This window comes from Scyliorhinus torazame, chromosome 15, assembly GCF_047496885.1.
Source record: "Scyliorhinus torazame isolate Kashiwa2021f chromosome 15, sScyTor2.1, whole genome shotgun sequence".
NCBI classification, from domain to species: Eukaryota; Metazoa; Chordata; class Chondrichthyes; order Carcharhiniformes; family Scyliorhinidae; genus Scyliorhinus; species Scyliorhinus torazame.
Window position 1 is genome coordinate 18,794,925 of NC_092721.1, and position 121,896 is coordinate 18,916,820.

General features: G+C 47.5%; 2 long non-coding RNA genes across 2 annotated transcripts; one reads left to right on the forward strand and one right to left on the reverse strand.

Annotated features, from left to right (window-relative positions):
• Positions 1-28,439: 28,439 nt before the first annotated feature.
• Positions 28,440-86,743, forward strand: LOC140391367 (uncharacterized). Its single transcript, XR_011935011.1, has 3 exons — positions 28,440-28,694; positions 78,322-78,424; positions 86,219-86,743. It is a non-coding gene; the product is annotated as an uncharacterized lncRNA (long non-coding RNA).
• Positions 74,464-113,902, reverse strand: LOC140391366 (uncharacterized). Its single transcript, XR_011935010.1, has 3 exons — positions 113,552-113,902; positions 76,377-76,456; positions 74,464-75,355 (listed from the first exon to the last, which is right to left on the reverse strand). It is a non-coding gene; the product is annotated as an uncharacterized lncRNA (long non-coding RNA).
• Positions 113,903-121,896: the final 7,994 nt, after the last annotated feature.

A 121,896-nucleotide genomic window follows, 5' to 3' on the forward strand; every position in this document is an offset into this window, starting at 1 on the left:
ACAAAAGGAATGTAAATGGGGGTGATTAAGGCTGAGAAGGGAGCTGATAGTGGCACAGAAAGAGATTAGAATGTGTGAATGGCAGAACAAGATTGAGCAGTGTGTTAAAGGGCAGCTCGGTACAGTTGGCCCAAGTAGTGTGAGAGGAGGAGGAGGGGGGACAATGGTGAGGGAAAAACAGATCAGCGGAAGAAATGAAAATAAAAATAAATTGATAGAAGCAAAACGGGGTGAAGGTGGAGAAGAAAGTTCACAATCTAAAGTGTTGAACTCAATGTTAAGTCCGGAAGGCTGTAACGATGAGGGGCTGTTCCTCTATTCTTGATGCGGCGTCACTCAATGAGGCTCTAAGTGGCGGGTGTCAGTCTCAACTTTACTTCCCTAAACCAATCCAAAAATGCCAATCTAATGATTATCCATGTAATACATGACTGATTGTTGGAACTGGAGTCTTCCAGAATGGTTGACATTTTCTCAACTGTCTTTGCAATAAATTCCTTCTGTTTTTTCAGCATGTCTTCAGACCTGTTTGACTTCGTTGATTTTATTTTCTGCTGTCAAAACGTCACTTTTTTTTTATTTCCGAGGACTGTTTATATTACCAGGTGTGCAATTTTGTTGTTGAGCATGTCTATCAATACTCCGTATTATTCCTGTGATGAAGACTTATACTTGGAGCAGACTTTATTTTCTAATGAAACGCTGAAGTGTTTCATTATGTTGTCTCGTTTTTGAGATTTATTCTTCAGGGGCAGAATTATTGAAATGCTCAATTAGAAATGACTGTGGCGATGTTTCAGAAATTTTAGGCTTTTGGGGCTTTCTTTTGAAGCATGTTCCTTGGAGAGTTTGGTAATGTAATTGATAGGAACACCGCATTTATCTCTTGCTCTGGATTCGAATCCGGTTAAAACTAATGGAAGAAATGCCTCTCCTTCCCGCTAGCTGTGAAGGTCCTGCCTGAAGTGAGATTGGGTAGTTCCACCCCGATTTCCAGTTGAGCTGGGCCGCTGGAACTGCACCAAAGTTGTTGCCCGTTAGTGGTATTTTATTAATCTCCATCAGAGGGACCAATAATGTGGCAGGTGTGACCACAGCGATGTCAATCTGAGTTGGCTATCGGGTTGCTATGCATATGCTGGTACTGAGGCTGGTTTGGTAGCCCTAACAAGCTAACTTATGTTTGCTGTGGCTGCGATGATCTGTCAGCTCTTTTGTGAGAAATCTATTTGTTTCTTATGAAGTGTTCTCTAGGACATACCTTGTGTGCAATTTAGTGGCTGGCTGTGCGTTCTGGAGAGTTTCTGTTTCCAAGAAGAATTCTTCAATATCTTCTGGAATGTAATCAAATTAGCATGGAAAGTCTTTTAATATGAATTACAGTCGCAAATAATGAGTTACTGCCTTTTTCAGCTGTCCTGGCTCTTACATACATTCCTCTTTATTTTGCCTTGTGTTACTTTCTGTGGTAAATTTTATTTACTGATTGGATGTTACTAGCCCGTATTATAGTCTTTTGGCTTCAGCTGTAATGCTAGAATCAGAAGGGAACTGTAGCCCCATTATCTATACTTGGCTTGAGAGAGCACTGATTATAAAGGCTATTTGGATGTGCATGTGCAGCATGTGATATATTCTGTCACTCTGCGGATGAGAAGCCAATTCAGAAATAATCCAATGACATTGGAGTATTGTCATTCAGTCTGTATGTGTAGTATAAAGAGTAAGAGAACACTCTTCACAACAACATAATAAATAGAAACAGCAGTAGGCCGTTTGGCCCTTTAATCCTGCTCCTTCATTCAACATGATTTGCATCTCATGAAATTTCAGGCCAGTAAAGTGTAGCCAACTGACAGTCACGGTTCTGAGTCAGAAGGTTGTGTGTTCAAGGCCCACTCCAAAAACATTAACACGCAATCTAAGGTGACCCTTATTGTGCAGTACTGACTGAAAATTTGATCCCAAGCTTGATGGTGAAGTGTGAAACTAGATGCAAATCCTTTTCTCGATGGCTGGTTTATTTGCAGAATGCAGCATTTTAGATATGTCTGCCTCCAATCTAATGATCACCCCATATCCCAGCAATCTCTCTTCATAAGTACTCAAAGCACTTAATTAAACAATGTCCTTCTCCTATGTACCTTAGCAATATAATCGACGCTGAGGGAATGATGCATTGATGTTGATGTGTCTCAGATGAGATGCCATACCACAAACAAGTCTGTCCTCTTGGGTGGATGTTAGATAGAACATCCCATTGTTTTGAAGAACATAGGAACACAGGAATTAGGAGCAGAAGTCGGCCCTTCGAGCCTGTTCTGCCATTCAATCAGATCGTGGCTGATCTCTTCCTGGTCTCAAATCTACCTCCATATTTGTTCCCCATATCCCTTTAACATGTTTTTTTAAAGTCAAAAACATATCTATCTCCTTCTCGAAACCATTTAATGACTCAGATTTCCACTGCACTATGGGGCAGCGAGTTCCACAAATTCACCATCCTCTGCGAGAACCATCCTCATCTCAGTTTGAAGTCTACCGTCTCTCAACCTGTATCTATGACCCCTCGTTCTAGATTTCCCTAAAAGGGGAAACATTCGGTCTATGTTTACTTTCTCAATCCCTTTTAGTATTTTATACACCTCGGTCAGATTCCAGCAACTTCCCCACCACAGAGGTCAAGCTAACCGGTCTATAGTTTCCTACTTTTTGCCTCTCTCCCGTTTTCAATAGGGGCGGCACATTAGCGTGTTTCCAATCCGACGGGACCCTTCCAGAATCCAGGGATTTCTGAAATATCATAACCAATGCATCCACGACTTCCGGTAGAGCTCTGTAGGGGGAAGCCATGCACGGGGCAGCTCCCGCGAATGGACTCAACTTTCAGGGGGTTTCTTTAGTTTGTTTAGTCTGGGGGTGGGGGTTCTTTTTTATTCTTGTGGGGGTTTTTTCAGTATATATTTAAAAAAAAGAAAAAAAGAAAGGACCCACGCAGCGCTCGCCTGAAGGTATGAGCAGGGGGGAAAAAAATGCCGCAAGAGACCGGACCGACGGTGAGCTGAGGCCCGTGGGAGGAAAAATAAAGTGTGCGAGAGGAGCCAGAGCTGGAGACTCAGAAACGGCCGAGGAGAGTCGCGTCCCCGAACAGAGCTAGCGCCTAAGAGCGCAAGCCTGCGAGCCTGCCCGACCAAGCGCCCCCCCCCCCACCCCCCCCCCAACCACCCCACCCCCCGCAGAGCAGAGCGTGGGCGGCTGAAGAGAAGCGGCACCAAAGCGGAGACCGAGCAGGGACCGAGCCAGCAGGAATGAAAGCCGCGACTGACATGAGCGACCGGATCACGACCCTGGAGAAAGAGGTTGCGAGACTGGGCACAACGCAGGGGAGCCTGAAGAGCAGAGTGGACGATCAAGAAAACCCCTCAAGAAGACAAAATGTCAGGATAGTGGGCCTACCAGAGGGGATCGAAGGTAGAAACTCCACGGCTTACGTGGCTGAGATGCTGGACAACTTAGTGGTAAGGAACCCACCAGAACTGGACAGAGAACACTGGTCACTGCGCCCGAAGCCCAGGGCAGGGGACTACCCGAGGGCAGTTATAGCTAAACTGCACCGGTACCAAGACAGGGAAACAATCCTGCGCTGGGCCAGGCAAAACAGAACCTGCAAATGGGAAGGACACTTCATTAGAGTTTATGATGACATTGGGGCAGACCTTGCCAGGAGACGGGGCGAATTCAATAGAGCGAAAGCAGCTCTTAACACGAACGAAGTGCGTTTTGGTATGCTGTACCCAGCGAAATTCTGGGTCACATACCAAGAAAGAGAGTATTTCTTCACAGCCCTCGCCGAAGCAAACAAGTTTATCGAGGAACACGGACTGGAAAACCAATAGCTAGGGTAGAAATAAGGGCCCCCTGGCAAGGGGCACCAACATGCCGAGGCGGGTGGGGGGGGGGGGGTGAGTGGTGAGGCAACGCCAGGCCCCCCCGCCCCCACCCCCACCACAGCGAGCGCACCCTGAACAAAGAGCAAACCACTGCCCAAGGGACCACTTCAGCTGGGAGGCCAGGCCCCAGCACGAGGGAGCGAGAGTAGCGGAGAAGGGAGAGCAAGCAAGAGGCGTGCAGGATAGGATGGGGGAAGAGCAGGCAGAAAACCGCAGAGGCCGGGCAAGAGAGAAGTGAGACAGTAACTCCCGAGAGGGGGGACATCACACTAGCAGGAAAGCTAGCACCGGGTACATGCAACAAAGCAGGTCCGCAGAGAGCCCCCAACAGGGGGGAAGGCACCAGGCAGGGGGAGGTGGGGGGGGGGGGGGGGGGGGGACTACTCAACAGAGGCGGGAGAGCAAACGGGGATAGGAATAGGGGAAAGAGGGATAAAGGAGGGGTATGCGGGAAAGGAAGGGACCGGGGGGGGGGGGGGGGGGGGGGCACAGGGAGGGAGGGACCGGGGGTGGGGGGAGGGAGGGAGGGATGCAAAGGGAAGGAGGGACAATCAAGTCTAGAAAAGGAATAGCAATGGGGCTGCAAAGTGCCACAACCAAGGGCTCGGATCAAGGAATCGCTGTAAGCCCCCACCCAGTACGGTTTCTGGGCGAAGGGATACCCCAGAGTGCAGGGGACTGCCCACGTGGCGGACGCACAATGGGCGGCCATGTCGGGTGCCCCCTGGACAAAGGGAAACCCCGGAGCGCAGGGACCCGACCACATGGAGAGAGCAGTAACAGCGGCCATCCTGGTCGGCCCCCTCACAAAGGGAAACCCCGGAGGGCAGGGGTGCATCCACCAGGTAAGTGGTTAATCCCACAGGAGCGAGGGGACAGAAGCCCCCCACCAGGATAGTCACCTGGAACGTAAGGGGACTCAACGGCCCAGTGAAGAGATCCAGAGTCCTTACCCACCTAAGAAATATGAAGGCCGACATAGTCTTCCTCCAAGAGACACACCTGAGAGAGCAGGACCGACTGCGGGTAAGAAAGGGCTGGGTGGGACAAACCTACTATTCCTGTTACGGGACGAGGGCCAGGGGGGTGGCAATACTGATCAGCAAAAGGACGATGTTTAGGGTGACAAAGACGGTTACGGAGCAAGGGGGACGGTATGTCATGGTCAGCGTGGCCCTGGATGGGGCACTGGTACTACTAGTTAACGTGCATGCGCCCAACTGGGACGACATGAGCTTCCTCAATAAGACCATAGCAGAAATCCCTGACATAGCGACGCACCGACTAATCATGGGGGGGAATTCAACTGTGTACAGGATCCAACGACTGACAGATCAAACCCCAAAACGGGGAAAACCTCAAACATGGCAAGGGGGCTCGGTCACTTTATGGAACAGATGGGAGCGGTGGACCCCTGGAGGTTCACCCACCAAGAGGAGAAGGAGTTCTCCTTCTTCTCCCCAGTACACAACATATACACCAGTATTGACTTCTTTGTGGTAGGGAAAACGGTGCTTCCGGGGATAGACAAGGTAGAATACTCCGCAATTGTGATATCAGACCATGCTCCACACTACATGGACATGAGGCTGGAGATGGGCAGGGCCCAATGCCCCACATGGAGGTTGGACGTCGCCCTACTAGCGGACAAGGCCTTCAACGAAAGGTTATCACGGGCCATTGCAGAGTACACAGAGAATAACCAGAATGGGGAGGTCTCACCCTCCATGTTCTGGGAAGCGCTAAAGGCCGTACTAACAGGGGCAATCAGCGCTTTCAAAGTGCGAAGAGATAGGGAGGAAAGGGTGGCTAGGCAGCAGCTGGTCGACTCCATATTGGAGGTAGACCGAAAACACTCCGAGGCACAGACCGTAGAGCTCCTGGCGGAGAGGAAAGAATTACAAGGGAATTTTGATCTGCTCTCCACCAGGAAATCAGTGCACCAACTCCGCCAGGCACGTGGGACCCTATACGAACACGGAGACAAAGCCAGCCGCCTGTTGGCACACCAGCTGAGAAAGCAGGCAGCCACCAGAGAAACTGCACAAATCAGGGATACCAGAGGCAGGTTAGAAACAGAAACAGAAAAAATCAACAAAAACTTCAATGAAACGGATGAAACAGTTACTTGATGGACTGGGCATACCAGTCGTGGGGAAGGGCAGAAAATGGGGCCTGGAAGCACCACTAGCACTGGGAGAGATCATGGACAGCATTAGCTCCATGCAGGCGGAGAAGGAGCCGGGACCAGACGGGTTCCCGGCGGACTTATCCAAAAGATTTGCGCCAGTACTGGCCCCGCACCTGCGGGAGATGTTCACAGACTCGCTAGCTCGGGGCACACTGCCACCCACGCTAGTACAGGCCTCAATCTTGCTGATATCTAAGAAAGATAAAGACCCAATGGAATGTGGGTAATACAGACCCATCTCGCTGCTGAATGCAGATTCCAAAATACTGGCCAAAAGTTTAGCCAAAAGGCTAGAAGACTAAGTACCAGAGATGGTCGCAGAGGACCAGACGGGCTTTGTCAAAGGTAGACAGCTTACTTCGAACATCAGGCGCCTGCTGAACGTGATAATGACCCCCTCCGGGGAGAGAACACCAGAGGTGATCGTCTCCCGAGACGCAGAAAAGGTCTTCACAGAGTCGAATGGAAATACCTCACAGGGGTCCTGGAGCGGTTTGGGCTTGGAACAGGATTCACCTCCTGGGTAAAACTCCTATACAACACTCCCATGGCGAGCGTACGGACAAACAACACCAACTCCCAATACTTCCAGCTGCACAGGGGCACCAGACAAGGATGCCCACTGTCCCTGCTGCTGTTCGCTCTAGCGATCGAGCCACTAGCAATTGCTCTCAGAACAGCAAAAAGCTGGAGGGGGTTCCAAAGGGGCGGCTCTATGCATTCATCTGCACGCTATGCAGATGACCTGCTGCTCTACATTTCGGACCCACAAACAGCATGGACGGAATCATCACGCCTTCTCGGGCTACAAGCTCAACATGAGCAAAAGCGAGATCTTCCCGGTACACCCACTACTTGTGACACTACTTGGAGGGGGCAGCACTAACGGGACTGCCGTTTAAACAAGCCCGACACAAATTCTGCTACCTGGGGATCCAAATAGCCCTTGACTGGAAAGGGATCCACAAATGGAACCTCACCAGTCTGACGGAGGAAGTAAAAAAGGACCTGCAAATGGAACACACTCCCACTCTCCCTCGCGGGGAGAGTCCAGATGATCAAAATGAACGTACTGTCCAGGTACCTCTTCCTACCTAGATCCATTCCGATCTACATCTACAAGGCCTTTTTCAAAGCACTAGACAAACTAATCATGGCATTCGTATGGGGGGGGGGGGGGGGGGGGGTAGAATGCTAGGATCCCGAAGAAGGTCCTACAAAAAACAAAATCCAGGGGGGGGCTAGCCCTCCCAAACCTACAATTCTATCATGGGCGGCGACGGCCGAGAGAATAAGGGGATGGATCAAGGAGCCAGAAGCCGAGTGGGTGCGCGTGGAAGAGGGCTCCTGCACCGGGACCTCCAATCGGACCCCCACCACGGCGGCACTCCCATCCTCACCCAAAAAACACTCCAGCAGCCCGGTGGTGATAGCCACCCTCCAGTCCTGGAACTAATTTCGGCAGCAATTTGGCCTGACCAAAATGTCGGACAAAGCTCCCATCTGCAATAACCATAGGTTCACGCCATTGCTGACTGATGCCACCTTCAAAAGGTGGGGGCAGGACGGAGGGACACTGACAGTCAGGGACTTATATACGGACGGCAGGATCGCAACACTGGACGAACTGACAGAGAAATTCCAGCTAGCCAGGGGGAAAGAGCTAAGGTACCTGCAACTCCTACGAAAGGAGACAAGGACGTACCCACAACCGCCACGACAGACATTACTGGAAGAGTTACTGGACACAAGCATACTAGATAAAGGAAACTGTAGCGACATGTATGACTGACTGGTAGAAGAGGCCGACGCCGTACTGGACGCAACAAGAAAGAAATGGGAGGAGGACCTGGGGATTGAAATAGGGTGGGGACTCTGGAGCGAAGCACTGCATAGGGTCAACTCCACCTCCACGTGCGCAAGGCTCAGCCTGACGCAGCTAAAAGTGGTACATCGAGCCCACTTAACAAGAACCCATATGAGTAGGTTCTTCCCGGAGGTGGAGGATAGATGTGAATGGTACCAAGGAGGCCCGGCTTACCATGCCCACTTGTTCTGGTCTTTCCCAGATTTGCTGGGTACTGGACAGCCTTCTTCAAGGCAATATCCAAAGTGGTAGGGATGAGGGTGGAGCCATGCCTGAAAGTGGCAGTCTTCGGGGCTGCCAGATCTATTCCTGGGGAGGAGGGCGGACACCCTTACCTTTGTCTCCCTGATTGCCCGCCGCAGAATCCTGTTCGGCTGGCAGTCAGCAGCACCCCCCAAAGCTGCAGACTGGCTGTCCGACCTCTCGGAACCTCTCCAAATGGAGAAAATCAAATTCGCATCCGAGGGTCAGACGACGGCTTCCACAGAATGTGGGAGCCATTCACCCAATTGTTCCGGGACCTGTTTGTGGCCAACGAACAAGCAGAAGAATAGCCAGGTAGCCAAGAATTAGGGGAAATTAGCCAAATTATGAGAGGGGGAGATAGACCGGGAGAGGGGGGGAGGGACAGCTAAACCTAAGAGGAAGGAAAGGCGAACCACAGGAGGGGGGGAGCAGGCAGAAGCAGCGGGGAGGGGGGTGGGGAGTGGGAAGAGACAGGGAACAAGAGGAGAGAACCAGGGAGGTGGGGGGGAGGTAGGGAAATGATAGCCGGAAGGAGGGCACGGGAAACGATACCAAATTTGGCATCTCCAGGAACAGAGAACAAAGAGAATACAGGCAGAAGACGGGAGGAACGGCTGAAGCAGAGGTGAGCGCGAGACGACAACGGCAGCGAGATCCGTCCGGGAGAAGCGAGGGGCAACACAACACCAAACCCATTCGAGTATTGCCCACTGTAATTGTTTCTCCGGCAACCAAATGTGTATCTACCTCCCCAGTCTCCACACACCCCTCCCTCCCCCCTACTTATGTGTTGGAAATAACTTTGCCCGTTGTACAGAGTTGCTGCTGTTGAGCTGGTGCATAATACCCCTCCAGTTACTTTATTTGATTTTTTCTTTCTTTCTTATTATTACTTTTTTTTTGTGATACGTTTGTGTGTGCTCTTCTCTTCTATATATATATATATCCTGTGTACATATCGGCAAATATACTTTGTTCAAAAACCCAATAAAAAACATTTTTTTAAAACAAAAAACGATGCATCCACTAACTCTGCTGTTACCTCCCTTAATACCCTTGGATGTAGGCCACCAGGTCCTGGAGACCTATCTGCTGTTAATCCCATTAGTTTATTCAAGACCGTCTCCCTGGTGATGGTTATTATACCAAGTTCCTCTGCATTAACTGTAGTTTTGGAAAATGTTTATTATCTTCTACCATGAAGACAGGCAAAATATTGGTCCAGTGCCTCCCCATCTCTGTGTTCCCTATTATTACCTCAACAGTATCGTCCTCCAAAGGGCCAACATTTACTTTAGCTATTCTCTTCCTCTTTATTTACTTACAGAATCTTTTGGTACCAGTAGTGTTTATGTTTTCTGTTAGTTTCCTTTCCTAGTTCATCTTAGCTCTTTTGTTTGTTTTTAATAGCCTTTTGCTGAACCTTAAAATTCTCCCAACACACTAGTTTACCATTAACTTTTGCAGTGTGTTATGCCCTAGTTTTTGCCTTTATGTCTTCCTTGACTTCCTTGTTTAGCCATGGAACATTTCTCGTTTTACAATTCCTCTTCCTCTTAGGAACATACTTCAATTGAGAGGTATTTAGTATCTCCCTGAACATCCGCCATTGTTCCTCAACTGGCCTGCCCCCAATTATTTATGCCCAGTCTAATTCGGCGAACTTTTTCCTCGAGCATGTATAATTTCCTCTGCCCAACGCTGAACCTCTTATGGCACTGTCTTCTCTCGCTTAATCTGAATTTGAAATTCTAGCATGCTATGATCACTCTTTCCAAGAGATTCCTTAACAACAAGAAGAGCAGGTTAATTCCTCTCCTGTGTCCTGGCTAATATTTACTCCTTAAACACCATCAGTAAATGCACAGATGGTTTGGTTGTTTAACTCATTGCTGTTTTTGGGAGGTTGTGCTGTGTTGAACTTGGCCGCTGTGTTTCCTACATTATAACAGTGCTCTAACTTCAAAAATATTTAATTGACTTTAAAGCATTTCAGGATATCCTGGGCTAAAAAACGTGTTAGAGCCACATGTGTTCTTTTTGCAATAAGGAATCTGAGGAGATGTTACAAATTTAATTTCTACTGGCAACGTGAAAACCTTCTGGACACAACATAGAGTTAACCAAACTTGGATCATAATCTCCGTTCTCATTTTGTTCTATTTTACTTTGCTTTTTTTCTCTCTCTGGTATCTCTCTTTTTTCCTTGTTTTGCTTCTGGATAGCAGCTGTTCATCATTCTGCCATTCTTAAATAAGGATTCACAGTCAGGCTTGCAATGTAGCTCATTTACACTTGTTAGAAACTATATTTATTCAAATGCAGTGATATGTCCTCTGCAGGAAAAAATATGTCCAGAGACTGCATCTTTTCTCGAATAAAAAGAACAAGGGGCAATAACACTCCAGGTCATTTGTCATGGCAAGATCGCGGTCAATCAGAGTCAACTTGCCAACTAATGAACATCCATTTACTCATGCAATATTAATTGTTGTTTCCTTTGAAATTTGGCATTCTTTTGTCTGACGTGATGAGTGTAAGATGAAAAACTTTGACAGCGTATCTCTTTTTCAGCAATAATTACCATTATCTTGTACTAAATCCTTTCCCAATTTCTGGTCAGCAGCCAAGTCCTGGGAACTCTGTTGTTGGCATTGAAATGTTCCACCACGCCTCCTGAACCTGTTGATTGATTTGCTTTAGCATCCATCGTCCATCCGTTGGGAAGGGGACCTGCTGTCTGCTGCTCACTTCAAGCAGCACCTGCATGGCTATTTCACAGGGCCTCAGAGACCCATTGGGAGTCACTTTTGCCGAATACTCCACCATCTCTCTTGTCGCTGTCTCCCACAAAAGAGCACCCCCCCCACATCCCCCCCCCCCCCCCCTCCCACTTGAAAACCTGCCTCAGACCTTTAAGTAGCGACTACCCTGCCAGCTTGCCATTCCCTCAAACAGTGAGCTGCTTACAGCACATTTCGTGTTGGTGGCTCTCTAAATTAATTACATTAGGCTTAGCCATGAAAATGGTATGCTCCACACCGATTCCTTCAAGTGGCCACAGGGCACAGTCTGCCCACCGTCTGCCTTATATCTGCTCCAAATGAAACTTGTCACCTGCTTATTTTGAAGAATCAGAGAAGATGCATCAGTAGCTGTAATATTGCTTGTCTGTTATCAGAAATATAGTTACTTTTGCCTTCTTCTGTTGACTAGAGAAACTATTCGCATGTGAGAGAAAGGAACATGACTTATTCATGAATTATTCACTATTCCTCAGCGATCGGGGAAAGTTATTTCCTCATTTTCTCGCATTTGGGAAAACCTCCATATTCACTCACAAAAGACACCTATTTATTCTGTTACCTCTCAATAAAAAGTACTTGGACTCAACAATGGTGATTTCATATTTTTGTTTTTGCCTTTCGGAAGATGATTTTTCCTTCGCTAGGTTGTTTTAGCCAATAGATATTTGCTCTAACCGTTGTAAGGCATTGAGCACAATCATTGCATTGTTAACGTGAAATTTGAGCATCGCCGTAACAAAAGGTATCATTTTAAATTCAATTTGGCAGACGTCTAATTCAACCCTCCTGAGACTAAGCTGTGATATGTTGTCATTCTCCCCACCCCTCTGCAGGTGTTAGTTACTGAGACACGCTCACCTGTTGTGAATAAATCGTAAGGAATGAACTTTCAACCCACCACCTGTCTAAAATGAATAGGTCGCACCTGAGCTCACATGGAAGCAACCCATTGTAGGTAGACAGTTGCCAACAGGATGAATTCTGAATTCAATAAGTAAAAAGATAAACCTGTCATCAGGGATGGGATCCAGACCACGCAACCTATGCACTTTGAATCGTGCCCCGGAGTCAGTCGAAGCAGGGGCAGCACGGTAGCACAGTGGATATCACAGTTGCTTCACAGCTCCAGGGTCCCAGGTTCGATTCCTGGCTTGGGTCACTGTCTGTGTGAAGTCTGCACGTTCTCCCCATGTGTGCGTGGGTTTCCTCCAGGTGCTCCGGTTTCCTCCCCCAGTCCAAAGATGTGCGGGTTTAGGTGGATTGGCCATGCTAAATTGCCCTTAGTGTCCAAAAAGGTTAATTGGGGTTACTGGGTAAAGGGGATGGGGTGGAGGAGGTGTGTGCTTGAGTGGGATTCTCTTTCCAAGGACCGGTGCAGACTCAATGAGCCGAATGGCCTCCTTCTGCATTGTACATTCTATGATTCTATGAAGGCCCAAGGAAAAAGTCAGCTGCACAATGTTAGTAGCTGATCTCTGATCATTTTGCCAGCTATTTTCATCTCACCTATTTTAGCTGTTTTTTCACGAGTGCATGTGTGTGGATTTGACACCAGATTAAGTGGGCGTCAGCTCGTTCCATTGCAAGGTGAATCGTCCTTTTCAATGGGATCCTGAAAAAGGAAGAGACGCATTTTGCAAGAGATGTGGAACAAAACAATAAGAGACAACCTGCTTTGCCGGTGTTATTTTGTTTATGTAGCAGATTTGCTATCGCCATAACAATAGTCATCATTGGTTATGTTCAAAGGTTGCCAATGTCAGGGCGATTAGTGGTCTTCACTTAGTTACAAATGTGTGCATGTAAGCTCTGAGTAATAAAATTTAACTATTATCCAGAAATGTTCAGTCAAATCTAATGGTACTTTTTAGTGGAGTCTAGTAATTCATGGGTACATTAAAATATTTTTGAGCTTCCGCATTTAGTAGTTGTGGAACTCAGTTGGCACTATGGTGTCTGACATTTAAAAAAAACTTTTTTTCAGGATAGAAAGTACAACTTAATTCTGCTCCTATGTCTTATGGAGATAGATAAGATGTGGCGATGCCGGTGTTAGACTGGGGTGGGCACAGTAAGAAGTCTTACAACACCAGGTTAACGTCCAACAGGTTTGTTTGGAGTCACTAGCTTTCATCACCTGATGAAGGAGCTACGCTCCGAAAGCTAGTGATTCCAAACAAACCTGTTGGACTTTATCCTGGTGTTGTAAGACTTCTTACGGAGATAGATAGGTTCTTGATTAATAAGGGGATCAGGGGTTATGAGGAGAAGGCAGGAGAATGGGGATGAGAAAATATCAGCCATGATTGAATGGCGGAGCAGACTCGATGGGCTGAATGGCCTAATCCTGCTCCTATGTCTATTGGTCTTATGGTCTTATTTGGGCTGTAACTTGCGAGCTCCTCAATGTTGGATTAGGCTGGGGGATTGGGTAGGGGGGCAAAGATGCACTGGAAAATCTTGTTTGGAGACACCCAAGTAAGAGTTTGCATGGCAATTGCCCATTAGTGCAAACGTCCTCTGGACAATTACCCTGCGCTGGGAACTATCCGAAAATGTGATTTAAATCGCAAATTTCATATGGTTCAGATTGGGTGAAACAAATGCTTACTCTGAAAAGGTTAGAAGAATTAAAACCTCTTCTAAATTCTGGATCACTATTGTACAGACCAGAATAAACACCCGGGCATTTCTCCCCACACCTCTGACACCCCCCACCCCACCCCCCTCCCACTACCCATCACAGGAGTACCGTTGAAAAGAGGGTGTATCTTCCTTCACTTCAATGGAACTGGACTTTGACTCTCCGCCCCAGCCTGAGTCAGAAGATTAGGAAAGACGGGCTCAGAAAAAGATTTACGCAAGTAATTGAGCATGGAGCGGCAATCCGACACTGATGTTGTCGGCCAAAAAGTGTCATTGATCACCAAACCTATTACACTATTATGAATGATGATAATTAACGGGGAAGTAAATAAGAATATAAGAACTAGGAATTGGAGTAGACCGTTTAGCCCTTTGAGTGTGTTCTGCCTTTCAATACAATCATGGCTGGATTTTCCAGCTCAACTCCATCTCCCCACATTATCCCTACTTCTCTTAATTCCCTTAGTACCCAAGAATCTATCGCGCTCTTTCTTGAACACAGTCAACAACTGATCATTCACAGGAACTCCAAAGATTCACCACCCTCTGAGTGATGAAATTTCTACTCATCTCATTCCTAAATCGTCAAGCCTGTATTCTGAAACCATGCTCCCTATTTCTGGCCTCTCCTGCCAGGAGAAACAGCCTCTCCACATCTACCCTGTCAAATCTTTTAAGAATTTTACATGTTTCAATGAGAATACCTTTCATTTTTCTAAATTCGAGGGAATATAGACCTAGTCTATGCAATCTCTCCACATAAGACAATTTCCTCTTCAACAGGGATCAGTTTGGAACCATCTAGGAATATATTGGAAAATGTTGTCCATGTTTTTTATTCACTTGCGTCCAGTAGCTTTTGACCATGCTGAATTTTGTTTTTTTGCATTTCCACTAACCATTTACGTTTTGATTTCTCATTACTAATAAGAAATGGCAATTTGCCAAATGGTGGTAGATCTCCATATCTCACTAAAGATCTTGAAAAATGAGAACAAAGATTCAAAATGACCTAAGCTGATGAAGGAAGAGTGGATTGGGACAAGAAATGGGAAGCAAAACTTTCTCGAATGGCCGATATTGACATACAGAATACTCCTCATCAGGATTTCCATGAAATGTTCACCAAAGGGTTTTCCTTTAAGATATCCCACTAATGTGTGTTAAGGTTCCACAGCTTTACCCAAACTTTAAGGTATTTTCTTGGCATAATGTGGCATTAGTGTATGTTACAAGTACCCTGAGCATAAAGGAGTTCAGTAACGCCACGTCCTAGAAACTTGACATTAGTATGTAGAGAGGAAGAGTCTGACTGACCTGTTTCATGACGACTGCAGGATTATGGAATTCAAAAAGAAACTTAAAAAGAGTTTAATTTATTTTCAGTGTTTGGGTTGGGTTTGGGTTAGGGTTTATTTTTACATGTACCGCATTGTTCTGCGTATAGTCCAGACAGATCGTTCCCTACATGAAAACATAGGACACACACAATGTAAATACACAGACATAGGCATCGAGTGAAGCATACGGAGTGTAGTGCTACTCAGTACAGAAGATGCGTTGAGAGATCAGTTCAGTCCATAAGAGGGTCATTCAGGAGCCTGATAACAGCGGGGAAGAAGCTATTTTTGAATTTGTTAATGTATGTCTCAGGCTTTTGTATTTCCTGCCCGATGGAAGGGGTTAGAAGAGAGAATATGCCGGGTGGGAGGGTTTTTTAATTATGCTGCCCACTTTCCCAAGAGGTGTAGACTGAGTCAGTGGATGGGAGGCGGGTTCACTTGATGGACTGGGCTGTATTCACGACTCTCTATAGTGTCTTATTGTGTGGGGGTATCCCAACACATTCCTCCTCAGCTCCCTTCTAAGCACCAAGCTCTCGCCCGCACGCACCAACAGGGAGGGGCTACAGGTGCCCATATTTAAATTGGGTGCACCTCATTTCCCTAAACCATGTGTACTCCAGCAGAATCTGCAGTGCACGTCAATGGGCTTTCAATTTTTAAAAATAAATTTAGAGTACCCATTTAATACAATGAAGGGGCAATTTAGCATGGCCTATCCACCTACCCTGCACATCTTTGGGCTGTGGGGGAGTGAAACCCATGCAAACACAGGGAGAACATACAGACTCCACAGGGACAGTGACCCAGAGCTGGGATCGAACCTGGGACCTCGGCTCCTTGAGGAATCAGGGCTAACCCACTGCGCCACCGTGCTGCCCCAGTCAATGGGCCTTCATGATCTTGTCCTTAATGTTTTGGCATCCGGTAACTTGCTGTACCAGCACACTGTACCCCACGTGCCATTTAACTATTTAATTACCTGTAGAATCAGATTTTTTTGGTGCTTTAAGAAATTACTCACATTTTACTTTTCTACTTGGCCTTATCATATGCTACAAAGTGACCAAAGGGTAGTGTCTATCTATTGGAGAGTTCTGCAGGAGGTACAGTACAGCTAAGGCAGCCATACTGATCACAGTGATCATTGCAGAGAATTACATTAAATAGAACTTACCGCCCAGAAGCTTCATACCAATTGGTCTATCTGGATATTTAAATTCCATACAGCACGCCTGCAGACGACTCCTATGGCACCGCCCCCTCCCCTGCCTTCCGTCCCTTCCGTGCCATCCCCTCTCGTAATTTCCCCCCCCCACTCCCGCTACCTCACTCTCGGAACTACATTGACCTACTTTCCTCCTCCCAGGACTTACCTGAGGTACCACTGCTATTGATGCCTGAATTTGGACCCCTGCAATTGCCTCTTTCGATGGCGCTAGCAGCCTGTCCAAGGTATTCAAGTGAGGCCCAAGACCAGGTTGTACAAAGTTATTGCACCTTCATGTCTCGAGTGCCCAAAATCGTGACCATTACCAAATTCTACCCACTTCTCCTTGAACCTCTCCCTCTGCAACTGAAGGTGGTGAGCTGTAGAATCTGTTGCATGTTAACAGGTCATCAATCTAACCACCCAATTCCCGGTGCTTACACTCAACACGAGCCTCTTTCCACCTCACTTCATCGCACCCTATTTGCATGCCTCCCTATTACCTTCTCCCTCTTGTATTCATCTAACTCCCCCTTAAATGCAGATGTGGCATTCTCTCAACTACTCCACAGAGTAGTGAGTTCCACATTTTCACCACTCTCTGGGAGAATAAGGTTCTCTGATATCCTTATTGACTTTATCAATGACCACTTTATATTTATGGCCCCTAATTTTGAAGACACCTCCCCATCCCACAAACAAAAATATCTTCTCTACCTCCACCCTATCAATGCCCTTCATCACTTTAAGAGCCTCTTCTAGGTTAACTCAGCCATCTCGATTTGAAAGGAAAGGAGTCCCAATCTGTTCATCATCTCTCAATATTTATGGGGGGAATTATATCATTTTCTTTTCATGTTTTTATTTCTGCTTTGATTCCAACAGATTAAAAATTGATAACATTTTAGCCGCATTTGTCGTGACGTTACTGATTGGGCCCTTGCACCCTTTCTATGAGTTGAAAGTGCACTGCACTCGCCTGGTTCCAGAAGCAGGTCACCATAGACCTCTGACTACAGAACATTTAGATGAGGAAAGCAACGTCCTTGTTGAGGCAAATCCAATTTCAGCCTCCAGAAAGGCGCAAAGAGTGGGAGGTTTCCCTACTCAATCCTCTTAAATCCACTGCCGATAAAGAGAAGTTTACATTTTGCTAAGTGGGACTGCACAGCACATTTTAATAAAGGAAACTGTAAATGATTCAAGGCGTTTGAGAGAAACGCAGCCTCTGTCCCTTGGCTTCAAGATGTAATGAGCATTTCATCAGCTTGCTCCGAAGCTGCTCATTGCATAAAGTGCATCTCAAGCACTTAATTCCCCCACGCCAAAAAAAAATTCACTGAAAGGACTGTTTCATCACGCAACAGAAAAGCTTCCTCTTTTAATTGCTACTCACAGGATTTCAATTACATTTTGCTCTGTGCATTGTTTGTAAGCAAGTAAAAGGGGACTTTAAAAATAAACAACATCCTAAGGCTATAAATCTGCCAAAAATTGCTTAGAAAATCACAGATTGTTTTTTTTTTAAAGACTCAGAGAGAAAAGCAAATTTTTAAGACCATTAATTTGTGTGGGAAAACTGTGCAACGAGGAAATTATAGAATTCTGTAGGGGGTTTGTATACAGTATATGCCAAAACAAATTGAAGTTTATCAATGTGTGTTTTCTTTTAATTAATGGGCACGGGGGGTGGAGTGGGGCGGGGGGGGGTTATCTTTCATCTTGGGTGATAACTTGGTTGGGGCTGAACTGCATCCCAGTCCACCCCCTCCCCACAACACCCCCACACCCTTCCCCCCCATCCACTACCCCTCCTGTCGAGCTTCCATTCCGATGCAGTCAATGGGTTGTAAATTGGGGTACTTTCTCCAAACATCAGACGATCTGCTCCACCAGATTGCCACCCACGCGCTGAAGGTTTCGCCACGTCTCAGTGTTAACGCTCACAACCGTGCCACAAGCTGAAGCGTTGAAGAGGAGAACATGTTCCTCCAGGACGAATTGGTTGATCCAGCCAGAAGGTGTCACTGTTCGTTGTACCATTTCTGTGTTGTGTAGCCTGCAGCCCTTCTCTGCCACTCCTGTTACGATGATATACAGGCACTGCGCAGTCGTGAATCAACACTAACTTGCCTTGAGTGGAAAAAGAATCTGCTGTCTCTGTGACAACTCTTCAGTGTAAGGATGGTGAGGCACAGTTTCCAATTGGCATGTTCAAGGCAACACGTTTTCATTCCAATTGGCCAGAGCTGTGCATCCGCTGACATCAGGTGGAAAGCAATAACAGAGTGTGTAATGCAAAAAAAAAGGATTTTAACTAAATTCTGAATGTTTTTTTAAAAATTAATTTGGAAAAAAATTAAATTTAGAGTACCCAATTCATTTTTTTCAATTAAGGGTGCTGGTAGCACAGTGGTTAGCACTGTGGCTTCACAGCTACAGGGTCCCAGGTTCGATTCCCTGCTGGGTCACTGTCTGTGCGGAGTCTGCACGTTCTCCCCGTGTCTGCGTGGGTTTCCTCCGGGTGCTCCGGTTTCCTCCCACATGTCCCGAAAGACGTGCTGTTAGGTGAATTGGACATTCTGAATTCTCCCTCTGTGTACCCGAACAGGCGCCGGAATGTGGCGACGAGGGGCTTTTCACAGTAACTTCATTGCAGTGTTAACGTAAGCTTACTTGTGATAATAAAGGTTATGAATTCAAAGAAAAAACTTCCCGATGCAGAGAGTGGTTAGAATGTGGAACTTGTCATTGCACGGAGCAGTTAATGTATTTAATGAGAACCTGGACAAGTACATGAGGGAGACAGGAACAGCAGGTTATGTGGATAGGGTTAGATGAAATTGGGTGGGAGGAGGGTTGTATGCAGCATCAACAACAGCATTGACCAGTTGAGTTGAATGAACTATTACTGTGCTGTACATTCTCGACACCATCTTCATGTGAAGAAAACACAATGAACGAAGAAACAGGAGAATATTGTCATGGTCTGATTTCAGCGAAGAATCTGGAGGCCCAACATTCATGCATAATTGGGTCAACTGGACCTCATTTGAATACTTTTGGGACATGCTGCCAGGGCCTGTTTCACCTCCAGAGGCAGATGGCCTCCTTCCAGGGGATCAATTTCAAAACCACAACCTCAGCTGAACCTCAGTTCAGTGTCTGGAAGAGGACTGAAAGGACAATGGAGGTGTTAGGCGGAGATGGGAACACCATTCCAGTTCTCTCTGGATCCATGTACACGATGTTAAGAAAAAATGTTTTTACTCACCTTAGCAACACTCGCTGGGCCAAAACCGCAACTGGAGAAGTTGAGCAGAGCAGGCCCAAAGCCTGACTCACTCAGGGGAGCCTAATCAGGCAGAAGGGGCCTAAGACAGGCATTCAGCCTCTCATAATCAGATTCAAGAGGTCGAATGGTCGTTTTCACTGACTGCCTGTGACTGCTGAATGCTGATATGGGGTGGGGTGTTTCCACCGGAGGTAACTCCACAAACTTGGCACCTTTTAACCATCTTTTCTGTCCCAGGAAACAAAAGCCAATTTCTACCCTCAAAAGTCATTAATCAAATGTCAAGTTAAAATGAATAATTAAAAACCACACACTGAGAATAGGTCCTTGAGCTTCTCCTGAATAATAATTGTAAATCAATGTGTGAGGCAGTTGCTTGCATGAGTTTAGCACAGGTTTGCCAACACGCAAGGATTGGTCTGGAGTCTCCAGGAGTGGGGAGCTCAATCTCCAGGACATTGCTGTGTGCAATCTTGGGGGAATAAAAAATCATAAGATGTTTTTTTTTATACTTGCTTTGAAAATTTCTCTTCACCAGGTACAGAAGTATTGAAAATGGAGGAGAAAAAGCTATGCGGCCAACAGCCAAGCATCGTCCAATTGGACAGGCAGCACGGTAGCATTGTGGATAGCACAATTGCTTCACAGCTCCAGGGTCCCAGGTTCGATTCCGGCTTGTCTGTGCTGAGTCTGCACATCCTCCCCGTGTGTGCGTGGGTTTCCTCCGGGTGCTCCGGTTTCCTCCCACAGTCCAAAGATGTGCAGGTTAGGTGGATTGGCCATGCTAAATTGCTCTTAGTTTCCAAAACTGCCCCTAGTGTTGGGTGGGGTTACTGGGTTATGGGGATAGGGTGGAGGCGTGGGTTTGTGTAGGGTGCTCTGTGCAAGAGCTGGTGCAGACTCGATGGGCCGAATGGCCTCCTGCTGCACTGTAAATTCTATGAATTGGGTAGAGACTTTTGAAAAATGAAAATGAAAAAAGAAATGAAAATCGCTTATTATCACAAGTAGGCTTCAAATGAAGTTACTGTTACCTAGTCGTCACATTCCGGCGCCTGTTCGGGGAGGCTGGTATGGCAGGTTAACCCATGCTGCTGGCCTGCCTGGGTCTGCTTTAAAAGCCAGCGATTTAACCTTGAGCTAAACCAGCCCCTAAACCAGCCCCCCTTTTTGCTTTCCAATTGGTGTAGGAGGGCCGTACACCCCGAGGATGGTGTGTTGGCTGACAAATTGCTGGAGCATGCGGGCAAGTCATGTAATTAAACGTCCAGGGATACATTTAATCCATTAGAAACCTTAGGCAACCAATCGTGGCAGGCGGGTTCAACGCAGTGATGGGAAAAATCTCACCAGAAGGTTCAAGTCAAGTTTCCCAGTGACATAAATCCAGGGTCTGATTGTTCCCTGACCCCATCTTCAATGGTGAGCCGTGGTTCCCACTGTCAAACTTAATTTTAATCTCATTATTCTGGCCATACACTGGAATCATCCCCCCAACGCCAAATTTAAATCCCACGCCACAGTGACTTCAGAATGGCGACATTCGCAGCTGCCTTTAAAAGGCATACACCTGACGACTTGAACTCTGAGGGGAACTGGGAGGTGAGGGGACACAACTGAGCACAGAGCTCGAGAAGATCTCCGATAGAAATTCAAGGAAGCAATGCCGCGGGTTCTGGGGTGGGTGGTGGATTTTTTGCCAGTTGGCTTCCAGTGCGAAGCTGTAGCACATATCAGGGAGTGGGGGGAGCGGGATGTGAGGGGGGGTGGGGGGGGGGGGTGGATACTAAGGGAGGAAAGGCAGCACTCAGAGAAGAAGCCTCAGGGCAGGGCCTCCAGTGAAGTGCAGATCCGGGACAGGGGATTAGGGAAAGGGAGCACTGAGAGGAGCATCAGGAAAAGAGCTTGAGTGAAGTTGATTTGAGGCGGGGCGGGGGGGGAGGAGGTTGCAAGGCAGTGCAGACAGGAAGATACACCCAAACACATGACGGGTGGTTGGGTGAATAAATCAGCCACATATTTGGAGTAGCATTTTAGATTGGACATTCTTCCATAGCTGAGACCGTTCAGCATCAGCCCTATTGACATGCTTGGAAACTGGTTTGTGAAATAATTATGCCCATTGTAGCAGCACCAGTTCCTGATAGTGCCACTGATTGCTCCTGGACTTGTAGCCCCTCAGACGTGGACTACAAGTTATCTTCCTCACAGCTCACCTTCCCAGCCAGCTTTGTGTCATCTGCAAATTTGGAGATATTACATTTTGTTCCCGTATCTAAATCATCAATATATATTGTGAGTAGCTGGGGCCCCCGCACTAATTCCTGTGGTACCCCTGTGACTTCTTCCAGGGTCCACAGAGGCTGCAAGGCTGGCTCCTTGCAGACAAGGGTTACCCAGAGAGGATGTGGCTGATGACACCAATGCAGCAGACTGAGAATCCAGCTGAGAGAACGTACAATGAGACTCACAACACAAGCACACTATTGGAATAGTGAAGATAAAGGGCGGAATTCTCTCCCCCCCCTCCCCCCCCCACACCCCCCCCCCCCCCCACCCCACGCCGGGTGGGAGAATTGCCGGGGCACCAGGCGATTCCTGCCATGCCGCCCCGGCACCTGCACGCGATTCTCCCACCCACCCCAAACCGGCGCGGCGAGAATCACGGCTGGCCGCTGGGAGAATCGCCGCTCGCCGTTTGTAACGAGCTAGCGGCGATTCTCCGGCCTGCATGGGCCGAGCGGCCTGCCCAACACGACGGCTTCCCGCCGGCGCCATCCACACCTGGTCGCTGCCGGCGGGAACAGCACGGGAACGCTGGGGGGGCGGCCGGTGGGGGGGGAGGGGGGTTCCTGCACCGGGGGGCGGCCTCAAAAGGGGTCTGGGCCGCGATCGGTGCCTACCAATCGGCGGGCCGGCCTCTCTGAAGGAGGACCTCCTTTCCTCCACCGCCCCGCAAGATCCATCCGACATCTTCTTGCGGGGTGGCCTCGCGCATGCGCGGGTAATATCATTTACGCGGCGCTGGCCGGGTCATTTACGTGGCGCCGCTTTTACGCGGTGCCAAGGCCCGACGCACGTTAATGACGCAACGCCGCTCCTACCCCCCCCCCCCCCCCCCCCCCCCCCCCCGGAGGCGGTAGAATAGGGGGCTGGGAGCGGCCTCCGACGCTGGAGTGAAATACTCCGGTTTTCACTCCGGCGTCGGGACTTAGTCTCCCGATGGGAGAATTGCGCCCCTATTTCCAATGCCTTGCCAGATCTGGCGGAGCACTACATTACAAGCCCCATGGGGCACCAGGCATCAACATGGCTGTTGCACACTGCACAACCTGGAGATACAAAGGAGGGAGTTCCGGATGATGAGAAGATGGAGGAGCTGCATGCCTCCTCCAATGAAGAGGGTGTGGAAGAGGAGGAGGGAGTTGAAACCCTGGAAGCTCAGGATGCAAGTGAGAGCCCATTGCTCTGGCCAGACGAAGCACGCATTTTCATGAGGCCCGAATATCCACAGAGGTTGTGCCAGGAGAATGACGAGATGCAGTGAGGACACCCCTGAGTGTACAAGATATTATGTTTGAGCACCTTGCACCAGTCTGACAGGGGCCAGCACATGAATGTTCCGTGCAGTCTCATCTTAGGCACACCATGCTAGAATACAGCGGAAACATGAACTTCAAAACTACTGGTTACTTTTGCAGATTCATCACCTGTCCACTTCAGTATCACACCCACACCTGTCAAAAATCACCTGTCTCTTCAGAAATCACATTTCCCTTGTAGCATCCCCCTCACTTCTGTCAAGAATCACTTTTCCGCTTCAGCATTACACCTACATGTGTCAATAATCGCCTGTCCCCTTCTGCATTTCAACTACATACATCAAAAATCAACTGTCCCCTCCAGCATTGTCCCACACCTGTCAAAAATTACATGTCCCTTTCAGCATTAAACTCACATCTGTAAATAATAACCTGTCCCCATTAGCATTGACATCTGTAGGGGATTCTAGGAAGGGAGGGTGAACAGCCAGTGGTCGTGGTACACATAGGTACCAACTACATAGGTAAATAAAATGATGAGGATCCACAAACTGAATATAAGAAGTTAGGAGCTAAATTAAAAGGCAGGACCTCAAATGTAGACATCTCAGGATTACTCCCCGTGCCACGCACTCGTGAGAACATGATTAAGAGGATAGATCAGATGAATACGTGGCTGCAGAAATGGTGTAGCGGGGGGATGTAATTTCTTGAGGCATTGGGACCATTTCTGGGGAAGCCGAATGGGTTACACCCAGGGAGAGCTGGAACCAATGTCCTTGGGAAGGCTTTTGCTAGTTCCGTTAGGAGGATTTGAACTAGTATGGCAGGGCAATGGGAGACCGAGGTTTGGCTTAGATGAGTCAGATTCAGATCAGCAAACAGGAGGTAGAACATTAGTCAGTGACGTAGTCAGCAACTCGGAAAGACAAAAGAAACAAGCATTAAAAAATATCCAGCAAAGGAAATTGCCGGGGTTGAACAGTTTATACTTCAATGCAAATGTTACAAACAAGGCAGATAAACCAAGGGCACAGATAGACACATGGCAGCAGGATGTTGTTGTTATAATGGAAACCTGGCTAAAGGTGGGGCACAATTGGCAACTCAATATCCCTGGGCGTCTAAAAAGAAGTGGGAGCGGGGGGCAGCATTATTGGCTAAAGAGCCAATTACAGGGGCAGCACGGTGGCACAGTGGGTTAGCATTGCTGCCTCACGGCGCCGAGGTCCCAGGTTCGATCCCAGCTCTGGGTCACTGTCCGTGTGGAGTTTGCACCTTCTCCCCGTGTTTGTGTGGGTTTCGCCCCCACAACGCAAAGATCTGCAGGGTAGGTGGATTGGTCACACTAAATTGCCCCTTAATTGGAAAAAATGAATTGGGTATTCTAAATTTTTTTTTTAAAGAACCAATTACAGTTGTGAGAAAGGATGATATACTAAACGGGTTAACAAATGATGCTTTATGGGTTGAGTTTAGGGATAAAAAAAGGGGCAGTCACGCTACTGGGAATATACTGCAGACCCATAAATCGTGAGAGGGAGATAGAGGAACACATATTTAGACAAATTTCTGCCTGCAGGAATAAGAGCGCAATAATAGTCGGAGACTTTAACAACCCCAATTTCAACTGGGTTTTAAACAATATGAGGGGTATTGAGGGTTAAAAGTTCATGTACTGAGTGCAGGAATTTCTTTTTAAACAGTATGTGACAACCTCAACAAGAGGGGATGCAATTCTGGATTTAGTTTTGGGAAATGAAGATGAGCAAATAGGTGAAGTGACAGTGGGCGACCATATCAGGGATAGTGACCACAATTCAGTTAGATTTAGTAATACTATGGAAAAGGACAGAGATAAATCAGGAGTATAAGTTTGAAACTGGGGGAAGGCAAATTTTATAAGGCTGAGAACTGATTTGCCTGATGTGGACTGGACAAGACTGCCAAAGGATAAATCAATGGTAAACCGGTGGGAAGCACTAACAAGTGAGACCCTGAGGGTACGAAGCAGACATGTCCCCTCCAAAAATAAGAAGGGTATGGTCAAAGTCTAGACCCCCATGGTTGTCCAGAATACCATAGGGAATATTGAACAGGAAAAGAAAGCTTACGACAGTCACAATAAATTCAACATTGCAGATAGCCTAGAGGAATACAGAAAGTACAGGGATCAAGGAAAAAAATGAGATCAGGAAATCAAAGAGAGGGCATGAAAAAATATTAGTCAGCAGGTTTAAGGAAAATCTCAAAATGTTTTACCAATATATGAAGAGAAAAAGGATAGTTAAGAAAAAAATGGGATCTATCAAAGGTGAAGGAAGGAACATGTGTGAAGATACAGAGGATATGGGAAGAGTTTTGAACAAATATTTGTTGCCGTATTCACAAAGAAATGGGATGATGCAGATTTGCTAATCCAAATGGCGCAGTGTGAAATATTAGATAAAATAATCATAACAAGAAAGGAAGTGTTGGAGGAGTTGGAATCCTTGAAAGTGGATAAGTCGCCAGGGCCAGGTGGATTATTTCCCAGGATGTTGAAGGAGGCCAGGGAGGAAATAGCAGATGCTCTGAAGATTATATTCCAATATTTGTTAGACACAGATGAGATGCCGGAGGACTGGAGAAATGCAAATGTGGTACCGTTGTTTAAAAAGGGTATAAAGGAAATGCCAAACATTTGTAAGCCAATTAGTCTTAATTCTGTGGTGGGCAAATTGTTAGAAACAATCCTGAGAGACTGGCTAAAACTGTCACTTAGAAAGGCATGGACTAGTCAAGGACAGTCATCATGGCCTTGTTAAGGGAAGGTCATGCCTTACTAATTTGAGTGAATTCTTTGCGGAAGTCACAAGGAGGATTGATGAGGGTGGTACAGTGGATGTTGTCTACATAGATTTTAGTAAAGTATTTGACAAAGTCCCTCATGGCAGACTGGTCGAAAAAGTAAAAGCCCATGGGATGCTGGGAAATGTGGATGATTAGATCCAAAGTTACTTTAGTCACAGAAAAGAAGGGTAATGGTCGATGGCTGTCATTGTGAATGGAAAGCTGTTTCAAGTGCTGTTCCACAGGGCTCAGTGTTGGGACCTCTGCTGCTTGTTTTATATATTAATGATTTGGACTTAAACGTGGAGAGCACGATTGAGAAATTTACAGACAACACAAAAATTGGCGGCGTAGAGGATAATGTAAAGGATAGCTGTGAGCTCCAAAGTGATATAGATGGGTTGGTGCATTAGGCAGGAAAGGGATAAATGGAATTCAACTCAGATAATTGTTGGGGGGGAGGGGGCGGGCAAACAGTAAAACGAAATACACAGTAAATGGGAATATACTGAGAGGGGTAGATGAAGTGAAAAATCTTGGCATGGAGGTGCACAGGTCGCTAAAGTTGGCAGTAGAGGTAGATAAGGTTCTAAAGAAGGCATATAAAATACTCTCCTTCATTGGGAGAGGTAGCCAATACGAAAGTAGGGGCATAATATTGGAACTGTATAGGATACTGGTGAGGCCGCAACTGGAGTGTTGTGTGCTGTTCTGGTCACCACATTACTGGAAGGATGTAATTGCTCTGCAGAGGAGATCTACTAGAATGTTGCCAGGGCTGGAGAATTGTAGCTACAAGGAGAGATTGGAGAGGTTGGGGTTGTTTTCATTGGAAAAGAGAAAGCTGAGTGGTGACATGATGGAGGTATACAAAATTGTGAGGGGTAGAGATAGAGAAGACATGAGGAACATGTTTCCCTTAGCAGTGAGTTCACGAAAACCAGGGGTCATAGATTTAAGCTAAGAGGCAGAAGGATTGAGGGGACATACGGAAAACTTGTTTATAGGCAGAATGTGGTGGGTGCCTGGGATTCGCTGCTTGTGGTGCTGGTGGAGGCAGGGACCCTAAACTCTTTTAAAAAGTACACGGATCTGCACCTTAAGTGCTGTAAGATACAGGGCGTATACGTAGAAAAGGAACTTGGGTATATTTGAGTCGACATGGACAAGGTGGGCCTCATGACCCCTTCTGCGTTATATCTGGCACACCACTCCCTTTGGACCTTTGCTACTTTAAGCAGCGAATACTTGCTGCATCAAACCATAACCTGAAGAAACCATTCAGCAACTAACCCCAAAGTATTTGATGATCCCTTTAAATAACATCTTATGTTGGGGGAAGTGTCCTTCCTGCTGCTGAATGTGCATTCAGCCGTGCAAGATTACCATACGATGCTGGTTGAAGTGCTGAGTGCTTGGGTGACACTACCAGCTTCAAATCTGCTTTGCACACTAACTAACATTATGATCTGGCCGCCCTGTATACTTCTGCCTGCAGTAACACCCTCACCCATATTGCCTCTGGTGTAATTAGCCCCAAAAGTGCGCCTATGTAGCATCTTGAAGCTCCAATGTGCGAATGTGTGGTGTTCTTTGTGGTTCTAATCCTAGGATGGTTGGCGTAGTGTTCACAAAGACCACAAATAGCTTTTGTATTGAACAAAGCTAAAGATTTATTTACACTACTTAATTGAATTTGAGACTTACTCCTAGATAAAAACAGTTGATAATAAATGTACAATCTACATTCAGCTACTACTCATCTCTACATTAATACAATAACTATGATCTGCTCTCACTCACACTATGTTTCGTATAGTCTGTTTCTCGCATTCTCCTCACCTCTCATCCATAAGGCTTAGCATCAATGCCTTACATAGTTCTGCATCTAGCTCCCTCCAGTGGTTAATTTGGACATAACATTAACCCTTACAGTTCTTTACATTTATCATAATGAAGAAAAGATAGAAAGAAAATTGCTTATTGCCACAAGTAGGCTTCAAATGAAGTTACTGTGAAAAGCCCCTGGTCGCCACATTCCGGCACCTTTTCGGGGTAATGTCACAGAATGAAGGCAAACAATTTTGGTCTCTCAGTCTTTAAGTTTCAGCCGCATTCTGTGACATTGTGCATCTTAAAGCATTCGACTACTACTGATGTTGAAAATATGGCAAGAGTTTTGAGGCTTTGATTTAAAATAATATGCCACAAGCATTGAAAAATAATTTCCTCAGGAAAATGGCAAAGCTGGAGGTGCAATTTAAGCTACAATTATTGACGCACATTCTTCACATGAAACTAAGAAAAGTACTTAAAAGTTGTTGCTGAAATTATACTGTTGTACAACTCATTAGTCATAGGAAAGTTTTCTGGCCAGGCGCACACATACTTAACATATCATTCAATTCTCCATACAAATGCATAATCGCTCAAACTCTTGAAATCCCTGCAGTCCCTTTAGATTGGAGAAAAATGCAAAGCTAATTCTGTACTGGACGCCTCACGATTACAGATGGAAAAATACTTTGCCTGTGCTTTTGATTTTTTTTGATCCCTATTTAACTGGAATCCTATTAAAATCAGCTTTGTGCTTTTCAACTGTTGAGTGTAATTGAATCCAATGCTCCACAGCCCAAAAACCTGGCTCCTGTTTCCAAACCAGGTTGCTGGAGGGAATTGGCACTGAGTTACGAATGGATTCGGCCGAGTTCTTGAAGCAAGCATAGATGTGTAATGGGGCTACGAGCTCATTTCGTCTAATGAAGGTAACTGCGACTATAAATCAGTATCTAAACAGCATGCAAGAGGGGTTTACAAAAAGTACATGCCGTTGAATGCAAAGTGAATGGCTAGCTCATAAAGTGATTCCACATGACTGAACTGCAACACCATACATGCAATAATTATTTTCAAGATTGTTACAATCGAAATAATTAGGCCAATGATGAGGTTTTGCAATTAAGAGCTCGGGATTCATGTTTTTTTCCACCGTAACACTTGGATGATCATGTGTGTATATTTTAAGTAGACATTGTAGGCATTGATTAAATATGCAGGCAGAGGCAAATCAACTCAGACTGTATTTTAACTAAGAATGGAAATGAACATATTTTCACATCCAAGCCTACGGATTACAAATTTTCAGGATGAATTTACTTTCTTGTAGCATGTGTTAATCGTGCCAAAATAGTGGCCGGAATTCTCTCCCGCCGGAGATGAATCGCTTCTGATTTGTGCTTGGGCTTCGCTATTCAACCGTGGCTGATATTTTTCTCATCCCTATTCTCCTGCCTTCTCCCCATAACCCCTGATCCCCTTATTAATCTAAAACCTAGCTATCTCTGTCTTAAAAGCACTCAGCGATTTGGCCTCTGCAGCCTTCTGCGGCAAAGAGTTCCACAGTTTCACTACCCTCTGGCTGAAGAAATTCCTCCTCATCTCTGCTTTAAAGAATTGTCCCTTTAGTCTGAGATTTGAGGCAGCACGGTAGCACAGTGGTTAGCGCTGTGGCTTCACAGCACCAATAACCCCAGGTTCAATTCCCCGCTGGGTTACTGTCTGTGCGGAGTCTGCACGTTCTCCCCGTGTCTGCATGGGTTTCCTCCGGGTGCTCAGGTTACCTCCCACAGTCCAAAGACGTGCATGTTAGATGGATTAGCCATGCTAAATTGCCCTTGGTGTCCAAAAACAAAGGTGAGGAGGGGTTATTGGGTTACGGGGATAGGGTGGAAGTGAGGGCTTAAGTGGGTCGGTGCAGACTCGATGGGCTGAATGGCCTCCTTCTGCACTGTATGTTCTATGTTCTATGACCAGTGTCCTCTGCGTCTAGTTTTTTCTTCAACCTCCACTCTATCCAGGCCTCGCAGCATCCTGTGAGTTTCAATAAAATCCCCCCATATCCTTCTAAACGCCAACGAGTACAGGCCCAGAGTCCTCAACCGTTCCTCATATGACAACTTCTTCATTCCAGGGATCATTCTTGTGTCCTCCTCTGGACCCTTTCCAAGGCCAGCACAAGGCCAAAACTGCTCACAATACACCAAATGGGGTCTGACCAGAGCCTTATACAGCCTCAGAACGACATCCCTGGTCTTGTATTCTAGCCCTCTTGACATGAATGCTAACATTGTATTTGCCTTCCTAACTGCCGACTGAACCTTAAGAACGACCCCCCCCCCCCCCCACCCCCACCCCACACCCCCCATAAGACAGGTCCCTGACTGTAAGCTCGAGAGCAGTCCAGACAGAGACAGTGAAAAAAAATAATTCTTTAAAACTCACCTGTGCAATGAACCTGACGGCTCCGGCAGAGAAAGCAGCAGCTGTAAATTCCTACAAAGGGAAAACCACATCAGCTGGGTTTAAACCCCTCAGGCCTTTGACCTGCAAGGCTTCATTCACATCAGTGTGAAATTGATTTTACTAGGCTGTGATTGACAGCTTGCACACACACAGCCAGCTGTCTGGATTATTTCATCTCATTTCCCTTCATGCTTGAGTGGATTTTAAGTAGCCTGCTGTGAAATTAACTTCAATATTTATAAACATCTAGCTATGAGTGACAGCTCTTGGACCACATCAAAGTCAGTTAACTGCTCTCATTTCCACTTAACTGACCCATTTGCATCCTCCCGCTGGTGCGGGGCACAAACCTCGATGCTGCCACCAGCAGGGGACTGGATCATTGGAACAGGATCGCCGCCCAGCACCGATCCCATTTTTTTAACCGATGCTGGATTTTCCGCTGCACCGGGCACTCCGCTACCGATGGCGGGCGGCGGAGAATCCAGCCCAGTTTATGTTTTGCACCATTCACGTTGGACCTATTTTCTCACAAATCTGTAATGGTTGTCATGGAGTCAGTACAGGACAGAAGGAGGCCACTTGGCCCATTGAGCCCCTGCTGGATCTGTGTAGAGAAATGTAATCAGTCCGACTCCCCTTGTAGCCCTGCGACATTATTTCCCTTGTAGCCTGCTATGTATCCGTAAGCTGCCAGCAAAGCTTGATGGTCAAAAAGGCTAACTCTGTGTAAGTCTAAGATCTGTGTGGGCGGTGGAGCTGCTGTGGTCAGCAGTGTGAGGCGTGGCTGTTGCTATACCTCAGATGGCACAGTGACCGACCACAAGCCCTGTGAGCATGATCGGTGCCAGAAGGATCTGGATAAAAGGAAATACATTGGCGACATCGATAACGATAACCTGCAGGAATAACTATCGTTAAAGAACCCTGGGTCTGGGGCTCAGAGACTTTGGAACGAATCAGGAGGGAGACTGATCACCTCGCCTCGCAATGTGTAATATGTAAGCTCAAGCCATGAGTTTTGGTACTTTGTGTTGGGTGAAAATATTCCCAAGTAGACCTTAGCGTGAGCGAAAGAATCAATTTATTGTTGCAGACCTCTGGGAGAAAGGTCCTGGACCCCTCGGTCCTGCCAGCACACTTCCCCTCTGAGCTGTGGCTTAAACTGGGTTCATATACACTTTCAAAAGCAGAATTAGTTTGCATTCTCATTTACATACAGCCAATCAATTCCCTGAGTATCGCAGTTCATTCAATATATAGTTATCACTTCTTTACACAGTATGTTACATTTGTCCAATCAATATGTTGCGCGTGTGATTACATAAGGTCATAAGGTTATTTGTTGCCAGTTATAAGGATGTTACCAGTCCTGGATGTGGATTTAGACCTCTCGCAGCTGTTTTGGCAGCTTAGAATAACAGCTTCTACAGTCCGTGGAGCATTGGTCATCACTGACCTGGTGGGCGGGATTCTCCACTCCCACGCCGAAGTGGCTGCGCCGTCGTGAATGCCGTTGAGGTACACGACGGTGTGGAACGGCCCCGGTCCCGACCGATTCAGGCCCTGACAATGGGCCAGTATCGGGGCCGCGTCATCTACACGCGCCAGGCCTTGTCGCCCGTGTAAAAGCGGCGCCGCATAGATGACGCGGCCGGCGCCGCATAACGGACATCATCCGCGCATGCGCGGGTTTGCCGGTGCCAACCCACGCATGCATGGTTGCCGTCCTCTCTAAGTCCGCACCGCAAGAAGATGGGGGACGGATCTTGCGGGGCCGCGGAAGGAAGGAGGTCTTCCTTCAGAGAGGACGGCCCGACGATCGGTGGGCACCGATCACGGGCCACCCCACATTCCAGATGAAGCCCGGTGCAGGATCCCCCCTCACCCCCCCACAGGCCGCCCCCCCCCCCCCCCCAGTGTTCACGCACAGCCCATGACTGCAGCGACCATGTGTGGACGGCGCCGGGGGGGGAACCCGCCATTTTGGCCTGGCCGCTCGGCCCATCCGGGGTATAATAGCGGGGGTGCCGGAGAATCGCCATTTTCGGTGTCTCCGGCGATTCTCCGGCCTGCGGCCCGCGAAACTCGAAACTCGACGAGGCCGTTCCCGCCGCTTGGGAGAATCGCAGGAGGGCGTCGGACCGGCGTCCCCGGAAACTTTGGCGGCCCAGGCGATTCTCCCAACTGGCGTGGGAGTGGAGAATCGCGCCCATTGTCTTTGGAGGATACATCTGTTGGAGTCACTATTAATCCAAAGTTCACTGTCTCAGCAGAACATTTACACCAACATTTTGCGTAATAGACTTTGATACTTTGTGATATGTTTTCCTAAGTCAGTAATGAGTAAGATACAATAAAGGAGATTGTTGTACGATAGATGAAGAGGTTGAGTGTCCTTGTCCACTGTGTCAGTTTACCCAAATCCAAGAAGTAACATTTTGGTGTCCCTGGGTGGGTATTGTTAAATTGTCTGACTTATGGAACACCGTGCTGAAACAAAATACAACAGTGGACAAAGGCAAATAGAAAATGGTTCGGAAGGTTGGGAGAAGGTACTCCAGGTGTATCTGAAAATGAAGTGGCCAAACTGTGGAATATGCTGATAAGGTGTATGAAGGTCAGGAACCTGTTGGTCAGCAACATTGGGAAGAAGCTCGGAAGGGGCCAAGGGAAATGTGCCTCCAAATTAAGTCAGGCCACAACAATGGCCAATTGCATGAGGGAATTACACGAGAAAGAGGTAGAAAATGCTCGGTTAAAACAGCAGTTAGAGGCTGTAAAACAAGAAATGGAAAAGGCAAAGGGCGAGATAGACATGTGGCTCATTAGGGCCTTAGACGCTGGAGAAAGGAATGAAACGCAGGTGTTATATAGGAGTCAATTTGAGACGCAGTGTAAGAAGGTGTATCAGGAGAGGGAGAGAGCTGTGCGAGTCAACTGCTTTTGCAACTCATAAGCGTGATTGAGGTTGCATGACAGTAGCTATTGAAGGCCCTGACCCCAAACCCCAGAAACAGTATAAGGGTAGTTCTTCCTCACACCCCTTTGCAACTCTTGCGCAAAACCCTAAATCTGTGTCACCTGTTCCTTAAAACTTCAGCTAATGAAAACAGGGGCTGGGATTTTTTTGGCCCAGGCACTGGCTGACATTGCCGCAGGTGGGATCGGAACATTTGGATAGTCGTTAAAAATCAACAGCTCTCCAAATCTTCCCTTCCTGCCAGTGAAGATGCCCGCCAGAGCTGGGGCTGGAACGTCCCTTCCGTAGTTTCTTTGTCTACCTTATCAAAGCCTGCCATAATCTTGTACTCCTCTTTCAAATCTACCCATCTCCTTTGTGCCAACCCTAACTTCTCTAACGTGGCATGTTGCTTGTAAAGTTGTCGAAATGATGCTAGTCGCTCTAATTATGATTTGGCCAGTTAATCTAGTGATCAATTAAATTGTGCAGACAAAGAAGCTTCTAAATTCCAATTTATAGTTTCCCAATATGGAAGGCCACATACAACGAGTGCACATTAATCCTATCGTGCTTTAAGTTTGTCATTTCAGGGCAGCACGGTGGCGCAGTGGGTTACCCCTGTTGCCTCACGGCGCTGAGGTCCCAGGCTCGATCACGGCTCTGGGTCACTGTCCGTGTGGAGTTTGCACATTCTCCCCGTGTTTGCGTGGGTTTTGCCCCCACAACCCAAAGATGTGCAGGGTAGGTGGATTGGCCACGCTAAATTGCCCCTTAATTGGAAAAATGAATTGGGTACTCTAAATGTTTTAATTTTTAAAAAAAGGTTGTCATTTCTAACCCAGAACACATTTTTCTTTGGACAGAAAATATGATATCATCGACAAGTTAAAAGAACTTTTGTAAATAACCTTTGGAAGAAAAATCAGGCACGACAGTTACAATTCTACCAATTACATCCAGCATTTAAAGCCTTAAATCCTGCTTGCAGTACAATGATTCATTTTAACTGGATTATTGGTGGTTTTAAACTAACGCCAATCAATTGAGGTTAATTTAACAAAAGTCGACAAATCTAGTTATTGCAGTCTTTTTTAAAACTGTTACACATGTTAAGTTGGCTGGATGGCTGATTCGACGTCAACAGCGTGGGTTCAATCCACATACCACCAGAGGTTATTCGCAAAGGTCCCCACCTTTTCAACCTTGCACCTCGCCTGAGGTGTGGTGACCCCCAGGTTAAATCACCACCAGTCAGCTCTCAAAGGGAAGATCAGCCAATGGTCCTCTGGGACTGCAGCGACATTTACGTTTACATAGCTGTTAACGCCACCTCTGTGACAATAACGTTTGAATTAGCTAAGCTGTCAGACGTTAAAATTCATCAGAACTGGCCAGCTAGCGGCCAGATGCTCAATTCTCCGGAGTTGGTATGGAAGTTGCCCTGCCTTTAAAGCAGCCATGCTTGGATTGTGGCATGAGATTATCATACATTGGATCTTTATACGTTACAAAGCAGACTCCAAAACAGCCGTGAATATAAAAATGAAAAGCATCGATGCAGCGGAATTGGAAACACGTTTAACAAAGCTGGCTTTTTTTTTACACGGGAAAACCTAACATGGTGACAATTTCTTAATGGACTGTCAACAATACACAAAGTCATCGCATTGCTTGAACTTAAGGTGAGCCGGTCTATTTGTGCTTTGCTCAGCCAGGTTCTCAATCATGTTGGCATCAAGCACGCTGTGTAATTTGTTGTTTTATTAGTCTGTCAATATTGTGCATTAAGACTTTCAACAGTTTTGACTGAACATGGAAGTGCTCCTTCCAAAACAGGAAATGCCTAATGCATGCTCTTCTACTTCACGGCCAAGATGAAAGGGCTGAGAAGTACTCCAACTAATTAATTTGAAACAGTGCGATGAAAAGATTGTGTTCATATATAGACATGACTGACATTGTCCAGGCAAAAAAAAAAACCAAGCCTTTTATTCTGCAGAGCTTGTTTTCCCAAATATTGAAAACAATGCGCATATTCATCACTTTGAAGTTCAATTAAAATGAACAACTATGTTATGGGTTGAGTCTCATTGTTGAACATGCTCTTTTGAACTTTGGGCACTGATTGTGATCATTCTGAAGTGGGTTACAATTTAGGATATAAGAAAATAGAATGACAAAATATCATGTGGCCCGTCCAATTATTCAGTAAAGAGGGAGTTAAGCAGACAGCTGTCCCTGCCTCAAATATTTATACTTCGATCTCCCTCCTATCAGTTTCTAATCTGTTTCATAACAGTTGTTACATTTCAAGGTCTGGACAATTAATGTATGTCCAAGTTGAATAAATGCAAATAACTTCAGATAATCTATCTCATCCTCATTTTGGTCAACCAAATGATTCATGCAGCAACCTTGAGGCTACGGCAGGAGTTGAGGGTGAGGCACAAGTGGAGAGTGAGGCAGGAGTAGAGAGTGAGGAACGAGTGGAGGCTGAGGCAGGAATGGAGGCTGAAGTAGCATTGGAAGCTGAGGCAGGAGTGGAGGTTGAGGGAGAAGGGGAGGCGGAGGCAGAGGAGATGGCAGAGGAGGAGGTTGCCTCGACGTGGCAGAGCTGAGGCAGAAAAAGTGGGGGCTGAGGTCGTGACGGAGGTGGTGGAGGTGGTTGAGGCGATGGTAGCAGAAGAGGCAGAAACCGCAGGAGGTGGCAGTGGCAAATGCAGCGGCGGAGACCGAGGGCACGGTAAGAGACCGCGAGCAGCAACAGAACTGGCCTATCTGTGAGGCTCAGGGCAATAAGGTGACGGTGAGTAGCTATATCGTTCCTGTCTATGCCCGGGAGATCCTCACATTGTTCCATGGCAGCAGCATGCTTGGTCACAGCTCCTGCCTGATTAATGTTGTGGTCGGAGAAGGTCAGCTTCAGCTCCAGCCTCAGCCCAGTCCCAGCCAACTTGAAGCCCTGAGGACAGGTAATGGAGCAGCCCAGTGCCAGGAAATGCAGTTGGATAAGATCAACGGGTTGGACGCAAAGAAGGCAGCCCCCCAGGAAAAGACGGAGGATATTTTTAGGGCTTAATGGCTGCCTCCACAAAAAAATTGTTGCCGCCTTCAGATAGGGTACATGTGTATTTATACAACGGTGCTGTGACACCCGGGGCTGCTGCACAGTCAATTCCAGTCCCACTTGACCCAGAGTCACAACACAGGCGAAATTAGATTTTATATTAATACCTGTGGCTTTGATTGAACTAAATTGTCGACCATCGCCAGGTTTGTAAAATTTAAACACAATGAACCTTTTATTATTCACAGTAAATGTAATTAAATAGGCAAAAAACAACAACTGGCTATCCACCTTTCTGGTGAGTTGTTGAGCCAGAGCCCTCATTGCCCTTTCAGGTTGTGTTGTAAATGATCCAATGGTATTAGTTCGAAGAAGAGCAGAAAAGTTCTTCCAAGTGTCCTGGCCAATAAAGTATTTTGGAAATGTAGTCACCACTGTAATGTGTCGACAAATATCACCAAAACCAATTGTCTCTTCATTCGGACCTTTTCGCCTTTCTGTGTGAAAATTGGTTACTACATTTCGTACATTACAGTGGTGACTACATTTCCAAAATACTTTATTGACTGTCAAACACTAGGGAACATCGTGAAGTCATGAAATGCACAACATGAATGTAAATTATTGTCTTCCTTAACGGGCTTCAAATGCCTATCCGATATCAGATGTTTGACTGGAGCAGGGAGATTTAGCTCCAATTACATCTTTCGCCTAAAACAAAATCGAGCTTAATTGTAACATGATAGAATTAATCTACTATCATTTAATTATCTACACGCTTTTCTAGCTTAGATCAGATGTATAGAGTTTCATTAATTAACCCATATGGAGGATGTCCAGGATTGTTAGATATTCAAGTCATTTAAGGGAATGGATAACAGTATAATTAGAGGTTTGAAGAAGGCTGACCCAAGTTTTTGGTAGGGCTTCTGTAAGCTGCTTTTGGCTTTTGTAGGCCTTTGTGAGGGTCTGGCGATGGGACAGATATTGACCTCCGGGGTTACTTCCGCTGCTGAATGCCATCCGACAGATTCAGAAGAAAATCCATTTGAATTTTTGGCAGCATGATACCCCTTCAAACAGATAGGGCAAGATATTTATGTGCTACTCTGCTGCGCTGAAGAATTAAGCCGTGTGTCAGTGAGTAGCAAGGTAACGTAAGATTGATTATACTGTTGAATTTAAATAAAGGACAATCCCTTCAGCTCTGTTAATGGCTTCCAGCCCCCAGGTATTGCTGTGCCATCTTCTCAAGGAAATGAATGGATGAAAGGGGAGGGGAGCTTCTAGTCCACAATTATTCCCAGCCCTCGGCTTGTATGTGCCAGAACCTGAAAGGGTAGAGACAGCATCACCCAAGTGCCAACTTGTGGGAGCTCATGGACATGCATTGTGTGTAAGTAGCTCATCTTGGCATTGTGTGCCCGCAGAGCCCTGATCTGCAGGACTTATGCCATTAAAGGCACTCTTCTATACTGACAAGTGGGCCCTGCTGCAGCACAGGCATGCAAACATGCGTCAATGAGCTGAAAGATTGCCTGAGTGGTTTGCATGCCATCTCGGTGAATCAGCGCCAAGATAAGGAATGAACTTTTGTTGGCGTTCATCACATGGTTATACACAAAGGCATAGGAAAGTCTGTGTAATCTTACCTTGGCAATCTTTATGAATCCAAAATATCCTTTGCACACCTGCTCCCCTAATTTATGGACGTTGGCAGGTGCACTGATTTGCTTGGCCACTTCCATCTGTCATCTTGACCTGTGCCCCTGATAAGACGGTGTCTCCAAGCTTCCAAGGAGGGCAATCCTTCAATGCGGCACCTCCTGGAGTAACACCTCCAGGACAGCATCCTTAACAATGAGCAGTCCTACTCCTGGCTACTGCTGCTGCCAGCCAAACTCTGCGAATTAGCAATGTGCAGCTTATCTGAAGCTGAAGCCGCGACCGCGTAGGAGATAATGGTTGGATGGCTACATCAGAGTTATGGGGAGAAGGCCGGGGAAGGGGGATGGGAAACATTTCAGCCATTTTGGATGGCGGAGCAGACTCGATGGGCTGAATGGCCCAATTCTGCTCCAATGTCTTATCATCATGTGCACACTAAGTTGATTCCTTGCAGAGTAGTCAACATGCACGGGGAGCAAAACAGTGTGAAGCCATCTCTCCGTGTTGTTTGTGAGGGATGCTTTGCAATTTGCCAATTCTGCAATGCATCTGCACAACTGGCCCAACTGAGACAAAAACAGAAAAGGCTGAAAAATCTCAGCAGGTCTGACAGCTAAGAGTCAGGAAAGGTGGGAAATTGGAACTCCTGACAGGTAAAGCAGACAATCACATCAAGCTTTGCAGTCCTAAAACTTAAGTGGTAGTTTGTAAAATCCAATTGGAGAAAACAAGAGTGGAATTTTATTCTGGGACTATGCCATGGTGGGGGTGGGAATGGAGAGAGTTTCCTGATGTGGAGGCCGTAGGGAATTTGTGCCGTATAGCACAGCACTGGCCCAATTAATTGTGCAGTCGGGGTTTCCCAACATTTAGAGAGGCGAGGAGAGCAGGATTTGTGACCCATCATCATATCCAGGCATTTTATTTAAAAAGCGCTCACACATTGACTGACCCACCGTTGAAGTCAGAATATCAACAACCTGAAAGACATAGGCTGGAATTCTCTGGCATTTGGGATTTTCTTTTCCCGCCAGGGGCACACCCACCCCCGCCCATGGGTTTCCCGTCGGCTTGGGGTGGGTTCAATGGGAAATCCCATTGACAAGTGGTGGGAAGATAGAATCCCGTCACCAGCGCACGGCACGCCGTCCGAGAAAAACGTGACTGGGAGGGCCCGGGAATCCTGCACATCAGATTAGAGGATTCACATCATTGATGCTGCATCCACACAATGTTGAATTTGGTGATCCAGGGTCCAGCCACTGGAGGTCTCCATCTTCCCATCTGCCGAGATTCCCGAGCTGCCCGGAGCCTTCTTGCAGACGAGTTAAACATTTGCACTGTTGGTCCAGAGATGTTTTGGACCAGTGTGACAACGCATTGGCAATAGGGCTGGGTGGGGAGGGGGTATGTTTCTGGTCAGGCCTTCATTCGCAGCACATTAACGAGATGCAAAATGGTTTCTTGCCAGCCTCTGGCAGGAATGGCAACCTGCCATGGTGAGCGGGAGAGTACATTCCCATCATCATTTTACGCTGTTGGGAAACTAACCTTTCGATGCATCCGCCTTCAATTAAACCCACCATGAGGGTAATGTGGGTAACGGGAAAAAAAACATCTTAATTATTCATGAGCATTTCTGGTACTGTTTTAGCACTATAAAGCAAGTGTGCTCCTGCAGTTTTTCTGCATTTTTCTGGAGTTAGATACATAATCTTACATGCTGACAGTCATTGAAATGTTAGGTATGAAGGTCACGCTCAGTCTCAATGGACATGAAGACAGAGAGGAGGCTATCATGTCATGAGTAGATAGCTATGAAGTTGACTTCCATTCCGCTTTATTATACTTTTTTTTTTGCACACAACTCGCAACACTCTATCAAATGGGGATCAGCCGATAGTAGACTATCAAATCAACAGGTTACTTAGAAATAAGCCTTCCCCTTGGAAGCAACGAGGCTGAATTTCCACATCCTTTTTTGTGCACTTCTCATGTGGGAACAGAGTAGAAATTTCTTTCAGCGTTGCTGGATCTGAATTCTGGAATTCCCTGCTTGACACCATTGTGGGAGCACCATCACATAGTGTTACATCGGATATATGGCATCGAAACAGACTATTCAGCCCAACCAATCCTTGCTTGTATTGATACTCCACACGAGCTTCCTGCCATTTTCCTCTTCAAAATCTACTATTAAACAAGAACAAAGAACAAAGAAAATTACAGCACAGGAACAGGCCCTTCGGCCCTCCCAGCCTGCGTCGATCCAGATCCTTTTTCTAAACCTGTCGCCTATTTTCCAAGGATCTACTTCCCTCTGTTCCCCGCCCATTCATATATCTGTCTAGATGCATCTTAAATGATGCTATTGTGCCCGCCTCTACCACCTCCGCTGGCAAAGCGTTCCAGGCACCCACCACCCTCTGCGTAAAAAACCTTCCACGCACATCTCCCTTAAACTTTCCCCCTCTCACCTTGAAATCGTGACCCCTTGTAATTGACATCCCCACTCTTGGAAAAAGCTTGTTGCTATCTACCCTGTCCATACCTCTCATAATTTTGTAGACCTCAATCAGGTCCCCCCTCAACCTCCATCTTTCCAACGAAAACAATCCTAATCTACTCAACCTTTCTTCATAGCTAGCACCCTCCATACCAGGCAACATCCTGGTGAACCTCCTCTGCACCCTCGCTAAAGCATCCACATCCTTCTGGTAATGTGGCGACCAGAACTGCACGCAGTATTCCAAATGTGGCCTAGCCAAAGTCCTATACAACTGTAACATGACCTGCCTACTCTTGTACTCAATACCCCGTCCGATGAAGACAGGCATGCTGTATGCCTTCTTGACCACTCTATCGACCTGCGTTGCCACCTTCAGGGTACAATGGACATGAACTCCCAGATCTCTCTGTACATCAATTTTCCCCAGAATTCTTCCATTGACCGTATAGTCCGCTCTTGAATTAGATCTTCCAAAATGCATCACCTCGCATTTGCCTGGATTGAACTCCATCTGCCATTTCTCTGCCCAACTTTCCAATCTATTTATATTTTGCTGTATTCTCTGACAGTCCTCCTCACTATCTGCAACTCCACCAATCTTAGTATCACCTGCAAACTTGCTAATCAGACCACCTATACCTTCGTCCAGATCATTTATGTATATCACAAACAACAGTGGTCCGAGCACGGATCCCTGTGGAACACCACTAGTCACCTTTCTCCATTTTGAGACACTCCCTTCCACCACTACTCTCTGTCTTCTGTTGCCCAGCCAGTTCTTTATCCATCTAGCTAGTACACCCTGAACCCCATACGACTTCACTTTTTCCATCAACCAGCCATGGGAAACTTTATCAAACGCCTTACTGAAGTCCATGTATATGACATCTACAGCCCTTCCCTCAGCAATTAATGTTGTCACTTCCTCAAAGAATTCTATTAGGTTTGTAAGACATGACCTTCCCTGCACAAAACCATGCTGCCTATCACTGATAAGTCTATTTTCTTCCAAATGTGAATAGATCCTATCCCTCAGTATCTTCTCCAACAGTTTGCCTACCACTGACGTCAAGCTCACAGGTCTATAATTCCCTGGATTATCCCTGCTACCCTTCTTAAACAAAGGGACAACATTAGCAATTCTCCAGTCCTCCGGGACCTCACCCATGCTCAAGGATGCTGCAAAGATATCTGTTAAGGCCCCAGCTATTTCTTCCCTCGCTTCCCTCAGTAACCTGGGATAGATCCCATCCGGACCTGGGGACTTGTCCACCTTAATACCTTTTAGAATACCCAAAACTTCCCCCTTCCTTATGCCGACTTGACCTAGAGTATTTAAACATCCATCCTGAGCCTCAACATCCGTCATGTCCCTCTCCTTGGTGAATACTGATGCAAAGTACTCATTAAGAATCTCACCCATTTCCTCTGACTCCATGCATAAATTCCCTCTTTTGTCTTTGAGTGGGCCAATCCTTTCTCTAGTTACCCTCTTGCTCCTTATATACGAATAAAAGGCTTTGGGCTTTTCCTTAACCCTGTTAGCCAAAGATATTTCATGACCCCTTTTAGCCCTCTTTATTGCGTGTTTGAGATTTGTCCTACTTTCCCGAAATTTCTCCAAAGCTTCATCAGATTTAAGTCACCTAGATCTTCCTTTTTCATCTTAGCTAGTCTCACAATTCCACCCGTCATCCATGCCGAATTTTGTTATACTTGACCTTTCCCCAATTTAGCACTCTTTCTTTAGGACCACTCTCGTCTTTGTCCATGAGTATTCTAAAACTTACGGAATTGTGATCGCTATTCCCAAAGTAATCACCGACTGAAACTTTAACCTGGCCGGGATCATTCCCCAACACCAGGTCCAGGGGCTGGTTTAGCTCACTGGGCTAAATCGCTGGCTTTTCAAGCAGACCAAGGCAGGCCAGCAGCACGGTTCAATTCCCGTACCAGCCTCCCCGAACAGGTGCCGGAATGTGGCGACTAGGGGCTTTTCACAGTAACATCATTGAAGCCTACTCGTGACAATAAGCGATTTTCATTTCATTTTCATTTCATTTTCAGTATGGCCCCTTCCCGAGTTGGACATTTACATACTGCTCTAAAAAACTCTCCTCGATGATCCTTACAAATTCTGCTCCATCTACGCCTCCAACACTACATGAGTCCCATTCAATGTTGGGGAAGTTAAAATCTCCCATCACGACCACCCTATTGCTCCTGCATTTTTCTATAATCTGTCTACATATTTGTTCCTCTTCTTCATGCTCGCTTTTGGGAGGCCTGTAGTAAAGTCCCAACAATGTTAGTGCACCCTTCCTATTTCTTAGCTCTACCCATATTGCCTCAGTGCTCGAATCCTCCATCGTGCCCTCCTTAATCATAGCTGTGATATCATCTCTGACCAGTAATGCAACTCCTCCACCCCTTTTACCTCCCTCTCTATCCCTCCTGAAGCATCTATACCCTGGGATTTTTAGTTGCCGATCTTGCCCTTCCCTCAACCAAGTCTCCGTAATATCAATAACATCATATTCCCAGATACTAATCCAAGCCCTAAGTTCATCTGCCTTACCAGCTACACTTCTCACATTGAAACAAATGCACCTCAGACCACCTGTCCCTTTGCGTTCATCATTTCTTCCCAGTCTACTCTTCCCCTTAGTCACATTGAGTTTATTATCTAGTACCTAACTGGATTTAGTTGCTGCCTCTTTACTGACCTCTAACTTCCTAATCTGGTTCCCAATCCCCTGGCACATTGGTTTAAAACTTCCCCAACAGTGTTAGAAAAAGCACCCCCGAGCACATTGGTTCCAGTCCTGCCCAGGTGTAGACCATCCGATTTGTAATGGTCCCACCGCCCCCAGAACCGGTTCCAATGTCCCAAAAATCTGAACCCCCTCCCTCATGCACCATCTCTCAAGCCACGTATGCATTCTGAGTATTCTTGAATTTCTACTCTGACCTTCTCGTGGCACTGGTAGCAATCCTGAGATTACTACCCTTGAGATCTTACTTTTTAACTTATCTCCTAACTCCCTAAATTCTGATTGTAGGACCTCATCCCGTTTTTACCTATATCGTTGGTGCCTATATGCACCACGACAACTTGCTGTTCACCCTCCCCCTTCAGTATGTCCTGCAGCCAATCTGAGACGTCCCTGACCCGTGCACCCAGGAGGCAACATACCATTCGGGAGTCTCGTTTTCGACCACAGAAACGCCTGTCTACTCCCCTTACGATTGAATCCCCTATGACTATAGCCCTGCCAGTCCGTTTCCCACCCTTTTGTGCAGCAGAGCCAGCCACGGTGCCATGAGCCTGGCTTCCTCTGCCTTCCCCTGGTGAGTCATCTCCCCCAACAGTATCCAAAACGGTATACCTGTTTTGGAGGGAGATGACCGCAGGGGACACCTGCACTGCCTTCCTGCTCTTTCTCTGCCTTTTGGTCACCCATTCCCTGTCTCCCTCACCAATCCTAATCTGCGGTGTGACCAACTCACTGAACGTGCTATCCACGACCTCCTCAGCATCGCGGATGCTCCAAAGTGAGTCCATCCGCAGCTCCAGAGCTGTCATGCGGTCTAACAGGAGCTGCAGCTGGACACACTTCCCACACATGAAGGAGTCAGGGGCATCGGCAGCGTCCCTGAACTCCCACATTGAGCACGAGGAGCATAACATGATTCTGGGATCTCCTGCCATTTTTACACTTTACCTTAACTGATTACAAATAAAATATCAAATAATGAATAAGTGAAAGGAATAAAGATTTTACTTACCAATCACAATACTTACCAACACACGAAGAGTTAAATTTCTCGCAGCTACTTACCTTCCCAACCGGACCCTGGCCACTGCTCCCGCCGAAAATCTGAAGGCCGCTTCTCCTGCAAGGTAAGTTTTTAAAGGGTAAACTAACCTTCCCGACAGACCCCTGTCCACTGCTCCCGCCGAAAATCTGAAGCTATAACTTGCGGATAAAAGAAAAAGAAAAGAGAGAGCTTACCTGATATTCACTCACCCCATTTGGTTAGAGGAGGTGGAAGGGTGGGAGACACTACAAGTGTAGTTTCTCGGGTTTAGCAACCGCCCAACTTAAATAGAGGTAAAAATCAAACACTTAAGCACCTACCTGATTCCCAAGCTGCACTCCGGCTCCCTCTCTCTCTCCCGCTCCCGGAAATGAAGGCCGCTGGAACCTGGGGGCAAGTTTAAACACCTACCTGAATCCCAAGCTGCACTCGCTGCGCTCCAGCTCCCTCTCTCTCTTCCGCTCCAGGAAATGAAGGCCGCTGCAATCTGGGAGCAAGTTTAAACACCTACCTGAATCCCAAGCTGCACTCGCTGCACTCCGGCACCCTCTCTCTCTCCCGCTCCCGGAAATGAAGGCCGCTGGAACCTGGGGGCAAGTTCAAACACCTACCTGAATCCCAAGCTACACTCACTGCGCTCCGGCTCCCTCTCTCTTTAACGCTCCCGGAAATGAAGGCCGCTGGAACCTGGGGGCAAGTTCAAACACCTACCTGAATCCCAAGCTACACTCACTGCGCTACGGCTCCCTCTATCTCTAACGCTCCCGGAAATGAAGGCTGCTGGAACCTGGGAGCAAGTTTAAACACCTATCTGAATCCCAAGCTGCACACGCTGCACTCCGGCTCCCTCTCTCTCTCCCGATCCTGAAAATGAAGGCTGCTGGAACCTGGGGGAAAGTTTAAACACCTACCTGAATCCCAAGCTGCACTCTCTGTGCTCCGGCTCCCTCGCTCTCTCCCGCTCCCGGAAATGAAGGCCGCTGGAACCTGGGGCACCGACCTGAATCCCAAGCTGCACACGCTAAAGATCCATTTTCCCCCTCCCTCATACAATTGCATAGCTTCCCCTGAAGTCCTTCTATAATGTTTTCTTCAACACCTTCCTTTGTTAGCAAGATTCACGTGTTACCAATCATTGGGGAAAGAGGTTTCTTCTGAATTCCCATTTGGATCTCTTGTTGATGATTTTATACTGGTGACCTCTGTTTATGCTCTTCCCCAATAAAGGAAACACTCGGCTGGATTTTCACAGACTCGGCGAGACTCTGTGAACCTTTACAAATAGTGGCCAGGATCTGATTCTAGAATTCCTTGCCCCCTAATTCCCAGTGTTACCTCAATTTTCACCAGCACAAAATAAGAACTCCAGAACTGCTGGCTCCATTGCAGGTACAGGGATTTCCAAGTCCTCCGCAACGTTTGTGGAGTCAGGCCCGCATTTGAGTGAATCTTGCCTCATGGCCCCTCAGAGGTATCACGATCCATCATCTGGATGAGATAACCTTTTGAAAGTTAAATTCAAAAGTCTTAACTAAGTCTTAACTTAACATAAGATAAAGATGCATGGCATTAAGGGTAAAGTAGTAGCATGGATAGAGGATTGGTTAATTAATAGAAAGCAAAGAGTGGGGGTTAATGGGTGTTTCTCTGGTTGGCAATCCGTAGCTAGTGGTGTCCCTCAGGGATCAGTGTTGGGCCCACAATTGTTCACAATTTACATAGATGATTTTGAGTTGGACCAAGGGCAATGTGTCCAAGTTTGCAGATGACACTAAGATGAGTGGTAAAGCAAAAAGTGCAGAGGATACTGGAACTCTGCAGATGGATTTGGATAGGTTAAGTGAATGGGCTAGGGTCTGCCAGATGGAATACAATGTTGACAAATGTGAGGTTATCCATTTTGGTAGGTATAACAGCAAAAGGGATTATTATTTAAATTTTAAAATATTGAAACATGCTGCTGTGCAGAGAGACCTGGGTGTGCTAGTGCATGAGTCACAAAAAGTTGGTTTACAGGTGCAACAGGTGATTAAGAAGGCAAATGGAATTGTGTCCTTCCTTGCTGGAGGGATGGAGTTTAAGACTAGGACGGTTATGCTGCAATTGTATAAGGTGTTAGTGAGGCCACACCTGGAGTATTGTGTTCAGTTTTGATCTCCTTACCTGAAAAAGGACGTACTGGCGCTGGAGGGTGTGCAGAGGAGATTCACTAGGTTAATCCAGAGCTGAAGGGGTTGGATTATGAGGAGAGGTTGAGTAGACTGGGACTGTATTTGTTGGAATTTAGAAAGATGAGGGGGGATCTTATAGAAACATATAAAATTATGAAGGGAATAGATAGGATAGATGTGGGCAGGTTGTTTCCACTGGCGGGTGAATGCAGAACTAGGGGGCATAGCCTCAAAATAAGGGGAAGTAGATTTAGGACTGAGTTTAGGAGGAACTTCTTCACCCAAAGGGTTGTGAATCTATGGAATTCCTTGCCCAGTGAAGCAGTTCAGGCTCCTTCATTAACTGTTTTTAAGATAAAGATAGATAGTCTTTTGAAGAATAAAGGGATTGAGGGTTATGGTGTTCGGGCCGGAAAGTGGAGCTGAGTCCACAAAAGATCAACCATGATCTCATTGAATGGTGGAGCAGGCTCGAGGGGCCAGATGGCCTACTCCTGCTCCTAGTTCTTATGTTCTTATGTTCTTAACCATACACCCAATGCCAACCTATACCCTTCACCTACTGCACCCAATGGTCACTCGTACGTGACTCGTACGTAAGGGCAGCACGGTAGCATGGTGGTTAGCACAATTGCTTCACAGCTCCAGGGTCCCAGGTTCGATTCCCCGCTGGGTCACTGTCTGTGCGGAGTTTGCACATTCTCCCCGTGTGTGCGTGGGTTTCCTCCGGGTGCTCCGGTTTCCTCCCACAGTCCAAAGATGTACAGGTTAGGTGGATTGGTCATGCTAAAATTGCCCTTAGTGTCCAAAATTGCCTTTAGTGTTGGGTCGGGTTACTGGGTTATGGGGATAGGGTGGAGGTGTGAGTTTGGGTAGGGTGCTCTGTCAAAGAGCCGGTGCAGACTCGATGGGCCGAATGGCCTCCTTCTGCACTGTAAGTTCTATGAAATTCTATGCCAATCTATGGCACTTCAATGCCTGTTTACCCAGTGCACACTCTGTACTGAACCAAGGAAGCCTATGGTAACAATGCCAGGGATTGAGGTGCTTTATTAACCCCTTTGATCACATTTTGGTTTAATGTTTTGAATTTCTTCGAAGATTCTGTTTCTTTTCTGCTCCCTTAATCATTACCTCAATTTGTTCAATTTAGCTTAATTGATTAATTGTTTTGGTTCAAAAGAGCTCTGGTCACAATGCCAGTTGTGAACAAGCTCATTTTCAAGAATGCAGAATGATGCTTGACTGAGAGCCCAGACATCCATTAGTCTGTTTAAACAGCTGCACCCCAGGGAAACATTGCTTCGTTGACAACTTTCTCTCTTCGATCTATTTTACAACTGCTCAATTTTTATTTACGCAACATAAAGAGGGGTCAAGATTTTGCTGTTTCTGCTTTGATACTTTAAGGACATGGTTGATTGACACCTTTGTGGGGCTACAGTAAAAGGAGTTCTTTGTCAGAAAGTTATGAATGAATAACTGATATTTTAAAAATAAAATCTTTTCCGCACGTGACATTGTTAATATAGGACGCGAGCAACTAGCCGGAGGGATTTCCCGGTCCCATGCTGGTGACGAGGGTCCCGTCACCGGGAAATCCCATTGACAATGGTGGGGTCAGTAAATCCCACTGGCGGACTGCCTCTGCCGCCGAAAAACACGCAGCGGGTTGGTCGGTAAATCCTGCCCTCAGGGTTCATGGGTTCTGTGCAGAGTGTATATTAGATATGTTGGCGTTGATGTGCTATAGGTTGGCATGAAGGACATGAGTGGCCATTGGGGGTGGATGGAGGGAAAGAGGTAGCAAGAGTTAGCATGGAGGAGGCATGGGGAGTGTGTGCGGTGCGAGGGGTGAGGGCTAGAGGGATGTTTTCTGTTTCACTGCTTTTATTGTAACTGAGCCAAAGGTCCCAGTGCACTGAGGATGAACATTTAAACCTCCCACCCCTGCTCTTGGTGACCCTTGTGGCTGCATCGCTCTTTCCAGGGGTGGCAGGTCTAACTCCAGTTGGAATTCACCACACCTGCCTTTCCAGGCTCTTTTTCCAGAGGCCGACACACTGAGCCACGATTATTCCTGACTCCTGCTACCCACCACGAGGATGGAAATCCAGCCCATTATCTCTGTATCCACTCCAACAAAACCTGTCATAAATTTAAGGTTCCATATTAGATCACCCCTCAACATTCTTTTCTCAAGGGACTAGAGAGCAGTCAATCATTCCCTGATTCATATACCTAGGAAGGCCAACATTTAAAAAAATGCCCATCGCTCAGGGCAACTAGCGATGGGCAATATATGCAGCTTGTCTACGTCACCTCTGTTCTGTTAATTCTTTCTAGACTAATACATGCACTTTCAAATGGCAGGCAGAGAGGTTGAATGCAGAGCTTTAATGATTGTTACAGCTCACATGCAGGGACGCTTTGCAAGAGAACTGGGTCATGTGATATTGCATCACTTCCTGTGATGACATACACCATTAGCATAAACACCCGTTTGAATGATTATATTTCACATCCTCACAAATACATTGCCACAAAATCCACTTACAAGAACAAAGCTGAAGAAAAAAACTGAGACAAGTCTAATTTAGACCATTTGAGGTTGAGGTGAGGAGGAGTTCCTTCACTCGGAGTGACTCTTTGGAATTCTACATCCCAGTGGACTGTGGTGGGCTCAATCGTTGAGCATGTTGAAAGCAAAAAATGATATATTTCTGGATAGAATGATATCAAGGTATATGGGGATAGTGGGAGAAAATGGCATAGAGGTAGATGATCATACATGAGCTGTCTGAATGGCAAAAGCAAGCTCGAAAGGCCGGGTCGCCTAGTCTAGCTCCTATGCTCCTAAATCAGAGGTGCTTTACACCTTTGCCCAAGAAGCATTGTCATTTTGACTGTTGTGGTGATGTGCATCAATGTAAATGCATGTAGGCTAGCTAGACACTAGAGAGAGCACCAAAGACATCACACACACACACACACTCAACCAATAGATCAAGTAGATAGGACACAACCAATAGACATTGATGACACACAAGGAGGTGACACGACCACAGGGGGGCATTATACCAACCCATATACAAAGGACACCACACACATGATCTGCCTCTTTCCAGTGGAGACAGTCAGTGAGTACAGACACAGGGTTGATTCAATATTACACCCACCACGTGGATTGCAGCAACTGGTTAGTCAGTCTGGGTAGCTATAGTAAGATTAGCAGTAGTGTCAAACCTGAGTAATAGAAGTGTAAATAGTTTAATAAACGTGTTGAAGTTATCTCCACCTATGAACCTTCCTTTGTCAAGTGCACCACAAGGAAGCCGCTTATGTTACACCTACAACATAACAAATCATGGTACCTGGACTGAACTGTTTCAATCCACATAGCCATACCTCAGTGTACAGTGACAACAAGCAACAATACCCAGGCAAGATGTTCGAGATCCGGGTTCCGCAGCGGCTCCAGTGCCACGGCGATCTCCGCGAAAACTGGCGGGTATTCCGGCAAATGTTTGAATTCTTCCTGGTAGCAGCCGACCTGGAAGACCTGGCCGATGCTGAAAAGACAGAGCTTCTCCTGACTATCACCGGAGCCAGAGCAGAAGAAATCTTTTAAAAATTCAAGTTCTCCAAGGGGCAAAACAGGAGCGATTTCCAGGCAGTCCTGGACAAATTCAGCAAATACTGTGAGGAAAACACACTCCAACCAGCAAGAAAAGGTAAGAGAAGCGCCAGTACTCACCACGAGGCCGATCTCCCGGAGCAGAGAATAGTTTTGATCGGCGGCTATCTTTCTAAAGGGACTGCACTTGCGCAGTTGCGCGAGAAGCGCACAGAACTGGAAGGTCCGTTAGCGCATGCGCGAGAAGCCGCGCATGCGCGACTGCGAAAAAGGCCCCAAGTAAAGGAACCGCGATCTGCGCATGCACAATCACTTCCTAAGCAGTACGTCACATGTGTCATGACAATGACATCAGAGGCCCCGGACCACGCCCATTTAAAGGGGAAACGTCCCAAATCAAAGAAAAAAATCTTTTAACGCCGTAAAACAACCTTCCTTCACCTAGAATGACAGCACAATGCCTCAAATTGAACTAGGAAATGAAATTAACCTCCGAAGAACCCTGCAACAAGCAGTTACCTCCGCCCAAACCGATGATTCTGACCTTGAATACTTCGATCCCGACCTTGACATTTTCTCTGGGCCTCGCGAGCCCAATGCCAGCTCCGACGCAAACAGTGATGATATGGTCCTAGAAGACAACAACTCAGACAAACCTTTCACCTTGGGAGGCTACCCCAGTACCAAATCCGAAGCGCAACTCGACGTGTTGCACATTGGCGACCCCCGTACTGAATCCGACGCAGACGCGGATTCGTTATTTGGATTTGAGGATCTTCAGCCCAGCATATACGACATCCCGACTCGTGAGTGCAGGATGATGCTGCAGCCTGAAACCAAGAGACAGAGAGCAGTGCAAGCCCTCAGAGAGCGGCCTGCTGCCACACAGAGCGTGGTCCACGCACCGCTCAGGGTTCCCAACTCAACGAAAGAAGACACGCAAGACTCCAGGGCGCAGTCCTTGCACACACAAGACGTGACTCCAGTGTCACAAGCCTCCGCAGCGAGCTCGTGGACAGCCTCCACGATAGAAGCAACACAAGACGCCGACGCGCAGTCCTTGCAGGAACAAAGACCATGAGGGTCTAGCAATCTCCTCTGACCAACTAGCGGCAGATGATGGAAGTCTGCCATGCTCAAGTAAACAGCAAGAAGACTATGACAGTCTACCACGCTCCAGTGCACAGCAGGACAACCATGACGGTCTTTCATGCTACAGTGCAGAACAAAGCGACGATGACAGTCCAAGTCCAAATGAAGGACAACAGCAAGAAAATGACAGTCCACCCACATTGTTTGTGCCACCAGATGAAGACTCTGACAATTTACCCAACCCAAGTGAACAACAAGCAGCTACTGAGTCTCTATCCACGGTATGTGAGACGAGTGACGACAGCATCCCACTTCCCATGAAAGATGTGCAAAGTGACAGACCTCAACTAGTGTGTACAGAGGCACTCAACGATCACTGTGAGACCACTGGTGACTCCGGTGACACCATGATACTCCCACCCTCATTTGCTCGAACCTCTTCACAAGTCAATGCATTCCCTCATGTTCCAACTCCAGATGTGCAGCTTCAAGAAATCTCAGCTGACTCCAGTGAACCTGCTAAGACTCCGGACGGGGAGCATCAACAAACCAACACTGACTCTGTTAAAACAGACCAGACTCCAGATGGGGAGCAACCAAACGCCGACTCTGATTCACGTAAGACGGACTTTACTCCAGATAGGGAGTGCCGCAACCTCAGTGATGGCGCGCTCAGGGTGACAGCAGATTTCACAACGACAGGAGATGGATCACTTAACAATTACACTGGGTCAGTAATAACAAGCAGCGGCTACAGTCCAAGAGGAATACACCAATATTCACCACAGCTATATCCACATACTTTTTCCACACCAGCAGTGCAGCCAATGACAGCTAATGCTGGACAAACCCAGTATTCAGGCATGCAGCAGCCAGCAGTCTATGCAGCATATTCTCAAACAGGTCAGCACTACGGATTGCCCATTAATGGAATCAGGAACGAAGGAGGACTACTGCAAGCAAAATCTGCACACTGGATACCTTAGTTACAGCCCAGGATTTGCTACACCCCAGCCTGGCCAGACGGCATATTCCTATCAGATGCAAGGTTCTAGTTTCACACCATCACCAGTTTTCATGCGAGCAGCAATTCTGTTTCCAATTCGACAAGCTTCAACGGTTCTCAGCAGGATCACCCTTCCAGCACAGCACGTGGCCAGAACCAGTATGTACAATCTTATCCAACTTTAACATATGGCACATCCATGACCTCGAATGATACTGTTGATGGTACCACTTCAACGTCAACACCTTATCAGCCACAAGATGCCATCCAACAGCATCATCACAAAGATCGAAAAAAGAAAGGGACTCCAAATCAGACAGCAAAGTGATTTGACCACTTCTTGGTTCCTGTGACACAGGGACGTTGATGGCGTTCATAACCAAGAGAGACATTTGACCATGATGATTGATGGTTTTTGGACTCAGACAAATAATTTGGACTTCTTGTTTAATCACTGTTCCCATGACTTGCATATACCTGAACCGATCTACTTGTTTTTTGTTCAATTTTCTCAAAGTGTGCAGAAAATATGTAACATATAAAAAGGGGGGATGTGGTGATGTGCATCAATGTAAATGCATGTAGACTAGCTAGACACTAGAGGGAACACCAAAGACATCACACACACACTCTCAACCAATAGATCAAGTAGATAGGACACGCCCAATAGACATTCACGATACACAAGGAGGTGACACGACCACAGGGGGGGCATTACACCAACCCATATATAAAGGACACCACACACATGATCTGCCTCTTTCCAGTGGAGACAGTCAATGAGTACAAACACAGGGTTGATTCAATATTGCACCCACCACACGGATTGCAGCAACTGGTTAGTCAGTCTGAGTGGCTATAGTAGGATTAGCAGTAGTGTCGAACCCGAGTAATAGAAGAGTAAATCGTTTCATAAACGTGTTGAAGTTATCTCCACGTCTGAACCTTCCTTTGTCAAGTGCACCACAAGGAAGCCGCTTATGTTACACCTACAACATAACAAATCAACTGTCATAATAGCTTCCACTAACTTTACTTCAACCAGTTGCTGGCCTATTCCATCACATTAAGCCAGTTACTTATCCTGGCCTCTGGAATAATTTCAACTCCAATAAAAAAACCCTGTCTACGGCTTCAATGTTCAGCCCCATCATAGAGGCCAAATGTAAATTTCCTGTGCAGTGATGCATCAAACCAGAGACAAGATTTTCACCACTTTCATTATTTAACAAAAAGCATTAGTGTAAGAGCACACTGCGCTTTTACAAGATAGCTTATTTTCCTAAAGTGGACAGCCTCATAGATGCAACAATAGTGTATCTCCATGGCATAATTTACAGCCCTATGTGTTGTTGCTAACTTTTGGTTGGTTCAATTGGCTCTGTTTTATAACCTTCGCTCTAGAGTCGCCAGGTATCTTTATGATACCGCCACAAGGTTCAAGTTCAAGTAATGATCAATAACTCAACACACCAATTAGTAAGATTCAAATCAATACACATTTATTATACACAGTAAATCACTACTCATGCATAAACTCTACTTTCAAGGCTATTTCTATAACTACCAGGCCTATACTTAGCTTTGGACGTGCCCACCAAGGCTATTTCTATAACTAACAGGCCTATACTTAGCTTTGGACGTGCCCACCAGGTCAGGGGAACAAATGGCCTTTCGTTCGGGTTCTGAAACTGCAGGATTCAAAAGCTGGTATAGACAGGTAGCTAGGAGCGCCTATCTCGTAGCGAGCGTTGACTTGAAACTTACTTCTTTGGAGGCTGCTGGACACGTCACTCTCAAGGGTTGCTTTGCGTTGCTGAGTGACCCTGTCAAGAAGGACGATTTGAAATTGGGGGCTTTATAGTCCCCAGGGGCTTCCCGCCTTTCGGGGCAGACCCCGTACCAGGTTCCAAGTGATTGGGCTTCGTTCCAATCGCTTGGTTCGATTTCTCCAATACTGGAGCTGTTCCCTGATCGTTGGGCGGTTTTTAAGTGTCCGTTAACCTCTTTTATGTTGGCTCCTTCTGGCGCCAAGGAGTCTTGCTTGGCTTTGTTTCCCTCAAAATTTTTCCATTGTTCCTGGGGATCGCTTATTACTGTGTAGATGGCTGCTACTTTACTATGCAGATGGCTGCTTGTATCGATGCTGTCTGGGATTTTGCAGAGTCTAATACACAGTAAACTTGCACCTGCTAGTTTTTGCCTGCGATGGCTGAATTTCCCTTCAGCCTTTGCGGTTCTCCGTTTTAAGTCTGTGGGAACCCTTCCTGCTGCTGCCACAACAATGTGCAATTAATGTTTGGTGGGTTTCTTTGGCGGTATTGAACAGAGTGGAAAATCCTGGGACATGCCTGGAGAGAGCATGGAAGAAATGTGAATCATTGGAGTTAAGGTGCAGATCAGGCGTGAATGGGCTGAATAGCTTCCTCATATTCCTATAGATCACTGATTGGAGAGTTCAAGATCTGGCCAACATGATTCTATGATGGCCTTTTCGCTTCTATGCACATCATACAACTACAATTTCGAATTTAAGAACTCTGGGATGTTCTACTGCATTAAAGATGCTATACAAATATCATAGAATTTTTACAGTGCAGAAGGAGGCCATTCGGCCCATCGAGTCTGCACTGGCTCTTGGAAAGAGCACCCTACCTAAGGTCAACATCTCCACCCTAACCCCATAACCCAGTAACCCCACCCAACACTAAGGGCAATTTTGGTCACTGAGGGCAATTTATCATGGCCAATCCACCTAACCTGCACATCTTTGGACTGTGGGAGGAAACCGGAGCACCCGGAGGAAATCCACGCACACACAGGGAGGATGTGCAGACTCCGCACAGACAGTGACCCAAGCCGGAATCGAACCTGGGACCCTGGAGCTGTGAAGCAATTGTGCTATCCACAAGGCTACCGTGCTGCCCAAAATATGCTAGTTGTTGTTGTTAGAGGAGGTCTGCCAGCTGAAACAGAAGAGTGCTTCGGTCATCCAGTGATAGATCTTGTAAATGCCGCTATGGGTTTCCAAATCATAATGACCTATTAATGTTGATTTTGTTCAATCAAAATGGCATCCAATTTATCCAATTGCCATGCTGTGGCATATTGTTTGCAGCTGTAATTATTGGTTCGTCCCTTAGTCTAAAAATCTGATATCCCTTTCAGATAATGAATCCTCACAAGATATCCAAATGCCACTTCACCAATATCTGCCACTTGTTTCAGCTGTACATATCATTAACTTCCTGTTTCCTCGTATCAATAGATAGATATTGACGGGCTTAGATGTTACCTGTCTCAGTAAAGTACTTGTAGAACATCTAAGAAATAGGAAATAAGATGATTTCTGGTGGCAGTAGCGTAGTGGTATTCTCACTGGACGAGTAATCCAAAGACCCAGGGTATTGCTCTGGGGTCCGGGTTCAAGTCCCACCTGGGCAGATGGTGGAATTTGAATTTGATAAAATATTTGGAATTAAAAGTTTAGCAATGACCATGAAACCATTGCCGACTGTTGTAAAAACCCATTTGGTTCACTAATGTTCTTTCGGGAAGGAAAACTGTCATCCTTACCTGGTCTGGCCGACATGTGACTCCAGACCCACACAGCAATGTGATTGACTCTTAAATACCCTTAGGGATGGGCAATAAATGCTGGCCCAGCCAGCAACGCACACATCGCATAAACAAATACATTTTTAAAAAGACAGCTCGCCATTGCTGCCAGCGGGACCTTCCGGTCCTGCCAATATCTAAAGCGTTTTGAGTGGCTCACCCATCCCGCTTCCGGGAAACCACCCTTGGGGAGGGGGGTGGGAGGGCCTTTGGCAGGTCCAGAAGATCCAGCTGGTGCGAAGAACCAGAAAATTCCACTCGTGAAACTATAGCTCAGTTGGGAGCACTCTTGTATCTGACACCCACTTCCGGGGTTTGAAGACACTGCCTCGGCTGACACTTCACTGCAGCATGAGGGAGTTCTGCACTGTCAGGGGAGACGTTAAACTAAGGCCGCCCCTTTACCCTTGCGGGTAAGATGAAAGATTGCATGCCGCTATTTTCAAAGAGGATCAAGGGAACTTTCAAGTTGCCCTGAGCAATATTTATCATTAACCAAGGTCATTAAAAAAAGAGATTTTCTTTGTGGAATACATAATGACGCTACAAGTGCTATTCATGAACACATTTCTTCCTCTGCAATTCATCAGGATTCTGGAATGTGCTGCAGCATCAAATCATGGATAATCGAAAGGTGCAGCTCAGATGTCACCACCCAACTGCCATCCTAAAGCTTTTTAGTATAACTTGGTTATTTTAGGCTTCCTCATAAAAGTTGTCATTAGTTGTGCTTTCCTATTACTCTCAAATTTGTTGCATAAATCGCTACACTCTTTTATGATTCCCAATTCCATGAAAGCCCATTATTTCTGCGCATGGATTACAGCCAGATGACCTCTTGGCCAATTGATACTTTACATTTTCTGTTGCATTATTAGAGTTAGGCCAGTGGAAGAAGTACTGTGGTAGAAGATTAATTCCTCATCAAGTCTACCTGAGTCCCACGAATTTCAGCGATAAAGTTTTTGGGTAATTTATTTAAATAATAAATCTCATTTATTTCGCCTAAATTGACACTTAAATTAAGATTCTGCCATTTATAGAAGTATTTCCAAAGTATTTCATGGAAATATTTGTGAACGTAACCCATTGTTTCAGTTGCTCAGTCCAACCTCCTGTTAATATTTTGCTAAATGATTTCACCGTGCATGACTTTGGTTTATTATCTGAACACCAGAGTTATGTTTCACTCTATTAACCTATTTTTTTTTTTGAAGAATTTAAAATCTACCATTGAGAGATCGTTTAGGGTAGGCTGACATTTCATTTGCACAATACTTCACAATGATCAAGCAATAAGTTGGTAAAAGTTACCTAAATGGTACAGCTTAACTCACATTTGCCAACATGAGTTGATTGAATTTTGGCATCACGAGAGCGAGGCTATTGTTTCCATCTTTGAAAAGAATCTAATTCGTTTGGTTTTTCCAAACTATTTCAAACCCAACTGGAAAATGATTTTCCAGAGTTAAGAGTACATTTTCATTAAATTTCACACTTCAGCTCTTATTTTGTCAACTATTTAAATTAATTTCACAGACAGCCTAACACACAAAGATACGTAAATTAATTCATAGTTAACAATATCTGCGCTTTTATTGATTCATACATTGAAATCTAAATTGATGACTGCTTATAGAAATGTAATTAGTTGACTAAGTTGAATAAGTCTTTGCTTACATCGTAACAGTATTTCCGTTATAAAATCATAGTCATACATTGGTTTGGAGGGCCATTTGGCCCATCACATTAACTCTTACCAACTTCTACAGATGCACCATAGAAAACATTCTATCTGGCTGCATCACAGCCTGGTATGGCAACTGCTCGGCCCAGGACCGCAAGAAACTTCAGAGAGTCGTGAACACAGCCCAGTTGATCACACAAAGCTGCCTCCCATCCATTGACTCCATCTACACTTCCCGCTGCCTGGGGAAAGCGGGCAGAATAATCAAAGACCCCTCCCACCCGGCTTGCTCACTCTTCCAACTTCTTCCATCGGGCAGGAGATACAGAAGTCTGAGAACACGCACGAAGAGACTCAAAAGCAGCTTCTTCCCCACTGTTACCAGACTTCGATTCGGCCCTCTTATGGACTGACCTCATTAACACTACACCGTTTATGCTTCACCCGATGCCAGTGCTTACGTAGTTACATTGTGTACCTTGTGTTGCCCTATTATGTATTTTCTTTTATTTCCTTTTCTTTTCATGTACTTAATGATCTGTTGAGCTGCTCGCAGAAAAATACTTTTCACTGTTCCTCGGTACACGTGACAATAAACAAATCCAATCCAATCAAAGCTGTGCTGTACTTCGATAGCGCTGTCCAATGAATCCCAGTGAGATGAATTTATAGTATTATAGGGCAACACTGATTATTTTTTCCAGGATTCTATTGGCTCCTCCTATTTGAGTAATACTGCTCATGTCAACCGTATTAAACCTTTGGCTTCAATGTGGCAAAGGTTATTTGCTTTCTGAGTGTTGACAGATCCACCAGCTGGAGGGACAATCATCAGACAGAACAGATTGACGAAAGAACGAGAGCAGACGGGAGGAAAAGACGTTTTCACAAGGAGTGGTTCTGATTTGGAATCCATTGCATGATCAGCTGGTGCAAGCTGGTGCAAACAGAATCAAGAGCTTTCAAATGGCATTTTATAAATACTTGGAGGAGAAAAAAAATTAGGGTGGCGGGGTGACACAGCGGTTGGCACTGCTGCCTCACAGCACCAGGTTCAATTCCATGCTACTTGCCACTTGTTTGCCCAAGCCACGATATTGTCCAGGTCTTGCTGCATATGGACATGGACTGCTTCAGAATCTGAGGAGTTGTTTCAGTTGGGGCTGTGCGGTGGCACAGTGGCTAGCAGGGACCCGGGTTCAATTCCAGCCTTGGGTGTAGAGTTTGCACATCCTCCCCGTGTGTGCGTGGGTTTCCTCCGGGTGCTCCAGTTTCTTCCCACAGTCCAAAGATGTGCAGGTTAGGTGGATTGGCTATGCTAAAATTCCCCCTTAGTGTCCAGGGATGTTCAGGTTAAGCAGGGTTGCGGGGATAGGGAGGGAGAGTGGGCATAGGTCGGGTGATCCTTCAAAGGGTCCGTGCAGACCCGATGGGCCGAATGGCCTCCTTCTGCACTGTAGGCATTCCATCCTATCCACAGGTTGCAGGATTACAGGAAAGGAGTGGGGGTGTAGTCTTCACAAAAGCCAGAGCAGACTCAATGGACTCTTGGGCCCCCTCATGAGCTGTATTATTCTATAATATCATTTGCTGCTAATAAACTTCTGGTGCAATACCATGGAACCATGTGAAGAAATGTGACGGGGGCGATTCTCCGATTGCGGGACTAAGTGCCCGTGCCGTTGTGAATGCCGTCGCGTTTCACGACAAGGCGAACAGGCCCTCGCCGCGACCGATTCAGTGCCAGAAAAGGGGCCAGCAACGGCGCCGCGAGAAACGCGGTGGGCGTTGAGAAAGACCAGCGGCCTCATTGCGCGATGCAAGGATGAAGCCGCGCTGCGTATGAGGATGTACGCGGATCGGCACACAGATCACCGAGGTCAGTCATGGATGAGCCCCGTCGCGCCGCTTCCTGCTTCCGGGACAGCGACCAGGAGGCACTTCTGGACGCTAGAACATAGAACAGGCAGTGCAGAAGAAGGTCATTCGGCCCATCGAGTCTGCACCGACCCACTTCAGCCCTCCTTCCCCCCTATCCCCGTAACCCAATAACCCCTCCGAACTTTTTTGGTCACTGAGGGCAATTTATCATGGCCAATCCACCTAACCTGTGGGAGGAAACCGGAGCTCCCGGAGGAAACCCACGCAGACACGGGGAGAACGTGCAGACTCCGCACAGACAGTGACCCAGCGGGGAATCGAACCTGGGGGACCCTGGCACTGTGAAGCCGCAGTGCTATCCACTTGTGCTACCGTGCTGCCCCGCTGTGGAGGAGCGCCGGGCTATCCTCTTCCCCAGACGTGGGCACCGGCAGCCGTGCAGCACCGTGAGGCGAGGATGGCGAGAGGTCGGGACGGCAGTCAGCGCTGTGGGGCACATCCCCCACACGGGAGATCACTGCAGGAAGAAACTGCGCAACCTCACGAGGGCAGCGAGGGTAAGTACCCTGACACACCCCCAGGCAATGCCCCACCCCCACAGCCCCTGCCCACGCCGGGACACATGTGGAAACCCCCACCCCACCCCGTGGGCAGGTGCCATGGCATGGGTCCTAGTGTCCCCTCCTTGTGATAATCTTGCTTACATGTGTGCGTCCTGCTATTGACCGCTTAACCCTGAGGTCCACACCCTCACACCCCACCGCCTGACACTGCACCAACCCACACAGACCACACCCTCACACCCCACCGCCTGACACTGCACCAACCCACACAGACCACACCCTCACAACCCACCGCCTGACATTGCACCACCCCCACAGTCCACACCCTCACACTGCTCCCTCCACCCCCTCACATACGACCCCGCGTGTCTAACGAAACGTGCCTTACTGTGTTCTCCTGGGCCACAGGAGCACCACCGTCGTGGAACTGCTCGGTCACCCCGCCGCCGTCCAGCTCCAGCCTCTGCCGGCCACAGGGACGCACGGGACAGAGGGGAAGGATCACGGGCAGGAGGGCCCTCCTCTGAGGCCGGGCCACCGAGGGGTTATGCACAGAGGACAGACAGAGACGTCAGGATGGACAGTCATGACACAGATGACAGTGAGACGGATGAGGAGGGTACAGGACAGGCCCTCAGGACAGTGACGCACGGAGGACGTTGCGACATACGAGGCACAGGGGCACGGCACCTGGCATGGGCCGTGGTCTTAATGCACCGGGCCAAGGTTCCAGCCAGGAGACCCCAGACCTGGGTACAGACGATGTCCTAGCGGCCGCGGAACTGCTGTCACCCACCGCTTTGGCCATCGCAGATACACTCACCCCGGTTGGGCAAGTAAGTGACGAGGCTTCTGGTTCACAGACTGGTGCGCACCACACAGCCGAACCGGTACAGCAGGTGGAGGTAGGGGCAGCCGAGGGGCTGGACGGTCGGAGAGCAGGCCAGGCCCAGCACCCAGCTGCTGCCCAGACAGCTCCCGGGTTCCTGGGCTTTCCAGGCCCACCCATAGACCCGATGCATTTGCAACCCCAGGGACCAGACAACGGGAAGACGGCTGTCTTCCGGCAACTGCAGACGCAGCTGGAGGAGTCCATCCATGTCAGCGAACAGGGAGTGGTGCCAGTCATGGCTGCCACCAGGCCGACACCGCACGGGTGGCGTCCGCGATGGAGGCAATGGGGGAAACGGTTTCGGGCATGGGTCAGGTTCTTCAAGGCGTGGGGCTTAGTGTGCACGCGTCATCCGTGGCCCACCACAGGGCTGCCCACTCACAGGCAGCCATATTCCAGAGCCACATGGACATTGCCGCTGCGCTCCGGGGTCGGGCCCAGTCCCAGCAGGCCAGGGCCCAGTCCCAGCAGGCCATGGCCCAGTCCCAACAGGCCATGGCCCAGTCCCAGCAGGCCATGGCCCAGTCCCAGCAGGCCATCGCCGAGAGCATCGGCGGCCTTGCCCATGTGATGGACGGCGTCGCCCAAACCCAGCGGGAGGTAGCGCTGTCCCTGACAGGGATGTCACACTCCCTCAGCTCCATAGCCAGCAACGTTCAGACCCTGGTCGATACCACAGCGGGCCTCCAGGACTGGCAGCGCCAGGTGTCAGTAGTGCAACGGGGCTTGCCTCTGTGCGCACCACCATCCCTTAGAGAGGCTCGGGGGCCAACGGGCTCCCCAGGGAGGAGGAGATCCTGGTGCCTGTTCCGGTTACACCAGCAAGGGAGGGACCGGAACACTCGCACTCCTTCCGTCCTGTCCCTGGTGTACCTGGTGGGCAGAGGAGGGTGGCATCACGCCATCAGCATGCCCGCCGAGCAGCCTGGCCCATTCAGGCTGGGCTGCCCCTGGAAGCTCGCGCCGGCGGGGAGCCACGTCGAAGGGCAGGATTCTCAGGAGTCCGCCTCCACTCCTGCTGTACCATCTGGGGAAACATCTAGACGTATTGGTAGGGCCCCTAAAGCAAAAACGTTAGACACGTAGTAAGTTGGCACGGGTGCAGGGCACAGCTTAGTAATAGGGGCGAGGGCACGTGTCTTTCAATGTCACAATTAAAGTTGTTACACCAAACCTACATGTATCTGTCCTATGTCCGGTGCCTGCGGGGGGGGGGCGGGGGACGGGGGACATGAGGGTGCCCGGTGACGATGGTATTCGAAAATCATTGCAAGAGTGAGGCTGTGTGTGCTCCCCCCCCACCCCCGCCTACACCAAACACGCCTTCGTCCTCAGTGCTCCGACGCCCGCTGCCCCACGTGGACATGTGATGGAGTGTCCGTGATGCACAAAGGGGACACCGAGATGGTGGTGTTCAGATGTGGCCATGATTCAGACATTCAGTAGTGTTGCTTGAGAGTGGTGCCGTGTGTGGTAGGGTTGTGCGATGGTGCGGGAGGTGGGTGAGGGGGGTGCTGGGAGGTGCCTGTGCGAGCGGTCAACAGTGCGAGTGCCCTGAACAACGTTGCCCTCCCCCTAGTGTGCGAAACGTGCGTCGATCATCGCATTGCGTGCTTGCTGTCCCAAACGGTGGTGTCATCGGCCTCCCGGTCATATCCCGCACCCCGGTGGTGTCCGTGCCCTGCCGCCCACCCATCGTCGCCCTCCTCGTCCTCCACCTCCTCCTCCTCATCCTCATCCTCATGTTTAGAGTTGATGCCCTCATCGGGCTCACCTGCTTCTACCTCCTCCATTGCATCGCCCACCTGTTGGGCGATGTTGTGCAAGACGCAACAAGCAACGGTGATTCTTCCGACCCTGTCGGGGTCGGACTATAGAACGCCTCCAGATCGATCCAGGCACCGGAACCTCATTTTAAGGAGGCCGAAGCACCTCTCCACAACACCCCTGATTGCAGCATGGGCCTCATTGTAGCAGGTCTCCGCGTTGGTCTGTGGCCTCCGTATAGGCGTCATCAGCTACGGCTGCAACGGATAACCCCCGTCGCCCAGCAACCAGCCCCTCATCCAGGGGAGGTGACCATCGGAAACTGCGGGGATGCAGGACTGCGCCAGTATAAAAGCATCATGCATGCTTCCCGGGTACTGGGCACACACGTGCATTATTCGCATTCCGTGGTTGAATACCACCTGGACGTTCATCGAATATGTCCCCTTCCTGTTCAGGAAGATGTCCCTGTCCCGCGTCGGTGCACGCAGGTTCACATGCACCCCATCCACGACACCCTGTACCATCAGGATCCCGGCCACTGAGGCGAATTGCGCTGCCCTGGCAGCCTGGTGCGCGTGGTCCTCCGGGAAATTGATGTATCATCCCGCGACGGCATAAAGGCCGTCGGTAACTGCCCGGATGCACCGGTGCATCGAGGCCTGACTGATTCCACAACGGTTGCTGCTCGGCGACTGGAAGGAGCTGGTCGCGAAAAATTCAGGGCGATCGTCACCTTCACTCTCACTGGGATGGCATGTCCTACCCCAGTTCCACGTGGTGCCAGGTGCGCCAATAGGTGGCATATATGGCCGACCGTCTCACGGCTCAATCGGAGTCTTCTCCTGCATGCCGCTTCCGTTAGGTCCTCGAAGGAAATGCGGTCCCTGTAGACACGGTGACGCATGGGACGCCTCCGCCGCCTTGGCACGACCACCTGCTCATGCTCCTCCTTTTGTGCCCCATCAGGATCGGAGTCGTCGCCCTCTTCCTGGCCAACGACGTGGAGGTGATTCGCACCCTCCGCCTCCTCTTGGACCTATCGGGCGTGATGGCCTGCAGCAGGAGCGCCTGGCACGGGGCCCTCCACGGCCACTCACTTTGCTACATCCGCCTCTGCCGCACCCCCACTGAGCTGCCTGGCTCGCCCGCAACGAATGCCAATCTGCATGGCTGTCGCCACGGTGGCGAACATCGATGGCTGCTGTGAATACATCATGAACTTAAACGGGGGAGGGGGGCGGAGGTCCGGGAGGCAAAGGCAATGAAATATGTTAGTGGGGCGCTTTGGCACGTAGGCAGCCAGGGGCCTTTTAATGAATGGGTGCCCCGGCTGCCTGGTCACGGTTCATTCAGGCACGCACCGTGACACCTTCCCACAGTATCCGTATCCCACACAGTTCACCCCGTCCCTCCTCATCGCAGCGCCAGCGGACACAGCCCTTCACCGTGCCCCCGAATTGGAAGGGTATCTTCGCCACCTTCCTGCAATGGCACTCCAGCTGGGGGTCTCGGTCCCGCGGGCAACCGTGGAGCCGCCCCCCTCAAGCCGACAGAATGGTGGCATCATTTGCCCCACCCCCTCCTCCTTCCCCCATCTCATTCCCCCACCCCAACCCCCTTCTCCTACCCCATCCCCTTCCCTGTACTCCTTTCCACAATCCATCCTCCTTCGCCCTGTCGTCGCCCATCCCAAACCCCCCTCCCTCCCCAACCCCCTTCACCACCACTAACCCCCTCCCCCAAACCCCCTTCACCCCCCAACCCTCTCCCTCCCAAACCCCCTTCACCCCCCAAACCCCCTTCACTCCCCCAACCCCCTCCCCCCAAACCCTCTTCACCCACCAACCCCCTCCCCACCAACGCCCTTCACCCCCCAACCTCCTCCCCCAAACCCCCTTCATCCCCCACCCCCTCCCCACCAAACCCCCTTCACCCCCCCAACACCCTCCCCCCAAACCCCCTTTACCCCCCAACCCCCTCCCCCCCAAACCCTCTTCACCCACCAACCCCCTCCCCACCAACCCCCTTCACCCCCCAACCCTCCCAACCTCCTTCCCCCCAACCCCCTCCACCCCAAACCCCCTTCACCCTCCAACCCCCTTATCCCCCAAACCCCCTTCCCCAAGCCCCTCCCCCCAAACCCCCTTCACCCCCAACCCTCCCAAACTCCTTCCCCCAACCCCTCCACTCCAAACCCCCTTCACCCCCTCAACCCCCTTATCCCCCAAACCCCCTTCCCCCAAGCCCCTCCCCCCCAAATCCCCTTCCCCAAGCCCCTCCCCCTAACCTCCACCCTCCCCAACCCCCTTCACACCCCAACCCCCTCCCCCCAACTCCCTTCACCCCCCCCACAACCACCTCCCCCCCACCCCCTTCCCCCAACCCCATCCCCACTTCCCCCTCCCAACGCCATCCCCCCTTCCCCCCAACGCCCTTCAGCCCCCCAACTCCCTCCCCCCCCCCATGGGTGATCGCGGCAAATGCTTCAGACAGCCCAACCCCCCACAAACTCCTCCCCCCAACCCCCTTTTTTCTACAAACCAAAAATGTTGTTAATGATGAACATGGAAAATTCTTTCACCGGTAAATTCTAAGCATTTCTCCCATCGCATTGCAATAATTGCGCAGAAGACAAATGTTGTGGTGGCACAGTGGTTAGCACTGCTGCCTCACAGCTCCAGGGACCCAGGTTCAATTCCGGCCTTGGGTGACTGTCTGTGTGTGGGTTTGAACTTTTCCCCCATGTCTGCGTGGATTTCCTCTGGCTGCTCCGGTTTCCTCCCACAGTCCAAATATGTGCAGGTTAGGTGGATTGATCACGCTAAATTGCCCAAAAGCTAAGGTGGGTCTACTAGTTTACGGGGATAGGGTGGAGGTGTGGTCTTAAGTAGGGTGCTCTTTCCAAGGGCAGTGCAGACTCGGCGGGCCGAATGGCCTCCTTCTGCAGTGTAGGGGTTTTATTCTACGATCTAATATTCTGTGTCAAAAGTAGAAATAGTGCAACAATGTTTTAAAAATGTGCTTTTGTTGATGAAATGTTATTTCTTAAAGCTACACACAAGTTTATTTTTGTTCCCGAGGGAGCAGTTGGAGGCAGTATAAAGGTAATTTCTGCTCAGTAGCTTTCTCTCAGGTGGTTCCGTATCCTTACCAAGCGCACGGCAGGGATGGAGAGATGATGTGAGAGCAAAGTAAGTGGAATTTCTTTTGGAACCCGTGAGAACTTTGGAAGTTAGGGTCGCTTGATGTAAGCTCTATGCCTCAATGCCATCATAGGACGGCACGGTAGTGCACTGGGCAGCAACACTGCCTCACAAAGACAGGGACCCAGGTTCAATTCCAGCCTTGGGTCACTGTCTGTGCGGAGTCTGCACATTCTCCCCGTGTCTGCGGGGTTTCCTCCGGGAGCTCCGGTTTCCTCCCACAGTCCAAAGATGTGGAGGTTAGATGGATTGGTCATGATAAATTGCCCCTTAGTGTCCAAATATGTGCAGGTTAGCTGGGGTATGGGGATAGAGTGGGGACTTGGGCCTAGGTAGGATGCTCTTGCAGAGGGCCGGTGCAGATTTGATGGGCTGAATGGCCTTCCGCACTGTAGGGATTCTGTGCATAAAGGGAGCATTGCAAATGGAGAATGATGAAATACACCAAATATCACACGTAGCAATTTCAATGCATGAATCTTGTTTGCCTGCTTCAATGTGGAAAGCATAGCTGTTGTGTACGCATTTAAACATCTGCATCTTATTACAAAAGTGACAACATTAACCTTGGCTGGCACTTTACAGTGCCTGCAGGAGGAGGAGTGGGGGCCAGAGGGTGGGAATCAAAAAATTGGAAGGAAGGGCAAGGAATGACATGTCTGTCGCCTTCACATCTCCAAGGCATTCCACCAAGTGGGAAAATAACCTAGAGAACCTAGTGGCTCTCTGTGAACTCAGATAGGCAACTCTCCACAGCAGGCACCCTCTGGCCCAAGGTGGGATTAAGCAACGCCTGTGTCAACACCCCCTTCCCCCCTCACCGCACCAATCCCCCACAACTGGGTCCTGGCTGATTGATGCAAGTGACCCCTATCCTCACTTAACATGCTGAATAGGTACTTCTTTTCGGGGCTGGGTGCAGTCCCAACGGCAGCCACCACTCCTGATGGGGCTGCTGGAATTGATGGCTTGCCAACTCTCTGTTTAGTCAGAGCCGGACTCTCTTCCTTTAAGAGGATGGGAGCCCTGATAGCTGTTCAGCAGCTGCCTGATCTGGCAGGGGGTCTCCCAAACCATCGAGGCTTGGTATCTTGGCCCATCTTTGGGGCCACCACCCGCCCTGGTTCTTATTTTTGTTTTTGTTTTACAAAAGGTTATTTAAGGGGAAGGCCTATTGCCGCTACCTTTTGCTGACATTTTAAGCATTTCATGGTTCATGGTTTTTTTTCCTCCATGGTTTTAAGGGAAAGCCTAATTGTGCTGAAGGTTTGTCAATTTGTTGTCCTCAATGAAACAACTGGCAAACCAGGTGGCTGGATACCTGCCCAGATTGCCAGAGGACCATAAGAAATAACCAGGTCAAGGCTTTCTTTTGCTAAACACACATTGCCGATATATGTCTGCTTCTTTACTCCCTCGTCATAAACCCAAGGGGTCTTTTAGAAACTGAAAGACATTTTGAAGTGCCTTATCTGACAAGGCTTCAAATAATCGCAGGTGTTGATGACCAAGGCAATGTTTTCAAATACAGTTGAAACAAAGCCTTGGTGACAAGATGATGATTATTTTGTTCCTTTTGAGTTGACATCCCATCCTTTAACATTAATTGAAAACAGAATCTCAGCTCGAAATTTCGTTTATTCTCTACAAACATCAACATCAGTTAAACGCTATTCAATAATAATGTTGATTTAGTTTAGTAAATGTCACAATGCGTTACATAATGTTCACAAAGTTCCTTCAAGCAAGAATTATTTTTGAACAACCCTTTTCTTTCTGCTCACGGTCTTCTTACGGGCAGGAAATCTGCCGTGGTATCAGAGCAAAAATGAAATATCGCTGTTGTTGCCACTTAGGAGCCTGGGAATTATGGTGCGAGGGGTGAAAGGTGTTGTTTTCACAAGGGTTGAATTTGTTGGGACTTCAGCTCTCCTCCACTTGAACTATGGCTGAAAGCTGGATAGGATCACGATGCAAAGTTCAACGTCTAACCCCCGTTGAAAACCAAGGCAAGACCCACTTTCCTGCACTTGAACAGGTCTATCCTCACACATGGAAAGGTGCCGGAGAGTCAGGTTCAATAAGTCTGTTATTATTCAGATTATTGTGATATGTATGGTAGCTGTCGTTCAAATGTCCATCCTAATAAGTCAGATCTAGAATCAATTTGTTGTGCAAATATTCTGCTCGGAGAGGCGTGAAGCTGCAACAACAGTCAGAGGAAGTATTCCAGCCACTAACATGTAATTAGTCGATGAACCCTTTGTTTCTATTGGTGGGAGTGGGGTCATTGAAAATGTATTCAGCCATGGGACATTAAAAAGCCATTGTTTGGAGTATGGAGCTCTAAAATGGTGGCGCATTGAAATCATCATTGCATGCTGATTGATGATACACCTCCTCTGCATACTTAATTTCCTATGTTCCTGTGTTCCATACTTCTGGCAGACCTTAGGTGTACATTCTAACTCCATTAATTTTATTTTAAAGATATTTTATTCCAAACATATTCAACATAATAACACAACCTTAACATCCAGCAGAGTATAGTTTTTCCCCATTTACTCCTCACTCCGTCCTCCGTGACAAACAGCTCCTCAAATATAGCCATGAACGGCCTCCACCATACCCCAAAGCCCTCTCCCGACCCACTGAGGGCAATTTAGAGTTTCTCCAATCTGAGAAACTCGTACAGGTTTCCCAACCAAGCCGCAACCCCCGGTGGCGTAGCCGACCTCCAATTCAAAAGTATCTGTCGCCGGGCAATCAGAGAGGGGAAGGTCCCGACATTGGCTCCCTTCCCCTCCAGCATCAGCTAACACCTCCGACATCCCGGAGATCGCCACCATGGGGTCCGGCTCCACCTCAACCCTTACCATCCACGATAGGGTCCCGACCGCCTCCCAAAAGCTGTCCAACTCCTCACACCCGCAGAACATATGGGCATGCTTCATCAGCCTCCTCCTTCACCTCTAGCACCTGTCCACTACCCCCCAAAAGAAACCCGCTCATCCGGGCCCGAGTCATGCGGACCCTGTGCACCACCTTAAATTGTATAACACTCATCATTGTGCAGGAGTTCACTTGGCTCATTACTTCGCACCAAAGTCCCCATCCTATCTCCCTCCCCAACTCCTCCTCCCACTTCCACTTGATCCCTTTCATGAAGGCTGCGCCCTGTTCCCCAATCACCATATATATCCTCAATCTGACCATTTTGCACCCCCGCCCCCACCTCATCCGGGAGCTAACTTCTTTAATGGCATGGCATCTGATGTACATCATGTTGAAAGTGTGCACACATGTCGTGGAGGCCATTTTGATATATTAAGGGGCTCATAAAACCAAACGACCGGCATTACCAAGTCCAATTTTACTCCTCAGTTTAAAAAGTAGAATAATTATGCACTCTGTGATATTTCATTCAGATGATAGCCAGCCAAGCCATTGCAAATAGCAGGTTTAATTTGCCAGTGCTCAGATTTTGGAATGAGCTATCAGAGATATTGAACGAATAACAGAAAGGTATATATCATTTCAAATTGCACTTGTGATTCGGTGATTATCTTTGAAGGCTTTGTGGGTTATCAACAACCTGGAGACAGCTGCAAGGGTGATTTTCCAGAATATACAAGCAAGTGTGGCATGAACTCATTTGTCAGGTCTGCTGTTCCCTGTTTCTGTTAACAGCAGTTGGATCCCCTGAATGAGGGAGCTGCTATCTCCAATTTAGTCCACTTCGAAGCTCCTTTTTTTAACCACTATCATTGCTGAGGCTTATGATAATGGTTCAGAGTTTGCTGGAACAGGGCCACCCACGGTATGCCCTATTAGTCAGACTTATCCCTCAGCCTTTTGCTCAAATATCTTTAGCATGGTTGGAAGAGTAAGTTGATAAGAGTGTGGTGAAGGCAGCAGCAATTGAGGGTGAGTTGCTGTTTCCACCAGGCTCTTGGCAAAGTGTTGTGATTCGCAATTCATAGGGTGCTCTTTATTGCTACAGGTTGCTCAATGATTTACCGTTTCCAAATTTATATAAAATTTGTTTCTCCAGCATATTTTGGCTCAATGAGTTTCTCAGCAAACTTTGGCTCTGCGCTGATATCGGTGGGTCAAGCTGAAGAACGGTCTTGCTTCTGCCAATCATAACCCGTAACAGCACCGCAGAAAAGTCCAGGCCGATTTCAACATCTTCCTCTATTTTGTGACAATTTTTAATGAAAACAGATCGTGAACAAATAGCACAGTAACATACTATTCAAATATTAGAAAGTCAAAAGTGCAGCATAAACAATTGAAGGTAGTACTGTGCTTGAATATTGCTGAAACGCATGGCATGTTGCTGAAGCTTTTAACCCTCTGCTCATCTGGACAAACACAAGAATACCAAATTTCAAACAATCACAGGAGAAAAGGTGTTCTGTTTGGTTGGCAAGTTGTCTCTGACGCAATGCTTCCACCAATTAGAGTCGACTTGCCACCCAATCAGCACCCCTTTTCTCTTGTCGCACAAATTATTGTGATTGTTTGAAATTTGGTATTCTTGCATTTGCCCTGATGGGTGCAAGGCGAAAAGCTTCAGCAACATGTCTCTCTTTTCAGCAATATATGAGCGAAGGCACTCATTCAGATCGATTTCTTCTCACTTTTGTTTTGTTTCAGTGTCCTCCAACCTTGTTCGTTTTTGTTGTCTTTATTTCCCATTAATCCATTGTTCCTTTCTTATCTTTTTTGCTGATAATCCGACTGCACCTTGACCTCTGGGCATCAGGAAACACAAATTATGCTTCGCTGGCACTAAAGATGAATTACTCGGTACTAAGATGTCCTTGCACCTTCTGCATCACTCTACAAAATACCAACAAGATCAATAAATTGGTCACATCAGCAGCAAATTGTGAGCTAGTAGGGCAGAGGGATAAGTAGAAAACTCCCAACAAGAAAATCATTTGGCAAATGTGTTACTTTTCTTGCAGGGCTGACATGTTTGAAATCCCATGTGAGCAATTACACTGCAATACACTAACTCCTCAACTATACAATGGATACAAGAGTTTAAATGGTATTTTGACATATATCTTCAAATGGAAACTTGCCTTTTTCACTCGGTCCTCATCTATTTCAAAAGGCTGATCCAGCTTATTACTACCTGCCACATGCAGTTAACAAAAGAGCAAACTGAACTTTCTATTCAAATAAGCAATTAGTTTTAATTTATTTCCATAATGTTTCTAAAGGATCACTTATTTGAACGTACATATCGACATTCATATGCACAAACGCATACTCATATCAATGGGAAAATGGGATAATTAGACCAGGCAGTACAGGTGTACTGTAGCATCCATTTTAAAGTGTAAGACCTATCAAAGTACGTGCAGATTCTTTATTTCACACGTCACTTGGCATACTAATCCCCCAATACAAGAAGGCAGAGATGTGAGTGCACATTTCCAGCTGGAAGCATGTCATCTACCATATAGAACCAGAGAGATTCAAAGCGCAGAAACAGGCTGTTCGGCCCATCATGTCTGTGCTGGACAAAGAAAAAGAACCACCCGGTCTAAATTCGCTTCATGAGCAGTTTTGCTCCGCACGTAATTGGCACTTAACGTTCTGTGGATCCTTTCCATCGGTTCTGATACCAGGGTAACTGTGCTAAGGAAAACCAGTGCAGCTCCAGAGAAACTCCACCCCATGTTGGCTTTCCGGCGGAGAGAGTCTGTGAAGATGTTGAGAGCAGTGCCACCTAGCAGCCTGGGGTATGTAATTACAGTGTGCAACGTTGACATGAACAAACTCCATTATAAGTGTGGACACTGGAAATGTTGATGGAAAAAGGTAAAACAAACAATGTGACAGAAGTGAGACTGATGAGATAGACATCCAGAAATGCAAACACAAAGCATGTGCACATAGCTGGTGTAATAATATGATATAATTATGTAAATATATCTGTGTACATTCTTGACAAGAAATTGAATAGAATATATCAATCCCAAGGTAACAAAGTTCAGTTATATTACTTCTGTAAAGAAACCACCCCAATGCTATATTGAACCATTCATTTTCAATAAAGGTTAAGCATTTCCAATGTCTGATGTTGATGCAGCCTCTTTGAACTTTTACGACCCAGGAACATCACACCAATTAGCACTCCTTAATAAACCCGTTGTCTCGTGCTTAGTTAGTTCATATAACCAGTCAGATGGTGAGCCATAGTGTGTGTAAAAGAACTGCCTGTTTCTCCTGAGATTGCTCTTTCCCCATAGACAGAATCAAGATGATAGATGACCAATTAACTGAAGCATGCATCAAGTCTGTTTTGGATTTGGAAGTTCCTATTTGCTTTCCTGTTACATCAAGGTTTACGGAAACTGGGTTTGTTCTGCGTTTAACTTTCCTATCCCGTTGTGCACTTTCCCGAATCGTAGTGCACAAGCATCACGTTAACTGTACATTAATGTTTGTTCGCAATAGACACCATGTATTCAACCACTTTGTTTTCTTGCCTGATACAATTTCCAAATTCGTTGTAATTGGGCCTGAGGGAAGCAATCATCTCATTTTTTCTTCATTAGATCAGACATGAAGCACGATGGTTACAGGCCCGATTTGAACAATTGATGTAGAGGATTCAAGTAAAACTGCCAAATCCACATCAATTCAAAAATGCCACTCTGGCTCACATTGAAAAGGCTTCATTTTTTAAAGGACAATAATAGTCGCAAAGTCTAATCAGGTCAAAGCTTTGTGCCAATACTGGATTTGAATAGCAATTCCTGCTAATGCTCTTTATTGTGAAGTCTGGCACCAGCAAAGAGCCTCAGAGTGGCATGTGAAGAGACTTTGCTGCCAGTTTCGGCTGGAGTCAAGCCACTGGCAGATGAGTACTTATTGCATCTTCTAACTCAATCTGTTTTGACGGGATTCACTGCAGTAGATTCAGGGAAAGAGATGCAAAGTTGACGCAGCTCATCGCTGAATTAAATTATTATTCCTGATCAGTGATGGAGATCTTTGGTGGCAAGACGAGATTTTTCTTTGGAATGAAATGAAAAATGAAAATCGCTTATTGTCACAAGTAGGCTTCAAATGAAGTTACTGTGAAAAGCCCCTAGTCGCCACATTCCGCCGCCTGTTCGGGGAGGCTGGTACGGGAATTGAACCGTGCTGCTGGCCTGCCTTGGTCTGCTTTAAAAGCCAGCTCTTTAGCCCAGTGTGCTAAACCAGCCCCTAATTGGTGTTGGAATTGGTGAGTGTGGAAAGAAGGAAGGGAAAAATAGTGTGTGGAAAGAAGAGCACACTGAGGACATTTTAGAGTGTGAGGCCTAGGCAGCTTTAGGAATGTATTGGTGATGTTAAGGGTAAATAGGTACACGAGGGCGAGCGAGTCGGAGGTGGGTTTCATGGAGAAGGCACGCGTGGAAACAGCATGGGCGGAGATGTGACATAAACCTGGAGGTAGCGGTCTGGGGCAGGGGAGAGTCTCAAAAAGAGTGGAGAAGAAGGAAGGAGGGACAGTTTAGAAGATAGCCTCAACGTTTGTGATGAAGAGGACCATGAACATCTCACAAAGGTAGAAGACAGTGCTCCAAAACATCTTTGGAAGCGCTGGCTTGTTCCCAAGTTCTCACTTTTGTGAGATGCAATTAACTTAGGGGTAATTTCAGCTCTCACATATTGATGGGAGGCGTCAGGCAACTATTAAGATGAATTGTCTCCATTTCTGGCTCCAACTTTGCTAATCTGAGGGGACTCTCAGTGTTCAGTGAAGACTAGCGTCCCATGACATGCGTACATTCCTAATGTAATGCTGACGCGCCCCGGAGCAGATTGCCCACAGCGATGGTACTGTTCGCAGCAATCCAGTAAAACTGATACTTGATTCCTTATTCTTATTTCTTCTTAGGGCTCCACCGGGAAATGTCAGATCTAGGTTGCTGGGATACATCGCCCCCAGCCACAAAATCAACATACCCTCATTCCCATTCCCACCATCACACAGCCCCCACCCCACTTCCTACATTTTTGTCACTGATGTCAAATTTCTCTCAAAGTTGTCAGACGGTCTTTTGGCTCTCCAATCTGTGCCACCTCTCTACAGGACACATCTCTGGAAAAAACAGCTACATAGATCACCAGTGGAAGTCCAGTGATGGGTTCTTCACATAAGAAATGCCTTCACAAAGCATTAGTTGCTCTTGATTCAGCAGCTACTTCCACCGTTCGGCTCTAATGATATCAAGGTCAGGATGGAGATTACAATCAGATGGTTCTTTCCAGAGTTCAGGGACGGGATTCTCCAATAATGGGGCTAAGTCCCCACGCCCGTGAAAAAACGCGCGTGAATCACTCTGAACTTACCTGGAGAAAGTCCAGTGTGATTCCCCGATGTACAGGGGGCTAGCCGGGCCCTGGAGTGTTCCTCGCAGCTCTGGCTGCCGATCGGGGGCCCTGCACTTCCGGTCGAGGTTCTGCGCAGGCGCAAGGCGGCAGCCTGTGTCGGCTGCCCCGCGAGAGATGGCGGAGCCACACCGCGGACCAGTACAGAAAACAAACCCTCCCCTCCCCCCTCCCTCGTGCCCGTGGATCGGTGGCCCCCGATCGGTAGCCTGGCCATCCTGGAGGCCCCTCCACCCCCCCCGTGAATTATGCCCCCGCCCCCCACCAGAGTGGCCGTGGACTGAGTCCGCAGCCGCCACGCCGAGTTGCTGCCAGGTGGAACCATGAGAGAACCACGCCGGCGGGAACTCGGGCAGTAGCACACGGTGAATTGCCGCGGGATCCTCTTTCAATGGCCCCCGACTGGCGCCGCATCGACCGCCCGATTGGTGATGATTCACCTGGTACCGGAGAATCGCGGGAGCGGCGTCAAACCCGAGATCGGCCCCACGTCGAGGCTGAGAGAATCCCGCCCCATGACTTTTGAAATCGTACTCAGGGCATGGAGGAAACATTGTTCCAGGAAGTTCAGTTCCTATGTAAATCTCTGTACTTGACAGCTTCATGAGGTGCCTTGCAAGGTTATCCAGAAGGATTATTGTTTCCTGGTCAATAAGTCACTTTGGCATCATGATCTTTGAAATTTCGGCAACTCAATGTGAATGGTTGGCTTTACTGAAAGGATGGTCACAGGTGTGCTGAGGAACTCCTGGATGGTAACTCTGTGACTGCAGGAATACAATAAAATATAGATATCTCAGCACTTTACACAAGCAAAAGCATTTTGGAGGAGAATGTGATCATGTGGATTTAGGTTTGTCGGTTAACTTTGATGACTGCTTCGTCATTGTTATTTGTTTAATGTTGCTGCAGTGAGATGGCTAAATCAGAGATACCTTTCCAAATCACTTAAAAGCACTTCACAAAACCTGACTTCAGTGCAACTCTTCAGCTCAGTCCATGCTTTGTGTCTGCGACCTAATTAACTCCTTCTGAGGAGGCCGATTGGAAAATTTCCTGCCATATTCATATGATACCGTTAAGTATCTAGAATGCTTCTTCAAACGCATCAGGGTGGAAATTCTTCTTGGCAATGGTACACAGCAGATGGTACTGGATAGTGGAACCCTTCAAAAAGAAATTCAAACTTCCAGTTAATAGCTGAAAGAAAAACACAACAAAATTTAATATTATAAGACATTTATTGTAACAAACTGACGAAACATACAACCGTATGAACAAGGAGCGGGGTATGCCATTAGACCCACCCGAGCCTGCTCCGCCATTTAATGGGTAATCTGGTAGCAACTTCAAATCAGTGTCTCGCCTACCCCCAATAATCTATTACCTCCTAGCTTACCAAGAGTCAATCTGCCTCTGCCTAAAAAATATCCGAAGACTCGTCTCCCACCAACTTTCCTTTTTTTTTTAATTTAAATTTAGAGTACCCAATGCATTTTTTCCAATTAAGGGGCAATTTAACGTGGCCAATCCACCTACCCTGCACATCTTTGGGTTGTGGTGGCAAAACCCACGCAACACGGGGAGAATGTGCAAACTCCACACGGACAGTGATCCAGAGCCGGGATCGAACCTGGGACCTCGGCGCCGTGAGGCAGCAATGCTAACCACTCAGCCACCGTGCTGCCCCACCCCCCCCCCCCACCTTTTCAGGAAGAGAGTTCCAAAGAACATCAGCGAGAAAGAAAAACATGCCACATCTCCATTTTAAATGAGTGGCACTTGATTTTAAAACAGTAATAACTCGTTCTAGAATCTCTGACAAGAGGAAACATCCTCTCTACGTCTACCCTGTCAGGAGTCCTCAGGACCGAAATGTTTCAATCAAGTCACTTCTTACTCTTCTAAACTCCATTGTGTACAAGCTTAGCCTGTCCAATCTTCCCTCATAAGACAACACACCCAGTCCAGGTATTAGTTCAGTAAACCTTCTCTCAACTAATTCTAGTGTGTTTACACCCTTCCTTAAATAAAGTGACCAATGCTGTGCTCAGTATTCCGGATGTGGTCTCACTAGTGCTCTGTATAGCTGAAGCAGAGCCTCCCTACTTTTGCATTCAATTCTCCTCACAATAAATGATGACATTCTATTAGCTTTCCTAATTACTTGTTGTACCTGCATACTAACCTTTTGCAGTTGATGCACTAAGACCCCCAGATCGATGCCATCTCTCACCGTTTGGATAATATGCTTCTCTTTTATGCTTCCTGTAAAAATTAGCAATTTTAGACACTTAATTATTCCTTGGGGCTTTTGTCGAAACTCCATCATCAGATGTGAATCCGCGATTGGACAACATTTGCTAAACAATCCCCAGTGCACAAAGAATTATGCTGCCAACCAATTTAGGATTGTTAGTGTGGCTCACGGTGTGGCCCATTTGCCCCTACTGCAAGCTACAAAGATTAGCACACAGGGCCTTGTTCATTGCAGACAGAAAGAACATGTACACACATTGAACCTGTTTCAGCTAAACAAAATAGGTGACAGCCATTTGCTGGTTCAGTCCTCATGACAATGCCTTGACCAATCAGAGTCAAAATACCTGGTTTAAGTTTCAAACAATGCTGGGGCCAGCCTCTCAGAATACTAAAAGGTAAAAGATTCTCTGTAGTCGAATAGCGATGCAACAGTTCGGAAAAATTGATGAGTTTGCTCCGGAGGTCAGTATTTAAAGTTATGAAAGCCCTTCTGTTGATTCCCTTATTTCCCATTTCTTTCATTTTGCAATTATCATTATTGATCTTTAAATACACCTTTGAATCAAGCAGAGGAAGTGAGGAACTCAAAAGTTACAAAATAGTACACTGTGCTAGCTTTCAATTGCAGAACTTGGAATTTCTAATGCCCGAGACTTGGGAGGGACTTAGTTCAATTGGTTGGCTGGTGACCAATGAATTGGCCTAAAGGCCGTATTCTGCCCGGCAACGTGCAGTGATTGGGTCCTACCCAAGTCGGATGGTTTTCGGAGAACCAAGAAAGGATAGCCAGGTTCTGGATGCTCAGAGAAGAAGCTCTGTGAGTTTCTCTCTTTCATTCTCCAGAAAGGCCTCATAGCTGCTGTTTTTGTGAACCGACAGGGAACTTGGATGAATCTACAGTGAAAACAATTACAGACTGAAAGCAGAAACTACGAGATGAAAGCTTAAACTGAAGGAAGATGTGCCACAAGACAACAAACTGAATCAAAGACTCTTATCCTTTTTACTTTCATCATTATTTTTCCACTCCTCTTTACCCTCTGTGTTTGCTTGTCTGTCTGGTGCGTGTATGTAGAGGGTGGGAGTGAGTTACAGAGGAGGGGTTAGGAATTAGACAATAGTTGACCAGGTGTATTTGCTGCATATTTAATTATAGTTACCGTTGTGAACAGAATTAATTGTGTTTAAGTTCACAAACCTAGTGACTGCCATTACTGGGCAGCCAAGGGCCAAAGACTTTGGGCATTTTTCGAAGAATTATTTGATAATTTCAATTGAGTTCCCACTGTGGGTCAAGTGGGGCTGGATTTGACCATGCACTTGCCCAGGCGGTTGTAACAGGGCCAATGTGTCAAAAGGCTTCAATACATTTTCGCTGTCAATGAAATAACAGCTGAAGAGAAACCAAATGTATTACTGCTTGCGTCCCACAAACACACAACCTAGTGCAAAGTTTAACATTTCTGGAGGCTCCAGACTCCAAGTCCTCTGATCAATTGTTGCAGTTAGTGAGGGACCATTATAATCCCCAACCCTCCATTGTTATGCAGAGATGCAAGTGTCATACAACCATCCAGGTGAAACTGTATCAATCAACAAGCTTGAGGAAGACCCTGAAGAAACATCAGAAGAGTACAATCTCAATCTGGTGAGATTACATAACCACCCCCCCCCCAATCATCAGCACAACCCCAGTTGTGAACTCTACAGATCCGCCTGCCGTTGCTGGAGTCTGACACTCCTAATCTGGAAGACCCTGTGGCCAAGTTGAGATGTTCAACAAGAGTTAGGAAGTCCCCTGATGGACTTACCTTACGAACGTTGCTTTAAGCTCCTTTACTGTAACCCTTGTGTGTGTTTCTGTGTTACAGGGATCTGTAAGGGAACTTTAAGAGGGAGGAATGTGGCAGGGTGGCCCCCTTAAGAGACTATGCTTTGCAGGCCCAGAACCAAATGGGGACACAGCGCGCAAAGGTAAGCCTATCAGGAGTTTAGGCGCGATTCTGGCCTTTGCAGTTTGACCAGAGTTAGCCCGGGAGATGTGGGAACAAGACCTGTGTATTAGTTGTGCTGTCCAGTGTACATAGTTCACCACAATTCAATAAACCTCTTCTGTGTTTCAACAATGCTTCGTCGACCGCCTCCCAATAAAACAGAAGGGAAATGATTGAATTTGTGGTCAGTTGCCTAGGTAATATTCCTGGCATCTTGGTTGGCCTCAACCTTGCCGGCGTTTCAAGTTTTCATTAGCGGTATCATTTTAAAGTTCTGGTGTTCTTCCTCAGCTCAGCGGGAAATAACGGAAATGTCCAGCTGCTTCATGGGCCAGCTACTCACCCAGAGAATAAATGGCCAGCTGACTCGGGATTGCTTTTTAAGACTGTGAGTTAAAGTAGAGCTGGTGTTGTTTGTACAGAGACCACCTGGAAATGTCGTTCTTCAGGGGTTTGAAAGTAATTGCAGAATAACACATCAGAAAGAAACGGGCTGCTTGATTTAAAGTCAACGTGCTGGTGACTGCACACAGATACAGGGAAACACGTTCCATCGGGTGAAAACCTTGTGAGCTGTCACTGAAAATTGCACCCTAACAAATATCTTGCCCTACGAATTTGCAGTGAATCTGTGAGCTGGTCTGTTTGCATTGGCCTCTGTGTTCCCCCGCACATCAGTTCCAGCCATATAAACATTTTTTTTTATTTGAAGTGTCTCTGTTTCTGAAGTCTGATCCACTCAAGTGACATCTAATAGCTTGTTTCCACATCTTCCCTGATAAATACCTTGTACTATTTGAATTCCAATCTTGTTAAACGCATTTATAAATTTGTGCATGCCAGTCAGTTTGCATAGACAAGTCAGGACTATTCTTGTGGGAGGGATTATTTGTAAATGCTGCCTACACTTACTCATGGCTCTTTTTATTCCCCATGTTTGGCAACGTATTAAAGAATAATGTGGGCTCACTTAATGGATCCATTTCTTCATTTCCTTCAAAGGCAAGAAGAGAAGGCAGGTCAGGGGGGAAAAAACACTATTTTATTGAAGTCCCTCCGCTTTCTCTCTCTCACTTTCTCTTTCTGCCTGTCGGCCTCTCTCTGTCTGTTTGCCTCTCTGTCAGTCCCTCCCTCTTTCAGTCTCCCTCTCTCTCTTTCTGCCTCTCTCCCTATTACGTGCATTTGCAGGTCATGAGCTCCATGTGTTTATCCCTGGAATTCTTTTTAAAATATATTTTCAAATCAGCGGCACGGCGGCACAGTGGCTAGCACTGCTGTCTCACTGCGCCAGGGACCCGGCTTCGATTCCAACCTCGGGTGACTGCCTATGTGGAATTTGCTCGTTCTCCCCATGTCTGCGTGGGTTTCCTCCCACCGTCCAAAGATGTGCAGGTTAGGTGGATTGGCCATGCTAAAATTGCCCCTTAGCGTCCAAAGGTTAGTTGGGGTTATTGGGTTAGGGTGAGGGATTGGGCCAACGTAGGGTGCTCTTTCAGAGGGCTACGGATTGGATGGACTGAATGGCCTCGTTTTGCACTGCAGGGATTCCAGTAAATTCTAATATTCTAGCTGCACTCTCATTCCTGCTGTTTAATGCATTTCTTTGTCAAAAATGCCTTTTTAATAGGTAGAGAAGGTTAGAACTTTCATGCATAATTGAATTCAGCCAATAGCTCCAGCTTCATATTTAAACAAAGCATCTGGGTAACTTACGTGAACAGTTGGCCATGATTCCATAATATTTTTGTTGTGTATCAGAGTAACACCATTGGCTGGTTTTAATGTCACGTGTTACGCAATAACGTCTTCGGAGCATTTTGTTGGCTTTTGTGGAGTTCACCATTGTACCCTGTTTGAGCCGCATCTTGTCAATCAACCCGTTGACCTTTGTTACGCAAACTTGATGTGTGCCACCTCTGATTCTTTCTCTTTGCAGATACAACAAAGAATATAACACTTTAAGGACCGCAATTGTGCCAAAAGATGAAACGCCAAGTGTGCATTCTTGTGCAGTCAAATGATTTATGACTTTGGGTTTTAGCATTGCCACTGGAGCAAGAAGGTGCATGTATGATGCATCATTTGAGCCTCACAGAGGCCGTGAATGGCAACGTGCTAATGTTAATAACTGAGTCAGGTAAACCCACTTGATGGCAACATTAATGCATTTTGTCTCGTTGAGATGCCAAAAAGCTTTTCTCCTTTAAGGGAAAACAGTGAGGTCACTGGACTAGTAATCCAGAGGGCCAGGCAAATACTCTGGGGACTTTGGTTCAAATCCCACCAAGGCACCTGGTGGAATTTAAATCCAATTCTGGAATTGAAAGCTCATGTCAGTAATGGTGACCATGAAACTATTGTCAATTGTAAACGTCCATCTGGTTCATTTTTGTCCTTCAGGGAAGGAAATCGGCCATCCTTATCTAGTCTGGCCTCCATGTGGCTCCAGACCCACAGTGGACTCTGAAATGGCTGAGAAAGCCACACAGTTCAAGGGCAATTAGAGATGGGCAACAAATGCTGGCCTTACCGATGTCCACATCCCATGAAAGAATAAAAAATGTCACGTACCATCCTGTCGTGAAACTATATCGTCGCCCTTCACTGCCGCTGGGTCAAAATCCCTTCGAGCACTGTGAGTGTATCTACACCACGTGGATCGCAGCAGTTCAAGAAGCCGCATTGCCATCGACTTCTCTGGGGCAATTAATGATGGGCAATAAATTCTGACCCAGTCGAGATGCACACACCCTGTGAAATAATAAATACCCACAGAAAAGGTGCCATGAACAGGTCTAGAAAATTACCAACAAGGCAAAAGCAATGTTGGCCTCTGTATCAAGGGGATTAGAATGAAAGGGGGAAGATGTTATCCTTCAGCTATTCAAAGCCCTGGTTAGGCCACAATTGGAGTTCTGTGAGTGCTGCCCTGTGTTCTGGATTCCCCCTCAATGAAAAAAGCTTCTGTGCGTTGCATTTTACAGGGGGTGCGGAAGGAATGAGTGCAAATGTGCAAAGTGCTTACCTCTCCCCAACATCCACCCCCCCTAATGATTGGCGGGTGCAAACTACTCACCTCTCTCCAACCCCCCCCCCACCGCCCCAGCTCCGTCAGTCCCAGCAGTGCAAGAGCTCAGCCAAGGGCACTGCCGGGTCTGTAGGAAGAAACCTATTGAGGATCATGGCTGTCAACGATTGGTCAGTCATGGTGTTTTAGTACAGGGAGAGATCCTAGAGCCCAAGGAGGGGGGGAATGAGTAGTCCAGGTTTGATGGGGCAAGTGAGAGAGTTGCAAGTGGGGGTGACATCTCTGGGGGAGAGGGGGGGGGGGGATGCTTCCAATGCATGCAAGGCAGAACCTTAGTGATGTACTGCCCTTTTCCTTCCCACCTTTTCTCATGTAGGCCTTAGAAAACAACCACTCATACCCAAATACTCACACCAATCATATTTTGGCATGAGCTGCATATTATTCAGGTGTATAAGCTTTCTAACGATCCTAACGGAACATTGAGTGTTCAATATTGCTGAGACAAGGTGACATATTTTGTTGAAGCTTTTATTCTTGCACTCATTAGGACAACTCACAAGAATAATTTAATAATGGGAACAACAATTTATACACTTACATACTTCACTGGTCAATACGCACATGTGGGATACTCAAGAGTGCTGTGCTACAAGATCGGCCTTAGTGATAACCTTATAAGTAGGGCACGTGGCATTTGCTCACCATGTAGGCTTGATGCCGATATAGGGTGCATCAACGACATCCTGCAGGATAATGGCTGCCCTCGCTGTATATCACGCAAACGCATGATCAAGCTCATAAGGCTGTCACCTTTGGCCCTGAAAGCTGCCTAGCCTAACCCAGATTACCCTGGGAGGGCAGATTATCTCAAATGTTTCACACTTCTACCTTGCAGCAGCAGCACAAGTGGTCTTCACTATGAACAGGAGCCTGCCGTCAAGCCAGAAAGACGTTTTGCCTATCACACAAATGAGCAATGTGGTGTATGAATTTCAGTGTCACTGTGATGCTAGTTTTGTAGGCCGTACTTCCTAAATCCTCGTGGAATGTATCAAACAGCTTGCCCCTTTCACTATTCACAATCGGCAAGGTACAGACTGTACCCAACCAGCCCGTGCTTGCAAAATTCAAAACAGTGTTCAACATTAGATGTGATTCCACCATTGGGCAACATTTACGAAACTAAGAATTATGCTGACAACCAATTTATGATCATCAGTCGGGCGAGCAGGGTGGTGTACTTGCTTATACTGGAAGCTACATACAGTCTAAGTAATTACAGAAAAGCATCCTCTTCTTTGTATGCAGCCAATAAGCGATTTGCATTTTTTGATTACATGTTACTGTGATGAATTTAAGAAATTGTCATACTTTATTTTGTATTTTTGAAGTAATATTATTAAAACCTCGGTTAAAATGTTAACATGCAGGTATCTGCTGGAGCTGTGATTAAAAGCGAAATCAATTATTTTTGCAGGGGAAATATTCTGCTAATATTAAAAACCATTTTACCTGTTTGCACATAGAGAGCTCATGTAATGTTGTGACAGTTTGAGCCTGGTTAATTAAATTAAGACACAGCTTGAAACAAGAGACAAAAGAATGTTGTATGCTTTGAGTACAGCTGGTGGAGCTAGTGGGGGGGGGGGGGGGGGGGCAGGTCTGTCTGGACAAATAGTTGCTTCCAGGGCTTCTAAGTTGAGCCAAAGATTTGGTCATAAAAAAGGTTTCTCTCTCCAAGGACTCTGCACCAAGGTAAGCAAGTAAAACCTGGTTGTTAAAAAAAAGTGATATTTTAAATAAATGGGCTGCTTAATTGGAATGTGGGACACAGGTAGCAGGAAGAAAGTTAAGATGTTGTATCCGTTAACTGTAAAGCTATTTTTGTGATGCTGATGTGCTTAATTTTGTGTTCAAATTTAAGTTTGTTTTAATATAAAAGCTGGCTACTGGTCAGTGTTATCGCTCCTGTGGTGCAGTAACATCACATCACAGTTTCACCGAATGCAAATAGTTGGGTTCTAATCTGGGGTCTTAACCAAAAGTGGGGCTCTGGTGTGGAACCATAACAGTTGCCTGAACACTATTTGTGATTTTCCTGATGAACAGACGAACCTCTTTGAACCGCCGCAGTTCGTTGCCCCTCATAATCGAGAGAATATTCTGATTTTCCTTTCTCAGATTCAAAGCACTTTCTGACCTTGTGAATAAATATTTAAGTGCTGTTAATGATATGTAGGCAAAAGATAGTCACCTGACTGAATCTTTGCCTGGCTAAGGTATCTCAGAACAGAGGAGCACAACTGAGACAGCTCTCTCCATGGTATGACTCCATTCATATTCTCTAAGTATTCTTGTCTTCTTAAGAATTTATATCGAACCATTCCAAGAAAATGTACACCATTGGTGGTACTGGCGAAGAGAGAGAAAGAGCGTTGGAAATCAATATTTCAGGATATTGGTGACATAATTTGTAATCCCAGGATTTCATACATTATCGCTATAAGCAATGTGCTAGGCATCTAAATTAATTAAACTATAAAAAGGAAGGGAAGATTATCAAAAGGAATGTGAGGAAATGTTTTGCAGATGTGTTGCCTCCAGTTTAATAAATCCCATTAGTTTTCTTCTGTTGGCCAACAACCCTTGGAAATGTGACCAACTTTAAAAGGAACAATTATCCAAATGTTCACTGTCTCATTAGTTTGTCATACTTTTTTCATTAGAACATAACTTAAAAGTCAGGCTTTGTGTAACGCATGTTGTTTCAATTCCCTCTTTCAGCAGGTTACAGGGTATTTCGGAATCCCGGTTCAGTGCCAGCAGGTGTCTTTATTTCGCTTTTAAAATCGTTTTATATATAACCCTCTAGACATTCTGTCGAATTGGCGAGATTTTCAGCAACCATAAAAGAAAAGCTAATGAAGTCTGCATTTTCCTGGGGCTTTTTCCCCCGAAATGTTGCAATTGCGCGAAGAGAAAGTTAAAGAACGGAAAGCTGACTTCACATGCCTGTTAAAAAAAAAACGACCTCTTCTGTTTCTCTCCCTCTCTCTAAAAGAAACCATTAAGAAATATCCTTATTTCTTCACCGTATTTTCAGACTTGAGGTCTTGCGTTATGAACGTCTGTGTCTCCTCTGCTGTTTTGGTGTCATCATTAACAGCAGCAACCAAACAAATCTTTCCAGAACAGCTCCATTTTAATGGGAACTGGCATTTCAGCAGATGGCCCTGAATAGAGACATGAGTCCATGAGGTCAAATATAGTAATTGTCCAGGTTGTACGCTATAACTCTTGAATTTATTTAGTTTTTTTCCTCTGGCTTTGCATAGAATTCATTAATGCACCTTTTTACAGCCCTGGGGTGGTTATGTTAATTCAATTTATCCCCCCCCCCCCCCCCGCCTCGTAATGTGCAGTTTGGTTGAGGACTCTTCTGTAAAGTTGTTGCGTGTTCCACAAACATACGCAAAAGCCCGCACAGGATGATACCATTATTTAGTCTTTATCAGCAGGAGTAAAATTATTTTAGCGGTCAAATTATTTACATTGTAAAGTAATTGTGTAGTAATTGTTGATCGATACATTTTAAACTCTGAGAGAGTCTTACTTTCAACGCCAATGGAATATTTTTGTGCCTTGGCACCTCACATGTTGGACGGATTTCTTTCTCTTTCAGAGCTGGTCGCAATCTACTTCAGTGAAGTACTATATTGCATTCCCAACGCCGATGGGCAGTCCAAGTGATCTTTGCAGTAAAATAACGAGAAATGATCACTGGGATTCAAATATGTAATCGACCAATCTTTGAATAAAGTTGATGACCTGTGTTTCGCCCTGGTTACGAAGGGGAAACTGTTAGCATTCACTGACATTGCTTATGTGAAACTGACAGCAAATTCCGGACCAGAACAATGCACGGGTGGCACAGTGACACAGTGGTTAGCACTGCTGCCACACAGCGCTAGGGACCCGGATTTGATTTAAGCTTAGGGTGACTGTCTGTGTGGAGTTTGCACGTCCTCCCCGTGCCTGCGTGGGTTTGCTCCGGGTGCTCCTGTTTCCTCCCAGTCCAAAGATGTACAGGTTAGGTGGATTGGCTATGATTAATGTGTGGGGTTATGGGGATAGGATGGGGAGTGAGCCGAGGCAGAGTGCTCTTTCAGAGGGTCGGTGCAGACTTGATGGGCTGAATGGCCTCCTTCTGCACTGTTGGCATTCTATGATTCTAGACAAATGCACAAGGGGAATGAAATAGAAAAGGATACGTTGATTGAGTTAATGGTGAGAGGAGGCTCATGTGGAACATAAATAATTGTATCGATCTGCTGCAATGACTGTGCTGTAAGTACTTTTCTAAAGTCTGAGTCAACTATGAAAGTTCATTTGCCACTTGCTTTGTGGTGGGATTAAAATAGCAACATTTCACTTCAACTACTGTGTGTGAGAAGGATACATGTGCTCCCTTGTAACTGAACGCTCCAGGAACAAATTCATTACCCCATCTATTCCCACATATTAAATAACAAACAGATGGCTGGTTGTGTAAAGATGCCAATATTTCTATGAGTCTGCTATTTAAAAAAAAGATGTTTTATTTAGATTTGTTTTCTATTTCTTTCTGTTTCCCCGCAGATAGCAGTTGGTTGCCGGTGTTTGGACCAGCACAGATGAAATAACTGTCTGTTTGCATGAAACCTGATAACTCTTTGAACTATTGCTTTTATGATTTTGTTTCAGGGGCCAACTCATTTGATGAATTAATTTGCTGCAAGGAAGATTTTATGTTAGAAGAAAGAAGAAAAGCAGACTGGATAAGTAATCATGTCGCAGTCAGGTTTAGAAGAACGCGACTGTTTCATGAACAGCAGTGGCCAACAGGGCTGCCTCACATTTCAGTGATGAGCGTACATAGTTGTCTAATTCAATTCCAGAAAAATGCTTCTGAAAATTGCAGAATATTTGTGAACAATTCGTTTTGAAAGCTACACAAGGTCACAATGGCGGCACGTTAGCACATTGGTTAGCACTGTTGCTTCACAGCACCAGGATCCTAGGTTTGATTCCCCGCTGGGTCACTGTCCGTGCAGAGTCTGCACGTTCTCCCCGTGTCTGCGTGGGTTTTCTCCGGGTGCTCCGGTTTCCTCCCACAAGTCCCACGTGCTTGTTAGGTGATTTGGACATTCTGAATTCTCCCTCCGTATACCCGAACAGGCACCGGAATGTGGTGACTAGGGGATTTTCACGTAATTTCATTGCACTGTTAATGTAAGCCTACTTGCGACAATAAAGATTATTTTAAAAAACATTGTCTTGTGGATTCTCTCACTTCATGTTTGTTATTTTTGACTTCTAAATGGAAACATATTCATCAGTCCTCGTGAGAGTTGACATACTTCTGATCTGAGTCAGTTTTGAGATTTCTCGCCTATGATGGTCGTTGAGAAATGTCAATGAATGAGTAATGAATTTGTATTTATCTATGGTCTTTCAAGATATGCCATACCCTTGGCATCTCTTGGCAGGGCAAGGTCACCAACTCAGGGGTCCCGGAGTGTGCTGATTCATTCAGCTCATTGCTGAGCCAACAATTCCCGTGCTGACTCAACCACATTCATTTGACGGCTATATACCCCATGATGAATTGACCGCTGGGCCATGGCCCCCTTGGCATCCATACCTCTACGACAAGGACATTGCAACCGAGATATGAAGATTGTGGACATTGACACTGATAACTGGGAGAAAATTGCTAACAGCTGTGACATCTGGAGGTTGACTGTTTGGAGGGCCATTGGAAAAGGTAAGCAGAAACTAAAAGCTCAGCCAGTCAACTGCAGCGCACAGAGAAAATAGAGACCGGTCAATTGTACGCCTTCTCGGTCTACTCTCTGCCTTTTTAGCAAATGCAGCAGAGACTGTCATGTCAGAATGGGGCTCCTGAGCCTGGAGAGTTGACCACCACCATTCAAATCATTGTCTTACAAGAAGGATGGCTACCACATTCAAATCCTCAAGCGATTCCAGAGTGTTTTACAGCCAATAGAATACATTTGAAATGCAGTCATTGGGGTTATTTTCCTTGGAGCAGTAGAGACTGAGGGGGGACATGACTGAGATGTATAAAATTATGAGGGGCATAGATAGAGTAGACGGGAAGAAACCTTTCTCCTTGGTAGACAGATCAATGACCACGGGGTGGACACATCAATGACCACGGGGCATAGATTTAAGGTAAGGAGCAGGAGTTTAACAGGGAAATGAGGAAACACTTTGTCACCCAGAGAATGGTGGGAGTTTGGAACTCACTGCCTGAAATGGTGATGGAGGCAGAGACCCTCATGACATTTAAGAAGTATTTAGATGTCCATTTGTGATGCCAAGGCAGACAAGGCTATGGGCCAAGTGCTTGAAAATGGGATTAGACTAGCTAGGTGGTTGTTTTTGACTGCCACAGACACGATGTGCCAAAGAACCTTTTCCGTGCTGTAGACGTCTATGATTCTAATACCCTGTGACAATGTTTAAGATAAGCAAATGCGACAGCCAATTTGCACACTGCAAGATCCCACAGACAACAATGAGGTACAGGACCAGCTACTCAGCTGTTAATTGTTTTGTTTGAGGGATACTTGTGACCAGGACAACAAGGGAATGTCAATGCTCTCTGTTGAAGTCATACCATGAGAACCCTTATCTATGGGGACAGATGGTACCTCAGTATCATAAAGTTGACAACCCATCTAACAGTACAGCACTGCTGTATCCATCACTGGTGATGTTTATACACTCAGGTGGCGCTTGAAGCCACAGCTTTCTGCCTCAGCATTGAGACCGGGCTGAAAATAAATGGTGAGGTACTGTCAAGCTTTTGCACACAATGACTGGCTTGGGTCTGGAATGCGCTGCATGACAGTGTGGTGGAGGTGGGTTCAATCAAGGCACCCAAGAGGGTATCAGATGATTACTTGAATAGAAGCAATGTGCAGGGGTACGGGGAAAAGGCAGGGGAGTGGTGCAAAGCTATGATGCTCATTTGGAGAGTTGGTGCAGATGCGATTGAACAAATGTCCACCGTCTGCACTAATAACAATTCTGTGATTCTGTGCCGCAGTGACTACTGGACTTAATGGAATGGAATGGAGAAAAAAATAGATAATGTTGAGAATTCACAGCAGGGCAGTCAGCAGCTGAAATATTAAAACGTGCTGATATTTTACCTGACCATGTCCAGCAGCAATTCTGAAATATTAAGATTTGACAGATGTCCATCAGTTAAGGAAAAAGGAAAAAGCACGGTAGCACAAGTGGATAGCACTGTGGCTTCACAGCGCCAGGGTCCCAGGTTCGATTCCCTGCTGGGTCACTGTCTGTGCGGAGTCTGCACGTTCTCCCCGTGTGTGCGTGGGTTTCCTCCAGGTGCTCCGGTTTCCTCCCACAGTCCAAAGACATGCAGGTTAGGTGGATTGGCCATGATAAATTGCCCTTAGTGACCAAAAAGGTTAGGAGGGGTTATTGGGTTATGGGGATAGGGTGGAAGTGAGGACTTAAGTGGGTCGGTGCAGACTCGATGGGCCGAATGGCCTCCTTCTGCCCTGTATGTTCTATGTTCTATGTTCTATGTGTCACCATAGATTTTAAATAAAGCTCAAATCTCAATCACTGGGGTGACTAATGGGCTCTTTTCTATCTACAAGGTAAGACACAGTCAAAAACGTCTGGTGTTGTTAGAAATCTCAATATGACAGCCTATCCATGCAAAAATGTTCTTTCCACTTGAGGATTGTTGCACATATGGGGTTTATTTTGGGACTGAGTCTTTGAGTTAAGGTGAAATGAACAGCTCCATTTGACCTGTTCTGAGGTATGCCTAACAACAGTCCTTAACAAGGTAGTTGTTAAAGCTTTATGAGCAACATGTAAGCACAGTGGTTAGCACTGTTGCTTCACAGCACCAGGGTTCCAGTTTCGATTCCTGGCTTGGCTCACTGTCTGTGTGGAGTTTGCACTTTCTCCCCGTGTCTGCGTGAGTTTCCTCCGGGTGCTCCGGTTTCCTCTCACAAGTCCTGAAAGAAGTGCTTTTAGGTGAATTGGACATTCTGAATTCTCCCTCTGTGTACCCAAACAGGTGCTGGAATGTGGCGACTCGGGGCTTTTCACAGTAACTTCATTGCAGTGTTAATGCAAGCCTACTTGTGACAATAAAGATTATTATTATTATTGGAGGCCTGGGTTGTTTTGCTGGAAAGAATGTGAAAGGTGTTCACACTTGGCGATAATGGCAGCTGTATCTGTATTTACAGTGGTTAGAACATAGAACATTACCAACGCAGTACAGGCCCTTCGGCCCTCGGTGTTGCACCGACCTGTGAAACCACTCTAAAGCCCATCTTACACTCTTCCCTTATCGTCCATATGTCTATCCAATGACCATTTGAATGCCCTTAGTATTGGCGAGTCCACTACTGTTGCAGACAAGGCATTCCACGCCCTTATTACTCTCTGAGTAAAGAGCCTACCTCTGACATCTGTCCTATATCTATCTCCCCTCAACTTAAAGCTATGTCCCCTCGTGCTGGACATCACCATCCGAGGAAAAAGGCTCTCACTGTCCACCCTATCCAATCCTCTGATCATCTTGTATGCCTCTTAACCTTCTTCTCTCTAACATAAACAGCCTTAAGTCCCTCAGCCTTTCCTCATAAGATCTTCCCTCCATACGAGGCAACATTCTGGTAAATCTCCTCTGCACCCTTTCCAATGCTTCCACATCCTTTCTATAATGCGGCGACCAGAATTGCACACAATACTCCAAATGCGGCCGCACCAGAGTTTTGTACAGTTGCAACATGACCTCATGGCTCCGAAACTCAATTCCTCTACCAATAAAAGCTAACACACCGTACGCCTTCTTAACAACCCTCTCAACCTGGGTGGCAACTTTCAGGGATCTATGTACATGGACACCGAGATCTCTCTGCTCATCCACGCTGCCAAGAATCTTACCATTAGCCCAGTACTCTGTCTTCCTGTTATTCCTTCCACAATGAATCACCTCACACTTTTCTGCATTAAACTCCATTTGCCACCTCACAGCCCAGCGCTGCAGCTTATCTATGTCCCTCTGTAACTTGTAACATCCTTCCGCACTGTCCACAACTCCACCGACTTTAGTGTCATCTGCAAATTTACTCACCCATCCTTCGGCCCCCTTCTCCAGGTCATTTATAAAAATGACAAACAGCAGTGGCCCCAAAACAGATCCTTGTGGTACACCACTAGTAACTGGACTCCAGTCTGAACGCTTCCCATCAACCACCACCCTTTGTCTTCTTCCAGCTAGCCAATTTCTAATCCAAACTGCTAAATCTCCCTGAATCCCATGCCTCCGTATTATACTTTAGACTGCATATTTACTCCAATGATAAAATAGATTTCAGGTCTAAAGAATAGATAATCAGTATTTCTACTGGATACAAGGCCCATGTGATTCACATTGCCATGGAGATGGGCTGTGAGAGGGGGAGAATTCTTAGGAAAACATTTGTGGGATCAAGTTGCAAGTTTTTTTCAAGATATTTCTGAAACTTACAAAGTTAGTCTTCCAGTATCTGGAAGTGAGAGAGCAGCTCAAGGCTGAAAATCTCTCTGGATTACTGTGCAGGGATGTAGTTGGGAACTCGCATTTGGATTGAAAAAAACAAATTTGTAAGGATTTGAAAAGAAGCTGGAAGATTCACCTAGCTTTAGCTAGCGGAAAAAGTATTAGGAAAGACAGTTCTTAGGTTGAAAGTTGTTAGACTGGGAAAGTAAAAGAACAGATGTAAACATTCAGGAGCTAAGAATGATTGTGGACCGGGAATGTCAAATGTCTACTTTAAGGATAATGCAAAGTATATCTATGAACTGGGTTTTTACATTTTGTTGAAAGTAAAAGGGCAAATTTTGGTTCTGTAGTTTAAAGTATACGTTGCCTCCAAAGATAGTGTTGAGTCACTCATGTTTTTAGCCTGCCACTACGGTAAAAGTCTTAAAACGTGAATTTTGTTTTGTTCTCCTTTCCGCTGTCAACTATAAGCTTGAATTTTAAAAAATTATTAATCCTACGGGGATCAGAGCAGGACACACATTCTGTGGGAGCGATAAGCATTTTCTCTTTTGCGTTCTCATAGGTAACATGATCCCATATCAACAAATGTGAATTTTACAAGAGTGAGTCAGTTCTCAATTAAACAAGTCAATTCATCAAGTATAACATTTTGTCGTTTTACTTCTAACAGAAACAGCAATTTGCCAGACAAATGTTGTTAAAGGTTAATGGGACATAAAAGATGTCTGAAGGCTGAATAGGAAGTATATAATTCAGTTTGTAAGGAATGTTTACTTTAATAGACTGCATGCGACCAGTAATCATTGATACCATTCAGGCATTTGCACCCTTAAGGTAACAAAAGTGCAAATTAACCCAGCATTCCAGATCTGGGTCAATGAAATGATTATTGTCAGTCCTGTAGAGGCCATTAAATCTAATGGAAATGTTTTGATATGTAAAATTGACAACAATTGGAATATACTCCATTAACTAAATTCCTGTTAAATTGAGTCTCAACGCTATTTAAAAACTACACACACTCCAATATTTACCCACATAATCCACCAGCCAAGTGCTCTGAAGCATGTTGTACATAAATCTAAAATGTAATGTTACTTTATTCACCGGGTTTTCTGTTTTCTGCCTGCAGGGTTTTCGTTTTTTTAAATAAATTTAGGGTGTCCAATTCATTTTTTCCAATTAAGGGGCAATTTAGCATGGCCAATCCACCTAGCCTGCACATCTTTGGGTTGTGGGGGCGAACCCACGCAAACACGGGGAGAATGTGCAAACTCCACACAGACAGTTCCCCAGAATCGAACCTGGGATCTCGGCGCGTGAGGCAGCAGTGCTATCCACTGTGCCACCATGCTGCCCCTGCAGGGCTTTCTAGGTAACATGCCATCACTGTGGGTTTCATGTGCTCCACAGGTGTACAGTATAAAGTCCCATTGAAACTAGGGTTGTAAGATAAAAATAATATTGTATATCCTGAGCATTGTTGTTTAGAAATTCTCCATATTTTGCCCTGGACCCACAGGCAAGGTCTTGTAATTCTTGTCGCATTACCTATGGATCACATGTGACACATGCAGGAAGTCTGTTTGGTTGTGTGACCAACCTTGTGAAAGCTTTGGAGTACAGATGCAAAGCTTGCCCAACCTGTGGTAATTTTAAAGGTTAGGCTTGCAGTCCAAGAAGATACAAACACATAAAGGACGGGATTCTCCATTTCTGAGACTAAGGGCTGGTTTCTCCGATTCTGAGGCTATGTCCGGAGCACGTGTCAGGTATCACGACCAAAAAATTGCCGCCGCCCCTGCACTGATGCTCCGCGCGGTGGGGGACTAGCGGCCGCGCCACATAAAATCTCCAGTTTTCCATGCCATACGAACGGAGGAATCGCCGGGTCCGTGGCCGTGCATGCGCGCGTCGGCGACCTGCAGCGGTTGCGCCGTACAACATGGCACCGGCCACGTGCGGACCCAGCTTGCCAGATAGTGCCCCCCGTAACCCCCTTTGCCAGCCCCAGCCCCCGCCGAAATCCCCCTGGCCAGCAGAGCGGCTCCCCACCGACTGTAGCGGTGCTGGACACAGTCCGCAGCCGCCACACGAGTGACGGAAACTCAGACCACAAGGGATCCACGCCGTCGGGAAGTTGGCCCATCAGGAACGGAGTATCGGGAAAGGGCCTTCAGATTACGTCTTGAGGCCATCCCAACGCATGCACCGTACTCAGCGGCGATGCCGTTTTGTAGGGGGCGGAGCATCCAAAAACAGGCACCACCCCGATTTCGGTGTCAAAATGGATTCTCCGGCCAATCACCGAATGCGATTTCGGCGTCGGCAATCGGAGAATCCCGTCCCATGTGTTGATGTCGATGCAAAATTCATGGACTCTCATGACAGCAAACCTGGGGCCGAACCTGGATCGATTCAGCGACTGTGGAAGGGCTGGGACCGGCGGCACGTGGAACACAATTGATTCCAATGAAAAACTGTGCGGGATTCGCCGGGTCCGTGATTGACACTCGGGAGGCTGACAAGCTGCAGCCGCATATACACATTACACTCCCCACATACACCTTGCCAGCCAATAAGGTGGCACTGGTTGTGCTGGAGCGTGGCCATACAGCTGCTGGGTCAGCTCACAGCCCACCTCCTAGCCACCCCCGCTACTACCCCCAGTCCTGGCAGAAGCCCCACGGCCAGTGGCACAACTGTCAGCAAACTACGGCAATGTTGGACACTTTCTGTAACCTCTCTCTTTCCCACAGCAGTCCCGATTTTTAAAAGCACAAGTGAACTGCGGTGTCAGGAACTTGGCCCATTGGAGGCAGAGAATCGCGGAGGCTCTGGAGAATACCCAGTCCGGCCCGCTAAAGGTATGCAGGCAGGGTTTACTGTACATGTGTTCTGGACCGCATTGACGCCACTGTTGAGGTGATGGAGAATTGCGATTTGACATCAAATCAGTGCCTATTCTCTGCCTAATCGCCAATTTCACCATTTCGGCGCCAGCTGACGGAGAATCCTGCCCAAGAACTTTAATGGAAAGAGGTTCACTCAACAGGCTGTAAAGATAGACTGCCCGTTTTCCCGCTCAAATGGCCAATGACGTCATCAAGACATCACATGATCAGACTCTTAAAGTGACTGTGTTCCAACGAGAAACATACATGAATGCATAACACCACCCTTATGTCACTTTTTTCAGAATATATTGCAGGAAAGAAGATCAAAAAACGATATTTGTATAATGCCTTTAAAATCATGAGTGGCAGGAGCAGGCACAGGCCATTTGGACTTTCGAGTCCGCTCTGCGATTCAGTAATAGCATGGCTTTGGCGATAATTCTACTTAAACAACTTGCAGTAACTGTCATAATATACATCAGTACATTATGGTGCAATCACATACACACACTGATGGACATGCAGTAGGACCAACCAGCATACATAACACCGCAGCCAATCACCAGTGAGAGCACAAGCACTATAAAGACAGGGGACAGGAGAGTTCCCGCTCATTCTAGCAGCAGCCAGCTCAGAGCACAGAGCTCACAGCCTGCATCACAGATATTCACCATGTGCTGAGTGCCTCACCATAGCTAGTGATAGGAAAGGGTGCACAGTTAAGCTGGTATTGCTTATACCCACGTTTACAGTATGTTAGCATAGTTGAACAGTTAATAAAATAGCGTTACACCACTTCCAGCATTGTTGGCTTGTTTGTGAACCAGAACACCCAACACGACATGGTACAAGGAGTGGCCGCAATCTAGCACTTGTGAGACCGACCTGCAATTTCTCAGCATTCCGGCATCCTACAGCATGTAGAACATCAACCCGCCGCCGCCGCGCCGCATCGCTGGCAATCTCGGGGTAAATTGGAAGATATTTAAACAGCACTTCCAGCTCTTCCTCGAGGCCATGGACAGGGAGAATGCATCGGACATCAGGAAGATAGCCCTTCTTCTCTCCACGGCTGGGCAACATGCCATCCACATCTTTAACTCCCTGACATTCGCGGACGACGAGGACAAGACCAAGTACAAGACGGTGCTCCTCAAATTCGACACACACTTCAGTGTTGAAGTCAACGAAAGCTTCAAAAGGTAGCTGTTCCAGCAGCGCTTGCAGGGTAAGGACGAGCATTTCCAATCCTATTTAACACACCTCTGCATCCTCGCGCAATCCTGCGGCTACGGGCCCACCTCCGACTCCATGATACGCGACTAGATTGTTTTTGGGGTCATGTCGGACACCCTACGTCAGCAGCTCCTTAAAGTTAAGCAACTAACCCTAGCGACGGCCATCGAGACCTGTGTCCTGCATGAGAATGCCACCAGCCAGTACGCCTACATACAGGCAGCTGAAACGGCACGGCAAGGGCCCCATGAGCCGGAATGGGTCCAAACGATCAGATACCTCCCGGGCCGCAGTCTGGAGGAGGGCGGCCATTTTGCGTGCTTTCCGAGGCCTCCCGTGCTTGTATGCGCCAAATGAGGGGACGGTGACGTGGAGGAATGCGATGCGCAGGCCTGCACCATGCAAGACCGTACCGCGCATGCGCGGTGGCGCAACGAACGCACTGACGTCACGACGTGCGGCAACTGTGGCTCTGCCCACTTAAAGCGGCAATGCCCTGCAAAATCGCGACAGTGCCTACGCTGTGGCAGGCTTGGCCACTATGTTGCCTGCTGTCGAGCAGCCCAGCCTGCCAACTCGCAACGATTTAACCAACCTCGCAGGAATGTTCAGGCAATTCAACCCACCTTCACCGAGTCCGATCCTGACTTCATGCAGACCAGTGACACCGAGGACAGGGAGCCTTTTCGAGTCGCTGTCATAACCAAGAACAGGCTGTCCCCGAATCGAAAGCACCAGCCGCTGTTGGTACACAGCATTGATCCAGACGACGAGTGGTGTGCCACCCTGACGGTCAACCCGAATTCGCCGCCCACCTCAGAGACTTGATTTATGAGCCTTACAATGTTGGACTCAATGCTTTGTTCTTTCACCCTGTTTCAGCATTTCACTAGTTTGTTTATAGCATTTGTTATTAGTTTTGTCGTTGGTGTAACACCTTGTTTTTCTTTTCTCTGCACCAGGCACCTTCCCGTGTATATAGACTAGCCTCATGTACATAGTTATGTAAGTACTGCACACACATGGTCAGATACACTCATTACACGTTATTTATTCTCACATAGGCACATGGTCTTTGTAAAAAAGAAGGATGTTATAATATACATCAGTACATTATGGTGCAATCACATACACACACTGATGGACATGCAGTAGGACCAACCAGCATACATAACACCGCAGTCAATCACCAGTGAGAGCACAAGCACTATAAAGACAGGGGACAGGAGAGTTCCCGCTCATTCTAGTAGCAGCCAGCTCAGAGCACAGAGCTCACAGCCTGCATCACAGACATTGACCATGTGCTGAGTGCCTCACCATTGCTAGTGATAGGAAAGGGTCCACCGTTAAGCTGGTATTGCTTATAGCCACGTTTACAGTATGTTAGCATAGTTGAACAGTTAATAAAATAGCGTTACACCACTTCCAGCATTGTTGGCTTGTTTGTGAACCAGAACACCCAATACGACAGTAACCATCCCACGGCACTTCACAAAAGCATTATCGGAAAGAAATACGACAGCACACCCCATCGTCACTGGCTGTCCCTCGTCTCAAGGATGACGACTGCTGGTTTGTGGGTTTCTGCCACAAGTCATCATGTTTCTGAACAGGCTGATTCTCGATCTGCGGATCCCTGGGCACAGAGGGCAGGACACACCATTGGGAAGTGGGAGCCGCAGTACAGGATTTGCTTCCTTTTCTTTCCTTCTCTGCCACAGCTTTGCCTCATCATTAAGAAGTGACGCTTCAAAACGTGATGCAGGTTGATGGGCAAGTTGCCACCATTTTGAATGATCGGTAGGAAGCTCCTCCCAGTCATTAATGTCGATACTATCCTGTGTAGCTGGTTTAGCTCAGGGCTGGACGGCTGGTTGCGATGCAGAGCAAAGCCAACAGTGTGGGTTCAATCCCCATACTGGCTGAGAAATTCATGAAGGCCCGATTCCTCAGTCTTGCCCCTCACCTGAGGTGCGGTGATCCTCAGGTTAAATCACCACCCGTCAGCTCTCCCCCTCAGAGTTGAAAGTGGCTGATGGTCATCTAGGACTTTGGAAACTTTAATTATTTACCCATGTGTAAAGGAGACCTACAGAGTAGCTTCGAAGCCTTTTCTTTGTCCACCCCTGGAAAGTTGGTCACTCGAAAATTGGGGAAACAGGGCCTGACGGGGAGGTGATTTTTAGCTGTCAGGATATAGTGCCCAGCCCATCCAGGTTCATTGTGCAGGGGTTTATCCAGAATGTCCATGGAGCTGGCTCCAAGGAGGGCACTACTGTTTGTTTGATGGTCCTCCCATTGAATCAGGTGGATGCGGCTGAGGCATATGGGGGCTTAAGGAGATACCGGAATGGGACACTTTGTTCAGAGAGATAGGTTTTAAGGAGTGTCTTAAAGGAGGAAAGAGAGGAGAGAAAGGGGGCGGTTTAAGAAAGAAGTTCTGTCTTTAAAGACAGATTTTTCCTTTCCTTCCCCAACTGGAGTTATGTCAGGCAGAATGCCCCTGAGGAGCACTGCACCTAATCTCAATATTGGGTTTAGGTTTTTGGAAAGATCTGGCGTACTCCTGTTCCCTCGTTTCTTTCCAATGTTTGGAAATGGGGAGAGCAAAGTCAATCGTTGCTACACCAGTGGTAATGATCATGCCTCGAGAAGCCAAATGCTAACCAGATGGAATCCAGGTTTGATACACATTCTGCTGAAGCTTCGAAGGTTTGCCGCTGGATCCTCCAACCTGAGTGAGCCTTTGGCAGGAAATACAGTCCAATAACTGTTGGTGTCGCTGGTGGGAAAGGGGAGTGCAGCAAAGGTCCAGACGTGCCCCAAGAGTTCTCAGAGTAACATTCCCGCTCCTCATGGCCCCACAAAGCAAATCTCAAGAAAGTAAAGCCAGAAGAATCTAGGTTCAAATCCCACTCCAGTACTTGAGTACAAGCATCAACGTTCGTACTTCAGTGCCGAACCGAGGGGACGTAGCATTGTTTGCAGGTGTTATTATCTCTGGTAGGGAATGTAAACTAAAAGAACCAAATTTACTGAATGACGCCCCCCCCCTGCCCTCCCCCAAATTAAGGGCTTACCAACAAGATTCCATTTTTTTAGTTTTACTTAAACATGAATCTGAACCAATGCAAATTAAACATGAATATTCAAATGAACTTGAATTAAAAAGGTACATTTCACTTAAAATAGTTGCTGCAACAAAGATACACAACCATAACCGCAGCATCACTCACCATGCAAATGTGGCATTACATAGCGACAGAGTTCCACTCGATGGGGTCCTTTATTCATGTAAAGAAGGTCAGGAGTTTTATCCAAGAACAGCTTTTATTTCTGAGTTTTATGGATATGATTATCATTAGCAAAGCACACAACTGCGAAGTCTCTCTCCCTCAGGTTATGACAGTCTTAGTGGTCACTTTCCAGTGTTCCTTTCCAACTGATCAATCAATAACACCCCAGCTCTTAGTTTGACCGCTCTGGGAAAACACCGAGGGCAGGATTCTGTGATCCTGAGGCTAAGTGTTGACGCCGTCGGAAACGCCGTCGCGTTTCTCGATGGTGTCAACGCCGCCTCAGGATCAGCAATTCTGGCCCCTACAGGGGGCCAGCACGGCACTGGAGCGGTTCACGCCGCTCCAGCTGCTGATCCCAGCATCACCTGGGCGCCGCAAGATCCGTGCATGCGCAGCGACACCAACGCCAACACGCGCATGCGCAGGGGCTTCCTTCAATGGGCCGGCCCCGACGCAACATGGCGCAGGACTACAGGGGCCGGCACGGAAGAAAGGAGGCCCCCAGCCAGAGACGCCGGCCCGCCGATTAGTGGGCCCCGATCGTGGGCCAGGCCACATTGGAGTCACCCCTGGGGTCGGAACCCCTCTCCCTCCCCACAGGCCGTCCACACCTGCTCTCAGCCGGCGGGACTCGGCGTTTTTACGACGGCCGCTCGCTCCATCCGGGGCCAAGAATCGGCAGGCCGACAGTGTAGAGTGGCCCCCAACCGGCGCCGCGCCAACCACGCCGGTGCCAATGGTGTTGATTCTCTGCTCTGCGGCGAATTGCGTGCCGGTGTCGGGGCTGCGTGGCGCGATTCGCGCCGGTCACGGGGATTCTCTGGGCCCAGTATCGGGCTGAAAGAATCCCGCCCTTTGTCCTTCAGTGTCTCGGAGCTATTCTCACAATTTTTCAGATTCTAGGCCTTTTTAACCAGCTCGCCCATGGCCTCCAACTGCTGCTGCCATCTTTTCCCCCAGACAGAAAAACGTACCTGTTCTTGAGAATAATTAGCTTCTTCTCTTCACAAGAAATCTCTCTGTTCTTCTTTATGATTTTAATTTCTTTTTCTTTGTGGCTGGCTCTGGGCCTTCACCCTCCAGCTCTTCTGCTTGTAGCTCTCCTTTATGCCTGGCGACATGTCATCTGTATCATAACTTACTGCCTGTTGGTAGTGCTTCCAGGTCAAGGTTCGTCAGTTTGCATGAACAAACATTTCTCATTATCCAAGAAAATCACAATTGTTCCCTTTAAAACTGATCAAAGGTAAATCCTTTTCAAAGCTTGTTACAAATAATTACAGATTCCACTCCCTGTTGAAAGAAATTACATTTTTTTCCTTATTGCGTTTTATAGATATGATTATCATTAGCCCTTTTGTGCAGCTTCAGTGTTACAGGTCATCACAGAGGTGCCATATTTCAGATAGAGCTGTTACCCTGCCTGTAATCTCAGATGAATGTAAAGATCCCACGGCAGTATATTCAAGAAGAGCAGGGGACCTATCCCTATTGTCCTGGTCCAATATATCCATCAAGCACAATGGCTGCAAAGCACTTTAGGACATTCTGTGAATGTGAAAGTTGCCAGATAAATGCAAATCCTTTCTTTATACTATCTACTTGCAGAATATAAGTTCAATTCAGTAGAATTTACTTGGCAGACTCCCTACCCAGTTATCAGTTAAAATATGTTTGAAATCCTAATGATATTGAAGGACTCAAATATCCATATCTAAACACAGCTATCACACACGACTTGAACAGCTCTTTGACCACGTTGAAATAAAGCGAACCAGTTAAGGGTTGGAGTCAATTGGGAAGAAGGCAGTAAACTTTCAGAAACCATTTTAACTTTGGCTGCATGCTCCCACCTGGATCAATTGGTTAAAATCTGGGGCGTCATTCTCCGCCGGCGGGAGTCTCCGTTCTGCCGGCGCCCGGGGGTTTCCCGACGGCGTGGGGCTGCCCCACAATGGGAAACCCCATTGACCGGCCGGTGTTACGGAGACTCCCGCCGGCCGGTCGGCGCAGAAATGTGGCGGGGCGGGTAGGAGAATTTCGCCCCTGGTATCACAGGAATCCAACTGTTCCTCCCTCCTCTTTCCTGACATTTCTTTCGGCAGGAAATAAGTGTTCCCTCGACACAAAGCAAAGAAAGATTGTCCCTCTGATACCTAAATGGTTAAAGAAACGTACGTGAACTGTCAAGACAGAAGAATATTGTTTGAAAGACTATTCGATACCCGTATCAGGGTAGACAAAATGTTAACATTGCTATCATGCTTAAAATTAGGTGACCCTCTCTTTTTACGCAGTGAGCGATTAGGATCTGGAAGGCACTGCCTGAAAGTGTAGTCGAGGCAGACTCAATTGTGGCTTTTAAAAGGGAATTGGATAAACAACCAAGAGAAAAAAACTTGTTGCAGATAGCTGGCAGTGGGGGGGGGGGGTGCCAGATAGCTGGCAGTGGGGGGGTGCGGGGTGCGGTGGGGCTAGTGAGACTAGCCGAGTTGCCCTTGTAGAGGGCTGGCACAGGCCCAATGGGCTGAATGTTCCCCTTCAGAGTACCCAATTATTTTTCTTTTTCCAATTAGGGGGCAATTTAGCACGGCCAATCCACCTAACCTGCACATCTTTGGGGGTGAAACCCACGCAGACATGGAGAGACTGTGCAAACTCCACACGGCCAGTGACCTAGGGCCAGGATTCAATCCCGGGTCCTCAGCGCCGCAGTCCCAGTGCTAACCACTGAGCCACATGCCCTCCAGAATGTCCTCCTTCAGTGCTTTAAATGTTTGCTAAACACTTGAGCAGAAGCACACCAGATTCCTCCAGTTGATATATTAATGGGGGGATATAGTGTAAGTAGCAGAGAGAGAAGGGGGCAGCATGGTAGCACTGTGGATAGCACAATTGCTTCACAGCTCCAGGGTCCCAGGTTCGATTCCGGCTTGGGTCACTGTCTGTGCGGAGTCTGTACGTCCTCCCCGTGTCTGCGTGGGTTTCCTCCGGGTGCACCGGTTTCCTCCCACAGTCTAAAGATGTGCAGGTTAGGTGGATTGGCCATGATAAATTGCCTTTAGTGTCCAAAATTGCCCTTAGTGTTGGGTGGGGTTATGGGGATAGGGTGGAGGTGTTGACCTTGGGTAGAGTGCTCTTTCCAAGAGCAGACTCGATGGGCCGAATGGCCTACTCCTGCACTGTAAAAATTCTATGATAAATGAGATACAAATGGATCAAAGCGTTTGTACGATCGCATCAAGAGTCATTTCCACTTTATACCTGCTGCTGCAACTGAAGGGAACCTTGTAGCCATGGTTATCCAGTGCAGTCCCACTGTCTACAAGCATAAAAGTACGAACAAAGGACCAGGAAGGTACTTTCACACTTTCTTGCCTGATACTTTACTATTGGCAATAATTTCCCTGATGCAGCACAGCTGAAGTCTATTACGATTCTATTTGTAGAATAACCAGTAAAATGTACTGCATTAAATTAATTCTGAAATAGTTGAAGAGAAAAATTCCAATGAAAATCCCACTTAATATCCTGATTGGAAACTAAAATATGCAGAGCTTAAGAGGCCAGTACATTTTAATAAAACTCATGACAAAGATACTTAAACTAACCATATTCAAAATTAAAAGCCTGGTGTCTATTAGCTTAATAGCTAATCGTTTATTTTTCAGTAAGTGAGACGGCATTCCCTCATATTAACTGGTCACCAATAAGCGATACGATCGTCATGGAGACTGCTAACTTTTAAAATGAAATGTGAATTTCTAGTTAGTAGTTCAAAGAATGACATGTCATGATTTCACATTTTAAGACTTTCACAGCAACAAATGGCTAAATACTATTTTCTTAGGCAACTTATACTTTAAACCACAAAAACATTGTTTCCCCTTCACACTCTCCATGGAATTACAGTCCTTAAGCAAACAGTGCAATGTTGCTCCTAGCTTCTAATGGTTTGCATTTCTTCACTCAGTAGTAACTTTGAGTGACCACATCGAGGCACTTCCTTAATTTCCGGAGCTTCCCATTGATCCAATATCTGCAGGAAAGCCTGTCCCAAAGGATGTTCCGCTCTGGGCATGCCATGTCAAATTTCCAAGCACCCTTATGTGGCTTGGGGGAGGGGCAGGGGGGGTGCATCCCTTCGACTAAGGACCATCTCCCTCTTGTGGAGGTCAGAAGTGGGATGTTTCTGATGATTGCATGATCACAACACCTCAGATTCTGAAGCAGCTCATGTCCATAAGACCATAAGACCATAAGACATAGGAGTGGAAGTAAGGCCATTCGGCCCATTGAGTCCACTCCACCATTCAATCATGGCTGATTTCAACTCCATTTGCCCGCTCTCTCTCCGTAGCCCTTAATTCCTCGAGAAATCAAGAATTTATCAACTTCTGTCTTAAAGACACTCAACGTCCCGGCCTCCACCGCCCTCTGTGGCAATGAATTCCACAGACCCACCACTCTCTGGCTGAAGAAATGTCTCCTCATCTCTGTTCTAAAGTGACTCCCTTTTATTCTAAGGCTGTGCCCCCGGGTCCTAGTCTCCCCTGTTAATGGAAACAACTTCCCTACATCCACCCTATCTAAGCCATTCATTATCTTGTAAGTTTCTATTAGATCTCCGTGTCCACAAGACACGGAAAACATTCAGGTTTGGGCTGACAAGTGGCAAGTAACATTTGTGCCACACAAGTGCCAGTCAATGTCCATCTTCAACAAGAGAGAATCTAACCATCGCCCATTGATATTCAATGACATCACCGTCAGAGAATCCAACACTGTCAGCATCCTGGGATTTACCATTGACCCGAAAATTAAACTGGACTAGCCATATAAACATCATGGCTACAATAGAAGGTCAGAAGCTAGAAATCCTGCAGCAAGTGACTCACCTCTTGGAGGGAATCCATCCACAAACATTGACGCCCTCCACTGCCAACTCACAGTGGCAGCTGTGTATACCATCTACAAGATGCACTGCAGAGACTTACCAAGTATCGTCAGATAGCACCTTCCAAACCCACGACCACGACTGTCCAGAAGGACTAGGGCAGCAGACACTTGGGAACACAACAGCCTCCAAGACACCCACCGTCCTGACTTGGAAATATATCACCATTCCTTTGCTGTTGCTGCGTGGGAATTCTGGACCTCCCTCCCTAACAGCACAGTGGGTGTACCTACACCACATGGAGTGTGGCGGTTCAAGAAAGCAGCTCACCAGCAGCTTTTCAAAGGCAATTCGAAATGGGCAACAAATGGGAGGGAATAAGGATATCTGGGGCCTGACTAAATAGGACAACCGACAGAGGGAGTGCTCTTTAAACAAATAGATTTTCGTGTTGGGAAACAATCAGCAGATGGTGAATTAAAGGACGCGAATAAAATGTCAAGTGAGAAACAGGAAGGGAAACAATGGTCGCACCGGTGGCTTGGGAGTGATGTGCCCGTCTACTGGCAGAAAACAGGCGGCAACCGTGCTGCAACCATTTTGGGGAGGCCCAATGGGATTGACTCCCGATTGGGCACTTAGTTTCCCACAGTCTGAAAATCCTCGTGTGGATCCGGGGTGGATAGCGCGTTGCCGAGAGCTGTCGGCCAATCAAAGGGTCCCAGTTTTCCAGCAGCGGCACCTATTGGTTCCGCAGTGCGGCTGAGGAAAATGGTCAGCCATGGAGTCCTGGGAATAAGGTAAATGGGATCTGTCTACCAGGAATAGGCAGGGAGGCCCCTGGAACAGGTAGATGGAGTTAGAATGTAGGGCAAGCGAAGGGTCTTCACCAATGGGTGCCCCATGCCTCCAGCGAGTGTCCGGTTGTCCAAGTAAAAGGAGTCATAATATACACCAGTATATCATGGTGCAGACACACACACACACTGATGGACATGCATTAGGACCAATCAGCATACACAACACCTCAGCCAATCACCAGTGAGAGCACACGCACTATAAAGACAGGGGACAGGAGAGTTCCCGCTCATTCGAGTAGCAGCCAGCTCGGAGCACAGAGCTCACAGCCTGCAACAAAGACATTCACCATGTGCTGAGTGCATCACCTGGTTAGGACTAGGCAAGGGTCAACAGTTAAAGCTGGTATTGCATTTACCCACAGTTCAAGTACGTTAATATAGTTAGCCTTATAATAAAATAGAGTTGCACCACTTCCAGTGTTGGTGACCTGTTTGTGATCCACAACACCCAACACATCATGGTACAAGGAGTGGTTGCATACTAGCACCTCTGAGACCCACCTGCAACTAATCAGCATTCCGGCATCCTGATGTATGGAGAACATCAACCCGCCGCTGCCACTCCCAATCGCCGGCAATCTCGGGGTCAGTTGGAAGAATTTAAACAGTGCTTCCAGCTCTTCCTTGATCCACGGACAGGGATAATGCCTCGGACACCAGGAAGATTGCTCTGCTCCTCTCCACGGCCGGGCAACACGCCATCCACATCTTCAACTCCCTCACATTCGCAGACGGCGAGGACAAGACAAAGTACAAGACGGTTCTCCTCAAATTCGATATCCACTTCAGCATAGAGGTCAACGAAAGCTTTGAAAGATACCTGTTCCAGCAGCGCTTTCAGGGTAAGGACGAGCCTTTCCAATCCTTTTTAACACATCTCCGCATCCTTGTGCAGTCCTGCGGCTACGGGCCCACCTCCGACTCCATGATACGCGACCAGATCGTAGTTGGTGTTCTGTCAGACCCTCTGCATCAGCATCTCCCCAAAATTAAGCAACTCCCCCTAGCGATTGCCATCGAGACCTGTGTCCTGCATGAAAATGCCCCCAGCCGGTACTCCCACATACAGGCGGCTGAAACTGCACCTCAACTGAGCCAAATGTTCCTTCGGCCAGACGGAACTCAAGCTCCTAGGGGACCACATCTCCCGGTTGGGTGTGCGGCCGAATGCAGACAAGGTGGCAGCCATCACGGCCATGCAGAAGCCAGCGGATAAGAACGCAGTCCTCCGATTTTTGGGCATGGTCAACTTCCTGGGGAAGTTCATCCCCAACCTCGCCTCCCATACCACAGCTCTCCGGAACCTGGTCAGGAAGACAACAGACTTCCAATGGCTTCCCGCCCACGAGCACGAATGGGAGGAGCTTAAGACCAAGCTTACCACGGCCCCGGTATTGGTATTTTTTGATCTCACGAAGGAAACAAAAATTTTGACGGCTGCCAGCTAATCCGGCATTGGGGCGGTGCTCATCATGGGCCCCCGTTGCATATGCGTCACGTGCCATGACCGCCACGGAACAGAGCTACGCGAAGATCGAAAAGGAGTGCCTGGGCCTGTTGACTGGGGTCGACAAATTTCATGATTACATGTACGGCCTCCCCCAATTCACTGTCGACACCGACCATCGCCCGCTGGTCAACATTATACAAAAAGACCTGAATGATATGACCCCTCGCCTCCAGCGCATTCTGCTTAAACTCCGGCGGTACGATTTCCAGCTCCTATACACCCTGGGCAAGGACCTGATCATAGACGATGCTCTGTCCACGGCAGTCAACACCCCGTGTGACCCAGAGGTGTTTGTCTGCCAGGTTGACGCCCATGTGGCCTTCACGGCCTCCAATCTGCCGGCCACGAATGAACGCTTTATCCACATTCGCCGCGAGACTGCGGCTGACCCCTGTCATGCGCCACATGACGGACGGGTGGGTCAAGGGCCAATGCCCGCAGTTCTACAATATCAGAGACGATCTGGCAGTAGTCGATGGTGTCCTCCTGAAGCTGGAGCGCCTCGTGATCCTGCACAGCATGCGCCAGCTCATTTTGGAACAGCTACACGAGGGCCATCTTGGTGTGGAGAAGTGCCGACGGAGGGCCCGAGAGGCTGTGTACTGGCCCGGCATCAATGAGGACATCGCCAACACAGTGCTCAACTGCCCCACCTGTCAGCGGTTCCAGCCGGCCCAACCACGTGAGACCCTACAGCTCCGTGAGTTGGTCACGTCCCCTTGGTCTAAGGTAGGCGTTGACCTGTTCCATGCGCTCGGCAGGGACTATGTTCTGATTGTAGACTATTTTTCAAACTACCCGGAGGTCGTACGCCTGCATGACATCACATCATCGGCGGTCATCCGTGCCTGCAAGGAGACCTTTGCTCGTCACGGCATCCCACTCACTGTGATGTCGGACAATGGCCCCTGCTTCGCAAGCCAGGAATGGTCCAACTTTGCCAGCAGGTACAACTTTGTGCATGTGACATCCAGTCCCCTGCACCCCCAATCCAACGGCAAAGCGGAAAAGGGCGTCCACATCGTCAAACAGCTCCTCTGCAAGGCTGCCGATGCAGGATCCGACTTCTACCTCACCTTTCTGGCCTATCGTTCGGCCCCACTCTCCATGGGCCTGTCGTCAGCCCAGCTGCTCATGGGTCGCACCCTCAGGACCACGGTGCCGTCCATTCACGTCCCAGACCTCGACCACGTTCCGGTCCTTCAGCGGATGCAACAGTCTCGTGCACAACACAATGCGGCACATGACGCTCGGGCGACTGATCTCCCTGCTCGGACGCCGGATGACAACGTCCGCATCCATCTTCCAGAGGGTGGCTGGTCTGCAACTGCTGTGGTTCTTCGGCAAGTCCTGGTTCCTGGTTCGTCTGCCAGATGTTCCATTCGCCCCTGCAATCGGCGTGCCCTTCGTCTCGTTCCATGCTCGCTACATGATCCTCCACCAGTGCCACGCCCTCCTGTTGTCCCCAACCTGGACTATGTAGAGATTCCGAACACTCTGCATCCTCCTCACTCTGCCGTGGCCCAGCCCGTTCCTCAGCCGGTGGCTCCTGATCCACCCTTGAGGCAGTCAACCAGAATTCATCGCCCACCTCAGAGACTTGACTTATGGGTTTTACAATGTTGGACTCTTTGATCTGTTCTGTTATCCTGTTTCATCGTTCCAGTAGTTTGTATATAATGTTCATTTCTTGTTGCTGTGACTCCCTATTTCTCTGTACCAGGCACCTTCCCGTGTAAATAGATTAGCCTCATGTACATAGTCATGTAAATAACACACACACACACATTGTCAGGTATATTCACGACACGATATTTATTGTCACGCAGGCACATGTTCTTTATATAAAAGTGGAGGATGTCATAATATACACCGGTATATTATGGTGCAGACACTCACACGCACACACACAAACACTGATGGACATGCAGTGGGACCAATCAGCATACACAACACTGCAGCCAATCACCAGTGAGAGCACACGCACTATAAAGACAGGGGACAGGAGAGTTCCCGCTCATTCTAGTAGCAGCCAGCTCGGAGCACAGAGCTCACAGCCTGCAACAAAGACATTCACCATGTGCTGAGTGCATCACTTGGTTAGGACTAGGCAAGGGTCAACAGTTAAAGCTGGTATTGCATTTACCCACAGTTCAAGTATGTTAATATAGTTAGCCTTATAATAAAATAGAGTTGCACCACTTCCAGTGTTGGTGACCTGTTTGTGATCCACAACACCCAACACATCATGGTACAAGGAGTGGTTGCATACTAGCACCTCTGAGACCCACCTGCAACTAATCAGCATTCCGGCATCCTGATGTATGGAGAACATCAACCCGCCGCTGCCACTCCCAATCGCCGGCAATCTCGGGGTCAGTTGGAAGAATTTAAACAGTGCTTCCAGCTCTTCCTTGATCCACGGACAGGGATAATGCCTCGGACACCAGGAAGATTGCTCTGCTCCTCTCCACGGCCGGGCAACACGCCATCCTCATCTTCAACTCCCTCACATTCGCAGACGACGAGGACAAGACAAAGTACAAGACGGTTCTCCTCAAATTCGATGTCCACTTCAGCATAGAGGTCAAAGAAAGCTTTGAAAGATACCTGTTCCAGCAGCGCTTTCAGGGTAAGGACGAGCCTTTCCAATCCTTTTTAACACGTCTCCGCATCCTCGTGCAGTCCTGCGGCTACGGGCCCACCTCCGACTCCATGATACGCGACCAGATCGTAGTTGGTGTTCTGTCGGACCCTCTGCATCAGCATCTCCCCAAAATTAAGCAACTCCCCCTAGCGATTGCCATCGAGACCTGTGTCCTGCATGAAAATGCCCCCAGCCGGTACTCCCACATACAGGCGGCTGAAACTGCACGGCAAGGTCCCCACGAGGCGGAATGGGTCCAAACAATTGAACACCTCCAAGGCTGCAGCCTGGATGAGGGCGGCCATTTTGCACGCTTTTCGCGGTCTCCTGTGCTTGTACGCGCCAAACGAGGAGACGGTGACGTGGAGGAACGTGATGCGCAGGCACGCACCACGCAGGACCGCACCACGCATGCGCGGTGGCGCAACGAGCGTACTGACGTCACGACATGCGGCAACTGTGTCTCCGCCCATTTAAAGCGGCAATGTCCTGCAAAATCGCAACAATGCCTACGATGTGGCAGATGTGGCCACTATGCTGCCTGCTGTCGAGCAGCTCAGCCTGCCAAGTCGCATCGCTTCAGCCAGCCTCGCAGAAACGTTCGGGTATTCAACCCACGTTCACCAAGTCCGATTCCGACTTCCCGCAGATCAGTGACACCGAGGACCCGAGGGAGCCTTTTCGAGTCGCTGTTATAACAAAGAACAGGCTGTCCCCGAATCAAAACCACCAGCCGCTGTTGGTGCACAGCATTGATCCAGACGACGAGTGGTGTGCCACCCTGACGGTCAACCGATCCTAGATACGATTCGCCTGGACACTGGTGCTTCCGCTAACCTCCTAGCGTGGTCAGCCTTTCAGACCCTTGGGTTTAAACCAACCATTCTTCCGTCGACCTGCCAACTATTGGACAACAACGGCAACGTCATTCCTGCTACCGGCTCATGCCAACTCGAAGTGACGCACAACTCGCAAAAAGCCATCCTTCCCTTCGAGATCATGGGCTCCTCGAAGGACTCTCTGCTAGGCGCACAGGCGTGCAAACTCCTATACCTCGTTCAACGAATGCACTCTCTCTCCAGAGGACACGTCTGCCTTCCAGGATGCGGACTTCAGGGCGCAACTCAATGCTATCATCGACCAGCACCGCGACGTTTTCGAAGGCATGGGCACGCTTCCATACACTTACAAAATCCTGCTCAACAAGACGCCACACCTGTGGTTCATGCACCTCGCAGAGTCCCAGCACCCCTCAAGGACCGCCTCAAGCAGCAGCTGCTGGACCTCCAGGACCAAGGAGTGCTCTCCAGAGTGACGGAACCAACCGACTGGGTCAGTTCCATGGTGTGCGTAAAGAAGCCTTCCGGCGAGCTCTGGATCTGCATTGACCCAAAGGATCTGAATCGCAACATAATGAGGGAGCATTACCCTATCCCCAAGCGCGAGGAGATCACATGCGAGATGGCTCGGGCCAAGCTCTTCACCAAACCTGACGCCTCGAAAGGATTCTGGCAAATTCAAATGGACAGGTCCAGCAGAAAGCTGTGCACCTTTAATACCCCGTTTGGCAGATACGGCTACAACAGGATACCATTTGGGATTATATCGGCATCAGAAGTATTCCACCGGATCATGGAGCAAATGATGGAGGGCATTGAGGATGTGCGCGTCTATGTTGACGACATCATAATTTGGTCCACCACCCCGCAGGAGCATATCAGTCGCCTCCAGCACATTTTCAAACGAATACGGGACCAAGGCCTTCACCTCAACTGAGCCAAATGTTCCTTCGGCCAGACGGAACTCAAGCTCCTAGGGGACCACATCTCCCGGTTGGGTGTGCGGCCGAATGCAGACAAGGTGGCAGCCATCACGGCCATGCAGGAGCCAGCGGATAAGAACGCAGTCCTCCGATTTTTGGGCATGGTCAACTTCCTGGGGAAGTTCATCCCCAACCTCGCCTCCCATACCACAGCTCTCCGGAACCTGGTCAGGAAGACAACAGACTTCCAATGGCTTCCCGCCCACGAGCACGAATGGGAGGAGCTTAAGACCAAGCTTACCACGGCCCCGGTATTGGTATTTTTTGATCTCACGAAGGAAACAAAAATTTTGACGGCTGCCAGCTAATCCGGCATTGGGGCGGTGCTCATCATGGGCCCCCGTTGCATATGCGTCACGTGCCATGACCGCCACGGAACAGAGCTACGCGAAGATCGAAAAGGAGTGCCTGGGCCTGTTGACTGGTGTCGACAAATTTCATGATTACATGTACGGCCTCCCCCAATTCACTGTCGACACCGACCATCGCCCGCTGGTCAACATTATACAAAAAGACCTGAATGATATGACCCCTCGCCTCCAGCGCATTCTGCTTAAACTCCGGCGGTACGATTTCCAGCTCCTATACACCCTGGGCAAGGACCTGATCATAGACGATGCTCTGTCCACGGCAGTCAACACCCCGTGTGACCCAGAGGTGTTTGTCTGCCAGGTTGACGCCCATGTGGCCTTCACGGCCTCCAATCTGCCGGCCACGAATGAACGCTTTATCCACATTCGCCGCGAGACTGCGGCTGACCCCCTGTCATGTGCCACATGACGGACGGGTGGGTCAAGGGCCAATGCCCGCAGTTCTACAATATCAGAGACGATCTGGCAGTAGTCGATGGTGTCCTCCTGAAGCTGGAGCGCCTCGTGATCCTGCACAGCATGCGCCAGCTCATTTTGGAACAGCTACACGAGGGCCATCTTGGTGTGGAGAAGTGCCGACGGAGGGCCCGAGAGGCTGTGTACTGGCCCGGCATCAATGAGGACATCGCCAACACAGTGCTCAACTGCCCCACCTGTCAGCGGTTCCAGCCGGCCCAACCACGTGAGACCCTACAGCTCCGTGAGTTGGTCACGTCCCCTTGGTCTAAGGTAGGCGTTGACCTGTTCCATGCGCTCGGCAGGGACTATGTTCTGATTGTCGACTACTTTTCAAACTACCCGGAGGTGGTACGCCTGCATGACATCACATCATCGGCGGTCATCCGTGCCTGCAAGGAGACCTTTGCTCGTCACGGCATCCCACTCACTGTGATGTCGGACAATGGCCCCTGCTACACAAGCCAGGAACGGTCCAACTTTGCCAGCAGGTACAACTTTGTGCATGTGACATCCAGTCCCCTGTACCCCCAATCCAATGGCAAAGCGGAAAAGGGCGTCCACATCGTCAAACAGCTCCTCTGCAAGGCTGCCGATGCAGGATCCGACTTCTACCTCACCTTGCTGGCCTATCGTTCGGCCCCACTCTCCATGGGCCTGTCGTCAGCCCAGCTGCTCATGGGTCGCACCCTCAGGACCACGGTGCCGTCCATTCACGTCCCAGACCTCGACCACGTTCCGGTCCTTCAGCGGATGCAACAGTCTCGTGCACAACACAATGCGGCACATGACGCTCGGGCGACTGATCTCCCTGCTCGGACGCCGGATGACAACGTCCGCATCCATCTTCCAGAGGGTGGCTGGTCTGCAACTGCTGTGGTTCTTCGGCAAGTCCTGGTTCCTGGTTCGTCTGCCAGATGTTCCATTCGCCCCTGCAATCGGCGTGCCCTTCGTCTCGTTCCATGCTCGCTACATGATCCTCCACCAGTGCCACGCCCTCCTGTTGTCCCCAACCTGGACTATGTAGAGATTCCGAACACTCCGCATCCTCCTCACTCTGCCGTGGCCCAGCCCGTTCCTCAGCCGGTGGCTCCTGATCCACCCTTGAGGCAGTCAACCAGAATTCATCGCCCACCTCAGAGACTTGACTTATGAGTTTTATAATGTTGGACTCTTTGATCTGTTCTGTTATCCTGTTTCATCGTTCCAGTAGTTTGTATATAATGTTCATTTCGTTGTTGCTGTGACTCCCTATTTCTCTGTACCAGGCACCTTCCCGTGTAAATAGATTAGCCTCATGTACATAGTCATGTAAATAACACACACACACACATTGTCAGGTATATTCACTACACGATATTTATTGTCACGCAGGCACATGTTCTTTATATAAAAGTGGAGGATGTCATAATATACACCGGTATATTATGGTGCAGACACTCACACGCACACACACAAACACTGATGGACATGCAGTGGGACCAATCAGCATACACAACACTGCAGCCAATCACCAGTGAGAGCACACGCACTATAAAGACAGGGGACAGGAGAGTTCCCGCTCATTCTAGTAGCAGCCAACTCGGAGCACAGAGCTCACAGCCTGCAACACAAACATTCACCAAGTGCTGAGTGCATCACCTGGTTAGGACTAGGCAAGGGGCAACAGTTAAAGCTGGTATTGCATTTACCCACAGTTCAAGTATGTTAATATAGTTAACCTTATAATAAAATAGAGTTGCACCACTTCCAGTGTTGGTGACCTGTTTGTGATCCAGAACACCCAACACATCAGAAGGGACCTCACCCACCAGACCGCAGGTATACCTGCATGGGTTTACTTTGTGGGTTGCCCGCTCCTCTTGGGCAGTGCCAGAGAGAGGAAAGGGAAGATTGGATTAAGAAAGAGGCGATAAAAAGAGTCAGAAATTAAAAATAAATATTTTTCTTAAATTTAACATTTACCATTTTTATATAGTCTGAAAACAATTTACAATCTGAAGGAAAGAAACTTCACACTTGTAATAGCTAACATTCAGTGCGAGAGAGGTTGAATGACAGTTCTACCACTAATCATATTAAAAGTGTACTTGCGCTTACAATTACTCATGTCAAATATCTGTTGATTTAATTCCCATCTATTGCACAAATACACAACGCTACGATGTTCAGTGCATGTTAATGGTGAGGTAGTAGAGTGGAACCCGCTGCCTATGAGGGTGGTGGAAGGGAAACAATCAAAGATGGCAAAAGGAAATTGGTCACTTGAAAGAAATAATTTTGCTGTGCCACGGGGATAAAGTGGGATTGCTCCATGGGGAGCCGACATGGGCTCAATGTGCCGAGTGGCCTCCTTCTGTGTCATAACTTTGTGTGTGTGTCATTCTCTGTAAGACTGACCCTGCCACATTGGTTAAGGGGGAGGTTGGGGGTGAGAGTCAACACAGAACAAACAGAGGGAACGGTACCTGTATTTTTCCAGCAGGCAGTCGATGTCAAACAATAGCGGGAGGTTCAAGGCTGAGGACTGAATCCAAACTAATGGAGATCTGTGTTTTGTCCTTGAGCGTGAACACTGTCAAACCCGAGAAAGATCCCTTTCAACAGGCCACAGATCTGAAGCTGTTTCTCTCTCCACAGGTGCTGGCAGAGTTCCTAAGCATTTCCAGCATTTTCCATTTATATCCTGGAACAAACCAAATACACTTTAAGGAGATTACTTTCGAATCTAAAAATATTAATAGCCCGCAATTGAATGTAGCTAACAAGAAAAGCCAAACAAATACTGATCTCAGTGAACTTGCAATCTATTTCATTTTAACAATCCAATTTAAGTTGTAAAATATCACCACCATTGCAAAAATCACTAATAAACTACAGCAATATTTTCAAATTTCCCTTAGACCAGCCATATTAGAATCAAATAAAAGGACGCTCTCCGATTTATGGATTAGTTACCATGGTGATAAAATGTTTGGTTTTCCTTCTGTTGGACTCCCTGTAGGTACAGTCGATTGTAACACACTAATCACTTGTGGCAAGGGACCTCATGCAGATAACCTAGAGATTACTTATCCATGAGAATAAACTGTTCTATTTTTATTATTACTCTTATTAATGTCGTTAAAGGTCCCTTCTTGGGTATGTAGAGGTTGCAGTGTTTAACGGAATATACAAATAGCACCATTTGTCTTAATGCTGCCTTTTCTGGAAACTATCTGACCTGACAATCAAGTTTATTTTCAAAAGTGCATGGTTAAGTCGTTGGTCTGTTACCATAAGTGGCAGCTGTGTTCCTGTGATTTTCTGATCTGCTCTCTGTGCGGACCAGGTCATTTCTGCAGGCAGGAACCCAGCAAGTCTACCCTCAAATCTCACTGTCACAAACACTTAAGATGTGCCCTTTAGGGAACTGGCTTACCCAATTAATTAGAGCAATGCCCTTTTATCCCTTGGGTCTAAATCAAGTTCTGACTATTTGGGCCATAACCTTCCATACAAAATGAGTTTGAACAGTTCTGACCCATTGCTTCCAGATTGCCATTCAGCTGGCGGAGCCTGTTCCACCTTTCAATGAGGTCATGACTCCTGTGTAACATAATGCCACCGTTTCGCCTGTCCTTGATGCCAATACCTAACAAAGTACCATCAATCTGAACCTCGACGTTTTCAAATTGACTCCTAGCCTCAATAGTGTCAACAGGTTATGATAACATTCTGAGATCTTTGATATGTGGTTTATCCTAGCAACACTGTAAGCAGGTATTTACTGAAGAGAAGTGAGTAACAATAGGGTATAGGTTTTCTGGAGCTCAAGCAAAGATGGTAAAAGCTCAAAAGAGAATATGAGGGTGAATTTCACAATTACGTTCTAAAAGGATGAGCTCATGTAAGAAATGCCATTAAGAGGGACCTCGAAGACAGGTCGTTCAGATAATAAAAGATCAAAAGGAAAAGCAATATATCAGCGGCAGAGTTCATCCTATTCAGAGAGCTGATCCAAAATCACAGCCACACACAACAGGAAGCCGTGTTTACTCCACACCAGCAAACGGCTGGAGAAAATGTGTTCGAACAACCGTTTTGTCTCTATTCTAAGCCAGAAGCAACCCCACAAGAGATGCAGGCTTCAAGTGTGGTAACTATTGCTGGATTATGCTTAGAGTTTAAGACCTATGGGACGTTGTTTGGGAGGCTTAGCTCTGAGGTTAGGAAAGTAGAGGGATTTGGAACTGGGTCAAGTTAAATGTATTGTGTATAGCCATTAGTGTAGTTAAGTATATGTTTTAGTTGTCTTTTTTGTTGTGTGTTTTACTGTTTAATAAATATTTATTTGGTTTAATTGTTACAACGAGCCTGGAACATCCTTCACTGGTCTCACATTCTATCAAAATTGCAACAACAAAAAAACTATTAGGAACCGGCATTCCAAGTTTCTCTTTGAGGATTTTGAATAGCCTAGCATTTAACTTCAGCTGGGTTCTCAACAATAGCCATTTTTGAGAAAGAGTGTTTACTCTTTGGATGAAGAAGTGGTTCCGGAGATCACCACTCAAATTTTAAAATCGTGCCATTTTGTTCTGAATCATCCCATCAGAGAAAATCATTTATGTCTCCTCTCCCGCACTGGACAAGCTGGTGAAAATAGGCAGTTTTAGTCATGGCACGAACATCTGGTCTTGAAGCTCATCTCTGGGTCAAATGTGACACCAAGGTAGCAAACAATGTAGTTCAGCCTGAGGTAGTTGTCATGGAGAGAGACAGAGTTGGTTGCTGTGGAACAGGGTGTGCAATGAAAGCAGTTCATTTGCTCTTCCCAATGTCCTAACCTTTCAGGGTGCCAAGCGCCGGGCGCCTGCCACCCTCACAGTTGACGGAGAACGCTGCTGTTTTACGCTCAATTGAGCATTGATTGGCAACAGGCACAACTTTCATCCACATGTGGATGGAAATCCCGCATTGGAGCACTGTTGCCCAATCTGATTGACCAACAGCTCTCCAACCCCTCCACGCACAGTGCTGCAGTGGCCAGAACAGGTACCTAAGTCCTGCGACTGCACCTCAAGTGCCAGCTGTCCGGGGGGGGGGGGGGGGGAGGAGAGAGGAAGGGATACTCGGGTGATGTCGGGAGGGAGGGGGGCATTCATGGTGTGGGGGAGTAGGTTGGGTCAGTGAAGTGGGGAGGTGGGGCCACTTCCTCCAGGCCCCTGAGAGGAGGATACCCTTGTCTGAAGAGGCCTTCCATTAGAGCCACCCTCACCCTGCCTGCCTGAGATCAAGGGTAAAACATTTTTCAGTTTCCCACACTCAGTCATCAGACACCTGCCAGCCTAAACATTGAGTGCCGAAAACACAGCTCGCCCTGGCACAGCGCGGCCGTTGAAAGCAGGGAGAACCCGCTCCTGCATTCTACCCGGCCTGAGATGAAGCCTCACACTAATGTGCAGATTCCCGAGGTACCTGAGACATTGGGATTCAACCCCTTCAGCCCAGTGAGCTCAGGCGAACAGCGTTTAGCACTGGTCCCCACAAACGGGGACCAGATGGAACGGCACTCATGGAGGTCTCAAAGGCGGATCGGAGACCCCAACTGCCCTTTGGGCAGGGTAGTACCCTGGCACTGCTGGTGCCACCCGTGTACCCTGGCAGTGTCACCCTGGCAGTGCCACCTGGGTACCAGTTTGGCACTGCCAATGTGCCCAGGTGGTACTGCCAGGTTGGCGCTGCCAAAGTGCCAAGCTGCATTGTTTGCGGCGATCGAGCCAGTGTTGCCGGGTGTTGGGGGGCAGGAACCTCCTATATTGCTTTCGGGCTGGGGAAGGTCGGGGATTCTGTTGAGGCCTCGGAGATCGGGATGCCATTTAAAAATGGCTTCCCGATCTTGCGTTACAATGGGGAGTTCTCCTAGCTCCCTATTGTAAAAAACAGGGCTATGTGCGGCCTCCTGTTCAGGCTCCTTATTCAATGTGAGTTGTTTTGAATAGTCATGAGTTTTTCGGCACTGTGAGTGTCAGGAAAGACGCAGCTAAATGCGCTTGCCAGGGGACATTGTTCCCTTTCGGGATGATCGCGCCCTATGTTCTCCCGCCGGACTGAATTGCAACCGGTTTATGATCCCCCTGGGAGGGTAAAACGGTCAGCAATTCAGTGTTCCTTGCCTTGCAAATTTACGCATGGTGTGGAATATAGGGATTCCCAGGAAATCCTGCTTTCAGGCTGCCATCTTGAGTGGCCACCCCTCCGCACTGCACTGCAAATTGGCCTGAACTCTCCCCCCCCCCCCCCCCCCCCCGCCCCAGGCACAGCAGCTCCCCAACAGGATTGCCTCGGTGCCCATCCCCTTCGACCGGCAAGTATGGAGCTGAGCCCCCCACAGGACCCCCTGTGATAGGGGGACACCCCACAGGGCCCCCTGTGATACGAGACCCTCACCAAGGGGATGCCTGTGATAGGGTGAGCCCCATGGGGACCCCTGCAGTAGTGGGGGCCCCAATAAAGCAGCCCATCCTCTGCAGAGCTGACGAGTTTCAGAAGGCTTGTAGTGTACCGACCGGCAAAATGTGCTCCCTCCCTAAGGCCACCTGGCTGAGAAGGTAGAGGGGCGGCTGGCTGGCCCATTGACAGACAGCTGCATCGACCATAGTCCCTCTTCAGAATCTTTTGATAAACAATCAATAAATTAACCAAAAAAAAGAGAGGGTTGACAGTCCTTGAGAGACGCTATGATAAAAGAAAATGTCAGAAGGAGACTTAACTAATTCAATCAAAGTGTCATTCCCGGGGGTGATGGTGCCCCCCAGCCCCCATTGGTCACTGAAGGCATGTAGTGCACCGGACACCGCGTACGCCCTCCCGAAGGCCGAAGGCCACCCGGCCATACACATAGTGGCAGTGGAGGGGAAGTCAGTCGGACTGGACAATCTCCTCGATCGCCTGCTGCTGGACCTCAGTCCCATTTAAAAATCTTTTATTAAATCCAACAATCAATGCTGCTGTGGTCGGATTTGAGCCTTCGTCCCCTCGATCATTAGCCTCTGGGTTCGTAGTACAGTGGCATCGCCCAGCATCGCTATCTCCTCCGACTGTCTCACCTGTTTTACAAGGATCCATTCTGGCGACCAGCAAAAGGAATCTAGAGTTGATATTTTATTAATTGTGGCTCAACATTTTTTTTTGATCTTTAGGCCTTCAGTTTCAAAAAGTGCTAAACATTTCTGCATCTTGACATTATGCAGCCAGCCTCAATGAGCCTGAGAGTCGGTCTGGACTGCACTTCATAATTCCATTAAATTCATCCAGATGCCTAAACAAGATAATAACACGGTCAATGTTCCCCTTTTCCTGTGTATACTTCCTCCTGTCATAAACTGTAAGTGCAAAGATCATGTCTAATCATTAATCAACCATTCTAACATGGGACCCTAATTCACTATGCTGATATAATGGATTGTCACAAGGTGAAAACATCATGGCAGCAAGTATTAATGTACCCACTAAGGTGATTGGCATTCACACATTATTTGGACATTTATTGAATGAAAGCCTTTTCTATTAATTAAATTGAGGTGGTTGGGGTTGCAGTCCAACCTTCATGCCTTGCATCAATTGCTCCTTGCCCCTCTGTTAACCTACCAAATTGGACAATTCACACTTTTTTTCCCATGGAGTTGATAATGAAAAGCAAGAGCCATCTGACCAGAGTATCAATAGGTCTTCACAATGCAGTAATATGCTACTGCCTCACTTGGGCAACAAATGCTACCTTCCAAGGCTACCTGGAAGGACCCATTGACAAAAGAATCTCAGGCATTATTTGCCTTCACGGTTACAGATAATGACGTTCCCCTATGGAAAGTGGGCTGCAGTTCTTCAGCCACCATAGGGGCATAGGAATATGAGTAAACCATTCAACCACTCATGTCTTATTCAATTAGACCATAACTGAACTGTTTCTTAAATGCACCAACTCTTCATGTGAGGAAGTGCCACTTATAATTGACTCTTTGTGACCTAGCTCAATTTTTAATATGCCCCAGACTCCCCTGCCAGAGGAAATTGTTTCTATCTAATCATTTTCAACACCACAGCTAGATAAGTGTCTGCCAGAACTCTTCAACCACCTTCTGGGAAAGTATTACACCCAAAGCTATTGATGGGAATTTGTAAGCGTTTGGGCCTATTGGCCTGAAGTCTCTGATTGATGTGTTACCTTTCTCATTGCTGGTGGCCTGGATTTGACCAACCCAGTGTAACAGTTCACAGAATTTCAACCACAAATTACAATCATGCAAATAGACTTTCCAGGATCTTTTGCACTAACGTCTGACTCCGCCCACTGCATTGGCCATGTCCTCAGATTAAATTCATCACCATGACGAGTTTACGCTAATTGCACCGATGAGCAGGCCTTCGAAAAGACTCTTAAAATTGATTCTTAGGCACAAGCACACTGACGAGCAATTCCAATGTTTCAAATTTATTTTTAATTCATTAGGAAACAGACTGGTGTTCAGCAATAAAACCGGAAGGTGACTCTGTATAGTTTTTCATGTTGTTTTCAATTGTTTAAAATCAGACAGCTCGCAGGTGGTGGGCCAGAGAGTATGATTTAGATGCTTACTTGAAGTGAGAGACCGATTTTCAGCTTTCCTGATCAAACTGCACCAAGTTACGAAACTTGCGTGCTTCAAGAAATGCAAAGCAATTTTAAAACAAAATACGTTCCAGAAGGCTACCTGAATTCACTGGCTTATGAAGGATTCATCAATCAGCAAATAGGTCGAAACTTGAAAAATTACCACTTCCGAAAACTGCCGCAAATTTCTGCACAGTTTTTACTCAGACCTCCCATTGTGCCCAAAGTGGAAATTCTTAGCCAATTGTCATGTGAGAGTACCTTGAAGAAATGGGTGTTTATAAATGGGTGTGTACATAAATATCTGTAGTGAGAGTACCTTTAAGAAATGGGTGTTTAAGAAATGTACCTTTAAGCAACGGGTATTATCAGTGATGCCAGAGTGTGGGTGGAGCTGGGCTGTCTGTCAGCTTTTTACTTTCGTTTCTGAGCAGGCCGCAGGGTATGTTTTAGTTTAGTTTTCAATGTGGGAGCTGAAGCCAGACAGAGCAGGTGCACGGTTGTTCTCTCTGCCATCAAAAGACTATCTCTTGATCATTTGGTGAATTCAGAATTATAAATGTTCTCAGTAGTGAATGTAAACCTAATGTATTCCTGTTGAAAGGTGTTTCTTCTGTCTTCTGGATGTTGTTTGGGAAATTATTAAGGATTACTTAGTGTTGTATTCTTTGGGGGTTGTATTTGAATTAATGTTTGCTAAGATGTTCCCTGTATGTTTCAAAAAGGTTAACTTGAGTTCATAGAATAAACATTGTTTTGCTTTAAAAATTACTGTTCCATTTCTGCTGTACCGCACCTGTAGAGTGGGCCGTGTGCTCCCCATTCCACAATCTATTAAAAGGTTGTGGGGCAGGTGAACTCCATGATGCATTTTGGGGTTCTCTAAACCCTGGCCCATAACATAATGTATCTACTTGCAGAATCTGAAATCATTGTTGATTAAAGTGGAGTTTGATCTAAGATGCAATCTGTTCCACACGCTTTGCAATAGCCCGGTTTAAAACTGATTGCACCTCAATGTGGGGCCACAAATGGCAAAACAGGTAGGGTTAAAAATCAGTTTGTCCCGTGATTTTGACGGCAACGTTGCAATTCATAACCTTGGTGTAGCGATTCCAGTAGAGGTGGGCAGCACACAGGTTTGGTGCTGACACCTCATTCACCTGACAGTGGTGTTGAGCCTAGCAATGCCTGCCTGACGGGTTGCCTCTGCAATCATCATGGAATCTGGGAGCGTTGTCGAGCCCGTCAGATTGCTGCCATCTTCTCCAGGGATACCATTGCTCAAAGGAGTGTGCAGGGTCTTGCAGCAGCCCGCGTCGCAGCAGATTGTCGGGAATGCCGAGACACCGCCCCAGGAATTTCCTCCACGATGCACGAACCTGCTATCCTCTCTCAGAGTTTGTGCACCCACAGTCACTCCACCAGAGACCTTTCGGTTGCCTGTCGGCCAGCTGAGCCAAACTGCTGTAAACGCAAAATACTGCGGGTGCTGCAAATCTGAAAGTAAAAACATAAAATGCTGAATAATCTCAGCAGGTCCGAATGTGTAGAGAGAGACAGAGTTCACATTTTGGTTCTAAATGAGCCTTCTACAGAACCACAGATCCTTCTGTGACATTATCATAAAGGGTTAATGAAATGACTAGATCAACCACTAGGTGGAGCTAGAATTACAAGTATAGGGGGCGGGATTCTCCCAACGGGAGTCTAATTGCCGACGCCGGAGTAAAAACCGGAGTGTTTCACTCTGGCGTCGGGACCCATTCCCAGACCCTTATTCTGGGGCCTCCGTGGGGCTGGCAGGGGCGTGGCGTGATTTGCGGGGGCGGGGCCTTGGCGCGGCGTCGGAAACCCGGCGCCGCGTAAAAGCCTTGGATCCCGCGCATGCGCAGTTGGGCCACCTCAATCCTATGCATGCACAGTTGGGCCGCACCATCCTGCGCATGCGCGGGGAACTTCTTACGCGCGCCGGCCCCGACCCAACATGGAGTCGGTGTTCAGGGTAAGTCGTCCGGGGTGTGGTGGGGGGGGGGGGAGGGAGAGGCCGGCCTGCCGATAGGTGGGCCCCGATCGCGGGCCAGACCCCATCGGAGGCCCCCCCCCCCGGTGAAGGAGCCGCCCTTCCCCCCCACAGGCCACCCCCCCCCCCATCGTTTCCGCAGCGTTCCCGCCGGC